The sequence below is a fragment of the Phoxinus phoxinus genome (assembly GCF_949152265.1).
Source record: "Phoxinus phoxinus genome assembly, chromosome: 4".
NCBI classification, from domain to species: domain Eukaryota; kingdom Metazoa; phylum Chordata; class Actinopteri; order Cypriniformes; family Leuciscidae; genus Phoxinus; species Phoxinus phoxinus.
Window position 1 is genome coordinate 17,479,897 of NC_136879.1, and position 123,379 is coordinate 17,603,275.

At 37.8% G+C, this 123,379-nt stretch overlaps 4 protein-coding genes across 6 annotated transcripts; 2 read left to right on the forward strand and 2 right to left on the reverse strand.

Annotated features, from left to right (window-relative positions):
• Positions 1–11,162: 11,162 nt before the first annotated feature.
• On the forward strand, positions 11,163–48,323 carry mtus2b (microtubule associated tumor suppressor candidate 2b; the record flags this gene model as incomplete). Its single annotated transcript, XM_079610790.1, has 16 exons — positions 11,163–13,061; positions 13,685–13,895; positions 15,756–16,017; positions 18,574–18,665; positions 26,130–26,249; positions 27,308–27,445; positions 29,767–29,865; positions 31,076–31,275; positions 40,863–40,929; positions 42,485–42,699; positions 44,201–44,306; positions 44,561–44,634; positions 44,727–44,825; positions 46,245–46,364; positions 47,849–47,946; positions 48,102–48,323. The coding sequence occupies 16 exons, from the start codon at positions 11,163–11,165 to the stop codon at positions 48,307–48,309; spliced, it is 4,008 nt and encodes a 1,335-aa protein (XP_079466916.1). The 3' UTR covers positions 48,310–48,323.
• Positions 48,324–54,988: 6,665 nt separating this feature from the next.
• On the reverse strand, positions 54,989–62,993 carry stoml3a (stomatin (EPB72)-like 3a). Its single transcript, XM_079611282.1, has 7 exons — positions 62,928–62,993; positions 61,899–62,002; positions 61,703–61,775; positions 59,441–59,523; positions 57,272–57,475; positions 56,734–56,868; positions 54,989–55,203 (listed from the first exon to the last, which is right to left on the reverse strand). The coding sequence occupies exons 1-7, from the start codon at positions 62,986–62,988 to the stop codon at positions 55,006–55,008; spliced, it is 858 nt and encodes a 285-aa protein (XP_079467408.1). The 5' UTR covers positions 62,989–62,993; the 3' UTR covers positions 54,989–55,005.
• Positions 62,994–66,813: 3,820 nt separating this feature from the next.
• Positions 66,814–74,683, reverse strand: slc25a15a (solute carrier family 25 member 15a). 3 transcript variants are annotated; one of them, XM_079610651.1, is made up of 7 exons: positions 74,044–74,683; positions 72,410–72,493; positions 71,877–72,135; positions 68,925–69,065; positions 68,019–68,194; positions 67,581–67,739; positions 66,814–67,205 (listed from the first exon to the last, which is right to left on the reverse strand). In XM_079610651.1, exons 1-7 carry the CDS (start codon positions 74,144–74,146, stop codon positions 67,084–67,086), a joined length of 1,044 nt encoding a protein of 347 aa, XP_079466777.1. In that variant the 5' UTR covers positions 74,147–74,683; the 3' UTR covers positions 66,814–67,083. The 3 variants fall into 3 exon arrangements, with proteins under 3 accessions (XP_079466777.1, XP_079466779.1, XP_079466778.1); XM_079610653.1 differs by having other exon boundaries at positions 66,817–67,205; positions 74,288–74,682; XM_079610652.1 differs by having other exon boundaries at positions 66,818–67,205; positions 74,181–74,681.
• A 709-nt stretch (positions 74,684–75,392) lies between these two features.
• foxo1a (forkhead box O1 a) lies at positions 75,393–121,239 on the forward strand. The gene is made up of 4 exons (XM_079608807.1): positions 75,393–76,226; positions 117,266–117,457; positions 117,572–118,782; positions 118,893–121,239. Exons 1-4 carry the CDS (start codon positions 75,669–75,671, stop codon positions 118,894–118,896), a joined length of 1,965 nt encoding a protein of 654 aa, XP_079464933.1. The 5' UTR covers positions 75,393–75,668; the 3' UTR covers positions 118,897–121,239.
• The last annotated feature ends 2,140 nt before the right edge of the window (positions 121,240–123,379 follow it).

Below are 123,379 nucleotides of genomic sequence, written 5' to 3' on the forward strand. Positions count from 1 at the left end.
CTCCTCGACAGGCTCTAGTCCCATTTAGCCATTTGCTAGCAACTGCCTTTTTAAAGACACGTAACCACTTAAAAAAAAACAAGTGTGGTAATACTGGTGTATTTTATATTGTAGAATAATAAAATGTGAAAGTGTATTGAGCTTGTGTTCACCACAGACCTTATTTCAGCCATTTAACCAAAAACCCATTTAAAAAACCCATTGACTTCGGGACGATGGAACCGGAAGGGCTAAAATGCTAACTCGCTTCCGCATTTTGGCCTATAAAGTGATGTCATACCTGCACCACTCTATAGATCAGTATGTTTCTAAATATGCTAATTGTTGTTCACCACGATTTCAAAATAAAAGTTCAAACCCACGCTCATGTTTGCATGTTTTGATGTCCACATGTTCTTGTTCAAGAAATGTCTGTAGTGGCTGTAGCATTTCTATCGCAAAGTAGTGACCAAATATTAAAGATTAAGTGAACATTTGAATGAAATGTTATTTGGCCAATATTAAACCAGGATTTGATCATGCTGTAAAGTGTAACAACAACAATCACCAGACCATTGGCGCCCTCTGCAGGCATTTGTTATAAGTCATGTACACAATGATTTTTTATATTATGTATATTACATTATGTATTTTAACAGTGTTGTTCAATAAAACCATAAAATTACTTGCTTTTGATACGTTCTTTGAACCAATTATTATTGCCTCGTTGTTATTTCATGAAGGCTGAAGCACAACAGCTTGCTGCTGGGTTGGGGGGGCTGTTTATATTAGGGCCCAAAATGGCGGCTTCCGCGTGGGCGTGGCCCAGTCAGAAGATGCACAGTTTGTGTCCGACAGGGACCTTGACGGGTCTCGCGCAGATCAAATGAAGCTTATATAAATTTTTGGTTCATTTGCAGAGGGGGATATCAGTGCAGCGTATTCCATGATCATCTTTTGGCAATGAGCCAACGGCGAAAGGTTGAGTTTTTTAATGAATGAGAAAGATTCAGAGGAAATGTTGTTTGGCGCCGCATTAGGGGACGTTCCTATGGGAAACAAAACACACCAAAAGTGGGACGAAACTGTGCGGTGTTACAGAGTTTGCGACTCACCATAGCAGGGAAGGCGTGTTTGCTAGCACCACCCAATGGTGAATGATGCACAGCGGGAATGAAAACTTGCTTAGGCGCCAAAATCATTACTGTTACCGATAAGACAGATTGTGGGTGGAGTGATACGTGTAGCCCCGCCCCATTTGCCATGCTGTTCACGCCGTCGCCGCGTTGTCCTTTGCATAGATTGTCCAAAACTCCGATACAGGACACTCAAGAGCAAGTTCGTCTGCACCCGTAGTTAGACGCGTGAATATCTATATCGGCAATAGACTTCAGCAGATGATTTTGATACACAAACACAATATACAAGATGAATGAGTCCGTTAACACGACATTAAAAAGTTAACACAGTAAAATAAAACTGTAATATTGAGTCAATACATATGAAAACACAAACCAACACATTCTCACTAGTGAAAGGTTATCCCATTCCTTCGGGAATTTAAATCTCGGCGGTTTTACAACCAGAAGCAATGTTGTGGCATCACTGTTTCTTACTGTGACGACGAGACGCTGACTGTTCCAGCATACTTTCCCGTTTCTACACTCTAAAAAATGCTGGGTTGTTTCAATCCAATTTTGGGTAAAATATGGACAAACCCAGCCATTGGGTTATTTCAATCAGGCTTCAGTATTTCTAGGAGAAAGACCCCACTTTTTCTTTGTTAATTTTTTATTATTATTTGGTATTAGCTACTAATATACCCTGAAATATTACTATTTTTTATTCAATTGAACATATAATTAATTACAGTAAAATCCAACCTTTGTTTTTTGTTTTTGAAAAAGAACTTAAAATATATAACAAGACTATTTTTCATTCACACAATAAGAAAGCAATTAAAACTGTCTATAGGCCTATATAAGTCCTTTAATATATTTACATAATGATTAGCCACTACCCCCCCCCCCCCCTGTAGCCTATGTGTATCAGTGTAGTATCTGACTGTACATTAACTTTGTTTGTTTGAATTTTAATTAAAAGAAAAAAAGTGTAGAAGAAATGAAGGTCTTCCCTATACCGTCATTTTCTGACGCAGTCAAAATCGAAAGCTCGCAGCGCGCGCTTATGATAAACAGAATGTTTACATTGATATTTAAAATTTGAATTTGCCTAATATCTAAAGTAAAAAGGGCAACAGTTACATTTCCCAACAAATCTTTATTTAATGTAGGCTATATTATGCTTTTTTTCCACCATAAAACAAAAAAGATTTAAACGAGTTCAAATTCTGTACAACTTGATGCTGCAAGACATGTTCAGTGCGCGTGCCTGCCTGTGAGTGGCGCTCGATGCACATTTCACAAATAGCCTAGGTTGTGTCTTAAAACCTTGTGTTCCTACCTAGACAGCATTTTTGGGCATCACATGCGCCTGCCGAGACAGCAGATTTGTGTGGACATCCTACACGCGCCTAGCATTTTCTCCAAAAATGCCGCTGAATGGGAGCAACACCGTGACAAAATCAACATAATGTTGTCTAGGAAGGAAACTCGGTAGGTTTTGGAACACAGCCATAGTTCGACACTTCATTTCTCACCGTTCATTCCTGTGATCATCATCGTATCGTACACGCCTGGCTCTCTCCCGCATCCTCTCAGTCTGATCGAGGCGGATCCTGATCCCGATCCTGATCCCGATCCTGATCCTGGCGATGCTGAGCGCAGTCAAACACTCGTCCTCTGCGTCTGAAGATCTGCAGGTGAGACACTGTGTGTGTGTGTGTGTTTGTGGATAATATGATGGCGCTCACTGAGAGCATCACATCCACCTGCTGTCGTGTGTTTCTGCAGCAGAACTCGGTGTGTGTGCTTCTATCACATGCTGTGCATCCTGCGGCCGAATCTGGCAGTGGGTTTTCTGTTAGCACGCAGACACTGAGTGAATGAGTGAATGAATGCTTGAATTCACTATTTGTGAATGCATATTTATATATGATGTTGAGTCTGTTATTATGATCATTATTTTTCGTGATTGTGTGTGTGTTATAATCGGATTCATTCTTAATATACTAGTTACATAATATAGACAATATTTTTTATAAATATACAATTATATTAAAACATTTCTGTACATGAATATACTAGTTACATAATAGTAAATAAATGCAATATTTTTTTTTATAAATATTCAATATTGTTGTACATTAATTTGCTTGTATTTAATTACTAATGTGTAATATTAGTATCAGTAATAATAACAACAATAATCTTATGCATTATACAATTCATATTATATATACATCATTTTTTCTTTATAAAATAAGTTTATAGAATATATTAATATTTTTACTGTAATGTTATTGTAATATGAATAATAATGATTACATTATTAATTGATATTGCCATGATGTTTATTATTTATAGCCTATATATTATCTACAATATTGATATGTTTGTATGATTGTGTAGTTAGTTTATTATAATAATAATAATAATAACAATCAACTTGTTCTTAATTGTAATATTAATTAAAATTCATATATAGCCTATATAATTATATTTAAGTAATGTAAATACATTAACAATATTAATACAAATATATATATATATATATATATATATATATATATATATATATATATATAATTGTATATATAATTGTATTTTTTTATTCCATAATGGTTATTTCAATGATTTCATTTCCTGTTCTTTTTTTTACGTTTCTTTTAACTGATGCAGTTTTTTTAGAAAGTGTTATATTGAGGAAAATTGATTGACAGGCTTAAAATTCATTTTTATTTAAGACGATAAGCATGAATTTATTAAAGTACCAAAAATACAACCTCTCCATTATGTTTCCCTGCGTCGTGTGCATAAGCTGTTAGTGTGCGCCATTGGAGAACGCTAACTTTTCTTTATCCGTCCTGAGCATAGACAGTATATAAGAGGTCCTGAGTCAGCTCTTCTCATTCTGTCACGCTTTACTTCCTCAGTCTGCATCATAACACAGGGGAGTGAACACAGGGAACACTTTCTGCCTTTTATTTTGGTGGAAATTCAAAATCTTTTGAACATTTCTATCAAATAACCCCCCTCTTCACACAAAGCTGATGAGAGGTTTGCTCTTGAAAGGGAAAGGAGGCGTTTCCTCCGGTTTCATTTGGATGTTAATATTTAATTAGCGCTTCAGATCTGAGAGTGGGAATCGCTGCTTCCATTTAGAGATGCTGGAGAAAAGGGTCTGCAAAAGACACACACACACACACACACACATAAAGAAAGACAGATGTAACGTGTTTCTCTAATCCAGGTTAGCTGGTTGGTTAGTGAACAGGTGCAGACTGCAGTGGATCTGCTCTGAATGCTTGATGGGAACGGAGGGGGATTTGAATGACTGTGACATCAGTTTTGTCAGACATTACGAGAGGTCTTCACGCTTGAGTTGTATATCTATGGACCTAAATATAAACGTAGCAAGAGGGAGATTTGTCATCTACTCAATTTTATTTTCGGACAAGCGAAGTTAGCTGTTTGGCTCTCTCGTAAAAGCAAAATAGTTGGTATGGGACAAACTGATGGTACTGATTTATGAGGGTTTGATGAAGTCAAGGTTAAGAATCGAATTTGAATATTATCGACTGAATGAGAATATTGAAGAATTCAAGTTTAAGTGGGCTATAAATAATTGTGTTTGCGATGTTGACTGCAATGGTAATTTACAAATTTATGTATAATTATTTATGATGATGATGGTTTTAAAAATGTTTATGGGTGTTTATTTATTTCCTTGTTGGCAAAATAAGTGATTGAAGATTGTTTGTAATTTTTTGTAATTAAAGTTTGTTCAAAGGTCTCTCTCTCTCTCTCTCTCTCTCTCTCTCTCTCTCTCTCTCTCTCTCTCTCTCCACTTCACTTCACTCGAGTATACGTGTTAACAGCAAAAAATGGCAGGATTATGTTTAATTCACTCGTTTTCACTGCATTGTGAAGATTAATTGCAGATAGATAGATGGATGGATAGATAGATAGATGGATAGATGTTAGACAGACAGATAGACGGATAGATGTTAGATAGATAGAAGTTAAATATCTATATAGATAGACAGATTTAAATTTGGTTAAAAGCATTTAGAACTTATTTACATTAGCTGATGTAGGTTTAAATTATTTTAAAAAGTTTTTTTTTTTTAAGTTTTAGTTCACATTGCTGATGGTGATCGGTGCATTATGTTGAAATACTGAGGCATCAGTGTATCATGAGAGCATGTGTGTGTTTCTGGCAGAATCACTGCAGGGCTCGTGCTGCAGAAACTGTGTGTGTGTGTGTGTGTGTGTGTGAACTCAGGAAGATTCATTTGTTTCTATATCTGGCTCTAGGCCTCCGTCAAGCATTACTGCTCTGAGAAGAACATCTACAGTGAATGTCAATCTTGCATTTAAATGCTGTCATTAAAAGCTCATTTACGCGAGTAATCGCACACACAAAATACTAAGTTCCATTTACAGCTTTATCATTTTGCTGACAGCACTGTTTTATGAATGTGTGGAAAAGCTTTAAAAATTGAATTTAGACACTTGCACTTCAGCACATTCATATTCGAATGTGATGCCATGTACATCACACACACTACATTTATTAAGCTGTTTGCTGGATCTTTTGACAGATTTGAGCTGTTTTTAACTCTTTCTCCGCCAGCATTTTTTTATTTAAGTTGCCAGTGTTTGATAATTTTCACAAAAATGTCATGGCCCCCAGAATATGTTGTTGTATTAATATCTGCAATATCAAAAGTAAAAACAGAGCCTCTGCTTTGAAACAAATATTCTAGCTTTTGTGCATTCTTTTTTTTATAAACACTTGAATGTGCATAAGTCTCATGAAAAAGCAACATTTTGAACAAAAAGCTGAGAAAATCGCGTTTTTGTCAAAAACTGTCCATATCACATTCATAATGGTGATCAAAACCCGTACAAGTGCGGCGCTTGTGCTGTGAGATAGCAAGACACAATGGCGTATTCAAATACATCAATCGGGTTACACTTACAGTTTAAAATGCATTGTTATTTTTTTGTACCGTGTTGTTGTACAGTAGTGAGATTGGTAATAAATCACAATGCGCCACAGAGCAGGGCTGAGCAGGAATTCATCATGCATGCTCACTTGAACATAGCGGAAACAAAGCCATCGCTGTGTTCTCTCCTCTGTTCTCTGTCAGCTCGACATCTATCAGGAGGACCTCTTCCACCGGTCAATAGAAGAGTCTCCCTGTAATGACACTTTTTCAGGTCATCTTACTGGTGCTTCGTTCCCTCTAATAATGCACTTATATATGACACAGAGACCACACAGCTTTAGTTTGACTGGTAATCGTTGAGAGCCATTGAATCGCAAGGCTCCAGATGCTGTTATTATACTTAAAGGGATAGTTCATCCAAAAATGTTAATTCTGACATTTACTCACCCTCAAGTAAGTTGTTCCAAACCTGTATGAATTTATTTCTTGTGCTGAACCCAAAAGAACATATTTTGAAGATTATAACCAAGCAGCTGATTGACCCCATTGACTTCCATAGTATGGAGAAAAAGAAAAAAGTTTTCATTTTTGGGTAAACTATCCCTTTGAGCTTCATATCTGCTGAGAGCCTTTATTTAGCATGCCATATTAGGCATGTTATGTACATATTTCTAATTACTGTCCAATATGCAGTCATGTATTCACTGATGTAACTACAACTAAATTGCCTGTCGCACTTTATTATGGATCTAGACCTTTTTGGCAACTTTCTGAGTGAAAAATATATAAACTGGCAAGTGGTTCAAGTGTTTAAGCCATTATGTTGCTTGGTCCCAGTGTTACTTTACTGTCATTGAAATACTATTATAGTTTTTGTTAATATTTTGAATCAGATTTTTTAATAATATTTTTTTAATTATAATTTTGATTAAAGCTTTAGTCATTTTGTTGTGTTTTTGCCGTTTTTATTAGTTTTTAGGCTAGGCTATATAGTTTTTATATTTTATTTAGTGTTAGTTATTTTAGTACCCTAAATTTAAATAACGAGAAATGGTGCTTTGCCAAATTGCTAAATAAATGTATTTTATTTTGGGTATTGTTTATTTTATTTCATAATCATTTTAAAATGTTTATGGTTTTAGTTAAAGCAACACTAAGGAAGATTTTTTACCTTAAAATAATGTTTCCAAAATCGTTTCAGCGGTTCATCAAGTCGTAACAGGATGACAGGCACTTCTCCTATAACCACACTATGTAAGATTGCCAGATCGGGTCGCGTTTCTGTAGTTCCAATGAGACATAAGAAAACTACAAATTTGACTTGCTTTACGTCAAGCGTTACAATAGTCATCATTTAGTTTTTCTTCGTTTCTGCTGTCGCAATACATCATACTTTCATGAAATCATGCATCATACTCTACCTTGTCTGTGGACATCGTTCATTCCAGAGCCGGTGTGTGATAAACAGCGAGCGTGTGTGCGACAGTAGCTGCGGGAGGCTCAATTATTTACGACAGCGGTATCCGCTTCCAACCTGTGGGGCGACCGAAGAGGAACAGTTCCTTGGTGTTGCTTTAACGATAATAACCCTGCTTCATCCGTGCCAGTAGGTGTCAGTATAAAGTCCAAGTTTTCATTAACCATTCATTAGGATGTATTCCCTGATTTTGGTCGTAGATTTGAAAAAGAGAAGTTAAATATACCATAATAATTACAGTTTACATCCAAAACTCATATCTATACTTAAAAGCTAAAATTTCTCACTATTGTTAGGCTGTGAGGACATTTTAACTACAGGACTTCTGAAGCCTTTCTGTGAAAGTAGGTCAAGTAGACGGTTTGGTGTGTGTGTGTTTTGGTATGAAAGAGCGTTTAGGTGTGGGTGTGTGGAGTCGGGCATTGGGAAGATAAATATTTTTATTTTATTATTTTTAAGTAATTAAGTGATTGCTATGCAGGTTTTATGTTGTATTTACAAATCAGTATAATGATATATGTTAATCATGACAACTCTCGGAATAGTTTTAGCGTGTTATTGAATATGGCAGTGTTAATGCATTTGGTCCTGGTGGACTAGATCTGCTCTCTGCTGTTGGTTATTGCTGCTGCAGAGCTAGTATGGACTTGTAATAGATACATAGTCTCGCCGCTGTGAGCATGTAAGATATGCTGCTGCTGCTGGATGCATAGACATACATAAATGCTGTTGCATATCTAGGCAGGTGGAGCTGGGGGAGGTAGAGGGGTTCAGTTCAGTTTAATCCTGTCAGCCTAATTGGGAGATTCTCAGTGTCTGTGCACCAGATAAATGTGGCTCTGCTCTGAGGGCTTTTGAGTTGCTTGTTGCTTAACAAGCTGCATTTTCAAAGTAGCTTCCACGACACTAGTTGTTTCCATTCTCTATTTCTGTCTACCTTCCTCTCGTAAATAATTGAGCTCCTGCCTCTAAATGGTCGTGGTGATGGGTTGCAGGGTTTCTCTTGATACATATTCTAAATCTCTTCACGCTGTCACTCACTGCTGTGTTACTGTGACCTGCAGCCCTGACGATGATGTGACTCGTCACATGCGACTGACAAACCCTCACGCAGAGACATTCAGTGTGTGACAGTTAGTCATTGTCTCTGACAGCTCGACAGTCACTGTTTCAAATATTCTGTAACATTGAGCATGACTTTAGTGTGTCACTAAAGAGTTGCTCATTGGGGAGTTGAGGTCCTTGTACATGTCCTTTACTTTACTGTCAGACACATTTATAATGTTGCGTTAATTACATGGTTTGCTTATTAAATGAAAGAAATAGGTCAAACTGAGAGTCAAAAAGGACTGAAAGGAACACTTTCCTTAAAAACAACAACAGAAAATGAATTTAAAAACAGCACAGAGGCCATAAGGGTTTGTATAGCGCTTTAGTCCTGGAAATTGTCACTATGAAATATACCATTATGTGGAAAGCTACTATTTCTTTTCTATTACTATTTTTTAAAGCATACACTCTAAAAAATGCTAGGTTGTTTTAACCCAATTTTGGGTCAAATATGGACAAACCCAGCCATCGGGTTACATTTTTAAATTGCATTTTTGATCCAACGTTTGGGTTTGTCCATATTTGACCCAAAATTGGGTTAAAACAACCCAGCATGTTTTAGAGTGTAGAAAGATGATAAGACATCATTATGACAGTAAGTAAACCGTAATGCTTGAGTGCAGTTGCACAAAATCGGCAGATGCACAAAGTGGGTCAAGAAAGTGGACCATGCCAAGAAAGAGAAATGCACAAACTATATTTTGTTACGTTTTATTTTTCTCTTATATTACTATAGGTTTGGCAGCAGCCAACCAAGCAGACTGTCTTTATGATCGGTTTAGGTGACAGATTGTTTTCTGTTATTTGTTTATAAAAGCAGCATTCACTGTGATTAATGTTTGGGTGATGTGTGTATATATATATATATAATTTGTAGTAGTGTCAAATTTACAATATATGATACTATAATGGTAATTAGCCATAGTCGTTCTTCAAGCATGGCATCTATTAAGATACATCATTGGCTAATTTAGATGCTTTCATCTATTATTTATCCTTTACAAAATCAGTTACTGTTTTCTGGAGAAGTGTGTTCCCGTTGAGAACAGTTGTTTGCAGCTACCTCAGGGAATGACCTCCTACGGTTGAAGTTCTGTTCTCGTTGCTAGGGAGAACTGAGCGTGAGTGTGTTTTCTCACTGCGTGGAGAATTATCAGCATGTTCATCATTCTGTATGAAAGAATTTCATGATCTGGATCAAATATTACACTTAATCCCATTTGACCGAAGCATTAGATGATGTGTTTTGCTAGGGAGTCTTTTCACCTTAAAAATCCTTTTAATAAAACAATAGCAGTGCGCTTTTTACTTTTAATACAGCGCTGATCCTTTACATTGTCAGCTGATCTGAGAAGATGCCAGTATTTGATCATGTTTTTACCAAGGAACTGACAAAGGAACAATGTTTTGGAGCAAACGTTTTTAGCCTTCATCTCTGAAAAATAATAGACTGTTGAGAATAACGTTTGTTTAGGTCATTTTTAAAACGCACAAAACCAAGCAATGAAATGCAAGTGTACATTGACAAGAAATTAAAGTACACCACAAAAATGTTCGAATGTGCAGATTATAAATTGACCTTAATTATAATAGTTAATTTTATTCAAAACCTGAAGCGTTTCTGCACAAAGAGAGGCTTTGTGGGTCATAATTCTTAACATAATACTATCTGTTTATGGCTTACACTCTTTTCCCACCATTGACTAAAATTTTCCGAATATCAGATGACACACATTCTGATCAAAACACGGATGAAGAAGCAAAAACAATTGATAGCATATGTAAGCCGATGCATATGTAAAATAACGTGATCATCAACATTAAACAGCATATAAATCAAAACTGCCTAATGTTACTGAATGAAATGTCGACCCAGGACGAGGTATAGGACTGTGCAAGCATTAGGTGTGTTGATGCACTCGATCTATCTACTCCATCTATGTTTTTATCATTGTTCTGAATCCGATCCGGATGTACTGTAGTCTTTGACAAAAATGCTATATTCTCAACTTTTTTTCATGAAACTTACCCACATGCATTGCATTAAGCTAGAATAAAACAGGTTTTGTGTTTAAAAGCAGAGGCTATGTTTTTTCTTTTGATATACTGGATGTTCAGATGTTTATACAACAAAATATTCTGGAGGCCATGAAAATTTGGTGCAAATAATCAAAAATGCTGGCAGTGGCTGGCAACTTAAAAAAAAACACACTGGCGGGGAAATAGTAAAAAAAAAATTATATTGAAAATTAGCATACAGAATTTTTAGTATTTCTTAGTTGTAGTTCTGTTGCAAGTTTTATGTCAAGACATTTATAAATATGTTTTTTACCCCCCCATTGACAGGTTGAAGACCAGCCCTGATGTCATCTACTCAAAACTAGTATCTCAAACAACAGTGAGAAAGATGCCAATACTTACTTTATCTTTTAGTTTGAATGCGGAGAGAGCTCCAGACCTCAAGGGAGGATCAACAAGACTGTACTTGAAAGCTTGAGAACACATGAGCCTTCAGGAAACATGAGTGTGAATGATGAACACACCAGACCCTTCGGGACCAACAGTGAAGATGGCTGTAAGGAAATCAGGAACAACAACAACAACAGGGAAGCTGAGGATTCGCTGGATGGAGATGCCAATGCTAATGAAATCCAAAGGGGAGATGGAGAAACAACTCTGGAGGCAATTGATGACCTGTCCTCTGTGGTATCTCACACTAAGAAACAGGTGAAGATGACTATTCAGGCCACAGATTCCCCGTGTGATGACCCGGAGCTGGCTGAGTTTGAAAGGCTGGAAAGTCAGGAAATAGAGGATGAGGAAAAGAACAATGTTCCTAAAGGTTACATGAAAGGGGTTCTATCCACCGATATGACAAAGGCCGAAGCAAAATCTCTAAAGGATAGCAAAAGAATTTCCCAGTTTACTTCAAAAGAGCAAGAGTCTACTGTTTGTCCTCAGTCCTCTAGCAAAGAAATTGTGACCAGCATAGCCAGGACTGACTTTAGCTCTGAAAATGATGTTTTTGTTTCTTGCCTCTCCACAATGTCTAGTCTTGGAGGAAGTCTTGCTAGTGCTCTGGACAACGCCGGTCGAACCCACAGCTCTGATTCGTGGCATGCTCCCTCAGAGCCATATCGAACTCTCTCTGAGGACCTTACCCTTGCCTCACAGTACTGTTTGACAATTTCAGATAAAACCCGAAGCTTCCTCCATACTGAGGGCATGCATCATCAAGGAGGAAAAAGTACAACGCACATCGGCAGTGTCAATCTTAATCTTAACTCTACCGCCTTGCCTGAAGAACCTCATTTAGAAGCACAAGAAAACCAATTAGCTACAGACTTTGTAATATCTGAGAGCTCAGGGCAACTGACAAATGGCACGAGTGAATGTAGCATTGCAAGGATCACAAAGGTCCATAATGAATCAGGAAGTGCCAATCAGGACGATCTTAGAGAATCTGGAAGTCATGTAAAGGAGTACCATGTAAAAGACGAAAAGGCTTTAAATTTGAAAACAGTATTGACTGAGAAGAAATCTTGCCAACCTCTTGTCTCAGACAATGCTCAGTCTACTTCACAAAACAGAAGGTCCTCCCATGATTCCACTGTTGATATAAAGAATAAACTCAAAACCCAGAATGAGGAACCTCCTGAAATTGCTCTTAAAACCTCGAAACTAACCTCAAAGTGTGCACCCGTCCACTCTGATTGTTCTGAACCCCAACCATACAAGAAGCAACTATCTTTTGAAAAGACCCGAAGATCTAGTTCGTCGAGTTTGGAAAGGCGAAAACCTTGGGGCAGCCCATCTCGCTCTGAGACCCCTCCATCCCCTAAAACCACCTGTTCACCTCGGAAACAGCCACCTTCATCACCAGCCAAATATACTAGCACAAGAGAAGCGAGTCAGGAGCGGAGTGAAACCTTACAGAGGGCAAATACTGGTTTGAGGCAACCAAGTAAAAGCCTTCTCAGTAGTAGTTGCAGTCTCCAAAAACCGTTCGTTCCTCAACAACCCACTAGAGCAGAGTCTGAATCCTATAAGTCTTCTCCACCTCTGAAGCCCAAAATTGTTCGGCCAAAAATCATAACCTATGTGCGCAAGAGCCCTCAAGCGAAACCAATGTCTGAAGGTCCCTATGAAGTATCGACACTACCGCCGAGACTTACGCCATACAGTAGCTCACCAACCTCAAAAGATCCCAAAGCCGAGGGGTTCAGAGGTTCGCCAGTGCTCAGCTCCTCTAATATCGTTTATGACAAGTATCGCCAGGAGGTACAGAGGTCAGGGTACTACTCCCCTCCAGGACTGATGCCGTCTGGGATCAGGCCACCTAGCCACACTGTCCCCCATAAACTGGTGGGCAAATCGGAAAGTTTCCATGGAGAGCTGCCAGATCAATACTTGCATGAGGTGGGACTTCTCAGTCTATGTCAGTAGTCTATGTCAGTTCAGACTGTCAGTCCAAACCTGATTACTTCTGTATCTGATTGGAATCTGATCTAAATTATTGACCGTCCACACTAGGTATCACAACTGTTCGGATCTGATTTGTGTGTCCCGTGCCGCTCCCTCGTTTTCCGGAATATCTACATTGGTTTCTATTGCAATGGCGTTGCGTTAGTAGGCAATACAAATGTTGTCTAATTTACAACATGACAGTGTGTAGAAACATAGGAGGCTGGTATGCCTGGCTTTATTCCGTGCTGTCGTCTCAGCCGGTATCAAATCTCAACATGTCACCATTTATATTGTAATTTTCTGCTCGATTGGCACTTTGCAACAACACAATCTTGTTTATGCAACCATTTTTTTTTTTGCTGTTCACACTTGCTAAATATGATTGGATTCCAGTCGGATATGCACAAAAATCGGTTTGGACTGAGTCTGATCGAGGCTTTAGATGCCAACACTCTAGATAAATGGGTTGTGCTTGTGAAAGCATGAGCTGTAAGCATAATTAATTGATACTCTCAACTGCTTCATTAGGTTTGTGATAGCAAAGAAATCAAGATATACTGTACTTACTGTTCCAGGTTGGTAGAGCGGTTCAGCTAAATACCCATGATGCCGCTGCTTCCGTTTTCCGCTTTCCCAGAGCCTTAAGGCCTCAGCTTGGTCTTGGAGCCGTCACCAGACAGCCTGCTACTAAGAACAGGACAGTATTACCATGTCAAAGATCGGCATCACCCCTCAGTTATGCCGCTCCAGCTGTTCATGCCTCAAGTAGTCAACAAGAACCCATAGGTCAGTAGGCTCTAAAACCCTCAAAGTCATGTTCCTAGTTGTCAGTTGACGTTGTTCAGAATGCGATATGTTTAATTAAACAGTATTGATTTGTATTAGACATTTGCTTAAAATATAGCTCATAAAGCTAGACAGGAATATACCGGTAGTGGACTAACTTCACAGTTCTATGCTGCCAGTACACATAATCAGACTCCTTTCTTATGACAATGCCCACCCACAGAACTTCCATCAGCTGCAGTCATTGATTCTTACAGGCGTTACCATTTCTCTTTGAAATGTAAAATTCATGACAGCAAGGACAGCTGAGATACCTTGTCATACACTTATTTTTGTTATATCTTCAAATATCTCTTAGGAGATTGAGAGAAACAATTGAGATTGAGAGAAACAAACAGTTGAAAACTGTGACTTTGGGAAAACCTTTCGGAATTTAACTATCTCACTTTTATACAGTAGTTGGCTCTTTTAAATGGGATCTTGAATTTAGTTTCTCCTTAGTCTTCTGAAAGTAAATCAAGGAACTGGATTTTTGCCAGTCAGTTAAATATAAAAAAAATGTCCTGGAAATTAATAAATCAGCCATTCTGAAAGTAAAAATGATTACTAAATCGGATCATCGGATTTGCCAAATGAAAGTTTCTTCAAACCTTAAGAACTGTACTTTTTATTGGTTATATTATTGTTGAGCTGTTCCCATACAAACTTCATTCATCAATCCATACCAACAGGTCTTTTATTAATTCTCAGTAAACATGGGGATCTTTAGAGGTGTTTTCTACAGCATTAGAAAGCCTATACCTCTCTAAAGGACATTTATGCATATATGTTTTACCAAGTCTGCCATCATTTACTTGTTTTTCATTTTTATATTTTCTCTGTGCAACTAAAAAAAACATGTTTTGCAGAAAGGCCAAGCTGCCAGAAAGTCCAAAAATGTTTCAGAAAAGTATATTCCAAGTTTTTTTGTGTACGAAATTGTGAGAACTAGTGACATTTGTATGCAATCTTTCCTCCTTCACTGGTATTTATTTCATCGCTAATCATGATTTAAACAAATTAGGTCAAGATTGTTTTCATTTTATTATTATAGATTGTTGACGGGGATATCAAGCCAAGTTATATATTAAAGGAGAACTCCGGTCAATTTTAACATTGAGCTCATTTTTTTGTAAATTTGGAGTGCTGTCAATACAGAGAACAACGACAAAAATAAGTGTTGCCCACACCGTGTTATCCTCTTTTTAAAATGTGCACCCTGGTGACTTCAATGGGGCAAGTTTTAAACATGCTTTTAGCCTCTTAACATCCTTAATGTGTCATACAAGTGCCCAGCCATGTTAGATGATTCTTTTAGAGTTAACACGGGTGAATCTGACTGCAGGAGATGTGATAGATATGATAGATATGAATAAAAATGATGTTATTTCAGCCAGCGCAAATACCTGTATTTACATCCTGTTTTCGGTCGAAGTCCAAAGTAGTCGATTGTCGAGTTCACGTGCATAGGTTTAGTTACCAATGATCACGCGCGTGAACTCGACAATCGACTACTTTGGACTTCATCAGGAATCATCTAACATGGCTGGGCACTTGTATGACACATTAAGGATGTTAAGAGGCTAAAAGCAGGTTTAAAACTTGCCCCATTGAAGTCAACAGGGTGCACATTTTAAAAAGAGGATAACACGGTGTAGGCAACACTGATTTTTGTCGTTGTTCTCTGTATTGACAGCACTCCAAATTGACAAAAAAATTAGCTCAATGTTAAAATTGACCGGAGTTCTCCTTTAATGAACTAGTGATATTTGTTTGAAGGAACAAATCTACAGGAACTAATGTTTGTCAACTGCTTTACAGTGGATCAGAAAAGACTAGCGTTGGGTGTGGTCCCCAAATTTATGCTCCCCAAACCGGGTCAATCTGGACTGCGTCCTCCCGGCTTCTCCCATCTTCCTCCTGCTCGACTGGCCGCTTTTGGCTTCGTCCGCAGTGCTAGCGTGTCTTCTGTGTCCAGCAACCAATCAAATGACAGCACACACAGCGACCCCTGCCGATCCAGCCGTGAGTTTTACATCTCTTCTTGTCATAAACCTGCTGTTTACACACTTCCCATTCTGGAGTATGCAGATGTCTGACTGTTCTGGGTTTAACAGATTTCTCAGCTGCTGCTAGTTGATTTGTTTATGTAGAGTTAGAGGTATACCTTCAAGCTCTTGTTAATGGTGTCTTGTAGTGGTGATTGTTTAGTGTCGGTCTAAATTTTTAAAAGTGTAAGGAAATGCTACAGCAGCCCACATGCTCTAGTACTGGTATTGTGTTAGGATTAGTATAGGCCTTGTGGATTATCCAACTCTTCCTGTCATAAGCCTTCTTACTCGCAGATACAAAGTACAATCGATGGCTTCAACTCCCTGCTTGTTGCACTGTATGCAAGATGATGCATACCTCTCATACCTCTGATGCTCAGAGCTTAATGTATAGAGCAGTGTTTCCCAGTCTTTTAAAGTGCCCCTATCCTCTTTCATGTAGTGTGTAGCTGTTTGTGAATGCAAATGGTCTGCAAAGTTTCAAAGATCAAAGTGCTCACAAATGGAGTTATTGTCTCTCAAAAGAAAAAAATACCATTTTAAACCTGAACCGAGCCGTCAGTAATTGCAGGCTTAATTACTGCTCAAACCTACCTAGGTTTGTAACAAATTTGCATAATGCCAGCCTATGATCTTCATTGGCTGCCCGTGAGGAACGTCTACTTTGACCCTCAAACACTAGTTGTAGCCGAGGCCTGGAAGAGTTTGGATTGTGTTGTAGACATGTTGAGAAGACGCTGTTTTCTGCGCTGCGAAAGCAAATCCACTTTTCAGCACATCAAAAGGATGAGGACTCGGGTTCTAACCCAGCAAACACATTTACGTTGTGGCACGTTGCATTTCTGCTATGGCAACGTGGCTGTCTACGTGCTCGCAACATTGTAACAACGTAGAATTGTAAAATTGTAAGATGCGACAGGGCTGTAGCAATGTTGTTGCGCGACATTCAGCAACTGAGAGACGACTTTCTGACAAAAAAATGTTTTATGCTAGTCTAGATAGGCCTATATATATATATACTGTATATATCCCCCATTTAGCATTTTATGTTTTGAGGTACATTTTTAATTAGTCAGATGTTAGATAATTATATAATTTTAAAATATTGTTTATCCTTATTATTATTTAATGGAACTATCAGTTAATTAGCCTAATTATAATCAACACCTGCAAGTGTACACTTTGAAGAGTAAAAATGACAGAAGGTTACGTTAATTCAACTTTATTAAAACTGCATATGGTTGGCTAACCAAATTGCACTTCCAAAAGTCATACATTTGTGAAAAAAAAAAAAAAAAACTAAATAAACGAATATACAAATTTCTTTTAAGTATAATAAATAAAACATAAAAAGCAAAGATCAGAACATTTAATTAACAAAACCGGGTTCACATGGCAGACATGTAGTCGAAAGCTGGGCGATAAAGGTCGGTAACCGGAATCTGTCCAGGAAACATCCACAAATCCAGAGGAGCAAAGAAACGAATGAGACTAAATAGCAGACAAGACAAATGAAAAACTAAACCGTGCGAGTGAGGCTACATTAGTCATATTAGAAAATTAAGTTGTAGGTTGTGTTTGAATAATTCAATTCTTATTTAGCTGAGGTAAATTAAACGCAATACTCACGTATCCGTGCTCGATGAAGAAAGAGATGACACAAGTGCAGTGGTTGTCAAGACACTAGCCTTTAAAGTAGCATAATAAGGGCAGTTTAAACTGGAATTTACTTAGCATGGAAGTCTAGTCATTCTGAAATATCATCTATGATTGAAGACCCTCAAATGTAAGTTTACTACAAAGTATTGTCATTTTATTGTTAAGAAGAGCACCTGTCATAAGACATAAGAGTGAATGTGAAAATGTGACAAAGGTCGTTCTATTACTTGTTGGAGTGCTCAGCGCATTTTCCATGTGTTGGACAAATAGAGAGAACAGTGCGTGTTGTTTTATAATTGTGTTTACCTTTGATATTGGTTGTGTGCTGTGGTGGGCTGAGGAATGTGAAGGGATGAATGTAATCATCAGTGTGTTATTGTTGTGAGGAAGAGGAGTGAGACAAAGAGCACCGCTGCAGAAATCTGCCTCTATCTGACGTCTCTGCACAAACTCTGAATCTAGTTATTTGTTATTTAGGTTACACTTCATTTAAGGGGGGATGTTGTTACGGTGTGTAATCACACAAATAAGTTCTGCGTAATATTAATGAACTACATGTACTATAAGGTTATGGTTTGGATTTGGTTTAGGGTCAGGGTTACACTTTATTTTACGGTGTCATTGTTACAGACAGTGCAATTATATATTTAAGTACTGAGTAATATTAATTAACTACATGTACTTACTATAGAGTTAGGGTAGGATAGGATTAGGGTTTGGTTGAGGGTTAGTTGCATGTAATAATGCATAATTTACTGTTAATACTATTGTAAGTACATGTACTGTAACATGTGTAACAAGGACACTGTACAATGAAGTGTTACAAAATAAAATACCATTATTTTATTTGATATTTCATCTTTTGGCAGTTACTAGATAAGATAATGACAAATGTAATATTCTTAATATAAATTAATTTGTTTTTATAGGTTTAAACCCCCTGGAACCTGCATTGTAATCATGTATTTAGATCAGATTGACTACACATGTAAACAAACATCCCCATTCTCGTGTGATTTAGGTGAGATTTGAATGGTTTTTGCTCATTCATACAGTGTGCCAGAGCGATGTTACGTAACTGTGCTTTGAATCTGGCGATCAGAAATGAGAAGAGCTCTTACAGGAGGATTGCAGGAGGAGCGAGAGAGTGAGTCATGAGTCGGACCAAAAACGTTCTGGTGAATCCTAAAAAGAAAAATAATTCTAGAGAAACGGACATAGAAATTGTTTATCCACGCATGACCTCTCAAATCTAAAAAAAAAAAGAAATGAAACATTTGACCCCCATATGATGAGTCATATGTTTGAATGTTGTCAGTCTATCTTTCAGAACAGTGTGACTCCGATATATCATGAAGAATTAAATATCTAAGTCTACTTCTGTTTGCTACTTGGTAAAACTGCATAAATATCAAAATAGTGGATGAAGGTTGTTTCATGCCTTGAGCACAAGCTTGCAAACTTCAAAGCATCATGCGCTGCCTCCTTAATTGTCCCACAAGCCGCCGTTTCCCAGTCATTTTATCCACATTTTACAGCAAACTACCACACTTTTCAAATCATATCTTGTGCATTCAATTATAATTATAATATATATTTTTTATATTGTGATTTTCCCCCTCCACAAGCAAGGTTTTGATTAGTGACTACATCAGGATAGTTTATTTTTTTGATACTTGATCCTGTCATATTTGTTAGGGTTCTGTCACATCGATCTGGTTTCTTCTTGGTTTGGTGACAGAGCCCTGACACTCCTTCTGTCTTGAATTCGCTCGAGCCATACGCTCCTTCCTCCGCATGATTCGTTGTATGTTCGGAGCGTGATGTTTGGATCCTGGCACGTCTGTCTAGTTTGGTTTCAGGGTTTGGACATTCATGCTCATGATTTGTCTCTGGATGTGAGCGCACAGGTTGAGTGTTCATTCACTTGCCATGCGCTCTTGTCAGGTGTTTTTGAGTTGTCATGTTTTATGTAGCTCGCGGTTTGTGTCTATCATCTGCCACTGCTTTCATGTCTTGTTCTGTGTGGCAAGCGGCTCATCTTTTCTATCCGCCGCCTGCTTTCGTGTTGTCTGGTTTTGTGTGAGAGCTCTCATTGGCTCATGTTTTGTGTGGATACGTGGCTTTGTTTTTGTTTGTTTCTATGGCTACACTGTAAAAATCTGTTAAATTTACGGTAAAATAACGGTAGCTGTGGTTGCCAGACATTTACCATATAAAATATGGTAGCAACATTTTAGGTTTTACAGACTTACCTTAAAATGTACAGTAATAAACCATATTTCATTATCTGATATAATGTTAATTTACCGACCTATTGAAGTATTAATATCTGTTTTGTACCATACACTGACAACCAACAATCACAGCAGTGATGAGAGTCACATGATCAATCGAAACTCATCACAAGTAGCTCTTCCACAAGATATTTAATACTAATATCTAGAAGCTGCACAGTGTCATTCACACAAACATTAAACACTATCATGGTAACACACATGAAATTTTAAAATTAACATTAATTTAACAACATTAAATGTAACACAAAACCCTAATGTAACTGATTAGAAAAAAAACTAAGAAGAAACAGGTATTTCAACAAAAATACATAAAATTTGAAGTGTCACGCATGGAATTGTGGGAATGTCAATTTACGTTTTTTCACTGTAAATTATACAATGATTTGTTCTTTTTCATTTTTCACTGTATTTTACAGTAAAATCACAATTATTTACCGTATATAGTAAGGAAACTTTCTGGTAACCAATTAACAGTTTTTCACTGTCGCATTACCGTTAAAATCACGATCATTTTCAGGCAGACTGTCCACACTCTTTAATTGCAATTGATCAAAGAAGGTTTGTGTGTCCAGACATAACCAACCTGCATGGGTAGCTTAATGACACAGGTGTTCCCAAGTATGTGATGAGGCTTTCAAAACGGATGCAGGATAAATGGAGATGCGTCATCTCATGCTCCAGATAAGCGCCATGTTGAGTCGCGGTGCAGACCTCAGCGACAGAGGAGACTGGTATTGTGATGTCCTAGCGGCCGAAATCTTTGGACATGCCGTTTGGATTCTGTATGTATGAAAACATCTGCCATTTCTGTCTCCGGTTTCGACGCTATTGTTGCGTGTCGCATTAAGAGTGAGGAAAAATACAATTCAAAACCTGACTCAGACAGCTACTTTTATGAATCGGACATCGCCTGTTCTAATTCTTAGCATCTGACCGGAAGCACAAGGCATGTGACTTGACTGACTCCTGCACCAGCTGAGCAAATGCTAATGTAACTGTAAAAAAAAAAAGTTGTCTGCCTTTAATTTTTAAGTGCAATCAACTCTAAGTCATTTCAACTTAAATTACATTAAACTAACCTAAAAAAAACATTAATTGAGTTGAATCTTCTATAACTTATTTTGATGAGTTAAAGTGATGTAAAAATGTATTGTCATAACTTATTGATCATATAATTTTTACAGGACAGTAGGTTTTATCAAGGTATTATAGTCCTCGTTGGTATTTCCTTTTCAAACAGGAAGTCGAAGCAGGACATGTTAAAGGGCTTCTTTAAAGTCGGCATGAAACAGAAGTTGCGATTAGTCTTTTCTTCCCTATTGTGACGTATATTCGAATGAAGCGGCTTCTGGAACAAGACATTTTTTTGATTTTGTCCATGGGGGAATTGATTGGATGTTTGTGGTTTGCTATTGGTGGATCTAATGTGAGTGACAGGTTGCCCCGCCCTCACGCCAGTAAACACGTCCTCAGAGAAGAGAAGAGATGAGCTGCAAGAGGATGGATAAAAAGAGATACGGATAAAATAATACTCCATAAAAAAACAAGAATTATTCATTTTGATTTCATGGTGACTGAAAGGCTTGAGTGTCCTCTTATTCTTTTATAGCCTGTACCCACTGCAGTCATTCCCTGAAGACTGCAGATAAATGCTGAGTATAGCAAAAGTCTAAACTGCTGACTAATGTATGTGTCCTTACAGTACAGTCTCTCTCTCTCTCTCTCTCTCTCTCTCTCTCTCTCTCTCTCTCTCTCTCTCTCTCTCTCTCTCTGTTTTGAAACCGCACCCTTGTTACGCATCCCGTTACGACACCAGCAGACGTCCTGACATGTCTGATGCTATAGTGGGGTCACATTTGTCTCTCGGCTCGGACAGCTGAGGGGTCAACAGTGGCGCCTTCCCAATTTTACGTCTCCTCTTAAAAACCCAAAGACTCGTCTGCTTGTTATTTAAATCCGGAGGCTTGTATGTGCATGCGGCATTTTTGTTCGATGCCGTGCTGTGTATATAAAATATAATGGGCAGCTGTCGACCCCTCCCGAGTGTCCACATCTAGGCCTGTGTCCCCACTTTCACTCGTTTCCTCTCTGGGAAAGTGGAGGCGTCAGAGAGGTGGCGGGCTGTTAGGGTTTTAAGTCTTACCGTTAAGTCTTCATAAAGCAGCATAATTCGTAATCTTCAGGATTCGCTGTAAGTCTGAGGTTTTTTTTGCGACTCAGTGAAAATCAGATTAACTTGAAAGCGGATGATGTTCGTTGTCATCTCAAGTCTGGATCTTGGTTGCGTTTCCTCTGACGGATGAATTTGCCGCACAAATGTTTTCATTACTGGGGTATTTTGTGCCCCTTTTTACTTTTGTTTTAAAAAGGGACCCTGAAAAGCAAGACCTGCACCCATGTAAGTGTTGTTTGGGATTTGTTCATGTCACATACTGTACAATTTTAGGCATTCAAGCACAAAGTGCCAACTAGTTAGGGGGGAAAAAACACCTTGTCAATGATTTATTAATATTTGAATTATCATTTTAAATAATTGATTATTATTATTATTGTTGTTTTAATTAAACATTAAAAATGTTTAATTAAAAACATAATTTTTTTAAAGAGTCCATTCCATGCCATATTTGACTGAAAACTCACTATAGAAATTAAGTTTTAATTTCCATAGTTTTAGATTTTAGACAACAGTTAGATTTGTAGTTCAAGAATACGTTCACATGTGTTCACCCAGTTTTTTATTGCTATGGTGTAATTGAACAGTGCAAACTAGTCAAACTACGCTTTTTGCATCATCCTGTGGACATTTGCTGACAAATAAACAGTGCTGGGTAGTAACTAAAGTAATCAAATTCCAAAAATTAAGTACTTGCATTTAGGTTATATTACATTTTAAAATACTCGTAATCGGACTACAACTTTTTATTGATTACATGATTTGAAAAAAAAAAATTCTCACAATGACTGATTCATTCATAATTAATTGATTCTCCCTATTTATTATTTGTATTTCCCTTTCTCAAAAAGCATATCGCTTATACATTCATAAAGTCTTTTAGTTTTGTGTAATCGCTCACACAGACCAGCCACTAGTCATGTGACGATCACTGAAAACTGAGACGCAGAGATCACTGCATTTACAGAAATCATTTCACTCTTAAGAACATTGCAACATATCAAATCCACTCTTGACAAACACTTGAATTATTATTTGAACTATCATTCAGTAAGTTATTTATCCTTGCATTGCTATGTTTTTGGAAGGCTTTTGTCTTTTAAACACAGTTTTATTTGATTTTAAAAGTATTTATTTTAATAATTTTGTTTATTATTTGTTTATTTATTTTCATATTATTATTAGCTTTTCATTAAACTCACGATCCCCCTGCAGTTCCATCTCATATATACATATACATATATATATATATATATATATATATATATATATATATATATATATATATATTTTAATATGTTAAAATATTATCCTATTCAAATGAATGTGATAAACGAGTTGTCAAAAGTAATCTAAAAGTAATCAAACAGTAATCTAAAAGGAATCTAAAAGTAATCCAAAATTAATCTAAAAGTAATCCAAAATTAATCAAACAGTAATCTAAAAGTAATCAATCAGTAATTTGAAAGTAATCAAACAGTAATCTAAAACTAATCAAATGAATCAAACAGTAATCTAAAAGTAATCTGAAAGTAATCCGATCATATGTGTAATGTAATGGATTACGTTACGAAATCCAATTTGTATCATGTTATTTGGAATCAGTAACGGACCACAAATTTGTAAGTAATCCACCCAGCAATGCAAATAAATTGTTGCATTTTTTTCAGCTCTAGGGCTTTTGTTAATGTATTCCTGCCCACAGACGTCCAGATTGAAGGAGGGGTGGCAGCAAAATCAAAAGTACATTATGGGTGTTGAATCTTTGGCACCACAGCCCTTTTTCTCTGTTCAGCACCGATTTACGTTTGTTTTGCGTGTTTATCTAACAGCCCATCTTTACAGCGGTGAAATTCCCCTTTGTCCAAAACAATATTCGAAGGCCCCCACCCCATATAATATATTTCCAGCATTGCTATAATTAGGATAAGCTTCTTGCTGTTGTTTTTTCTTGTTGAATGAATTCACCACGATTCATTTTGTAATTCTAGAAGTTTATCTAGTTGAAATTCTCGAAGACAATCTCAAGTCACATAAATGAATGTGAATCAAACACACTGTACACTGTACATGTTAGGCGTCAGACAGTGAAACCTTTAATGCTTCATCATAAATAATGCACGCGTCCTGCTGTCGTGTTCTCTGACAACACCTCATGCTATTTGCCAGCCGACGTCTTCCATCATCTCCTGCTGATACGGACACACTCATTCTTGTGACCGCTTATCTTTACCAATTTGGATCAACTTCATGTGTTTTTTTTATCTTTAACTAATTTTCTATAAGTTACTCAGATTGTATTCCCAGTTAACAGGGAACATTCTCAGAACGTCACGATACGATTATCGGCCGACACATCTGTGCATTTATTTCTGAAACGTTTTAGTTGGAGGTTTGTCTAACAATTAATAACTTGTTTCAGAACGTTCAGAAAACATTCTAAAGTAACATTCCCATAATCTGGAATATTACCATAAAAAACTAATGTTTTTAAAGCAATAAAAAATGGACGCTTTGAACATTCACAGAACCTTTAGAAATGGCATTTTCATAGCTTAATAAGAATGTTAGCAAAACGTTCTTAGAACATGTTTTTGTTAGCTGGGTTGCTCACGTGTTTATTTATAATACAGGATCTCGCATGCATCAAGCGGACATGAGGTAGTAATATTACGATTAGGCCATGCACACATACACAACAACAACCTTGTATTATGAATAGTTAAACCCTTGAAAACTTAGTCTTTATTAAATCTAGTTTTTAATGTTGTTTATATGTCTATGCGGTATTTTAAAAATGCTTTAAAGGAGAACTCCAGCGCAAAATGAACCTTTGGTCTAATTACACATTGTTACCTAGTCAACCGTTATCTGAGATTTGTTTTCATGATTATCGAATGTAAATAGTTTTATCTCTAAAAACAGTTTAGCCTATAACGCTAGTATAACGCTAGTATATGGGGCATTGAGTAATGACAAATACAAATCGCTTGTTAATACCACTAACAAGGCTCAAAATAGCCCCACACTAACACGGTAGCATAATGAGGGTCCCTACATGCAAACCGAAGCATTGAGAACTTTGACAGTGTCCAGACAGTTTAATAAGAAGATATTTTATACATACAGTCAACTTCGCGTAGCCATCTTTGAAAATCAGCGCATTTGGATCGGCGGTTCGTAGATCGACTGATCGAGTCTGTTTTTCAAAGATGGCTTCTGCCTGTATTCGCGAAGTTGACTGTATGTATAAAATATCTTCTTATTAAACTGTCTGGACACTTACACAGTTCTCAATGCTTCGGTTTGAAGGTAGGGACCCTCATTATGCTGCCGTGTTAGTGTGGGGCTATTTTGAGCCTTGTTAGTGGTATTAACAAGCGATTTTTATTTGTCATTACTCAATGCCCCATATACTAGCGTTATACTAGTGTTATAGGCTAAACTGTTTTTAGAGATACAACTATTTACATTCGATAATCATGAAAACAAATCTCAGATAACGGTTGACTAGGTAACAATGTGTAATTAGACCAAAGGTTCATTTTGCGCTGGAGTTCTCCTTTAAGACAAACCATGTGTAAATTCATAAGTCAATAGCATTGCTGAGTATTTCCTCCTTAAAACTGCATTGAACCAAAGACAGTCTCAAAAACGCGGTTTGAAATCGCTGGTGTTTCTTACGTCACACGCTGCCTTGTAACCAATCAGATCAACGAGTGGATCTCTGAGCTGGGTGAGTGAGTGGAGGCAGGGCTACTTTACATACGCATAGCACCACGTATACTAAATTAGGCAAGAGTGTAGAGTTACATTCAAGCTAATTTAAGGCATGATTTATATTCAAGGGAAAAACGTTTAAATATGTAATTTTGGTGATCAGAGATGAGTTTTTAAGGGATAAAATAGTGACTACAGGTTGACTTTAACACTTGACTTTATTGATCTCAAACAGTGTAGCATTAATCATTAATCCTTGCAGCCTCTTTGCGGTGACTTTTTCGTGTTGTAGCGCGTGTGAGCGTGAAGGAGGATGTGTCAGCGTTTTTGAGACCTCTGTTGAATCAGGAGACCGGGCTAAAAATCCATTATAAATCTGAGAGGAGGAAGGTGAAGACCACACGTCTGCGGTGTCAGCAGAACACGCCACATAACTCTGGACACCGGCATGAGTTTGCAACTCGGGGCCCTAGGACAATATTTAAAGGGATAGTTCATCCAAAAATAAAAAATCTGTTAGAATTTGCTCAACTTCATGATGTCCTGAACTCATATGACTTCATTGAATGGGAAAGAAAAGTGTGAAAAAAAAGCCAAAGAATCTTCTCAAAAGAATAATTTTTTCCCCCCTAATGTGAAGAGGATTTGAATAACCTGAAGAACCTTTTTTCCACCATAAAGAAGCCTTTATATAATGCAAAGGTTCAGTGGGTTACTTTTAAAGGGATAGTTCACCCAAAAATGCAATTACTGTCATTAATTACTCACCCTCATGTCGTTCCAAACCCGTGAGATCTTCGTTCATCTTCAGAATGATTGTATATTCATTCATATTGATGAAATCCGAGAGGTTTCTGACCCCACATAGGCAGCAACATCACTGCAACTTTCAAGGCCCAGAAAGTTAGTAAAGACATCATTAAAATAGTCCGTGTGACTCCAGTGGCTCAACCATAATGTTAAAAAGCGACGAGATTACTTTTTGTGACGACTTTATTCAACAATCTCTTCTCTTCCACGTTATTCTCCTCCGCTGTTGACGTAGGCCCATCATTGGCCAGCTCCTGCGTCAGCATCACACGCATGTGTCGTGGTGATCACATGACCAGTGTCGGCCAATAGTGAGGCGGCGTTCTGACGTGGAACCAGGACGCGCTTACTGTGTTTACTACGTTACCAGCGGAGGAGAATGACGGTTCAGAAACCTCTCGGATTTCATCAAAAAGATCTTCAATCGTGTTCCGAAGATCAACGAAGGTCTTATGGGCCTTGCATGAGGGCGAGTAATTACCGATAAAAGTTTCATTTTGTGGGTGAACTAACCCTTTAAAGGTTCTCCATGAAGCCATTGATGCCAATAAATAACCTTTTTAAGAGTGTGCCGTAGAAAGTTTAAGTTGTAGTGTAAGTGCAGAGCAACAGGGAAAGGACATGTTCTTCAAAGCTTCTTCTTTCGTTCTCCACACGCAGGTCCACACAGCGGCAGTGATGAAAGCCTCCTGTCGCGCTCTCCTCTCGCTCACGCTGAGATCCAGAGCGGCAGGACTCACAACCCCCCGCCGCCCAGCCGCCGCTCTCTGCACACGACCCCTCGCGCATCACCCGTGGGTAAGTCGCGCCACAGTGATGGATGTTATAGTTACCGCAGATTCATTTGCCTGATGCTTTTGCCACCCAATGTAACCTGACCAATGTTGTGTCACGCAGCAGTCACATGACTCTGCGTGAAGAGGTGTGTCACAAGCTGTTTCCATCCACCTATTTTTATGGGCATTTCGGGATAACGCGCACACACACGCACACACACACACACACACACACACACACACACACACACACACACACACACACACAAGCTGAATGGAAACGCATACAGTAGATGCGCAAAAATTTCATTTTGTTTTTTTCAAAACCCTGACTCAAAAACTCATGTGACTTTGCCTTAAACAGAGGATGTGATTGGATGACTGAACTAACCAGTGGACCAATCGCATCACAGCATCTCAAATGTTGGTTTGGTCAAAGTGTGTCATTAAAATGATTTGGTTTATTTGCATTCCCAAACACCAGCATCAGAACTCAAGATAACAAAGAGCCACGGTGTCTTCCCCAATTGCAGCAACTTCCATTTTCATTAAAGAGATTTTGCACCAATTTTCCAGGAAGTGACGATTTTGTGCTCTTGAACACATGGGATGGAAACCCTGGTCTATTCGCAAATGTTTTATGCGATTTTACAATGTTGCGTGTAAGTTAAATGCACAACTTTGGGTGGAAACGTTCTGACAACAAGATTCACAATTCACACACACTTTTACACCTCTGTGTGCAAAGCATGTACATCAACTACAGTATTTTTGCAGAAAAGCTGCACATTTTGTCTGGATGTATCCTCACTTTACTGAAATGTGAGATATCAGAATGTATAGAACTTGCACTAAATAAATTAATGTGTTAAAGAGTCTCTGAAGTAGAAGCCTGTCGATAGCTGAAGACATCATTAGAATAATAATAACCGAATCATATTCTCACTCTTACAGAGAATTGAGGAAACCTAGTAATTATAGACAGTCAATTCATGGCTTATAAAGAGGGAGATTAATTTGCTCTAATGGAGAACAAATCTTACGAAGCAATAATAGCAATGAGCTTTATTTAAAAATACACTACTAAACCATCCAAGAAGAGGTATAAACATTTTTTTTTTAATCCATAATTTTTAGTACGAAAATTAAACGTTGGATACACGTTAAGACTGTCAAAATACACAAAAAATATTTTTTTAAATACAAAATTTACGAGATATAATAACCATTTACATGTGAAAGTGTGCTAATTTCTTATTTTAAATTCTCAAATTTTCAATCCATCTAATGATATATTCAAATAAAATGTATCAGAAATATGATACAAATATATATTTTCTTGCATCATTGGTTTTTGCTGTAGTTCTAGTAACATTTTTAATTTTTTTCCCCCAATTTTTTTTATTAATAAAAAGGGGGTTAATGAAGTAATAGCATGGTAAAAACATGGTAACTTTAAAAATGTTCACCTTCATTTATTAATGAAACCTTATATATCAGATACAATATGGTTTTAGCTGAAAAATATTAAGTTATTATGACTGTTTGTGTAATGAAAAGGTGTAATGCATTATTAGAGGGTTAAGCTGAATGATAGTTAATAAAATATGTATTTAAGCTTTAATGTAAACTACTTTTTTATTGTAAATTATTGTTTTAAAAATTATAAATATTTTAATATATATTATAAAAATTACATATTTGGCTAAAAAACAGAAAGACCATTAATATTGTGAGATATTATTACTATTTACTAATATTCTTTGTGAATATATTTTCAAATGTAAATTCCTGTGATCAAAGCTGAATTTTCAGAATCATTACTTCAGAATGAAATGATTATAATATGATGATTTGATGCTCAAGAAACATTTATCAATATTGCTGCTTATTTTCTCACTTTCTTTCAGGATTTTTTGATGAACTTCAAAATAACAGCATTAAAATTAAATCTTTTGCAACATTATAAATGTTTTTACTGTCACTTCTGATCAATTGAGCAGTGTTCTTGCTGGATAATATATTACAAATATATAACATGTTCTCCAGTATTCAGAGTTGATTTAGATTATATATATATATATATATATATATATATATATATATATATATATATATATATATATATATATATATATATATATATATATATATATATATATATATAATAGGGCCCTTTAGTGGCTGAAGTATGCATTGCACCACAGCTGATCACTGCAGTCACAGTATGAGAGAAACATTAGTGGACCGAGGGCGCCAGCTAGTGGACACGTTCAGCACTTACTTTATCCTTATATAAAGCGACTGTATAATGTTACAAATGTGCTCTTTGTTTCTCTACAGCCTCTAGAAAGGAGTTTCAAAGGGATGGAGAAATCAGCCGTCCCATTGTGTCGTCCCCGAAGAGGTTTGCAGTGGTCTGTCCCAAGCCCCAGTCCCCCGGTGAGTGTCCCGTGACCGCGTGAGGTCTTTTTCTTCCGCTCGCCCCTCCCACGGTCATTTCACATCCCTCATTAACCAGCTACTAGTGGTTGCCATAGCAACGCCGTGAAGACTAAAGACGTCCATTAGGAAACCGGCGAGTTATTCCCTCACTAATGCTTCCAGACTAAATGGAGGAGAAATTGACACCACAGGTCTTAAAATAAGATTATTTTACGTTTTTTATTTCTGTGTTCTCAATAATTCAGTTGAAATACACAATAAATGGATCATACCAATACATAATGTCAGTTTGTAAACATTCACAAATGATATATAAGCATATTTATAATCTGATTGGATGATCCATGTTAACAATAGTTTGGGATTGGTAAGATAGTTGTTTTTGAAAGAGGTCCTTTACAGTCACTGCATTTATTTGACCAATTGATACAGTGAAAATACTAATAGAGTGGAATATAATTACAATTAAATTTTTTGTTTAAATATACAGTCAAACCAAAATGTATTCAGACACCTTTAACATTTATCACATTATCACAGTTTATTCACTATAAAATGGTAAATAGCGTAAAATAGAAAATGGTAGTACAATATGACAAGAACACAGATCAAATCCGTTGATAATATTTCACTTCATATTTTGTCCATATTTCTGTTAGACTGTCTCACAAATGAATAATGTTGAACATCTGTCAGCTGTTAAATTTAAGTACTCAATTAGATAATATAAATTTAGCTCAACTAATTACCAAGCAATGCTTCATTTTGTTCAGTCTGTGCTGAAATTTGGTCCCGAATTGTTATAAATGTTACTGGTAGTCCACTGTTTGAAGAATTTTTGGGTATAATATGTCACAGTTGACTTTATTTTGCTATAACTATAAACTCCTGCACCCACTAGTAAAATTATATCAGACAATTATATCTGGTGTCTGAACAATCTTTGGTTTGACTGTATGTTAAAATGTAAATAAACTCATACAGGTTTGGAACAACCTGAGGGTGAGTTAATGATGGCAGAATATCCATAGGGTGAACTATCCCTTTACATGTTTTTTTTTTCTTTTTCTATTGGTGTTGGATGCATGTAAGCCTATTGTAGGAGACCTCCAAAACAAAATTAGGAACCTTTAAAGCAGCAATCTCTTTCTCGTACTAATACGTCATATCTTTAAGCAGTTTTTTCACATTTCTTCATGTCTCCCAGTGCGTCAGAAGTCATGTGTGGCCCGTCTGGGCGGGCGTTCAGACGGCGTGGATGCCGAGCGGGAGAAGTTGATAATGCAGAGACTGAAGGAGAGATGTGAAGATCAGGCCCGGCAGCTGGTCATCCTGCAGGAGGAGCTCAGGAAGTCTTCACGATGCCTGGATGTGTTCGCCATCAGCACGCAACACTTCTGCCAGAAGGTGGCGCTCTCAGAGTCTTTATGTGGCACACCACTGGAACTAACTTAATAGATAAGACTGTGATGGCACCACAAGGGTTGCAGGTTCAATCCCAAATAGGGATTACCCAGAATTCAAAGTTTACGATGAACTGCTGAAAAATAGTTTGAAAGAATCAATTTGTGGAAATGAGGCAGTGAAAGAAGGCCAGTTTTGAGAAAGCGTTGTGTTCAAGAGCCCAGGGGAACACCTTAAAAACTAAATTGGAATTTTATACTAAAATATTACTAATATTCAAATTATATTCAAATTTAAAAGGCATCATTTCAGTTAGACTTGTCTCCTGAGGCCACAAGAGGGCGCGATGAGCAAAATATTAATGCACCACATTAAATAGTTTATTCAAAGCAATTACATGAGTGTCTGAAAATAAGTGCATAAGGTTTATACTAATGTTTATAAATCAAATATAATCTCATAAATCACGTAAACAATTATGAACAAAACAGCATCATGCATTTATGCCTAGTTTATATTGAAGAGTGATCACACGGAGTACTTTTTGAGTTTATAATCATGAGTAGTTGTGGAATAGAAAAAGCCCTTCAAAGTCTTGAGACGTGTTTTTTTTAAAGGGGTCCACTTTTCCCCCCAACTTTAGTTAATGTGTAATGTGGCCGTCTGAGCATAAAAAAGATCTGCAAGGTTACAAAGCTCAAAGTTTACTCAAAAGGGAGTTTTTATTTAACAGAATCCCATTTTCAAGAACGACAACGAACGGCTCGTTTGGACTACAACGTGATTTTCCCGGATCTTATGAAGTCAAAATTTCCCTATGTTGAAGAGACACCGTTTTCCCAGCCATATCCAAAACTCATTTGTTTGACCTTCCTAAGGCTGACGAACTTAGAGTGGTTAAAATGTATTTGTAACACTGTTCCTGAACATTCAAATCCCAACGTTTATCTGTGTGCTGCACATTTAATGGAGAACAGCTGCAGGCTACGCACAAAAGCTTCTCCTGAAATGGAGCAAATCCCACTTTGTCGGGACAATCTGTTGTTTAGGGATATCATGTTAATCGTATGTCTTCCTATTTGTAGTTGCATTTTCTATTAATTACAATTATATGTGTTATGTTGTTGCTACGAAAGGGCAAAGCTTTGCCTCCGCTATCCTGCTAGCTAACATTACAGTGTTGATGTAGTGTTTACTGTTGCTTTTGTAAGCTCTCGCCGTAAGAGTTCACCACCCCTTAGCAAAATTAACCATGGCTTTGGGATCAATTACTGTTTTTATTACTATAGTTTTCCGAAAAAAAAAAAATCATGATTAAATAGTGTATAACATCATATCTAAAATGTGTAAAAAAACAAAAAACGATCCTCTTGTTCGTTAACATTGTCAGGGTCTGAATCAGGCTCGAAATGGTTTTGAAATTGACACCATCCTTAATATTTACATCTGAGTAGAGCTTGCGGTTATGGAGAGGTGGGACATTTCCCGAACACACTCCAAGCGCTGCCAATCACAACACACTGGGCCAGCTAACCAATCACAGCACATTTCGTATTTCAGAAGGTGTGGCTTCATCGAAAACAACGCATTCAACCAGAATGTCAAATATTGTGAAAAATAATGTGTTTTTTGAACAATCAAGCATGAAAACATATTCTAGTAGAACTTGAACCCTTCTAGTTGAACTTCTTTTTACTTTACATGGCTTTCTAAACATGCGGCTCTCTGTTGCAAGTGTAATAGTCAAAGATGTCCGTCTAGCGCTTGTTTACATAGAAAACAATGGAAAAGCAGTGTAGAAAATGCGTTCTGTGTGAACAGCTTGGTTACTGCTTGACGTAACAAGATCTTCTCCATTTTAAGCTTCTTAATGTTTTGAATAAACAACACAGCAACGCCACATCTAGTGGCTTTAACTGGATAGGCTAACAAAAACATTAAAACGCAACAATGACTTTTACATCAATATCACGTGCGCCACTATAAGGCTGCCTGACGCACACCAAAAATGTGAATGCGCCATTTTTACATTTGAATGTGGATTTTTATTTTCAATTTGACAGCCCTACTTTAACCTTAAAACCTTTTTGAATTGGCAAGCCATATTTTGTGTTTTTTTTTAAATGAGTTTTAGTAGTGTTGTCAATGGGTGTGTGCAGTTGCTATGGTGTTGTGGGGGGGTTGCTAGGGTGTTACTACTTTTTTGATTGCTAAAGTGTCCTGAGTGATTGATGCTACTTGGTCACTAGGGTGTTCTGCGTGGACATTTTTATGTCATTGCTAAGGTATTGTGAGTATTTGCATGTTGCTATGCAGTTGCTAGGGTGTTCAGGATGGTTTCCATGGTGTTGCTAAAGCGTTCTGAGTGGCTGTTGGCATGTTGCTATGCGTTCACTAGGCTAGGGTGTCTTGGGTGGTTTTTCTGGCATTGTTAAAGGGCACCTATTATGACATTTAAAATGTTCCTAATGTTGTTTTGGGAGTCCCCAACAACAGTTTTACGTGCATGTAATGACAAAAAACACTTTTGTTGTCGTATAATATGCATTTATTTTTACCTGATTTGCTCACCGACTCCCAAATGATTCGTTCAACGACTCGTTTTTCCAAACCCCTCCTTTGCGCGACGCTAATCTGCGTTGATTGGTCAGATGACCCAGCAGTGTTTACAGAGATAATACTTATTGTTTAACACGGAGTACAATGATGCTTTTATCAATTAAATTGTGTTATAATAATGATTATAGTCAGAGGTGGAAAGTCCAGGGGTCAGAAAGTAAAAGTCCTGCCATATGTTTATTCCACCCATGAACTCAGTCAGCTGATTTCACTAATTAGTTCTATCTCCTGGCTGAAAAACTGTGCTAATTAGCAAATCCAGGTGATTGGAACAAAATACTGAGGAGGACTTTTACTTTCTGAACCTGGACTTTCCACCTCTGATTATAGTCCACTGCTTTGTAGTTTGTAGTAAAAAACTAAAAATAAGATAAAGAATTTAATGTTATGTTAGCGAGCATAGCCCAGAGTTCATATTGTAAAAGCACAATCAGTCTTTGTTTGCATTAGCCCGATGCATAAACATAAAGTTAAAAAAAAACAAAATTAATGCAGTTACGTTACTACGAGGTATTACTCTATTCTTTAAGACAACTCCGAAAACAACGACAAACACTTCACATATCTCAATACAATTGCCATTGAAGACCTAGAAGCTAAACGGTGCTTACATAACAAACAAAATAATTATTAAGCATGCTACATAAAACATAAAAGCAACAATTTATTAATAACACTTACAGGTTGTGATACGGAGGAGGAAGCTGATGCAAATACACTTGGAACTGAACCTTCCTTCAATATCAGCGGCTCGCGAATCCAAGTTTGAGTGCATTTAAGCAATCGTCTTCAAAATGGCGCGAACAAAGCACAAGGCTCGGACTATACTTCTGTGGTATAGTGAATTGTAGCCACTTAGTCTTCAAATGCTCCTCCTTCAGAACACAGCGTCTCGTCGCCATGATATTTTCCCTGGCCTTGGAGCGCAATAAGTGGGCGTATCGTATTCAAATAACTTGACAAGTTGACGTCATCTAGTCAGAGAAAAAGCTTCGGTCTTCTAACGATTCATAAAAATGACTCCGAGTCGACTCTTACTTTTGAAAGACAATAACTTTATATACGGTGCACTTTCATATTTCAAACTTTGCAGGATGTTTTTGTTCACTTAGATCTATGTTACACACTACATGAAAGGTACATTTCAAAATTCCATAATAGGTGCCCTTTAATGTGTTGTGGGTAGTTGCTAGGGCGTTGCTACTTTGTGGTTGCTGGTGTGTTTCAATGCAGTTTCTAGGGAGTTCTGGATGGTTGCTAGGGCGTTCTGGATGGTTGCTAGGGCGTTGTTACTTTGTGGTTGCTAAAGGGTTGTGGGTGGATGTTGGTGTGTTTCTGTGCAGGGTGTTACTGGATGGTTGCTAGGGTGTTGTTATGTAGTAAACAAGCACATGAAGCCTGGTTCCAAATAGTTTTATTTATTTTTCGCATCATCATAAAGCACTTACATTACCTTACTGAATTTTAATTTAGTTGTATTTTTTGCATAGGAACTTTTTAAAGCATAATTTACTGCACACAACCGCACATGTCACGATTAGCATAGTTTAAGTGCTGTCTACTGTACTATAGGACATGTTGTTTATCATATTTCATCTGGAATGCTTTCCCTCGTCTGATTGAATGCTTGTGTGTGAAAATGTGTGTTCGTTCCCAGTGGACCCAGTGGTATCAGACAATGCACACGTGTTATTTTCTTCTTTATTGATCTCATCCTCCTATTCTTCTATCTCTCCATCATTCACCCCTCCTCCTCCCAACATCTCAGAGTGTGTGTGTGTGTGTGTGTGAGAGAGAGAGAGAGGGCGAGAAGCTTGGGGGTTGTCTGAAGAACATGTGTAGAATCGCAGACTCACGCGACTCGTTGTTGGAATAGTCAGGCTATGACGCTAAAGACAGGATGAGGTAAGGTCGTTTGTTGTGTGATTTGAGCCTTTTTTTTACCACATTCTCCCCAACTCCTCCTGTCTGTCTGTCCTCCACTCCCTCTCTCTCTCTCTCTCTCATTCGGTGTGCGTATGCTATTCCCCTGACAGGATTTTATAAAGCTACATTCTGTCCTAGCATGAGCCAATGTCTCTCTCTGTGTCTCCATCCTACATGCTGTTCGGATACTACAGAAACAATGCCGGGAAGAGTGTGTGTGTGTGTGTGTGTGTGTGTGATGCTGCTTTCTTGCTCTGTGACTTGTTTTCTAAAATAGGACCAGGGATGCTTTTTGCAAAAGACCTGGTTTATTTAATATTAATTCTACATTCATCTTTTATATACTTTGTGATGATGGTAGTTTATGCTTGTGTGTGTGTGTGTGTGTGTGTGTGTGTGTGTGCTGTCAGTAAAGACAAACATGTGCTCTTACGGCGAGGGAAGCCCCACCCTGACTGCTGAGTCTGACACTTGATGCAGATGGTCTGATATCATAATGCTATTGTTTTAATCCACTTTTGGTCTTTATTGACTGTTTTATATTAATGCATTTGAAATAAAACATAGCATGATATGAGCATTGATGATGCCACTAACTAGATTTTAACATTTTCTGAAGAAATTGTCAGTGTTGCCCTTTCAAAACTTGTAGCCAGACTCGCCACAATGTTAGAGCGGTTGGATGTTTCTGGATGGTTACCAGGGTATTGCTATGTGGTTCCCAATGTGTTGTGAGTGGTTGTTAGTAGGTTACTATGGGGTCAGGGTGGTTGCTAGGGTGTTGCTATGGTGTTGCTATGCGGTTTCTAAGGTGTTGTAAGTGGTTTTTGATGTATTGCTATGCACTTGCTGTTCTGTTCTGGGCTGTCATTATGTGGTTGCTAAGGTGTTGTGTGGTTATTGTGTGAGTGGCTTGGGTGTTGCTGTTTGGTTGCTAAGGTGTTGTGAGTGGTTCTTTATGTGTTGCTTTGCACTTGCTGTAGTGCTCTGGGTGGTTGCTAAGCCGTCACTATGTGGTTGCTAAGGTGTTGTGAATGGTTCTTGTGTGAGTGGCTTGGGTGTTGCTGTTTGGTTGCTAAGGTGTTGTGAGTGGTTCTTTATGCGTTGCTTTGCACTTGCTGTAGTGCTCTGGGTGGTTGCTAAGCCGTCACTATGTGGTTGCTAAGGTGTTGTGAGGGGGGGGGGTCTTTATGTGTTGCTATGCACTTGATTTAGTGTTCTGGGTGTTGATAGGTCATTACTATGTGGATGCTAACTTGTTGTGAGTGGTTCTTTATGTGTTGCTATGCACTTGTTGTAGTGTTGTGGGTCATTGATTGTTCATTGCAATGTTGTTTCTAAGGTGTTGTGAGTGGTTCTTTATGTGCTGCTATGCACTTGCTGTAGTGTTTTGGGTGGTTGCTAAGGTGTTGCTACGTGGTTGCTAAGGTGTTGTGAATGGTTGTCTGCTGGATACTATGTGATCACTAAAGTGTTATGGGGGGTGTCTAGTGTGTTGCATTTTGGTTTCTTATGAGTTGTGTGTGGTTATTTATGTGTTGTTATGTGGTGTTCTGGCCAATTGCTAGGTTGTTGCTATGTGGTTGCTAAGGTGGCTGTTTGCAGATGTGGTCGCTAAGTTTATATGGGTGGTTGCTAGGGTGTTGCCATTTGTGTTGTGTGTTGGTAAGCAGTTTCTATGTGGATTCTATGGTTTTCTGGGTGGTTGCTATACGGTTTTCTGAGTGGTTGTTTGTCTATTGCTATGTTGTCACTAGGGTCTTCTGGGTAGTTGCCACAGTGTTGCTTTGAAGGTGTAGTATTTACATGTGATTGCTAGGGTGTTCTGGGTGGTTGCTAGGATGTTTCCATGTGGTTGCTAAGGTGTTGTGAGTGCTTGTTTGTGTATTGCTAGAGTGTTCTATTTGGTTGCAAGAGCTTTGCAAGGACGTTGCTAAGGTGTTGTGAGTGCTGTCGCTAGGGGACTGCTATGTGGTTGTGTTGAGTGGTTTTTAACATGTTGCTATATGGTCACTGGGGTGTTTTGAGTGATTGCTAGCGAGTGCTAACGAGTTCTGAATGGTATCTGGCATGTTCCTATGCATGTGGTTACTTACTAGTAGTTTATTTAGTGTAAACATATTGTTACAGAATATCACAGAGATGTAGGTCTAACTTCTCCTCAACAAGAAATATGATTCCAGACAAGTTCCAGAACCAAAATGTTAAGGGTTATGGGTTTATTTAAAGTCCTAACCCCTGAGAAGTCCATGTATGATATGTGTTTTTAAAGCATGTTTAAGCTGTATGTGTGTAGGTGTGTTGGGGTGTGACAGTGTTACACCCTACAGATTTATCTTTTGTTTTATAGGTGGCGACTGAGTCCTTGAGACCGCCTTGCTGTCACTATTATAGACCTTGCGCAGCAGGAAATGAAAGGTAACTACGCTGAGGAACGAGCCAGTTGGATTAGTATTCATGGAAAGACTCTCTCCGGGGACCTGCGTGTTATGTTGTGTGCTGGAGGAAGATCTGATTGGGTGAGAGCTGTAGATGTGACACAATGATGACAGGTCAGGGCATTTGTGGGGTCATGACCCTGCTGTTTGTTTACAGTATGAGAGGGTCAGGTGTTGTTTAACAGCAGATGGCGTTTGGAGCCGAATGAGTGTAGGATTCAGGACTGCGGTGTTAAAATGCTGACTCATGGCGTATCATTTGCTGTCATTGATTCTGATTAACAAGTATGAATCATAAACATCTCATTGTGTTGTGGCATCATCAAACATTCCTGTTACAGATATGGTTATTTATGTCACTTTGGAGTAAATGTGCTTTTAAAAGATAGAGGTACTGTACTACTAGTTAGATAGAGGTCTGTGACATGGTTATTTGGAGCTTGGTGGGTTAATTTAAGGGGTGAGGAACATTGTTTTGTATTTAATTAACCCTTATGTGCTGTTGGGGCTGTTTTCAGCCACTATGGGGTATTTTTTAGTCTTATTTTGGCCATAACTTTCTCTGTGTTTCAGCAAATGGAATGATTTTTGGTGACAAATCTTATTTTGACACACATTTTGGGAAAATGCTTTGAAATTTTTCAAAAACTCAACAGTACACTCTGGGCAAATTCACTACCCTTTCGTTATGTTCGTGGCTGAAAACAGCCACTACTTTAAACTGCTGTAAAAATTGATCAGATAAATATTTTTTTGATTTTTTTTTTTGCATAAATCTATTAATCAACCTCAGTCCTGTTCAAAACTACTAAATGTTTATTAAAAAATCAAGATTTTAACTCTTTAATTGCCAAATTCATAAATTATGTCACTGATTTTGGGGGGGAAAAACACAAAATTACTTATTTTCAATATAAAATGTGATTGTGGACTGGATTTTTTTTTTACCTTTTATCACAGTCTTGGACATGTCAAAGATTAGAAACAACATTGGTTTTGATGCATTGGTAGTTTTTGTGCAGCATCAGATTTTAACTTTTTCTCCCACATTTACTGTTCGTGGCTGTTTTTGCCCCATTGACTTCCATTATAACCACATTTTTTGATTGCAAAGCCATGACACCATATAATCATGCATTTTTGATTGTTGGTGGTTTTCCCTGTTGGGAAGAGGTAAAATTAGTAATTTTTACTGTTGATAACCAGGTGGCACCATTAACCCTTTATATAGGCCTGTGCAAAAAAAAGCTTAGTTTCTGGCTTTTACATGGAGTTATATGGAGTATAATAGCATAATAAAGTGTGTGTATAAATCGTTTATGCAAAAAAAAATATTTATCTGATCAATTTTTACAGCAGTTTAAAGTAGTGGCTGTTTTCAGCCACGAACATAACGAAAGGATGGGAATTTGAACGATGCACAAGGGTTAAGTGTGCTGCTGGTATACAGAGATGTCTTGTTTAAATGGGGCCCTATTATGCCCTTTTTCAAATTCTTGATTTTATTTTTGGGTCTACTAGAATAGGTTTTTATGCTTGGAAGTTCAAAAAAAATTGTTCTCATATTTCACATTAATTGCAGCATCCGTAACGAACTGTGGTCTGCTTCACTGCGTTTGCTCCCTGTCGTTTTGCTTTATTCAGTGATTAATTCAACGCGGATTCCCGCTTACGTCTTTTTTATGCACATGTGACTCTTCAAAAAGGCACTTGACATGTTGTTTTGTTGATTGTTGACATGCTAAAATATATAGATCAAAGTGTATTTGTACCTATATATTTAAATGAGATGAAAGATAGAACGTCCTGAATCAAAGTTTGCTTGATAACTTGCAAGAGCAGATCTGTTTAAGTCCACATGTCATTTGAACAAAAACAGCTTCTAAAAACAGATCGAGAGCTGTAGCCCTGACCACGTAAGTTTGCGAATGTTCATTGTAAAATTGTTTAACTATTTTGGTAATGATCTAATAGTTGGCTAACTATACTTTTGGGAAACGCACCCCTGTTTCGTTCCTGTTTCTATGAAGCTCCTCCTTCTGAAAAGTGCAATGTGCTCTGATTGGTCGGCCGGGCCGGTGTGTTTGCTGATTGGTCAACTGCTTCAAGTGTGTTGGGAAATGTCACGCCCCTTACTATAACCATAAGTTGCAACACACTACTAACAAACTAAACTAGGCCTCGCCCATTCGTTTTGCGTGTTCCTTTAAATGAGGAATACTCGAAACTCAAGACTACAATGTTAGGGGACTACAGAAACAGTGTTTACTGATATAGAGAACAACTGCCTTTGGAGTGACTTTGTGCTTTGTAACTTTGCAGACCTTGCTCAAAGGCAACATTACACACTAAAGGAAGTAAAAAAATAATAAAAAAAAAGCATAAATAGGTCCTTTTTAAAGTTGTATTTTGGCTGGTATGTTTTATTTGGTTAAAAGTGAGCAGCATAGAGTTATTTGCAATTTTGCAGATTCATCCCTCATGATTATTTATAACGTTTGATAAAATATTTACCGTGGTAAGCACTGTTGAACATATGTGAGTTTGCAGATTCTATGTGAAGCTATTCATAACACATTTGTGTATCTCTCTGTGTGTGTTCTCCAGAGAGAGAGCGCTGTCGTGAAGGAGAGGGAGTTATCCCTGCAGTTAGCCAGGATCAGGGATGAAGTGGGTACGTCTTCTGTGGACATCACACACACAACAGTGATCTCATGTCGCCCACTTGTGCTCCAACATACTCACAAATGTTAGAATGAGCTCAACCACTCAAGACATAAAAACCAAACCTTCTCAGATTGCATATTTGTAAATTGCATTTTTCTCGTTCCATCCCCCTCATATTTAATTTGGCACATGACTCGTCCCACATCATTTGAAGTGAAGCAAGAACACTTCTTAAGAAATCAATAAATAATGGAGTATCATATTCTACAAAATATGTCCTCCATTTTTTTTTTTGGGAAGCATTAGTGGCAGAATTCCATTTTATTTTGTTTATAAAGTTTTAAATTTGGTGGGTAAACTGTTGTAATATACAATTAAACTAGGATGAAAATCAGCTAGTTTTAAATGCTTCAAATATATAAAACCATACAATGTCATAATTTTGATTGATATTTAGTTTAATTTTTAATCACCAAATACACTATTCATCTGTGTTATTTTGCATGCAACCCTGTTACAGCATGATTTCCCCTTATTGTGAAAAATATGCTATTCCTTAAAATTGTCACACCAAAGAAACATGTCTTGTTCTCTTTCTACAGCGTGTCTTTCCATTTGATCAGTTTTTACAAATATTGATGTGTTGACTGCATTCGTCGAGCTCAAGCTTCAACCCTAGTCATTCAAACAAATATTTTTCTTTAATTTATGGGAAATTTAAGTTTATCAATAGCTACAAACCAGGTTTATTATTATAACTGAAAAAAAAACATGACTTAAAGTTAAATTAATTTGAACTGAAATAAAAAAATATACAAAACCATAAACTTATGTTATTACAGCTAATTGCTAAGGCAATATTTCCCATTTTTATTTAGTTTATCTTGATCAACTAAAAAAACTAAAACTGAACAAATAAAAATGTATATAAAAAAACTATATAGATATTTAAAATATAAATAAATAAATAAATAAAACTTCTAAAAATGACAAAAAAAAAACAAAATTACTACGATTTTAACAGAAACTAAAATGAAAACAGAAAATATTAACATATTAGCATCTCAATAAAATAATATAATCTCAATAATACTAAAATAACTGCTATAAATTTATATTTGGTGTCAAAATTGCCAGCCTGAGTGACAGCTTTATTTATGCTAAATGTGTGAACCTGTTTCTTTTTTTTAATAAATGTTGATTATTTAATATTGATTGCTATAAAATTGCAAACGCACACAAATCAGGGGTTGTTATATGTTAGGATTAAAAATATATTTTTTTTGGTAAATCTCAAATTTTGGTAACAGGGTTGTCAAACTGTGCAAACCCCATATTTAATTAATCAAAAATAAAACCGCTCATATATTATTTAATTTCTTCACCAGAATAGGTACAATGGTTGAAAGTAACATGGCTGAAAATTTAGCATATTTAAATCTGTCACTCAATCTTCACTTTTGACACCAAATGTTGGTTTGTAGCTACTAATGATCAACATTTTCTCAAGGTAAACTATGTCCTTTTCTCTGCCCATAACAAACTATTCTCTATCTCTCCAGTGGTCAGTGTTCAGCGATGGGAGCGTCTGCAGGGTGAGAAGGCTCAGCTGGAGCAGAGTTTTGAGCGGGAGCTGAAAGCACTCCAAGAGGAGCAACAGCAGGAGCTCAAGGCCCTACAGGAGAGACTGGTGCAGGAGCACCACTCTGAGATTCAGCGACTCCGGCAACAACAGAACGGCCACCTGGTGCTGCTACGCTCCCAGCACCAGGAACAGGTGAGACCAGGGTGTAAAGCCTGGGGCTGGATCCGAAATCCTGCCCCCAAATCCCCATTCACTATTCCTTACGTTAGTCTACTAACACAAGGAGTGGATAAAAATGAGTGAGCGAATTCGGACATCGGTTGTAGACTCATTATTGCGGTGCAATGTGGGATTGAATGAGTACACTCGATAACGTCCACTATGGTTTCGGACACCACTACAAATGACTGTCCCCTCATATAGCGCCCTATTTAAAGCAGGGCTATGTAGTTTCTGGAATTTCTTCGCTGTATTCTCGCTTTTTGCTCGCAGGTTTCTCTATAGAGCTCCCCCTACAGCTTCAGAATAGATATTTGACAACACTGTCGAAAAACTCGTTGGCGACTCTCAGATACCAGAGGCTAGTAGATCAACGACATCACAGCAGACGGGACATTCTTTAAAACGTCTTCTTCATTCTGGTTCGAACTGCGTGAGGAATGCGCAATAATGAAAGAATTTGAGCAGATTTTTTTGCCGTAAAGCAATTCGTTACATCGCGAGACCTGATATCACGCGATACTTCCTGACGCTGAGGCCGGCCTAAAGTTGCAAGGGTGTTTTTTCCGCTCACAGGCGATAGGGGGAAGCGAGACGACAAGCATTCAACCCAAAAAAAGTCATATAACCATTCCAATGACTCCGAAGCTGTTCCGTTAAGGTAAAAAACTGCATAGTTCACCTTTAAGGGTATAGGGGGCGATTTTGTATTCAGCCTGAGATTATCATTACGCACCTTGAAGAGGCTTTTATTTTAGCATTATACACATGGTGTGAAGGCTCAGCGAGGATTATGAAAGCCTGGAAGGTGTTTGCATGTGTATGTAGTCTAAAAAGTAACCCAAAGTATACTTAAATTTTGACCTGAACTAGTTTAAACTAGTTTAAACTTAAGATATTATACCTCTGTGAATTCTGCGTCGAATTCGAGTTTGGTGAACTTGATACACAAATTGATATACTATAGCCGCGTTTCCACCGCAGGCACCAGGGTCTAAATGAAGTTCCAGGTAAATATCCCCCCCTGTCTGTCCCTGCTGGTGAGGTAGTACTTTTTCAAAGGTCAGGGGTGGGACTTGGGCGCTGCATTCACGCAGCATTTTGATTGGTTGACATTTTTTAAAGTCTCTTGCGGTGAGTGCAGTAAGATTTGTTTGCTATTCGAATCAACAATGTAGTTTACAAAAACACGACCGATGGACCGACGACGAGGTTCAGGCTTTAATAAGCTTAAATTCAGAGGATGAAATCCAATGGGAAATCCAACTGTAAAGTAGCATACAGCAACAGGTCTGAGGGGAAAAAAGTTCCTGGGACAAATTGTTCCAGGTAGTTTCGGTGGAAACGCGGCTGATGTGAATTTACTATGGACGGTTGAATATACGTTACACAGAAATTGCTGCATTTGAGCGAACAGAATCTAATATTCCAGAGCACATTTTAAATGCTGAAAAACAACCGTTTTTCTTGTTAGATCGAGGAGATGAGTGAAAACCATGAGACGGCCATGGTGGAGATGGAAGCGACTCATGGTGCCACACTGGCCACTTTACAGGAAGAACACACCAGAACCATCAAGAGTGAGTCCTGCTGACAGACACATCCATCACACTCCCAGAAATCAAAGCGACTGTGTCTAAAAACCTAGTGAGCTGCCTAATTAGACAGCGTAATTTGGGCTAGAAGGTCTATAGTAGCAAATAGGTTTGGCCCACTAAGAGAGCTCTGGTAACTTCTGCTTAACAACATCACTTCAGACTTGTTGAATCCGAACTGTGTTAATTCTTCTTCATCAATGTGTTCTTACTGACATGAACTGGTTGTTTCTTTTTAGACCTGAAGATGGCACATGAGCAGCAAAAGAGGTCAATGGAAGAGGAATTTGAGAAACTCAGACTCTCACTGCAGGTACTGCACGTCCTCACTCTGAATGCCAACATGTGTTGTCTTTTTTTTTATGAGGGCACGTGTAAAGGTGTGTGTTTCTGTGCTGCGTTTAGGATCAGGTGGACACGTTGACATTTCAGAACCGCACTCTGCGAGACCGAGCCAAGCGTTTTGAAGAAGCACTGCGCAGAAGCACGGATGAGCAGATAGTGGTACTGTCCTTGATGTTCTCTTTTGATTTGTGTGTGGCCAGTGGTATTTAGAGAAAAGTTCATCCCCAGGAAATGCTTCATTTTTTTTTTTTTTAGGTTGCACTCTATTTTAGAGTACATGCACTTTCAATGCACTTACAGTGTTCTTACCAAGAACTTACTGAGTAATATAAGGTAGCTACATGGGTAAAGGTTAGGTTTAGGGGTAGTTTCAGGACTAGTACATAGTTATTACACAGTTAACAATAAGTATATAGTATGTACATGTGAAACAGGACTGTAAAATTAAGTGCCACCTTTTTCCCCCCAAAAAATGTGTCCTCTGTGTTCTACAAAAGAAAGATCTGTAATTAGGGTGAATGATTGTAGACTGTGCAGAATGTTAATTTTTTTGGTCACCGTCCTTTGTCTAGATTACACCTCGGCTCACTCTTGACATCCAGGGATGCGTTTGCATACTTGACACTTTTTTACTTTCTATCCTTCTCTATACTCGTGTTGTATATACATGTTTTGATTGTAAGTGGACACATACAAAAGTAGACATCTTACAGATTCTTTTTTCATATTTCTTAAGTCTGTATGACCATAAATGATGGAGTATTTTAAGTCTATGTTGCTGCTATGTGAAAAAAAAAACAGCAAAACGCGCTGGCGCGTTTGCCGACCCCAGAGGGTTAAAAATAAAGGTTTCAAAAGGTTTTTGTTTAAACAATGCCATAAGGGGCTTTTGCACTGGAGGGACGTCTTCATAGTTCCTATGTTCTATTGGTGGAATAACCTGCTTTTTGGCGGGTTCGCACTGCAGGAACTGGGAATGACTTTAGTTATAGGAGCACCTTTTGGAGGAACTACAGTAAATTAGCTCTTACTTCAGAGTAGGGTCTAACCCAGGAAGTACCAGTGATGTAAGTGTACTTTAATTGTCCCGAACGCATGCCTTACAAAACACCAAAACCTGCTATTTTTAAAAGGCCATGTAAACACACATATCGTAAACGCGTTGTCTAGTTAAAAATTGGATATGAACACCAAGTCGTATGCACCAGTGGGATGCTTGGGGATAATTTTGATACCCCAAGTTCCTGAGTTGGCCGTGCCATAAACTTAAAACATAAACTAAAAATAGAGAGGAGAACGATTGCTGCTGTGACTTCAATTCTTTATTAGTTTTTTTTCCACAACAGCAACGTCGTCTTGTCGTTAAAGTAGTGCTTATTTACATACGTATATAAAAAAATATTTAAAGTGTATTGTATGTTTTATACACAGCTAAAATAGCCTGTATTTGAACGCAATGTAAAGGACCCATGGATGTTAAAAGTTCTTCATTCTGGTAATTTATATTATATGATTGGATGTGATTAGCTATGTGATTCAGATATGTAGTAATTTGAATGTGTGTTTGTGTGTGTACAGGATGCTCTTGCTCCATATCAGCATATTGAGGAGGACCTGAAGAGTCTTAAAGAGGTTCTGGAGATGAAGAACCAGCAGATTCATCAACAGGAGCTCAAAATTTCAGAGCTGGAAAAAATGGTGAATTACAATGGAGAAAGAGATAGCTTTAATCATTGAAATCTCCATGATTTACAATTAGATTTTTTTTTGTGACTTTTATTCCCTGTACTCATAAACAAAAGTTCAGTTTTAGCAGATCTGCGTAAAACAGTCTTTCTTATAGGAAAATGGGCCAAAAATATTGATGACTCATGTTGCACTACACAGATTTCTGTCCAATCAAATGCTCTATAAAATGAGAATGTCCCTCCCCCTGCCAATCAGAAAGTAGCCAATCATAGTTTTTGGTGTAACTAAAGTAATAAAAAAAAGACTACCACTGCGTCTGAAATCGTGTACTGTCCGAGTAGGTACTACATTTGAATTTACATCGCGAAATTTGGACGTACTACATCCGCCATGTGTTTTACTAAAGCAATAAGCCCTGTGAAGCCGCTCCGCGCCGTGCCTAACAACGCCCCGTATCTGTTCTAAATCCACTGTAAAACACGGCTTCAAGGGGCTTATTGCTTTTATAAAACAGTTACTCCATAAAAATATTCATTTTAATATTTATTTTATTCATAAAATAAACACCAGCAACAAAAAAATACGTGTTAAACGTTATAACACATTTATTCCTCCGCCAAGCAATGTAGTTCCAGAGAGGTTGCTAAGCAACACATGCAGCAACAAAGAATCACAAACGGCAGTTGCGCAGTAATACTAATGTAATGCGTCACAGGTGTGTGTTTGTTGAGCAATTTAGTAACTTCAAACGTGAACCAATCAGAATCAAGAACCGGAACTATCCGTTTTATGATGTCACATGATCTACAGTGTCAGGTGCATCGCTTCACTGCCATTCATAAATCCTCTCCTGTGGCCTTACAGGATAGTAAAGTGTTCATCGAATGCACACTTCAGAATCTCAGCGGAAGTAGTTGGTCATCCGGGGATTTTTGCCTACTGTTTTTCAAATACTATGTATTCGGACACACTACTCTTTTGGTGTACTGTTTTTTTTGCATACTATATTGTAGGGAAGTTTTCGATTTCGGACCCAGTGCACCTCTTCCATATGTCCCACCCACACTTCTATTTCAAAATGGAATTGGTCAACATATGACAGGTTTAATGGGGTCTTTTAAAGTTGTACTTAAGTTTTACGATAGTCCTCTTATACTTTTTAAACGTATACCGACACCTATCAGTGTAGATGTGTTATCAGGCGAAAACAAATGTTTTCACTTACCTGTGCCATAAGAAATGCCCTATATGCTGATGTATTTGTCACCCAAAAAAAAGTGTCCAATAACACTTAAAATACATTGTTGGGTTGGCCCCCGTGAGGCAACCTCCCCCCACACACAACATAGAATCAAACACTTTTTATATCCTCTGATATGACTGGAGTTTCATTTGAATTTACATAATAAGGAATAAATCACTAAGTTCTCCTTTGAAAGTAGAAATGTCACAGTTTTTCGGTGGTTTAGTGTGTTTGTCATGTTTTTGCACAGGCCCAAAAGAACGTTCTGTTGGAGGAGCGTATTCAGGTGTTGCAGCAGCAAAATGAAGACCTTAAAGACAGGATTGACCGCAACGTTGCAACGTCCAGGTCTTTATAAAACATTTCTAGTTTATACCATTAAAAGTACTGAGTAGGAAGTAAATCAAATACAAAATTCTGTCATTAAATTCTAGACTGCGCATGCTAATAGGTCCTTAAAGCTACAGAAGAATTCTCATTAGTTGTTTCCTCTATTTTACCAGGCAACTGTCAGAGGAAAACGCCAACCTGCACGTGAACGTTGAGAAAGAGAGCAACGAGAAGAAGCGACTGAGTCGCACCAACGAAGAGCTTATGTGGCGTCTTCAAACGGGCGAGTTGAGCCCTCGAATGTCTCCCACCCAGTCGCCTCTTCATCGACCAGTCTCTGGTGCTTCTTCACCCTCCCGACAACAGCCCTTCCCTAGATGAGTGTCCAATTCTCCACCGCTGTCTTTGACACTCTTTTGTTCCTTTTTTGTATCTTTAACTTATATTTCTCATCATGTGGTTTCTGATTGGATGGAACAGAAGATGCTTCCACACCTCTTACACCCAGTGCGTTTTCTGTTTCATCACGTCTCAACTTATTTGATACTGTATTCATTGTAAGTTGCTCTTACTGAATATTGATAGGCTTTAATACAGTGATCAATGTTTGAGTTTGACCATTACTGAACAAAATAGTTGAAGGCAAGTATTAGTGAAGGGATAGTTCACCCATTATTTACTCATTATTTACTCATTCCAAAAATGCATGACTGACTTCAATGTGGAACATAAAATTGCCATTGTTGCTCTTTTTCATGCAATGACAGTAGAATTAATGGGGACTCGAGCTTTTAAGCTTTCACATTTCAGTGAGTTGAACAAAATCAGTCCTATTCATGAAAGAATCAATCAGTGGTACTTTTCCCAAAAGCATTGCTAGCCAATTATGGTCTAAAGTTCTGTTGTTACCAAAATAGTTAAACGTTTCTGTTTCCCGAAACCATAGTCCCAACGAATATTTGCAAACAGCATTGCAAAGTTGTGTGGTTGGCACAACATCTCCCAACCTGTGGTTAGCAGCATAGTTTCTTGTTAATATGACATGTGGACTTATATTGATCATGCTTTTGAGCACAATAAGCAAGTAACATGCAGTACATTATATACCTTTTATTCCATACATATTCCAGTTTCATTCTACATCTTGTAATTTGTCAAAAGAATGAAAGCGGCGTTTTTAAATATGCTCTATTCTCCGGGAAGTGAGGTAAGAGAACACCCACAATTGAAACATACATCTGGAAATAAAGCAAAACAATGAAGAACAATAGTAGTCCTTAGACACCATGGGCCCTATCTTGCACCCAGCGCAATTGACTTTGAACACCGACGCATGTATCATTCCTATTTTGCACCCGCGCACAGCGGACTCTTCCCTCCACAGACGCACGCCGGTAAATTAGGGAATGAACTTGCGCTCGCGGGGGCGGTTCAGCGCAAAGAGGAGGCGTGTTCCGGCGCAAAACTCCCCTGGTGCTATTTTCCAGTTTTAGAAAGCAATTGCGCCACTGACCAGGAAAAACCCAGTCTAAAGACAGTGGCGCGTTTCGCGTTAGTGATATGGTATTTTAAGGGCGCGTGCTTGGCCATAATGTAGTGTGTTAACGCGCATCCACTTTGATTCTCTAATATAAACAGACGCAGCAGTTTTCATTTTTGCAAATCATACATTATTACAAGGAAAAATATTAACACACGAGGGAAATCATTGTTGTGTCCATGAAGATGTGGAAAAAGATCCATCTAGATTTAAAAAATAATAATAAACTAGATTAGGCTACACATTTACCCAAATTATACGCCTGTTTAACCGAAGCTAATTTGGGTGGGTTTCTCCCATCATCCCCAATGTCACTTCTCTGTGTTTTACGGTCCTGACGAGAACGTCGGTCTCCTCGGCTGTGAACTGCTCCTGGCGTGCGCTGGCAAATCCGCCGTTATAATAGCAATCCGCCATGGAACAAGCGCGCCGGCTCTTAAAGGGAATGTGAGAGGACGCTCTGATTGGTTTATTTCACGTTACGCCCAAACCACACCTATGAATAATGAAGCTACTTCAGACCAACACATTTTAGATTTGCGTCGGGCGCAAGAGTCATTTATCCCGCCGGGAAAATAGCAACAGCGCCGGGATCCGCCCACAAAGTTACTTGCGCTTTGACACTTGCGTTTCAGATCGTTAAAATAGGGCCCCATGTTCGTTATTTACAGCAATAATCTGACAATTAGTAATCTTTGACCAGTTAATTAGTAGAAGTTATTACTCCACCATCACATCATAAACAACTGCAAAATTACTATGGTTTGGGGAAACAGTCATAACAAGCAGGTTGTTTCTCCAAAATGCATCGTACTATGGTAGTTGCGCAGCAAGTTATGTTGTTGTACGGGAAAAGCACACCAAACTGTTTATTAGAAACTGGATCACCCAATGATTTAAAAAACAATTTATTCATACTCAAAGGAACGGTTCATTCACCAATTGGACATTGCTATTTTTCTCATAAACAGCCCAAAGACCAAGGAAAGATGTCAAGATTTTCAGTGAATTACGACCGATACGATTTTGGTCGGTTCTTACAGTCGTGTGACTTTAGTAGACTTGGAATGTAGTGCATACATTTTTTTAAGCTTAAAAGCATCAATCCCCATTCATTGTAATTGCATGGAAAAGAGCGGACGGCACATTCATCAGAATTTTTTCTTTTCAAAAAGTGTTTGTGTTCCACAAAAAAGTTTGTCATACGCATTTGTTGAACAAAAGTTGTTGAACAAATGTAACGGAGGCAAGCTAGTAAGAGCTGTGCAGGTAAACCTCACTCCCCTGGCCGCATGAGGCCTCCAATGCCGGAGACGCAGGTTCGAATCCCGCTCGGAGCGGGTTGAGTAGGGCCAGTTATATTGGTGCCGTGACCCGGATGTGAGTGAGGTTTAGGAAGTTGATTAACAGAGGCCAGCTAGTAAGAGCTGTACGAGTGAACCTCACTCCCCTGGCCTCAAGAGGCACACTGGAGACTGCAGTCTTTAGCATCTTTGTTAGCGTGCCCGCCTCCCATGCTGGAAGCTTGGGAGTTTGTATCCCGCTAGGAGCAGGTTGAGTAGGACCGGTTTGACAAACATGATCCTACATTAGAGAGAACAGAAAAAGGAACATTATTCTCCTTTCTTTACTTTAATACTTTATTGTGTCCATCACAATGTTGTGCATTATGATGTTTCACAGGTCATTTTGAAATGTACCTTTTTGTACCTTCTACTCTGATGGATTTGGCTCTTGGGCTTGCGCTGAGGTGAAAGTCTTCAACCTTTGCCTATGGTCTCAAGCTTCTCCAAAGATTGATCAGGACATCATGTATACCAGTTTTACTAGGAATATTTGCCTTTTTTCAAAGGAAAGCCACCCACCAGCAACCTTCTGTGCAAGCCGAGGCATTACTGTACTCGACACACTCAACAGGAAAACACAGGACAACATCTCTACAGGCAAGTTTATGGTGGACAAGTCATTCAAATGAGGTAAATACTTTGTCATAGTTATATGGTCTAGGGGGTTAAATGTTGATGCAAACGTGATTTTAACAAGTACTTACACTTTTTAAGGTGGTTCATCCACATGTTGTAACCACTATACAAAGATGCTAAAATTAGCATGGACTGAAAATTCAGTAGTGTAAATGACTTGCAAAACTTCAACCTGCCGTCTTTACCTTCGTCTTCTCACTCAAGTTTGTGAGGGAAAACTACCCTCATGCCTTCATCTCAACTATCCTCGTTTACAGAAATCTCCGGAATGCATTACACTGTAAGAACTGCCTGTAAACTTGACGCCATAGGTATCAGTCATGGCTGTTTGGGTCTCTCTTCTCTGTACAGTATGTATCATAAGTCTTCCGGTTGCTCTAACCCAGATAAACTGCATTCACATGGACACTACTGAGGGCATTTGACCCACTTTGTAGAGACTTGGCTGCATAATATTAAACTGAAAGGTTTGCGAAAGTACTACAGAACATAACGTTAGCATTTTACCTTAGCAATGCGCTATCATGAGTACCTCACTTCTTGAAATGAAAACGCAGGCCTCTACAGAGATTTCTTGTTTATTACAATACATTCAGGGTCTCAAAGCCATGGTCTCAATACAGGAATTTCTCTAGTCGTGAATAAGAACCTGAAAGTATTCAAACTGCACCTGTGTTTATCTTCCCAGAATGTCCTATAACAACTGTCCAGTTTATTAGGTGGATCATTTGAACGTATATACACACTTGCATTCTTGCTGACGTTGAGGTAAAAGTCTGGATTCAATCTTTGGGAACAGTAGAAAGGAGTTAGGAAGTCATATTGTTGATGAATGTTCCATTATTTGATGTCTTTATGGGAAAATATACACGTTTTATTTTATGTCCAAGTGTACTTAGTAGTGCAGCTATTAGTGATTACATTTTTATGAGTTGCTCAAATGACCATGATTGATTTTTTATAAGAACATGAAATCATTAGTTTACGTTGTTCAGCCTTAACATTTGTGCAAACAGAGAGCAAAAATGGCTGTTGCCATTGCAAACCATGATGGCTGATGTTATACCATTGTACTGGTGAATTTATTTCCTGCTCATTCTCAGAGAATCATTACCTCCCGTCTCAGTCAGAGATCTAGCTCAGGTTAGGAAGGTGCGTTACAAATGTCATTTCACAGTACATAATAATGTAAACTGAATGTACTGTATCTACAGTATATAATGTAAACTAAATGATACATTTGAAGGTTGGTGTCAATGTAATATCAGACTTGTAAATGTATTCAGCAATTAAATTAAAAGCTCTGAATGAAATATTGAAATATCAAACCAACTACCTGTCTGCCGAGGAAAATGCTACTCTGTCAAGTTTTCTTTGGATGTGCGCTTGGATTATTTTCATCTCTGCTTTTGACATATAAATGAAAGGAAATCTTCAATTAACCAGGTTGTGAAATGCACTGAGTTTTGTTTTTGTTTTTTTCTGTGTGTGTCCCATGGACATGATTATGGAATTTCTGAATGTTTCTTTGTATTCTTAAAGGAATAGTTCAGCCGAAAATTAACATTTACTCACTCTCAAACTCGTGTTATTTTTGTCCACAAAACGAGTTTTGAAGAATCTTACCCTTGTGGAAAAGAAGTGCACTTAATAGTATTGAATGTGCGCTTGTAGTGTACTTAAAAAAAAAAAAAAAAAAAAAAAAAGTAATTCGGTACTGGCAGAAAATTTACAATAATAAAATAAAAAGCTACTTAAGTGTACTTTGAGTGCTTTTTAATAAACTATATTTATTAGCACACTTACGTGCACTTTTATTTATTTTACTTTAAAGTACATTTTAAATAATTTAAAATACATATTAAAGTACATACTTGATTATAACGAACTGTAGTGTGTTATTCAATATTACATTTAAAGTTAATATATTTCAAAATAAATTGAGTTAAACTTTATTTTAAGGTGTCTGTATAATTATACATTTAAGTACGGAGTAATAATAATGAACGACATGTACTTACTATAGGGTTAGGATGAATGTTTGGTTTAATTGTATGTAATTATGCATAATTTATAGTTATTACAACAGTAAATATATGTAGCATGTATAACAATGGCACTGTCAAATAAAGTTTTACTTGAAATTGTCTTAATTGCAACTTCATATGAATTACAAGTATTACCAATTATTTTACATTTTAGTTTATCATAAAGAGTTTTAGCTTGTCAGTTTATTCGGCAGTAAAATCCAGCCATATTTCAAAGACAATAGAATTATGAAATTATATATACAGATGTACTGTACTTGAGTCCTATTTAACTGAAAAGCTATTATGCATTTTCATTTAATTGCAAATAACACGCAATTAACTGTCTGAAAACATATCATTCAGTTCACTCTTAAGTATATTCATTTAAAGTATGTTTTTTTCCATAAGGACTTTTTATGCTAAGGTGTACTTCTTTTTCATAAGGCAATGTAGCGTTTTTCCATACAACAACATTTCATAGTTCATCATAAAAACCAACATAAACATCATCAAATGTAATAATACATATAACTAGTGTGGTACGTTCCAAGTTTTCTAAATTCATACTATGAACTGGCATTGTATGGGCGAAAGCTGCATGAAGACTTCAACATTCTTACGAGTTTGATACAATATAAAAGCTCGTTCACACCAAGAGCGATAACAATAACTATATTAGCGTCCACACCAATGAACAATATTGTTCGGTTTATTCTAAGTGCGCGCTGCAGTTTTGTCCTCTGTCACTTCAAATGCTCGAGCTCTTTAAAGCAGGGTGGATTCTGATTGGCTGTCATTGTTTTTATCATTCATCAGCTGGAAAAATGGTTCTGAAAGTGATTCCAATATTGTTTCTCTGTCGTTATCGTTATAGTTTTGGTGTAGAATATTTTATTCTTTTATATTTAGAAAGATTTTTAGAACTATATCTTTATTGTTATCATTATAATTATCGTCCTTGGTGTGAATGGACCTCAAGGGTGAATAAATAACTAAAAATGTTTGTTTTGATGAACTATTCCTTTAAATGGTATTAAAAACAACAACTGTCAGTTATTAAATATTTAAGGGAGGATTGTACCATGATTGTGTTAATGAAATGTCCTCTTGTTTTGTTTTTGTTTTTTTCTCTTCTCCTAATTTGTGTTGTACAGCTTATATGAGCTTTATGTGTGATCTATGTTACTACACGCTATTGGAAAAGCATGTCTTAACGCTGTGATATGCAGTCATTTGTTTGATTCAAACCTTGTTAGTGTAGCTAATCACTGTTGCGATGCATTCAAAACTTTTTTTTGATGATTATGTTGCACTTTATTGCACTTTGGGTTTAAATATTAAAAGATCATGTAAAAGCTTCCTGTTTCTACTTTTAAATTAGTTGAAACTATATTTCATAACTATATTTCACCAGTTAATTTAATGGATAATGGCTGCAATGTTTCTCACTGAATTCTCTTTCACCGTCACCATATTTCCATATATTACATTACACAAGCACATAATCTAAGAACATAATCTGGACTCATCCATTTTTTTTAGACATGAAATGCTGAATGATATCAATGGGCAAGGGGAAGATAATGGTGGAGTTTCTTTCTGCTGCGATTGTGTTCAGAGTCTGGAGGTATCGCAGCTGAAGAGCCGATGGAGACTCGGACATCACCAGAGACGCTTCCTTCAGGGCCCGCGAGGCGTTCATCTCTCCCTCAGCTGCAATCACCTGCACACACACACACACACACAACAATAATACACTTCAGCCGCTTGTGTCATATGATGAGCTGTCTCGGCTATAGTATTTGCTATAGCTTAATATTTCTCTAAATTATCACTGAAGGCCCTTAGAGTATTGAGATCTCAAGACAAACAGCTTAACTTAAGGGGAAAGTGTGTATTTTTTGTCATTTAAAATTAATTTATCATATTCCAGTTTATGAGGGGATACAAAATAGGGCCTGAAAAAAAAAATCAAAGAGGTGCTTTTATTTTCAGTCACACTTCATATTAGGTGCCGTTAATTATATGTACGTTCAATACCTATAAGACTATAGATAACACATGTTATTTAACTACAAGTTAAATGTTTTATCAAATTTATTTAACTACAAATTCCCACATTTACTGCTAATGAGTTTGAGACATGGTTGTGTTTAAGTCTAGGGTTAGGCTTATGATTTTAGGGGGTTGAGTTGTGGTTACGTTTGGGGGTAAAGTTAACCGTGTAACTACACATGTTAGTTAAATGTAATTGCAATGCACCAACATGTAAGTTTAACTTGACTTTCAAAAGTCAATTAATTTGTGCCAGCTTGTTGACAAGCCAAACATGTCAGTCTCTGGGTAACATGTAGCCTGATTTATTTAAGTAAAAATAAACATTAAGTTGAAATAAACATAATTCCGTACAATAAGTATAATGAACAACACAAAAGTATTTTGACAGTCAAACATAGTTCCCCCCTCACACACGTTATCACGTCAGTTAAAAACTGAGGCACACAGTCAAAAACATCGACACAATCTCTTCACTGAATAGGCCTACTTCCCAGCTAAGAAATAAATAATTAATACCTAACAATCCGTCTGTTTTCAAATTCACATTATTTGAATATCACGACATTGATGTCTGTCAAAAAATAACGCGCACAATACACGGTCGTGTTTACAAGAAGCAGAGGTCCAGCGACTACACGCTTTTCCTGGAAACCCCACACTTTTCAATGCGTCATCGCTTTCCGAGAAGAGGGAGAAAATGGCAGCTTGATCGAGCGGCTGTTACATGCTGTCTGTCAGAGACCATAACATGCATAATACATAACTGACTCTGATTTGGGAAATGAACAGGTGATTTTAATTAAATGTAGTGTGATCACTTCTTGTTTAAATCATTAATGCAATTATCGGAGTTTGATCAAATGTATGTAATAATTTACTTCTATAATATGGTGAGTGCATAGTAGTTTTTGGAAAATCTGTTAGGAAACAATCATCACCTTTAAGGTTTATTTATTATGTATGCTGCCATTGTGTTCGGTGTGGATTGCATGTATTTGCTAAGACAATGCACTGCAACAAAACAAGGCTTCTTCTTTTGCCATGTGTTGTTGAAACGAAATATTCACTGTGCGCACTATTGTGTGATATCTTCGTTTCGCTTATTTGTACATCCCACATTCAATGTTGGGCCCTTTATTTGGGCAGTATTGAGCTGACTTTCATAATGAAATGTATGTATTAGAGTTGGTCTCACCTTGGCACGGGCTTCTCGAGTTGCTTCAGCCTCTGCAGCCATGGCTCTCTGGAGCTGGAGCGGCAGTTTAACGTCCTTTATCTCCACCCGCTCCACTTTAATGCCCCACACGCCAGTGGCCTCATCCAAGGCAATCTGTCATCAAGATGTTACAAAGCTTTCAGGATCTGTGAGTATGATACCCTTCTCAGGGGGCAGATGCTTGGGTTTAGCTTTAAAGCTGAAGCATGAGTTTAACAGCAAAGCAATAATCCTGGGTGTGTCCAAAATGGCTCCTTATACCCGTGTACACGGCACTATTTGCTACTTTTTATTTAGTCGACATGAAACGGAAGTTGTGATAGTTTTCTTCCCTATTGTGACGTATATCTGAGAGAAACGACTTCTCGAACAAGAACAAATGTAGGACGGGACTTGATTTTTTCCATGGGGAATTGGTTGGATGGTTGCGGTTTGCTATTGGTGGATCTCACGTGAGTGTCGGGTGTCCTCGCCCTCACGCCAGTAAACACATCCTCAGAGAAGAGAGATCTTGTACCTGCATGCTAGATGAGATGCCCTCTCGGTCAGACAGCAGCTCAGACAGGTTCTTTGTGCCCAGGACATTTCTCAGGGTGGTCTGTGCCAACAGCCGTGTTGCGTGGTCTGCATTCGACACGTTGACCACGGAACAGATCGGGTCAAAGACACGAAAGTACACCACACCGTCCACACTCACGGTCACGGAGTCCTTCGTCAGGAACTGGTCTCACATAAACACATAAAGATGCTCATCTGAATATCTAAATCATGTTGATTTAACAAACTTTATTTGGCAAACTTTGGGTTGTTATGAGGGCTACACGCCTGTACCCAGTGTTGGGGTGATGGATTACAAGTAACGCGAGTTACGTAATCAGATTACTTTTTAATTTACCACAAAATATCTGAGTTTCTTTTTTCAAACAAGTAATGAAAAGTAATTTATTGACTGACAGCTCTCCTGTCCTCATGTTGAGAGAAATCGTAACTGCAGAGACGTTGTGTGTGAACATGGTGATTATTGCATTTACTCATCTCACTTGCTCCAAACAGATTTAGTATTCCTCAAAATGAATAAAATCAGTGAAATGCAGACTCAGAATATTTCTGAAAGCTGCAATAATTAAATATGTTAAATTACACAAGTATTATGTATTTAATCTCACTTTATTATCCAATGTCTTTGCTGCTTTACCTTCGATGATCCAATTCAAGCATACAGTACTAATAAGCAAAGATGACTTTAGTTAAACATCACATTTTCGTAAAAATTTTTGTTAGTAACACTCTTTTTAAGTAAGAGTGTTGAACCAGAGCCCATCTACGGAGAGCCTGGCCACTCCCTATTAAGTCCTATTGTACCGCATTTTGGTTGTAGTTCCACCAGAGTTCCACTGGGGGAGATTGCCCATGAGTGCAAAATGAATGGGAGTCTATGGAGCTAGACGGCTAAATTTGTCTCTTTCACTCGATTGGCGTTGAGAAATCTCAGATTTGATTGTAGGTTTTGCAAGTTCAACATGGGTTACAAGCCGAAAGTTGAATGAACGAGTACTTATGTCCTTTCGATTTCTTACAGGTTGAGTTGTTGTTACCCATAACACGCTAGCATTCTGCTAATGAACGCTGATTGGTCAGTGAAGGACTGATTACGACCAGAGATAATGAGCTTGACAGAGAGCTTGATGGCATCGTCGTGGCATCCGAAGCGAGACCAGAATGTCTTCAAGCAATAACTCTTCTAGCACGTGTGTTTACCGGTGTCAGCTGTGCTGGCGATGCCTCTAGAGAAAAGAAAGTGCAGAGCCCGAAAGCACCACAGTGACTGAAGTATTGCCGTAAAGCAGTATCTCTGGTCGTACGATGTGTATGACGTCATGGACATTTTAAAAGACTTTTTAAAGCAAATAAGTGACTCTAAAAAAATCGAACACCCTAAAATCTCCTTTCGAATACAACATTCAAATTACTAGACGAAAAAATTATATCCTGAGAAAAGTGGATTTTGAGGGGTATAGCTCCATAGACCTCCATTCATTCTGCACTCGTCCTGTGAGAGCCCTCATATGAACCAGAGTGGAACTGCAACCAGTTCAGAAGCCGGAAGTTTACTGAGAGTGCCAGTTCTCCCCATATTAGACATTCTCTGGTTGAACGTTCTTCTGTTGTGTTCGATTCTTCTGTGATCCAAAATGGCAGCACAGCTGAAAGGTTTGTTTGAGCGGCGCCCTCTCCTGGGCAGGAGTCAATTTACATTTCCTTCAGCCTGAATAGAACTTCACTTTTTTTATTGTTATTAAAAAACAAACAAGCAAGTCCAGCCCAGGTGGGAAAAAAAAGTAACGCAAAAGTAGCGTAACCATTTCCATTTCCATTCTTTCCATAAAAAAGAATTAGCTACTTTTTTTACTTTTTAAAGAAACTTTCCCCAACGCTTTCTCTAAATAAGGGTCCCTCTATCAGAATAAATATGTTAGTTAAAATATATTAACTAAACGTATAAAAAATTATTCCTTCGTTGAAATAAAGCATGATTTAAAATGTCAACAGTTTCTAAATAATCACTTACTGCGCCTTTAAAAAAAAAACGAAATATTGCCTAAAATAACTGGAAAAAGAAAATACTTAACAAAAACAAACTAAAATACATATATAGGTCTATACTGTATACAGTATGTATACTTACCTCTTGAGCAGGAATATCAAATGTCACAGTTCTCAAGTCCACCTTCCTGAATGTATCAGTACATGGCAGCACAAAGAAAATTCCTATAAAAGAAATGTATAAACAAAATATTCAAATGTAGAAAAATTCTATATTTTAAAAATGATGATCAGGGATGGTCTTTATTAATATACAGTAGTGTGAAAAAGAAAGTGCACCCTCTTTGAATTCTATTGTTTTAAATATTAGGGCACAATAAAAAAATAATCTGGTCCATAGCTGGGGCCTATACCATGATGGTAGTTGAATGAATAAACTCAGGGTTACAGGATTAGTTTCAAGTTGACGAAACCGCACTACCCCATGGATCACCCCTCTTGATCCACAGCCACCTTGATAATTTTCCGAAGCTTCTGTGATGTTCTTGGTGGCTCTTCTTTCCTACAACCCTCTAATACCATGGAGACTGAGTGTCCGATGTAGAGACTGTCCTGCAAAGCCTGTGCCGCCTACCTCAATGGGCTTGCAGCGGGCCCTCCACCCATGGCCTCCTCATTCCTCTGCCAATTCGAGATACTTGGCCTTCTTGCGCTCATGGGCCTCCTCTATCCGGTCTTCCCAAGGGACAGTAAGTTCCAACATGGGCACTTGCTTGGAACAGTCAGATGCTAAGACCAAATCTGGCCTGAGTGTCGTCCTTGCAATGTTTTCCGGAAACTTTAGCTGCTTCCCTAGGTCAACCTTTAGTTGCCAATCACGAGCTGAGGCTAGCATCCCAGTTGAGGCCCTGGGGTCCACCTGAGGTTTCTCTCCTGCTCTGACAAAGGTGATGTTGTGCCTTACTGGGAGTTGATGTTTGCTCTTTTGGATTGTGATGCAGATAATGTCAGCTACTGCCTTCAGCACCTGGTTATGGCACCACCTTTACCTCACCTCTCCCAAGGCTTTCAGGCAGCAGCTTAAAGGAACACACCGACTTTTAGGGACTTTAGCTTATTCACCGTATCCCCCAGAGTTAGATAAGTCCATACATACCCTTCTCATCTCTGTGCCTGCCGTAACTCTGTCTGACGCACCCACCGCTAGCCTAGCTTAGCACAAAGACTGGAGTAGCAGTGCTTCGCCTTCTGAGAATATAGTTCCCAGTATGTATACGAGTAGAAGATGGCTGTGTCTCATGTGACCTTTTTATTTGTATACGCTGTGACCATACAAATAACAACATGTAAATAGGAAAATGTTGGTCACTTATTGGGAGCAGTATGCTAGCTGGAGCCGTTTACCTCCAGTCTTTGTGCTAAGCTAGGCTAGCGGTGGGTGCGTCAGACAGAGTTACGGCACGCGCGGAGATGAGAAGGGTATGTGTGGACTTATCTAACTCTGGGGGATACGGTGAACAAGCTTAAGTCCCAAAAAGTCGAAGTGTTCCTTTAAGATGTGAACCTATTGCCAGGCACAGTGAGCATGCTGGGGTATTAGCTAAACCCCAGCAATTTAGGTTGGCTAGGCTTGGAAGGACATCATACACTGACTGGATTTAGAAACTTGAGACTAGCTAGTTCTGTCTTCCCAAGTTCTGCCCAGGTGATCTTACCGTGCAGTTGCATGATCCAAAGTAGTCCAAGCTTCCTGCTTGCGGAAGAGGGAAGAAGATCTCCCTCCTGGGAAGATTGGCATTGAAGTCTGTTTTCCACTTGTGAATAATCTTCCTCACTGTGGAATTATGGACTTCAAACTGTTTGGAAATGGCCTTATAACCTTTCCCAGATTGATGGGCAGCAACAATCGCTTCTCTAAGATCATTGCTGATGTCTTTCCTCCTTGGCATTGTGTTAACACACACTTGAATGCTTTAGACCAGCAAACTGTCAAAACGTCAGCCTTTATGAGGTAGTCACACTTGCTGATGATCAATTAGCAGTGCCTGACTGCTACTTACCCTCTTAATTCCTATGGAAACAGTAAGGTGTAGTTTTTCACACATGGCTTCTCCATTTTGGCCTAGTTTTTGTTAAATAAATAATGACATGTTGTAAAATGTCATGCGTTGTTGTTCTTCTGAGGTTGTTTTTACCTCATTTTAAGACCTGCTAAAGAATAAATGATTTTTTATTAAGCCCTGATACGTAAAACCATGGATTTCAAAGAGGGTGTACTTTCTTTTTCACATGAATATATTATTTAACAATTTTGATTAATCTTATGTGTTCCTTTGATTAACAGGATCCAGGTGTTAAATGGATTCCAATAAACTGAAATTGAAAATGAAAATCTTTTTCATACCAGGTCCTTTTGGTTTCTTGTCCACAATACGACCTAATCGAAAAATCACGGCCCTTTCATACTCCTTCACAATCTAAGAGTGAGCCAATGAGTACATTGTACATACAATCAGTCATAATTTACATAGACGATAATTATTGTGTTGAACAAGACACAATGATTGTATATAGAAAATCTTCTTAAAAACACATCTTACCTTGATGCACATAAAAATGGTAACAGGAAGCAATCCAATGGTGATAATGATGGCGATAAAGATAATGAACCAGCCGAAGCATCCCAGCGAGGGCGGTTTATCATCTGAAAGACATGAAGCCAACATTTTGTGGGACTTTTTTTGTGGTTGTGGGAGATCATTTAGAAATCAGCTCAGCTGCAATGATAATGATCTTCCCTGAAATCACAATCAACCCTGTTACAACTTTTCCCCAATCAGCCAATCAATCAATCAATAAATCAAATCAAATTTAGACACTTTTCTACAGCACGATAGAAATACAAGTAATGAATTATATTCAATGTTTTGTTCAATTGCATTTGTCAGCTCAGTCTTCAGTCCTGTTACTCAAGTAAAAAAATTAAAAAGTTTAATAATATTTCTTTCAAACTAGCTAACCCTTGCTAAGTGATCTTAAATGTGACTAAATGTGCAACCCTATTACTAATAACAGTTATTTTGTTGTTTTGTGTTTGATTTTCACCGCAATTTGGAGGTGAAGGTCCTACATCACTATAACTGTTTAACATATCCTGGTATAACTGAAACACATCAATTAAATGTATGACAAAACACATTTAAACTTTATTAAAGAAGCCTCTTGAAAGTTTACTTGCAAATATGATACATGCAAACCAGACATGGAGATAATGCCCTGATATTGGGATATTACATTTCATTTAACCCTGGATTACATGTCAGGTAAACATATCAAATTCCACAGAGACACTGCTACTGACTCGCAGTGTGCTCACGATCACGCATACAACACGTATTAGCATCACTGTCCTTCTGAACTTAGTCATGTACAATTGATGGTCACATTATTGCCATGGTGGATTATTGTACAATAAATATAAACCCTATTTTCATGTTAATGGCATTGTGAATTATTAAAATCACAGTTTTAAAAAAAGTTTAAAAAGGAACGTTTTATTTAATATTGTTTCAGTATTTTAAAGATTTTTTTTTTTTTGTCATTGTAAATTGAATTGTAAACAGGCATACCTTGTATTATATGTCTGCCATGCTCAGTCTCCCGGTCTTGAACTCTGATTACGGTGGTCATGTTGAGGAGCGACACTAGTGTTAGATGTGTTATGGCAGATGGCAGGTAACAGAAGCTTTTAACGTACAGTATACTCACCTTCCCGTGAGGGTGTGTCCTGCTTCCCGCTAGACCACAATACTGGAGGAGGGGAGCATTCAGACTTATTTGATATCACTGTGAATACCATGAACCTGAATATTGTGTGGTGCAAAATTATATCTTATTTGTTCAGGTATATTTATTAAATATTGACTTAGCTGTAGTGTGAACTTTATAATTCAAAGATTTCTGCACCATCACAAGGAAGGAAATATGAGATGTGTAATCACATAACATACCATCATATATGAAAAATGCTGATATATGACCAATATCATAATTTTTTTGCTGTAATTCTTGGTTAAAGTGTTCATGAGATATTTTATATTAATATGTTCCCCGAGGTTCACTTATAATGTTAATAAAGTTTTTTTTGCACAAAAAACAAATCAGCCCGCCAAAATGGGTAGGGTCGACTGCCTACACATGTCTGCGCTGGATGCCATATTATCCGAATCTTTTGACTGAGGAGCGGCAAGCGTTGAATCATGAGTGACTGAGCATTGTAGCATGGCCTGCCATGCATTGATCGTTCCAGTTATCTCCAGTTATCCAGTAATTTTAATAACCAAAACCTTCCCTTTCGATGCGGTTCACTCACATTTCCGCTGACGAAAGGTGGACGGCAAGAACCAGCCGGCCGCTGCACATATGTCACCAATGGACACCCCACTTGACCACAACCAGGAGGAGGCCGTTCCCCTGGTGGAGTGGGCCTTCACTCTGATCGGACACCGCAAGCCCAAGGAACTATAGGCCAGTGCTATTGCTTCCACTATCCAACGAGACAGTCTCTGCTTTTTGGAGTTGGGACTGCTGGACTGCCCAATATATACTCTGAGGACCCAGACTGGGCAGAGTAGATGTAATGACTGCTCACCCTTCGAAGCAGGAAGAGCAGAGAGCATTATGACCTGAGCTCTGAACAATGTGGAGAGTATCTTAGGTACGTAGCCTCACCTTGTTTTAAGGACGACTTTACTGTCATTGGATCCAAAATAAGACTGCAGGTCACTCTTAAGCGTAAGTGGGTAGAGTCCAGTCATCAGAAGCGGCTTGGGCACCCTAAGGACTGCGGATAGATCCCAGCGTGGAACAGTAAGAAAAAGAGCCGGATTTAGCCTTCTGGCTCCCCGAAGGTACTTCACAATTAGGTCATTCCTTCCAACTGATGGCAGGCAATAGGGGCGTGGCGAACCATAATGGCTACCACACACACGTTGAGCATAGCATTGAATTCGTCCACCATCTAGAAGCTCTTGCAGAAATTACAGCATTGGCACAATGCCACAAGATGGGGGATCTATGTTCCGGACCGAGTACCAGTCAGAAAAGACAGTTAAGGATATTTAGGTGCCTAGTAGTGGATGCCCTTGCCTCAGAGATAGTGTTCATGATGTTCTGGGAGAGGCGTGAAGGCTCCCTTCGAAGGGCCACAGATGAAGGCTCCACAACTCGGTTTGGGGATGCCAGATCATCCCTTCCGCTTGGGAAAGGAGGTCCTTCCTGTTGCCAAGAGCGGCACCATCCTCAGAAGCCAACACTGGTTCTGCCAGAGCGGAGCCACTAGCAGGACCGAGCGTCTGTTCTCCATAATTTGGCTGATGACCTGAGGGAGCAGAGCTACCGGATGGAAGGCATACAGGCGTGAACGGGGCCAACACATCCTGATCCTTCAAGAAGAACGTTGGGGAGTGGGAGATGTCTTTCAAGGAAAAGAGGTCTACTTCCACTCGCCGAAGATACTCCAAATCATCTGTACCGTCTGGGGGTGGTCACCCTTCCCCGGAGACAGCATGTCCATTCCCTTGTTCAGAGAGCCATGGCCTCACTGGGCGGAGGTTGTGCTGAGCCCATAGGAAGAGGCGACTCACCAGCCTGTTCAGCAGGCATGACCCGAGTCCCCGCTGGTGATCTATGAAGGCCACCACTGTCATGTTGTCCGATTGGACCAGGAAGACTGCCATCATCTATAGGCAGTTGATGTGCCAGTTAAGCAATGGGCCCGTCCATGAGCCAAATGCTGGCCTGTCGTCGCACAGGGCACCCCGACCCGATTTGGAGGCGTCCGTCACGAACACCTTCCTTCTGGAAACCGACCCCAGATCCACACCTGACTGGTACGTGATTTCCAGGTGACCAGGGATTTGACGCAATCGTGGGTGACCCTGAATTTGAGGTGTCCCATATGCCATGCATGGGGTGGGACGCAGGCTTTTAGCCAGTAATGGAGTGGCCATCACAGCATTATTCTTAATTAATGTTAACATCCATATTTACTAATACATTATTAAAATTAAAAGTTGTATTTGTTAACATTAGTTAATGCACCGTGAACTAACACGCAAAAAAAAAAAAGTTATATTTGTATTAACTAATGTTAACAAAGATGAACTAATACTGTAACAAATGTATTGCTCATTGTTAGTTAATTAGTTAATACATTAACTACATTAATATTAATTAGAGCTGGGCAATGAATTATCTTGATGAATCGCATCCAAAACTATTTTGTGTATAAAAATTCACACACATGCATGTATTTAAGAATTTTGTAAAATTTATTTATCAAATATTTATATATAATATAAATTATGTATCAATATATGTATATATATATATATATATATATATACAGTATATACATGCAAATATTTCTTAAATATATACATGCATATGTGTGTATTTATATATACAAAATAATTATACACAGTAATGTAAACACAAACTTTTATTTTGGATGGGATTAATCGTGATTAATCGTTGCCCAGCTCTAATATTAATAAATATTGATATTGTTAATTTGTAAAATGTAAATATCTCCAAATATTTAATAAATATTACAATTTTAAATTATTAATTTATATATATTTTTATATTTAATAAATATTTAATCATATCAAGTCGAAATGACAGTGCAGTTTACATGTTTGTAAAGTCCTTGAATTACATTTATTTGTGTGACAATGCCCATGAGGCACTGCATTAAGGAGTGTATTTTATGTCAAAAACATTACATGCGTAGTAAAATACAGTATTGTGTGTTCACACATTTGTCACACACATGACTATTCAGCCTTCAAAGTTGTTCAGATATGCATAAACCAAGACCTCATTAAAAGGAAACTAGTCGAAGAATCTCTGGAGAACCGAGTGTAACATGCAGTCAAGAGCTACTCACCATAGAGACAGGCTGTGTGTATAAACCACAGATCAACTCAATGGAAACATGAGCCACCATTACAATATATGAATTTGGCTATTATGAAATACTGTAAGCTGCATGCTGTACTTTATGGACAATGGTATTTTCTCTGTATAATTTGCTGCCTATTTCACACAATCCTATGTGTGCGGTTTGTCAGAAGGAATAAAAATGGTTTCTGAAACAGTTCAAGAATTGCCTGAAAGTATTTTTTGCACTATTAGTAACTGATATAATTAATATCATATGAACATATTTAAAACAACTATTTAATGCAACTCATGTTTTAAAATAAATATTTTTATATCAATCAAACAAACAAACAAACAAAAAAAGGAAAGTTCTAGCATGAGACCAGCAGATATTGACTCTTGATAGGTTAACAAAATAGTTTAAATCAGTGTTTTTTTAGTTGTATTAATATTTTGAATTAGCATCTTTTTAGTTTGTTAATTTTTTTTTCTTTTTTTCTCGGTATGTACTTTTATCATGTTGCTAGTTTTTTATTGCTATTTAGGTTTTTCTTTTCAGTTTTAGTTTTTATTTATTTCCAGTTAATAATTTTAGTGTTTCAACTTCAACTTTTTTCAGTTTCTCCGTTTTTCCCGACTAATATTTATATTTTATTTTATTTTAATTAACAAATGTTTAAAAATAATAACCCTGATTTGAAACAGATTGATTTTCAGTGTTTTTTTATTTTTTTATTCATTTAAATATACTTTCTCTCACATAAAATATTCAAGATGTGCATTAATGAACAACACGTAGGTGGATAAAATGTCCAAGAGGCACGTTCTCAGACGAACTCAGTGATCAAACTTTTGCATCATGATCTTGCGACTGACTTCATAGGCCAAAAAGAGAGCTCCGTTGGCAGGAAAAGTTCGGATCATAGTCGGGGTCAAACCAGAATACAGAGGCGCCACTCCTGTAAACAACACACCAGAATATTACATGCTGCAGTCCAAGAACAAATTGTTGTGTTTCATCAATTCATCAAACTTCAGCAGTTTATCTCTACATGCCTAAATGCACTGAGTTGCTGTCATGTGATTGGCTGATTAGATATTTGAATTAATGAGCAATTGAACAGGTGTATCTAATAAAGTGGCAGGTGTGTGTACCTCGCAATAGGGAAGAAAAGACTAACACAACTTAAAAGATATACATAACAAGTGATCATTTATTTATATTTGTGTGCTATGAAGTTTTAAGTTTATTAGAGTATTAAGCCATTAGCCTAGCAACATGCAAGCTAAAAGTTTCCTGTGCCAAGAAACAAGGATAAATACAGAAATCTCACCCTCATTTCGTAAGATCCCCGTAAGCGTCTTGAGGAAGCCTTCCTGCTTCCCCGCTAAAGACAGAACCTGGATGCGAGACTTCACACAGTCGATGGGGTACACGACCAACCACAGACAGGCTCCGCCGAAACCACCGCTGAACATCAACGGCACCACACCTGTCAGAAACACACCGCATTTCCTGGTAAATACACTGAAAAAAGATAACACTCCCCATCACTGCTGGTCTAGAATCAGTTTTACGACGTGTTTTTGCAGCGGTGATAAATGTAGCCAATCACAGACATGTTTGTTGATCTCTTGAACGCAATGGCCAATCAGAGGTGTTTAAGTTTGAGTTCACTCAAACGGTGGAGTTTTTATCCAGTAAACAAAACCGTGATAAGAGTTTGTAATGACATGAAGGTGAGTGCACAGTGTTCCTCTCGTGGGCTGACCTATGTGCTCTTTGTCTCTGTCCATGTGGTTGGCAAACACGGAGCGGCTGAGTTCATATCCTCCGAAGAAACAGAAGTATCCAGGTATCTCACGGACAATAGTGGTGGACAGACCCTGATAGAAGCCCAGAGGACCGTTTGTCCGCAGCACGTTTCTCACCACGGACCACACCGTGCTGAAAGACAGAGGAACTTCAACAACTCTAGACGGTAGAACTGCCGAACAACTGATTTTGAGGTCATTTTTGTCTTAATTTAAAAGTTCAAAAACACAAAAAGTACTCCCAACTTAAAAAAAAGTAGTTGGCTTCAACCAAAGTCAGCCACTTAAATGTTAGTTCATCCAAAAAGGTAAATTCTGGGTAACACTCTACAAAAAATGGCCTTTAGTTAACATGAACTAAGAATGAACCATATTTATTAATGAACACCATTTATCAATCTTAGTTAATGTTAGTTACAACATTTACTAATACATTATTATTACATGTCACAGTGGAATTCTAAATTAAATTCCTAAAAATGTTAAAACTAAAATTGCACCAAAAATTGTGAAAAACTAAATCGCACCAATCAGAGAGTCGAAAAAAAGCAAAACGTGCCAAAAGAGCTCTTTAGCTCCGCCCACTGCGAATGATGCAATCGAGTCGATCGCTCTACACTCTCAAAATATTTTAATGTTTGTGTATAATAGTATTGTACTGCACATTAAAACATTCCTTATTTCAATTGAATGACTAAAAAAAATTAGAGCTTTAGTCTGAATAAACTCAAATAACATTGTACTTTTAACTTCTAATAATGACCAACTTATTTGATTAACCCTTTATCATCTCTATTAAAATGGACATAAAGTTACCACAGGCCTCATTTTCAATTACCAAAACCTCCTCAGTCCAGACAGACCTTTTCTGTCCACTGGCGATCTTGCCGGACGCCTCCATTTCATGCATGGCCTGCAGTCGACATTTAACCAGTTCAGTGGGGCATAAAGCCAGAGAGGAGAAGACCGAGGCGACAGAGCCTGAACAGGCCTTCTGGATATCACTGACAACACATAATCACACACACTTATTACGGTTCATCCTTTCAGGTCAGATCAAATGTAATATGAACGACTGCATTTGTATCAAGAGTCAAGACATACTACCGTTTCTCAACAGTGACGCCAAACTGAAACGGCTACATTTTTACATTTTCTGAAGAAAATTAAATTACACATCTTTAAAGGAAAAAGGATTAATACTGTCCCGACAAACTAAAGCAATACTGACAAACTACATTTCATTCGAAAGCTTTCAGACTTTTTTCATGTTTGGTGACTGATTTTCGATAGAAATGACATTTGTGACAAGAGTATTCATTAGGAGTCATAAGGAGTGCTCAGACCTTTATTTTGAAATAGTGATGCACATGAAACATCATCAAATATCAGTAGAAACCTCATTCGTTTTCACGCCAAGAGTTCAAAAGATAACCTCCATTCTATTTTTTGAGAAAAAATAAATAAAAAATTATTGTAAATATAATGTAAAAGCAATTATCCATTTTTTTATGTGGCGCCGAACTATAACAGATGTCCGGGTTTTTTATGCATATATTTGATGTGTTTGGGATAAATTAAGAATCACTTTTTTTTTTTTTTTTTAAATAGGGATCACGATTCTTCCATGATTCTGAACAGACAACTAAACAAAATAACATGTAATTTACTAGAGATTCTGACAAAATGTGAATTGCTGCAGTGACAGTCTATTTAAAAAAATATTGAACTAATTTTATTAGTTAATTATCTAATTAATTATCAGTTAAAATAGGTTTAAATGAATGATTCAATGACTCATAAAGACTTCACTCGTTTCATTACTGGATGAATCAGTATTTTTAACGAATCTTTTGAATGAATGATTCAATGACAAATACATTTTATTAACGGTCACTTGTCGCCACCTACTGGTGTAACGATGCAACTGATACAATCTTGAAGCGTCCTCACTTTCAAAAGGTGATTTACTATTTTGATTGCTTCCGTAGACATCAGTGTTTAAATCTGAACTATAAACTTTTATCCCAGTACTTCTGTGATCATTTGAATTATTATAACATAGAAATAACGATACTGTGTGGTTGAATAGACTGTTTGTGAAGCGGTTTCATGCCTACATAGCTTCGCACCCGTATTTATGACTTTGTGGTAACATTAATGTGCATTCAACTCAGAAATACAATCTTTCTGACATGACTTGAACTCCCCAATAGACAGCCGAATCATTGGCATTTAGGAATAAGATCACGTGGGTGTATGAATCGAAATGGCGATCTTTTAACGATTAATCGTGCACTTCTACTGTCCATACTACTTATGAATAGGATGTCTACTTCATAAATAGTATGTGGAACTAAAATAACATTGTGGTAATATATGGTTCAGATCACTCAAACCTTATATGGAAATGGGTGAGTCCTTATATGGTCACAAATGGTACTTGGATGTTATCTAGTGGAAAAGTTTGGTACTGCACCCAAACAAAATCTTACTGAAAACTACCCTAAAATTTGGAACACTTGGAATTTGGAACACTGGAACTTGGAACACCTGGAACTTGGAACACTTGCCGTTTTAGAGTCGACCATGTTTTGTTAAAAATATATATCATAAAACTGTTTTAACTTTTTACAGCTTTTTTCACTTTACAGCTTTTTTCCCCTGCCAATTACAACCTTTAAACTTAAGTCTGTGCTCCAAAATATTCAAGATTTATAACAATTTAAGTTGGAAATGTCATTTTCAGAGTATGATTGACAGTTAACATGTTAATTATAATGACCATTATACAATAATTAAATTAGTGGAAATTTTTCTCAACATTTTCAGTATATTCAACTTTTTTTCTTTTTTTTTTACTTTAGTAAAAAAATTAGTACAAAGTTTTTAAGTCTATGGTATTTTTTGAAGAGCCTATATACGGTATAGTAAATATCGTGGTTAAAAATATGTTAATCAAAGTACCATGGTAGACTATATCAAAGTACCATAGTATGGTCATCTGATTCCATTACTGTACCATCATTTACACTGTATTTTAAGGTGACACGAGGTAAGAGGTGACAAGAAAGAAACCCTTGTGTTAACTCTAAACATGTAATGTTTATGGAGTCAAGAAAGGCGTTCCGAGCCAACTGGCCGTGGGTCACATGACACAGCGTCTGTCCTTGAAGATTGAATTGCATCATGCATATTGAGTAGACTAGTGAAACATAAGCACATAAGAATTACTGTACGCAGCAAAACGTGAGGAGTGTTCAACGCTTCAACACATACCATATAAATAACTTAGACAGCCCACGAGTCTAATAGAGCATCATGTTTTCACTGTATCATGAGTATACATGATATACAGCATGGCCGTTTCTTCAACTATAGTCAGTTTTGGCCCTGTGGACTTTTTTTTGAAAAATTTCACCACAGTATCATTTTGCACCATATAACTGTGGTGGAAATTAATTATTATTATTTATTTTTTAATAAAATCGCTATGTTGTCTTGCTAAGGCTAATTTCACAGCTAGCATGTTATGTTAATCTAAATACACTCAATTAAAGGTACACTATGTCTTACCCTGATTCACTTTGGTAAGCCTATTATAAGTGTGTCATGGATTTTCATATTTAGTTTAAGTGCCCAAAGTTGAATGTTAAAGGAACATGCCGACTTTTTGGGACTTGGGAGTGCTTTTTGAGAAGGAATTGAGAAATTGAGAATTGAGAAGGGTATGTATGGACTTATCTAACTCTGGGGGATACGGTGAACAAGCCAAAGTCCCAAAAAGTTGACGTGTTCCTTTAATAATACCTCACCTGAGTTCTGTGCCTCGGTCCAGTCCTGAAACAAAGCGCACGACATTCTGGCAGAAGCCGTAGCTCATGAAGAGCACAGCGTTCTCAGCAATGTTGGCTATGAGGGCAGGCGTGGTCCCCTGATAGAGGCCTCGCAGTCCAACCTGTTTGTAGACAGAGACGAAGCAGTGGACAAAGCTTCTGTACAGGCCGGGGAAAGTCTGCATCTTCACCTTGGCTGTATCGAAGGGCTGCCCACTAAACACACACGCAATCCCACCTTACAAAAAACAGGAGGGGAAACAGAACATGCTTATGGTTTTTAAATAACTGATTCTATCTTGTTCTTTACTGCAACAAAATTTCCCATCATCATGCAAAATTTGTGCAAATCAGACACTGTATCATGGAAAATACACTGTATCATGGCAGCCTGACTCTGATGAAAATTGGGATTTTCAGATCTAATCGGTTCCGGACCTGACATGCATGCAACATCCCGTATATTACATTTGTTAATGTGGACACAGGAAATAATAAATAAAGGCTGTTACCACATGCTCCAGCTGACAGATCAATGATGGCTTGAGTGACAGGATGTGGAGCCATGGTTAACTTCTGCAATATTGCATCACTTCCTGTGTAGGAAAAGTGCAGATTTTTTTTTTAACTCAGATTCACCCTCATTAACATACATGTCTACCATCTTTCAATAAACATCAATACAGAAACAATGTAGCCTACATGAGAGAGAGAGAGAGAGAGAGAGAGAGAGAGAGAGAGAGAGAGAGAGAGAGAGAGAGAGAGAGAGAGAGAGAGAGACTATTTAACCTGATCAGGACATCCCTGGTAATATAGGCTATATACATATATTAGGCCTATTTTTTTACACTATAATTTCTACATAGTTAAAAAATATAGGGCAAATGCTCAAATTACAAACAAACCCATGTCAATCCATGCAATTTTACACAATTATTTTTCAAAGTCATGTAGAATTGATGTACTAGCAATTCTATTGGAATGGATGTAGAATCAGAATGGCGATGCCAAAATCGCAAATTTGTCGCCAAACCTCTTTTTTTAAAACCTAATCGTTCAAACAGGTTTGCAAAAAGGTCTATTGTTCGCTATTCTGTTCAAATCATTCAAACAATTCGCTCACAAACTGAATTCAGTGGTACCCACACGTGTTCAGAAGGTAGCAAACAAGCACACGAGATCATCAAACAGAACGTTCCCAGAGAACGCGTTCCAATACTGATCTTTTACCACTGCACTCGAGTCTGGCTTCTTTTGTAAGTTCTGCATAAAAATGGAATTGGCAATTCTATTTACACTGTCATGCCTCATGGTTGTATACGCAAAAACACGTTCTGTGTGAATGATAAAGTATGAAGTGAATACTTGCGTGCAATCCATTAGGAAACAAGACTTTATGTTGAACCATGAATCCAGTTAACAGGGAACGTTCTCAGAACTTTAGCTAACATTCTGGTCATTTTCTGAAAAACTTCCAATAACGGTAATATAACATTTGTTCAGAGTTAAATGGTTTTTAATAATGTTCGGAAAACGTTAGCACTCACAAAAAAAGTTATTTATAGGCTATTGATACCATTTTATTTCTGAAACACTTTGGGCGTTCGTTAAACGTTTTTCAGATCGTACAACTTGATGCATGATGTTCAGAGAACATTCAAAAGAAAGTTCCCATATTGCAAAAAGATACAATGGAATTTGACAACATTTTAATTTTTGGGTGAACCAAACCCTTTATTTGCATGACGTTTTCATAATTTAATGGGAACGTAAGCAAAACCTTCTTAGAATATATTGTTAGCTGGGAAGCAGCTCTTTATTGAGTGCTCAGTTTATGAACAAATCTGTACTGTAAAGACAATTTATCCATAAAAAAAATCAGTGGAAATATTTGTAAGTGTGTGTGGAAATAGGATGCATTGCAACGGTTCCACCTGCAAAAAGTGAATTAGTACAGTTTTGAGAATGATTAAACATAAAAATGGAGCATTAGACGTCAGAACATTGCATAAGTTCAGTGCCTGGGTAAGACAAGATATTTTTATCTGACCTGTGAGCTCTATTAATAGCCAGTCTTAATCTTTAATCCAGATTCAGAGGGAATCCCCCCTGAGCGGTCAAGAGTCCATTTGAACCCCACACTAACCTTCTGAACCTCCTCGTGTGCCAACATTCACATTGCCAAGATCATAATGTCTTAACAACATTAAATCAGCTGTTGCAATCTTACATATGTTATCCATGATCATAGTCCATGTAGGTTATTCAATTTCTCACACTCACCCGCCCTTCCTCGAGCACCCCCAGACACTTCTAGACTGTAGTGTGGTGCAAGAGCCTCGGCACGAAGCGTCCTGTGAGAGTAGTTTTCTTACTGACTCAAAACACACCTGAAGCCTGCAAACACCCACACTTCCTCGATCACACACCGCCACAGGTGTGTAGCCTACTGTGTACATCGCAGTGTTGATGCGGGGTCTTCCTGGAAATAAGACAAGGCGGTCTTTCGTGTTTCTGTCATATCCTGAAGATTCAGAAGTTGTTGACTCATGATAAAGATTGTGACACAATGTAACTTCATCAAGCGCGATATTCGTGCAGTGACAGTGAGGGATTGTATCCACTAGATGGCAGGATAGCATTGAGCATATGCCAGTTATCGAAGCATCTGCACAAACTTTGTTCAGATTAAGATGTGGTCCTGAATTATACAAGCAAACGGGTACAATATGGTAATTTGTTAGGCTATTAATGTAAGAATAAACCCCCCTGGGACACATTAGTTTTATACAGGAACAAGTAATCACATCAATATAATTATTAATACATCAATCGAATGTATTGATATTACATCATAAAATTATTATACATTTCATTTCCATTTCATATTTTCATTTAATAACCAATAAACTAAATAACACAACTGAGTATATTTATTCAAACATGTATTTAGCCTACTAACGTTACACAAAGTTACATGGGTTAGTCCATTAATGAAATAACAGGCTATACTGCAGATAGGCTAAATGTAAATATTTTTATTTATAATAAGTCCACCAAAATAAACAAGAGATAAAAAGACATGTGCCTTGTCCTCATTGATTCCTTCTTATGTAGCCTAGCAAAATAGTTAAAAAAATGTAAAAGAGATAAACACTACGGTTCATTAGATCTGCTGTTTCCAGAATCATTCGCATGTTATATAACAAGCTTTCCTTTATCACTATTTTGTTACTATACAATTAAACAAATAAAAATAACTGCGTTTCTGTTATGTCCGAGCAATACAATGTAGCTGGAAGCCATGCGGTCAAAAACGAGTGAGTATTTTCATAATATCCAAACTCCGTGAAAGTTTGTTTACTAGTTTTCAAGAGGACGAAAACACGGCTTGTTTCGCTTTCAAACGCGCGCCTGTGATTGGCTCTCGACGCTTGTCAATCATACACGGGGGCGGCGTCAGGTGACATATGATAGTGAGTTCCAGTAAAGCGCACTTAGAGTTTTAGTACACAGACATTCAACAAGCGACAGCAAGAGGACTATCACGCACTACTGGACTGGACTGGATTACAAAACTTCATAACAAACATCAATCTGATGCCGTTCTACCCGCACTGTGACCTTTCCGTCGTTTCCAATGTGACTAAGTCAGCTTAAAGTAGGAACTCATTTCCTTTCTGTTATTGTTTCGCGTTTCACGTCATTTTTTTTCTATTCTTTTGACAATCATATGTGACATTTTAAGAGGCAAACAGTATTGCTGGTACCATGGCTGACGCAGCCCATAACCAGATGGTCGAGATCGACCCGGACTTCGAGCCACTCTCCCGACCCCGCTCCTGCACTTGGCCGCTCCCGCGACCGGAGTTCCCTAACGCGGCCGCCGCGGACTCCAACACCTCGTCCCCGGCCCCGTCCGTGAAGCAGGAGCCCTGCAGCAACGCGGACTTCATCAACAACCTCAGTCTGCTGGAGGAGAATGAGGACTACCCCGACCAGAAGCCTCTCATGCTGTGCGGCGACTTCCAGTGCCAGGAGAACTGCATCCATCAGCAGCAGCAGCAGCAGCAGCAGCAGATCCCGAGTCACCAGCAACAGGTGCCCGTGCTCTCCTCTCCGGTGGCCGCAGCCGCAGCCGCGCAGCGCAAGAGCAGCTCGTCCCGGCGCAACGCCTGGGGGAATATGTCATACGCGGACCTGATCACCAAAGCCATCGAGAGCTCCCCAGAAAAACGGCTCACCTTGTCTCAGATCTACGACTGGATGGTGAAAAGCGTCCCTTATTTTAAGGACAAGGGGGATAGTAACAGCTCCGCCGGTTGGAAGGTATTTATGTTTTCATTTTTATTTGATTTTTGGTATGCGTCACCCTGTTGTGCCAGGAGTTTTGCGTTTTTACGCGGGCATCTTTTCAAAACAACTTTGTATAACGCGTCTTGGTTACCATTGGCTCCCATTGAGTTGCGCTCCCCTCCAGCTGTTTTGCAGACCAAAAAAAGCGTCTCGTGTGATTTTGTCTCGTTTCAGGGCTGATTTTTTTGGTGCATCCTTCACTTATTGTTTTAGGATTGTCAATAGTCTCCATTCACTGTTGTGCAGGACAGATGATTGGCTCTCATTACAGGCAGCGCATAGTGAGGTGGTTCAGCGCAGTCAATAGTTCAAGTGCTGACCCTTGTCACATGACAGGTCCCGAGGAACAAGTGTTATAGGAGCCTGTGGGCTGCCAGGGCTTGTAGGAGCTTTCAACATTTACAGGTAGAGGTCGTTGGAGTTAGGACAAGATTTTGGACCCAGACCATTGCCAGAGCCCCTAAAGTTGCAGTCACAGTAATGAAATTCCACGGGGAAAAAGGTGAATTGTCTATTGTCAATATTGCAAAGCACACTATGCAGCACAATTCACATAAAGAAGTCTTTCAAACAAACAGCTTTCTGTTGGTTAACAGTGCATCCGAATGACCAACTTGAATCCTTTAAATCTTGAAATCTTTGCCATCTTTCGTGTTGATTCCTATTAAAATGACTGGATTTCTCCCGTAAATTTCGAGCAATTGTAAATGTAATTTTAAAATTTTCGAGCAATTGCCGCATTTTCGACACATTTACACAGCAATTGTAAATGTGATCATATCTTATCTCAAATCACTAAGTAGGAATTCATAATCGCCCCCTCATAACTATAATACTGTAGTTGTTTTCTAATGAGATCTGGTTGGTTTTATCGCAACAAAGAATTAGGTTTTTGCCGTGTTTTCAATTTTTCCAAAATGAAAAATTAAAAGCTCAAATTCGTACTGAATTCATATGAAATCAACAGTTTTTATCTAAATAGTTGTTTTCTTATGAGATCTGGTTGAATTTATCACAACATTCTTTGATCAAAAGAATCAGGTTTTCACCGTATTTTACATTTTCTCAAAAAAAAATAAAAAAATCGAAAGTTTAGATTCATACACATACGAAATCGGCACTTCTTAACTAAAAAAGTTGTTTTCTCATGAGATCTATAGTTGAATTTATAACATTCTTTTATCAAGACAATCAGGTTTTCAACCTCATTTTCAATTTTGCCAAAAAGTTCAAATTTTACAAAATTCATATGAAATCGACACTTCTACACTAAAATAGTTGTTTTCCCATGAGATCTGGTTGAATTTATCACAACATAGCCTACTTTAATAAAGAGAAACCGGTATTCGCCGTAATTTCAATTTTCCCCAAAAATTTTGTTAAAATTGAAAGTTCGAATTCATAGAAAATGCGTACGAATTCGCCACTTCTTAACTAAAATAGTTGTTTTCTCATGAGATCTGATTGAATTTATCACTAAATTCTTTTAACAAGAGAATCAGGTTTTCACCGCATTTTAAATGTTTACAAAAAGAAAAATTTAAAAAATGTAAAGTTTGAATTCATACGAAATTGACACTTCTTAACTAAAATAGTTGTTTTCTCATGAGATCTGGTTGAATTTATCACAATATCCTTTAATCAAGAGAATCACCTCATTTGAAATGATATATATTAAAAAAATCATTAAATAAAATGTATTATATTTAAAAATAATTTTAGGATGAACTAAAATTATTGCATTATCAATAACAAAAATTAATAGAAGTCATAAAAATAAGTGTTTTGTGACTTTTCATACACTGGGACTAGTTGGACACAAGCAGTGACACACAGTGTGATAGTATAAGACAGCTTTGTCATGGTTATAAGTCATCAAGATTAAGACTAAGCAGAAGATGCACGATAAGGAGGATCCTAATAAATCAGTTCAGGTGACATGCTTGTATGCCTGAACCACCCTAGCAACCGGAGAAACAGGAAAACAGTGCTTTTCATATCCATGGAAACCTCGTTGTTAAGTGGGTCGAAAAAGTTGTGTTGTTAGGTGTAGTGCACCATCACACGACACGCTATTAATATCCGCGGGATTAACCGTCAATACCCCTCTGATGTTCGCCAAGTATGCTACGCGTGCGAGGAAGGATTTATTGTGTGTCTGTGTGCCAGCATTCCGCAATTGTCATGCTTTTGTGTGTCCCTTGTGGAGGCGTGCGCGTCCACGACTGAATACGCGCGCGTTTACCTCTGTTACCTCTCTGACGACACACAACTCTTAGTAGCACTCGCATTGTTATCGGAAGCACATCTGATAAAACCAAGGTCAAATCTGTGTGTGTGTGTGTGTGTGTGTGTTTGTGTTGTGGTTGTAAAACTGATACGATTTGTTGAATCCGTGCCGTGATTGGATGCTCAGTACACGTGACTCATAATGGGGCAATGTTTTTGAGAAACCACAGGAAATTTCCCCGCAGGAACTGTTCAATTTTATTCTGATCTCATAAACAATGTGGCGCTGGTAATGATCAGCTCCCTCGGGGGCTTTTCACACACACACACACACACACACACACACACACACACACACACACACACACACACACACACACACACACACACACACACACACACACACACACACACACACACACGAGATCAGCTTCTGTCTGTCCAAAGCAATGCGCTGAGAGCGCGAGAGGCTGAGAGGAGTTGAAGTTTTCTGGAAGATAGACGTAATTTCACCTGAGGCCTTTTTTTGTTGGCGAATGAATGTTTAGTTGGACTGTTTATGTTGACTAAGTAGTTAATGGGGTTAAAGTGACATACTGGCATTATATAGTGACTTAGTCGGGTCACTTGGCCACGGTGTCCATCCTAGATAATGCAGCCTTTTCAGTGATACTACTACCAAACATGCAGTGTGTGTGTGTGTGTGTGTGTACCAAAACAGTAAAAAAAAGTTTGACACGTTCCACTTCAATTATTTTATGATTTCAAATATTTGTAATTATTTGCATAATTTTTCAATTAATAATAATATTAATGAAACCAATTAAATCCATGTTTATTTATAGGCATATATAGCTTTTTTTACTGTATATATATATATATATATATATATATATATATATATATATATATGTATATATTTTTTTTTTTCAAAAGCATCTTTACAGAAGAAGCATGTTTTTAAAATTGTACAGTCAAGAAAGCAGATGTGTCAAAGAAAAACAAATAATTGATGGGGTATTCATTTCAGATTTAATTCACATTTTATTCAATAATAAAATTGTATATAATAATAACATACTTTTCCATAATGTATTATTAATAATATTTTAACATTGATAATACTAACACTTATATATATATATATATATATATATATATATATATATATATATATATATATATATATTATTTATTAATTTTTTTGTATTAATTGAGAGACTGCATGGTCTATTTATACTTTTAAAATGCATTTGTCATATTGCATGCCTTTCAATATTAAAATGTTCTCTTTTACATGATTCATATACCAAAATATTGATGGTGGAATAAAACAACAACAGAAGCCTCTAAACTCTGAGCAGTGATGGAGCAGAGACACAGGGACACAGGCACTTCTTTAGCCCGCTCTGTTCTCTCCAGAGAGCTGTGTTCACCGAGAGGAAAGGGCAAGGGCTGTATCAGCTCCTGCGCATGCTCAGATCATGGGGACCAGAGGATTGAGTCTTTCACAGCCTCAGCGCTGAATCATCTGGCTCTGTATTTCTGCGGTCTGGGCTTCGGGCCAGAGGATTTGACAGAGTAACTTTCGGGCGGTTAATGTCACACCTCCAAAGGGTACATTCTTGAAGCCAGGTTACCGTATACTCGGGTCAGCCTTTATCCTGTTCCCACAGTCCACTGAAAACCAGTGTCAGTTAGTCTGAAGCATTGATGTATTTGTGTAACAAGGTGTTGGCGAACTTTGGCATGTGAGATGTACAACAGACTAAAGACTAACTGAACATCGGTTAAATGCTCGCATCGGTTGTTTAGTGAAGGGAATACAGTTCAAAGTGAATACCAGACGCTAAATACACATTCCTTTGAGATCAATCTGTGTTTACTGACTCTTATGCCTCTGTTAAATCAATGGTTTGTCACTGTTGTTCAGTTTGGATGCCTGTTTTAATATATTTTAATATTTAAATAATAATAATATATATATAAAAAAATAATATATATATATATATATGCACACAATTATTTTACAATGCAAAGTTAGCATGAGATTAAGAAATAAATTATATACATAAAATTATATATAAATTATAATTTATAAACCAACAATATAGATTAATAGGTCTATTAAATACATTATTAATTATTATTAAATCATTAAATAAATTATTTAGTATAATCAAATATTTTTAGTATTATTTAGTATTAGATAAATTATATACAATAATATAAATATAGGCTACTATATATATATATATATAATGAAAAATTAGATGATATTACATATATATACGCAAATAATTATTGTATGATGCAAAGGAATAATGAGATTATAATTTTTTTTATATATAATTACATATAAATTATAATCTATACATTAATACATAAATAATTAATTAATTATCAATAAAATTAATTTAAATAAATTATTAAATAATGAAATACAATATTTATATAAAATAAAATGGAAATTAGTATCATTAAATAAATTATAGCTATATAATTATATAAATACAAATTATATTTATTATTTATTTTAAATTAAATAAATCTACAAAGTATAATATATATATATATATATATATATATATATATATATATATAACTAATAATAATATATGATTTAATATACATTTAATAAAAACAATAAAATAATAATAAATCAAATAATTGAATTGTCAGTATATATTCCTTTTAAAATTGTGACTTCAATAACTGTTATCATATCTGTACATGATGGACATATTTAGACAATGACTGTTTTCAGCATGTTTCATCCAGCTTTCAGCCAAATGACAAATGTCCTCTATTAATAGTTTATCAAACCTAGTGAGTCAGTCTTCTGTGAGCAGCTTGACATGATCGCTCACCTCTTCTCCGCACAGAACATCCAGCCATCAGATTTCAAACCAGATCATTGCTGTTTTATTGACTTAATGTGGGTTATTTCAGCATTTCCACTCTTCTGTTATGAATAGTGCACTAGCCACTAGTCCACACGTTCAGTCTAGTTTTGAGTTTCAAGGCCTCAACCCATGTGTCAGTGGAGATGTGTCTGATGGTGGTCTCTGTATATCATGTGTCCGTGGAGTGGTCAGCTCTAGTGCTCTTGCATGTGTTGGGTTGGAAAGGTCACACGTGATATGAGGTCTCTGAGTGTTTCTAAACAAACATGCCTAGACGGTCGGGGTTGATCTGTGCTGTGCTGCTCTTGCTAGATCTATGAAACATACGTCACACTCGCAGTGTAAATATTTGACGCAGGCCGCGGTCGCCAATCACTGCTGCGCTCTTTGATGTCCCCAATCGATTCCCCTGTCCTGTGGGACGTCACACTATCACTCCTGTGATAAACACTCCTCCAATCACCTCGGTTCAGGTACACTCACAAACTGTTCGGCCTAGAGAGATGCGACAGTTTTTTTGGGGATGTCAGATTTTGATTGACACTTATGTAACTATATCAAGTACAGCGACTGATATGTTTTTTCCAGGGTTCAGTGGCGATATGATAACTAGAGAGTGGAATGACCGAGTATATGAGATTTATAAATACACTGATTTAAAATGAACCATTTACATAATAATAATGATAATAACAACAATAATAATAATGTTAGACCTAGAGAGTGGAATGGCCGATAGTACATTATAAATACGCTGGAGTTCAATTAACCATTTACATAATAATAAGTTATCTTGGGGAATAATAACTATAGAAAAAAGTTTGTCGAGGCAAACTTTAAGTTGGCTCGAGAAAGCCAGACTAGAAAATTGTAAAAAATAATGTAAAAGCTTGAAGTTTGAAGATTAATAATAATAATATAACTAGAAAGTGGAATGACCAATAGTATATGAGATTTATAAATACGCTGAAATGAAAGTTACAATTTAAATAATACAAATTATGATAATATTAATAATAATAGTTATTATTACTGTTATTATATTTTATTAATATGGATGCATGTGTTTATTAAAATGTTAGTGTGTGTTTACAAAAAAAATATAAAAAAAACAAGTAAATACAAATAAATCAAATATTTGACAACCAAAATTGTGCATTCGTCATTTTTTAGACAGTCCGTAATAAAGAGCAGTTAGTGGTTTTCTCTTTTTCTTTTTGATAGTGTTGTTTTATTAATATTTATGACATAATAAACTGAATCCGGTATGTTAAATACACCTTTTAATTGTTTATTGATTTGAACGATTCTTTAAATTTCATTTTAGCTGGAAACCGAAACCAAAAATAAAGTTGACTTAATAATTGATGAATTAGTCAAATTTATTTAATAATCAACTCTCAAACAAAAGCATTGAGTTGTACTGTATATAAACATTCATATGACAATATAAATTGTCAGGCAATTGCATAAATATGAATTAATTTATTATTATTACTTTTTGTGTGATTTAATGAGAGAGCTTTACAGTTGAGGACAGAAGTTCTGTGATGTTTTCACATGGCCTCCTGCTCAGTTAATTCCTCGAAGAGCCGAGAACATTTGCTGGAACATCATTCCAAGAATCATATATTTTGGCTGAAGGGAAATCTGTGTCTTGCTTATGAAGCTCCTGCTGGGACAGTGCAGTTTGTCCCTTGTCCTCCAGTACGTATGAGACGTCCAAAAGCCGTGACCTCCCCTCCGTTCTCACCTCCTCCCCCTCCTCTCTTCCGGCGTTCGGTTTGTGCTCGCGCACGGGCCGCCACGCTCAATCCAACATGACTCCGCAGAAAGTGGGTCGTCGGCTGTTATTTTTTAACTGCGGAAAGCTGTGAAAAGCCAAAGTGACGGATAGAGATCTCCTCGGCCGTTTCCTCGGGGCTCTGGCTGCCCGACACACACGCGCTTTTTTGCTGGAGTTCAGATAAGGCGACACCCTTTAAAGGTTGCATAATGAAACGTTTACTGGAATCCGAGAGCTTCGGGCCAAAGTCTGGTGCCACTTGTTAGTCAGCGGAGCTCCTTCAGCGGAGCGTGAGCGAGACGGGGGCGTCTCTTGTGCACTAATGTGACCTGCCTTTCCCAACGCAGACCCAACAAGCTGACGTACTCTATAAGGGCCGGTGGACATGTCATTTCGTAGCACACGCTATTTCAGGCTCTGGTCTCGCAATAAACCTCTTTTAACCTTTCCCAGCTCGAGGTATCGCTGTCCTTTCTGTCTACACCCTGTTATGGTGAATGTTTGAAATGCTGAATCACTATTCCTGGCATGCGAGTAGTAGTGTGTATGCAAGTGCATATGCGTGTGAAGGTGTTGTGTGTATGAAGAAAGGAGCGTTTAGTTTGAAAGGCTTGTTTGGTTTACTTCAGACTCTTTAAAGGAGGGGAATCCAATCCTGCTCACGGAGGGCCAATGTTCAGTAGAGATTAAACCTGCCCCAACACACCAGCCCGGACGTTTCTAATGATCCGGAAAACCCTGTTTAGCTGCAGGATAGAGGCCCTCCAAAAGTAGGAGTTGGACACCCCTGCTTTAAAGAGATAGTTTTCCTAAAATGTTTGTTTTTGATGATTTACTCAGCTTCTTGTCGTTCCGAAACTGAATGACTTCCTTACTTTTGTGGAACAAAAGAAGTTGTTATTTTGAAGGACATCCTGGTCACTGTCCTGGGGACATGGGGCTTTAAAGCTCCACAATTATTTAAAAGGCACCACAAATGTGGTCCACATGACTCGCAAAATTGTGTTCCACATTGATAAGTTTGTGTTTTGAAGAGATGGAATTGCATTTTTCACTGAAGGTCTTGATATTTTCTCCTTGGCGCATTCATGAAAGCTTGTTAGACAAATAACATCTAAATGGGCAACAAATAATTGGATTTTTAATAATTTAAGTGCTCAATGAAACAATTAATCTAGGTAGAAAAGCAGTTGAAATGATTTAGGACTCAAATCGATCCGTTCTCTCGTTCATTGGTCAACTTAGTGATCCAGTCTTGAGACTTGAGAGGAGGATTTTCAGTGAATATTGACTTAAAAGTTGGTCTGTCTGTCACAAATCTATTGTATGGCTTCAGAATATATCTCATAAGTCATATATTATGGTCCCTATTCATAATTTTCGAGCTTGACAGTCCCAGTCCTCCCATTATATGAAAAATGGCCACACTGTAAAAAAAAATTGCTGCGATGATTTATCACAACTTAAAATCCAACATTGTTTCAACTTTAAAAAGTATGTGACTTAAAATATTAAGTTTAGTTAACTTTAGTTTAGTTAAGTTGGATATTTAAGTTATCTCAACAAATTTTAAGTTGTTATAACTAATCGCAGCCACATTTTTTACAGTGCAGGATATTCTTCAAAATCACATTTTGTGTTCTACAGAATAAAGCATTTAAAACAATGTGAGAGATTAAATGGGAATAAAAAGTGGTAAAGTGAATTCTCTAAGGCGTGCGGCGGGTCCAATACACTCCTGGAGGGCCAATGTTCAACTTGAACTCAAGAACACACTTGCCTGAACGTTTCTAGCAACCCTGAAGACCTTTATTAACAGATTCAGGTGTGTTTGACTAGGTTTTGAACTAAACTCTTCTGGATAGTGACCCACCAGGAGCACAATACGATAGGACACCCCTGCTTTAAGCTCATGAAAACGGAAAACATGACTTGGCTTGACATCTTATTTTCATGGAAGTTGAGATTATCAACCTGACCCGGTTTTGCTTCAATACTCTTGTTTACCTCTGTGACCGCAGAGAACGCAAGAGCAACCAGAGACACGGAGCAGAGATTTATGTCGCACCCTTCTCCAGACTAAACAGACCACTGACAGAGAAAAAGGGGGAATTAAACAAGAGCAATGTTTGATATTCTTCAAGTACCGTGAGATCCAACATATTAGCTGGCCATGATCCGATGTTCTGCCGATTCCTGCTCCCCCGCAAGTGCTTGGTGGTCCAAAGAAATCAGACTCAAACAATTCATCGTCATTATAGAGTCTGTTCTCGATACACCATTTTCCAAATGGAAAGAAGTTGTCAGAGCCTGAACTCTGACTCAAGTTTACTAACAGTTGTTCTTATTTCGTTTGTCAACAATGAACTTAGGCAAGGGAGTGTATTTTGAGCCGCGTTACATGGCGATCCGAGTTCCCTCACCTATGATGTAAGAGTGCACTGTGGTAAACCCTTCCAAGTAGGACAGTTCCGGCAAGTCCGCAGCCGACCTTTAAAACCATCTGCTGAATTTAAACTGGTCGACGAGGCGGAGGGGGAAGTATTTTGGGGCTCGACAGAGCCGACGGGGGTTAGCGTGCCTCTCCCCACTCCCTCCTGTGCCCATCTGCCTGTGCGGGCAGGCTGGCAGGGTGGCGTAACCGCCCTCGCTGTGGTCAGAAGAACACGCTGAAACCTCGGCAGACCGCTGGGACAGAACATCGCATCCCCGTGGTTCAGTTTAACAGGGCTGGGGATTGCATGAGGAAACGGGCCGCAGAGCTGCATGTTGGCAGGATTGCTGTTTGGGTTGCAACATGCTCCCTCAACCCCATAACATATAAATACAAGGAGAAAGATGGGAAATGTTTGGACATGCGTGATGTCGGACAGTTTTGACACTGATTATATGATGTAGACGTTTGGAGCCTTGGGATTATTATAAGGGGACCAGATTTCTGAAACAAAACTTTCCTAGTATGTGAAAAGCAATAAGTCAAATGAATACACAGTATTCATAAAGTACCCTGATGACCTACTGCTTCTGCTCAGATTTTGAAGTATGCATTCAAATGACACTATTTTCCCATGAACCCATGGGAGAGTCGTCATTATTCATTAATAGCGAGGAATGGCAACATATGTGATGCACTTATTAATATATAATATTATATTATATCATACTATATTATTATCAATTGGGATTTTTTAAGAAATTAATACTATAAAAAAAATGAGTGCAGACTGGGTGACTATTTTTTTTAAATCCTCCCGGCCCCAAACTTTTTAATATTATATTATATTATATTATATTATATTATATTATATTATATTATATTATATTATATTATATTATGGTGGGAATCATTTGGTAACTCAGGATTCTAGATTTTGAAAAAAATTCGATTTGATATTTGCATAGGTTTGATTCTACTTTATTGTTTTACTTTTCCTAATTGACTGCGGTAGATAGTTTAATAGGTCTTAAAGAAAGAAAAATAGTTTAAAATAATGTATTTAGTTTTTCTTCCCATTTTATAATGGGAAGAAAACAAAGCAAAGAAGGCAATTTTATTTTATTTTGATATTTAAAATTAGATTACAAACAAAAAAAAATGATACAAATTAAATCAACTTTACGTTTTTTCAGGTACAGTAAACATGCGGTAAAATATACTACAGAAATGTAATAATCAAATATAAAAATAAAACACTGTCTGTATAGTCTTCGCTGTTTGATTTAAATATAAATGTATTCATATTAAATATACAAAAGTGATTAATTTTAAAGCAGTGAGTGATCTGTCTATAAATGAACATGAATGAAACAGACAGCAACAGTTTATGAGGCTGCTGTCCCTTTAAGAATGAATGCGCAGATCTAATATACGGTTACACGTCCGATTTCCTCCTAACTGTTTACCTTCATGTAGGACATAACAGACTATATTTACATGAGTACTCCACACAATGTGCATTTTGACTTATTTGTGTGTGTATTTGACCGTTCAAGCGCAATAAGAAAGAGAACTGAAATCGGGATCGCATGCTTCTGAGAGGCGGCATCTGTGCCTATTATATTATATTATATTATATTATATTATATTATATTATATTATATTATATTATATTATATTATATTTATATTATATTATATTATATTATATTATATTATATTATATTATATTATATTATACATCAATATGGACATTTCAAGGATAGGCCACCAAAAACAGGGATGTCTTGTCACATTCGGCTATTACCACACTAATAAATTTAGGCTTCTCCGTTATAAAATGACTTCAAGTTTGTAGCGTTTCCCGCCTGCAGCTCTTTCTACAATGGTTGCGTGACTTCAATCACGCAATATCTCACCTAGAGCTCAAAAAGTCCAACTGAAGGAATTTGCACCAACTTTTTTTTTGTTTTTCCTTCTCTTTGCAAGATTTAAGAGCCCATCAGATGGTGAGGGTAGACATACTGGACCATTTAAAACCAAACAGTCTTGGCGAGCGAGTCAGAGTGAGTCACGGAGTTGTTTGCTATGGCAGGAGGTGAGCACGGCACCAGCATAAGACACTCATCTACTCCATCTTTACTGTAAATCAACACTCTCCTCAAAGGGCTCGTGTCACGGGAAACGAGATTGTCCTCGTTCTTTTGAAATTAGAAGCTACACAGATCATTTTCATGTTCATAGTCTTGAGCATCCTCCCTAGTTCACCTGGACCATTTAGAGAGAGAAAAAATAAATAAAGATTCATGAGCATCAAACCATCATATTAGAATGATTTCTGAAGGATCATGTGACACTGAAGACTGGAGTAATGATGCTAAAAAATACAGCTTTGATCGCAGGAATAAATTACATTACATTACAGAAGAAAACAGTTCTTTTAAATTGTAGTGATATTTCACAATATTACTGTTTTTGTGATCAAATAAATGCAGCCTTGATGAGCAGAAGAGACTTCTTTTCTATTATTGGTAACACTTTACAATAAGGTGCATTAGTTAACATTAGTTAATGTATTTACTGACAGGAACTAACAACGAGAAACACATTTGATACAGTATTTATGAATCTTTTTTAATGTTAGTTAATACAAATACAGCTGTTCATTGTTTGTTCATGTTAGTTCACAGTGCATTAACTCATGTTAACAAATGCAACCTTTGATATTAATAACGTATAAGTACAACTTGAAATTAATATGAACTAAGATTAATAAACACTGAAGAAGTATTATTCATTCTTAGTTCATGTTAACTAAAGTAGTTAACCCCTTAAGCGGCACCCCCCTTTTTTTAATAGACATGAAAATGTACATTCCCGAACTTAAATTGTTGTAATTCAAGAATGCTTTGGGATATAGATGTAAGGTTGGTCTTGATTTAAAGAAGAGATTTGGCAGATTTTTGTAGAAGTGAAATAAATTAAGAAAAAAAGCTATAGAAGTTTGAGTTTATGAAAATTTACAATGTTAAAAATGTAATTATTCATATTTTATATCAAATATATATTTTCAAAACCTGGTGGACTCTAAAAATGCAAAAAAAAAAATAAAGCCAAAAATCTGAACATGTTGTGTTTCAAATTTTAGGTTGATATCTCCAAAAATAAGCTTTCAGTGAGATTTAGTTTGGGCGCAGTACCACACTTATCCACTAGTTGATATGTTATTTGAGTGATCTGAACCATTATTTTTACAATTTTCATACAATTTATGAAGTAGACATCCTATTCAGAAGTAGTATTGGAAGTTTGGCAGATTTTGAAATGAATTCAACCTCTAAGAAACACAAAAGATCACGTATGTGCATTATAGCTCGCTGCCACATCACAAATGGTGAATCTATTATTGAATCTAAAACATTTTCAGACCTTTTTTTCTAAAAGAATTGAATGGATGCTATCTTTTGAACTCTTGGCATGAAAACAAACTGAGGTTTCTACCATTCTTTCATGATTTTTCATGTTCATCAATATTTCAAAATAAAGGCCTTAGGAGTATGAAAATATTCTTGTTGCAAATTGATAAATTACGGCTCCTCTGTAAAAATCAGTCACCAAATATGTAAACTAGAGATTGTAAGCTTTCAAATGATATATAGTTTGTCAAGATTAGTTTAGGTTTAGGATATTACTGTTTTAAATGGCTGTGGCAATATAAGGGGTTAACTAATGTTAACTAATGAACATTAATGTGAAGTGTTACCAAATTATCACCAACTCCAAACTTTTGATCAGTATTGTAAGTGCACTTAAACTACACAAAAGCATAAAAACATGTAGCTTTTTAAAAACAGAAACACCCTGATGCTCTTTTTGAACTTGTTGGCACTTTTATGTAAATGTAGGTCAGCGCAAGATTATGGAAATATAATTGCTGCATATAGGTGTGAATGATGAAAAGAAAATGGCTTTGCGCACTTTGCCGGCAGAAGTGATGTTTGTTATTAAGCGGCTCTCATTCAGAAGCTTGAGTCGTCACGTCGCGTTTCCCGTTAGAAAGAAGAGCTTCGTCGGCTGCTGACTGACAGATGAGGGAGCGAGGCCGATAGCGGCGACGGACGGGGCCACCCAGGCTGATCACAGGGCCCACCACTCAACATGCTGCCTTTCTCGGCTCGATTCTGTGCGTGGAAGTGAGAGAGAGAGAGAAATGTGTCTTGATGCCAGTATTTGTGTGCGAGTATATTGTAGCCGTCACTTTTATGAGCCCGCCGGCTGCCGAGGCCCCAAACCGCAGGCATTACCCTCTCCACTGTTGTGCAACTCTTTGCCCTAAAGTGATTATACGTGGTGCCTGTCAGACTGGCCCCGCTATTATGACACATAGACACACAGTGAGCGGCTTCAGCTCTCACGTACGTAGACATGCCTTTCCACACACAATATTCAAACGCCGGACCACTTCCGCGCGTATCGAGTGTTTCATCTTGATTCTGCGTCGAGATTGCCAGAGAATATGGCTTTTTATCTCCCTCAGGCTCACACTGAGGGATTTCCTTTGCCATCATTAACACTTTCAGGCACCAGTATGAGCATCGAAGTTCTGTTTAACACATTTTACTATATTCAAATCCACCCCCCACCACCAAAAGAGAAAATATCCAGTGAGCGTCAGTTCTGCGGCTTGTTGATGCCAGAGGTCAGAGGAGAAAAGCCAGACTGGTTCAAGCCGAGTGAAAGACAACAGTGTCTCAAACCACGTTACAACCGAGGTCTGCAGAAGAGCATCTCTGAAAACACGTCAAACCTTGAAGCAGAAGAGCGACAGCAGCAGAAGACACACCGGCGTCACTCCTGTCAGATAACAACAGCAAACTGAGGCTACAATTCACACCGACTCAACAAAACTGGACAATAGAGGATTTGAAAAGCGTTGCCTGGTCTGATGAGTCTGGATTTCTGGTTCATAATTAGGCATTAACAGCATGAAAGCATGGATTCATCCTCACTGTAAACTCAAATTAGTTGGCAGAACTCAAAACATTTAAGACAATTGTCTTATACAGAAGCACTTGTTGTATGAGCGCAACAATATAAAGGTAGTATTTGCTCTCAAATCAAGCTGCATGCACCACTTGTCATCATGATGATGGTAACTATCCTTAAACCAACATTAACAGAAATTCTTCTAAATTAGCATAACAAAACATCAATCACTACTAAATCTCCCACTTAACATTAGTCCGGCACAAAAAACACACATTATATTACACTTAATTTTAGCATTCACTCTCCCTTTCAAGTGCCATCGGCAAAGCATGCTGGGAAATAGACATCCCAGCCGTTTCAGTTAAACTTAAGTTTGTCTAAATTAAAATAAATAATTTCATAAAACTCAAAACAATGAAACAGTTCTGTTTACTTATCAGTTCTGTGAACTTGATAGAAAAAGAAAGTGCTAAATACTCATAAAAGTTAATTTGACTGAACTAATTAGTTTAATTTAAGTTTGTCCTACTCAAACCGATTAATTATTTAGAGCGTTAGGGTTTTACAGTTGTATCAGCGGTTCAGGCTGGTGGTGTAATGGTGTGTGGTGGGATATTGTTCTTCACACACTTTGGGCCCCTTAGTAACAACTGAGCATCGTTTAAACACCACAGCCAACCTGAGTATTATTGCTGACCATGTCCATCCCTTTATGAACACAGTGTCATCTTCTGATGGCCTCTTCCAGCAGGAGAACATGCCGTGTCACAAAAGCTCAACTCATCTCACTCTGGTTTCTTGAGCCTGACATTGAGTTCTCTAAACTCTCCACAGTCGCCAGATCTCAATCCAACAGAGCGCTTTGGGATGAAGTGGAACGGGAGATTCACATCATGGATGTGCAGCCGACAAATCTGCAGCAACTGTGTGATGTTATCATGTCAAACTGGACCAGAAATGTTTCCAGCACCTTGTTGAATCTATGACACAAAGAATTAAGGCCGCTTTGAAGGCAAAAGGAGGCCCGGCCCGATACTAGCAAGATGTACATATACTAAAGTGGCCATTATATATAAATTATACTTTTATTTAGTAAGAATGCATTAAATTGATCAAAAGTGATAGTCGAGGCTTTTACATTGTTATGAAATTCGAATAAATCCTGTTCTTTCTATTCATCAAAGAATCCTGAAAAAACAGTTTTGAACATTAATAATCAGAAATGTTTCTTGAGCATCAAATCAACATATTTGAATGATTTCTGAAGGATCATGTGACACTGAAGACCGAAGTCGGTACAGAAGTGGGTCATTTGAATATTGTATGTGGAAATGTATCAAGTATTTAATCTTGATTTTGTTTGAGACTGTGTGATTTCGTTTGACATCATTTAAATATCTGCATCTGCTTCTTTAGTTTGTGTGTGTGTGTGTGTGTGTGTGTGTATCTGTAAAGTGCTTTCTCTGGCTCTTTTGAGCTCTGCGTGTGTGGCGGCTGTTTTTGTGACGGTGAATTCCTGTGTTGAGGCCGAGCCAGTTGGGCAGATTAAACGTGTGCCCACATGTGCTCTCCGTTTTGTTTCAATGAATCATTCATTTGGTGTTGGCCTGCCGACTCACTGAGGTCGAACACAACACAGTAGAGTGAAAACAAGCGGCGGGAGTTTTAAGGCTCTCCACTCGGGTTTGTTTTGTTGATGTTTTGGTGAGGAAGGTTTCCATGCGTCAGTCTCTTCCTGTCACAGACGCCGGCCTTTCCATGACTCATTCAAAACTTGGAGTGAAAAGCTGGATCGACCTCTCAGGGGAGTGTGTGTCTGCAGATATTATATTCATATTACGGTGACTGTGATTTACATTAAATGTTGAATACAATCCAAAAAAAAAAAAGCGTTCAAACGTTCTTCGTTCTAATATTATTAATATTTATTTGCACATTAAACAAGTCTGTTTTATGAAAAGTAATTAAAAGCATAAGATAATCTTCAAAGTCTTATTAAATCTTAAAATTCTTATAAAAAATGTACTTGCATTTGAATATACATATAACAATTATATATATATATATATATTAGGCTATATATGTAAAAATAAATACATTATATATATATATATATATATATATATATAAAATATATATATATAATACATACATATTTTATATATATATATATATATATATATATATATATATTATATATATAATTATATACATAAATAACATGCATTTGAATATAACAATATATATATATACCAGTATATAATTGTTATATATATATATATTATTTATGTGTGTATATAATTTTGCATTACATTTTTATTTTTATGGTAGTTATGTATGATAGTATATGGTAGCTTTATTTTATATAGCATGATATTTTATATAATTAAGAGTCATTTTACGTTACAAATTTTCAGATATTAAAATTATTTACTATAAAATAAATGTACATTTAATGATTAAATAACATTGCATTACAATATTGTAAACATTACAGGCATGACTAAATTAAGACTTATTAAATATGACATTTGATGTTATATTTGTATAATAAGGATATTATAATTTATAATTTGTATTATTGTCATTATTATTAAAATACATGTGTATTAAATATGAATTAATTATTAAATAGAATAATAGAAAACACTTATGTTAACTAGTAATCTATAATAGATCTATACTAGATTATATAATTAATATGTAATTATTGTACTAATTATTCCATAATTAATTATAGTATTATAATGTCTTTAGTAATCACTTATCACTAAAGGTATATGCTATATTAAGCATAATTTCTATCAATAGAGGACACGCATACATCCTGTGTTCACATTAGTCACAAAATGCCCAGCGGTTGAAGAAGTTCTCCTCGACTCTGACAGGAAGTCATCATCAGTGTGATGTCATCATCACCGAAGGAGAGAGTGCTGACACCGACGCCTCTTCCCGTCCCCCTGTTTCCTCTAAATCACCACCCAAGCCTTCCCTTCATCCTTCCCTTTCCTCTTCCACATTCCCGTCTCCCACGCGGAGCCGTCGCAGTGGAATCTGCACGATATGCCTTTCTGCCTGACGCCTCGCGGAAGAGCCAAGAGGGATCCAGTTCAACCTGCAATTAGATCTGGCCTCTGATCCGCACGCGAACCAGAACCGCGCGCGCCGCTTATGTTACTACAAATCATCGCATTCAGACACTAAAGCCCTTTATTCTTCCTCTCACAATTACTGAGCGATCAGTCACGTCAGAGACAGCTCGTGAACTTTAGTGGATGAACCTCACCATGACACGACTGAAAGGCAAAATGATATACGTCAATGCACGTACACTGTAAAAAAATATTTTCGTGATTTATCACAACTTTTTATCTTTTGTCAAATCAACTTCGATAACTAATGTGTGAAGATAAGACACTTTCTTCTTCTCCATTCTTCTTCATTGTATTAACTCACATTTTTAATTACAATGAACTCAAAATTTCAAGGCAACAAGGTAACTTGCTTTTTTAAGTTAAACCAACAATTTTTTTTCCGGTGGTGTTACTCATAAACAAATAATGATGAACAAAGAATTGCACTTCCTAAATTTGCCCCCCAAAAAAAGAACAAAATGACCGTAGTCCGATTAACCCGCATCCTAGATTCGACCACTTCCTGTTGCTGAAAATAAGCGTTCTCCTCTCCTCTGTGAGTGCGCTTTCTATGCCCTCAATTCCCCTTTGGTAAATATTTCACATTCCTATACCATGAAGTACTTCAAAACATACGCGCGTCTACCTTTCGGTTTAAACACCTCTCGTGAGCTCGGACAGATCCACTCACTCACTCACACAGAAGACATCTGGTATGATTTCACAAAGCAGACGGACCTATTCAACACAAACCGAGCTCTTTCCCCCATACACACATATAGTGGCATGACAGACTTCAGCAGTGGATTGTTAGTCATGTATTTGCGCAACAACACATTCATTCAGCTGTCTATAATTGTACAGCGCTGACTTGAAGAGTAAGCATTGTTGGCATATTTAATTGATTGTACGGACATAATTAAAAATGATGCATTTGTGAAACAGCTGTAGCCTCATATTTGATGCATGAGTTGAATATCAAGTATTGCTCACATTCAGAAATGCGCTTTATGTAAACCCTGCAGGCCAACCACTCACAGGTCAAACTTGCATGACCTTGAGTGAAGTTCAAGAGTCGTCGCTTAAAGTGAACGCGTGTCAGAGATCACCACTCTTGATACCATTAGCATTCTTCTCAGCCGTGCTCAGTATGCGATCCCAGCGAGGATAGGCACTGCTGCCAAAACAACCCCAATTTTCATATTTGACAAATTAGTTGAACGGTTAACAATTAACACTCCCACTCTAAACTCTGTTTCTTACTAAAAAAACGTTCAGTCTAGGAAAAAAAAAAGAATAAATTAATTAAATGACCAATTATTTTGCATACTAGCTTTACTGCTTGTACTGTTTCTACCCATAAGCTTTTCGTTCATCTTCGAAACGCATATGAAGATAATATTTTTAATGAAACCTGAGAGATTTCTGTTCCTCCATTGCAAGGCCATTTACCCAAAACTCTGATGCCTATATTTGCCTAAAACTATATTTACAAAATAATTATACACAGTACACACACATTTATTATGTAAACACAAACTTTCATTTTGGATGCGATAAATCGTGATTAATCGTTTCGCAGCCCTAGTCAAGGATTTAATAAATGTGTTGTTTTTTTGTAAGCAACATGAAATTACTTTAGATTAATTCATCAATATCGCTATCAGCCAAAATGTTTATACCCGTGCATCACTAAAAAAAATTGATAATCGATTAATATAACGATTATTAGAACGATTAATCGTGGATTATTTCACAGATTAATCGGTAGGATTTGATCAACTATTCAGCTTTTGCAATTTGCTCAAACATTGAGTTATACATATTCTAACTCATAAATAAAACAAGGAAATCACCTCATCTTTTGAAAATGTCTTTTAAATGAACTCAGATCCAAACTGCATATAATGCGGTTTTATAATAGTAACTTTTTAATAGGAATAAAAATATGAATCTGCAAATATTTAGCAAAATTCTCCTCTCTAGAGTTCATTTTGCTCGCTAACTATCGCATTTATGGTCATTGAATGGTTTTCCTGAGGTAAATAATGCTACGTGACATTGTTTACATGCTGTGTTATTGACGTCTTTCCGCGGTTTGAACACTGATTGGCCGATTACGTGAGACAAGACACATTTAAGTAAGTTGTACAGTCTCTTTCTCTTCAAACGTGCCGCTTAAACTGAGGCGCTAACTGTCACACCACATTAAAAAGAGCCACAAAACCACAATGATTGTTTTAATTTCATAGTAAAATGCACAGAATTTAAAAGCTGAGACTTTGTTTTATATTTAAAAGTAAAATTCAGTCTCGTCTGTTGGTGCATTGTATTTGTATTTGACATTTTTTATTGATATTACTGCAGCGCCCCACTGGTCAAACCATGTTATTGCAGGCTCTTAAAATAGGTAATATGAGATCAAAAGGCTATTCGACAACTATTTTCTTCGATAATGTCGACTAATTGTTTCAGACCAGAGTGTTTGAAGTGACCAACATTACACACTTCTGTGTATTTGAAGTGCACTTTTTCTCTTTGGGATCCTTAGTGTGAACACACTACTCACACTATTAAACAAAACGACATACAATAGTGCACAAGTACGCAAATTGGGACGCACACTTATTTGTAACTAAAACCTTTGAGTAAAGCCACCCATGGTTCAAGGTTGCGTGACAGTTAGCGTCTACGGTGCTCAAATAAGGTCTCTTGCGGCCTGGCTGCAATAACACCCCAGAGGCAGACATCTGTCTGGCTACACTCGTCTACTGTACCGTAGCCTAGCTGTCGCTAACACTCTCGGACCCACCTATGAAACCCCACCTCGCCACAAAGACATGGAATAGTGTGTCGTAACCACACAGAGTCTTTATCCAAGCACAGGAAAAGACACTTTCTCTCGAGCACACTCTAAAATATCTCCTTCCCTGACGGCCACAAGCGTGGCTCTGTCCGCGCACAGCGCTATTCTGTACAAACGTTGTCTATACGGATACTGTACGATACATGCAGCCCAGAGGGAGCAATTAAACATCATATTAAGTCACTTAGGTAGTTTTAATGTGTGTTAATTGTGTACTTTGGGTGTAGAAGCAGTGTACGTGGCAGTGGAGGTATAGTTGGTGTAGAAGTAGGGGAGATGTAAGAAATGTGGTGTCATATGGAATATCATATGGAATATTAATATACTGCACACTGTCTATTGTTCTTGGGTCAATGAAATGGTTCATTTTTTTGTCTAATAATATATTCAAAAATACATTAAAGTGCCCATATTATGCGATTTTAATAAGACAAGCATTTGTGGTTAAAAAGTATATATATAGCCTATATATATATATATTTTTTTTTTGTTTTGTTTAGAAAATGACCTATCGTTTAGCTAGATAAGACGCGTATTCCTCGGCTGGGATCGTGTAGAGCCCATTTGAAGCTGCATTGAATCTGAAATTTGGACCTTCAAACCGTTGTACCCCATTGAAGTCCACTATATGGAGAACAATCCTGGAATGGTTTCTTTAAAAACCTTCATTTCTTTTCGACTGAAGAAAGAAAGAGATCTTGGATGACATGGGGGTGAGTAAAATATGGTTGAATATAAGTGAACTACTTTTTTGATAGACTTTTATGCACATATTAACACTGATCAATACACATACTGTACACACATATAGTGCACATCAAATATCATATTGGGAAGCTCGACCTTACTTGCTTGGCACATAAGAACAAACCTCATTGGTTCTCGCAGAAGCTCAAATGTGCTTGCGTGATGCAAGAACAAACTTCATTGGAGATTTGTATATTGGTGTGAATAACCCTTTAAGATAGTACAGTACGTTAGTATGCTGGGTAGTAAGAGTGAAGAGCGGTATGCAATTCCAAATTCGGCCAATAGGTCAAGAAAAAATCATTCATAAATCGTGTGATATTACTTTCAATTTATTCATTCCTATAGTAGGTCAAGTGGGCCGCACTGCATTGTGGGTTCAGTATTTCTCCCAGTGCGCTCTATTGCATCTGGGTATTCAATATAAATACTTCACACCATATTCAAAATGCATACTGCAGAAATGAGTAGTATGGAAGGATGTGGTTTAGACACACTAATAATAAGTTGCTTTGGATGAAATATCAGATAAATCACAAATTAGTCGTAAGTAATCATGATTCATCAAGCAGTGACTTTGTTTGTAGATTTAAGTCACCCCTTATTTTTTATTCGCTTAGTCTTTCCATTCAAAAATTAGCAATAAAACTTATCTCATATGAGAAAATACAGGTTGGCGCAGGGCCTTGAGTGCAGAATCACTACAGCAAACCACCATTAAAAGGTCACGTTGATGCACTTCCTGCCAATGAGAGCATCCGCAACCTGCAAAATGTGTGAGAAAAGAAGTGTGAGAGGTGCTATATCTATTTCCTTCTGAGGCCGCCCACCTTGGCCCTGGCAGCTCTCTCGGTTTGATTCATCAACTGTTTTTGATGACGCCAACCTGATTCGCAGGGCAGCCTACCTCACTTGACACCCCATGGCCAAACCGCACTTTTCCACCAGTGAACTGCAAACACGAGTAAATATATAGAATTTCATAAAGAGGATGTGTTGTTTGCGCTGCTAAGAAAGGTCACCTGGATTAGCGATGGCATCTTCTCCATTGACGTTAAGGAGGGTCCACTGAGACCAAAACAGTGCCTGTATTTATAACGTTAGCGTGTTTTCTGTCGGAACAGCTGTACAAATGCTCAAAGGAAATGACTTTTAGATGGAGGCTCTTTAAATATGGTGTCATGGAAGTTCGTTGTTAGCAATGCTGTTTTTATCTCAGTGTATGCCTTCAGAAATCATTGTCGTTTGTTGGACTTGCTCCGTCCTTTTTTTCCTCCCTTTCTCCGACTTTTTCTGCTATCGGACGTCTGTGTTTTGATAAGGAAGCGTTAGCTCTCGAACCCGTCCTTTTCGGGGCAGCGTGTGCTACTTGCCCTTGTGAGGTGGACTGTGGCTCCAGTGTTTTTGCGCGGAGCGGTGATATTAGCTGGATTCGTATCAGTGCTAGCCAGTACTTCCTGCTCTAATACAATGGAGAGGAAGTCAACTAATAGTGCTGCACTCGACGACTGCTATGCTCTTTGAAACCCTGTGTTAACCTTTCCGCCGTCAATTTGTATGCCACAACAGGGCCACCGGGGGCATAACATACACACGTTGACACTCACGTGCATACAGTATGCACATTATTACACGGTGCACTTTTTGAAATTGTACCTTAATGTGTTAAGAAACGGTCATGAAAGTGTACTTGATTTTAAATACACTTAAGTGGCCTTTTATTTCAGTGATATTATCTGCAAGTGCAGTTTATAAAAATATACTTTTATGCAAGTGCACATTCAATACAATCTGAGAAAGGGTGTTAGCATGATGTGCTAACTGTAGCTAAATGTCTGTGGTTTGCAAAGTTCACTAGTTGTCCATCAACTCAAGGAAAGATTGGTTCTAATGATGTGTAAAACCACATACGTGACCCTGAACCACAAAACCAGTCACATGGGTCAAATTTTTTGCAATTGAGATTTATACATCATCTGAAAGCTGAATAAATAAACGTTCCATTGATGTATGGTTTGTTAGGATAGGACAATAGTTGGCCGAGATACACATTAAAAAATCGAAACATTGAGAACATCGCCTTTAAAGTTGATCATTTATGTTCGCGATTGTGCAGCATTCACTCACAAAAATAAATGTTTTATATATTTATGTTAGGAAATTTACAAAGTATCTTCATGGAATAGGCCTATGATCTTTACTCAATATCCTAATGATTTTTGGCATAAAAGAAAAATAGATAATTTTGACCCATACAATGTATTTATTGGCTATTGCCACATATATACCCATGCGACTCATGACTGGTTTTGTGATTGTGATCCAGGATCACATATGTGGTTTTACACATTAGAACCAATCTTTCCTTGTTCCAACCCGATAAATAGTTCAGATATGTGTAAGACTCGACCTTGAGTAGCTATTATGTCTTTGCAGGCTAATATCAATCAGGCTAATAGAAAGCTAAACTGTAAAAACCTGGAGCATGAACATGATTTATGCAAAAACAAATTAGTTGCTAGTTTGCATAACACTAAATGACTGCCTTAGGAAACCACTGTGGTGTATCCTAGTGGGATTTTGCTCTCAAATACTGAAGAAGTGCTCTTTGGCAAGCGATAAACTACTTGGCTAATGCTCAGCTATGCTAGCTGACGGATATTGTCTGGGATGTGTGTACCCAGAATCTTTTCTGCAGATGTTATGAAAGAAAATTGCCAGCAACCCTTCAGCCATGGCAGACCGCCTCGTCTTTTCACACAACGTATCAAAGCTCTCTGCCTCCAACAACATCACTTGCGTAAGAACACATTATCAAGCACCCAGTGGCGAGAATACACACACACACACACACACACACACGCACACGCACACACACACACACACGCACACGCACACACACACACACACACTGTATACAGTACAGTATATACGATACTGGTACTAACATGCGTTCGGTTCTATACAGTATGTGTGTTGTATGAATGAAATCCAAACTACATTGGTCATGTTGTGGTCACGTGACCTACAGCCCCAGTTGGGTCACTTCACTGCCAGTCACAACTCCTCTCCCGTGGCCTCATGGGATAGTAAACTGTCCATCAGGTCAGGTGTGCACTTCGGGAATCAGTGAAAGTCCCGTTACTTTTCGCCTACTGTTTTCTAACACTTTGCCTACTAGCCTATATAGTAGAGAATTAAGTATTTTGATGCATGGATTGTGTCATTCGCAACATCATATATGTGACCCTGGATCACAAAACCAGTCATGAGTCGCAGGGGTATATCTGTGGCAATAGCCAACAATACATTGTACGGGTCAAAATGATAGATTTTTCTTTATGCCAAAAATCATTAGGATATTAAAGGACAAGTTCGGTATTTTACACTTAAAGCCCTATTTACAGATCGTATCTGATGAAATAGAACGGTTAAGATTAAACTTTGGACACATGCTCCTGTCCCGAGAATTTTGGGTTTATTTCGCTTCCCCCCCACCCCCACACAATGGTTGTCTATGGCCACTGGAAGATTCCTTCCTAAAACACATTAAACTTTCGTTTACAAAGACGTGAAACTCACCGAGTGGTCAGGGGTGTTCACTGATACGGGCCCAAAAAAAAATCGCTGAAAAAGATGCTTTCCAACAGGTTTTATTGTAGTGTTTGTCCAACTCCATTGACTTGTATTGAATGTGCTGTGTGAGGTACCGTATTACTCCGCCGCTTCTTCTTCTGCTTCTTCTGTGTATTAAATGAAATGCCAGCGGTTTGCTTGCAATCGGCAAAGGTGCATTATCGCCACCAACTGGTGTCTATTATTCAAGCTCTCAACGGAAGAATCTGGGTGTGACGCATTTGGCAAAATAGGTCCACAAACGCTAAATAAAACTAAAATTCTCGGGACAGGAGCATGTGTCCAAATTTTAATCTTAACCGTTCTATTTCATCAGATACGATCTGTAAACAGGGCTTTAAGTGTAAAATACCGAACTTGTCCTTTAAGTAAAGATCATGATCCATGAACATATTTTTTGTAAATTTCCAACCGTAAATATATAAAACATTTATTTTTGTGAGTGAATGCAGCACAATCGTGAACATAAATGGACAACTTTAAAGGGATACTCCACTTTTTTTGGAAATAGGCTCATTTTACAACTGCCCCAGAGTTAAACAGTTGAGTTTTACCGTTTTCGAATTCATTCAGCCCGAACTCCGGGTCTGACGGTACCAGTTTTAGCATAGCTTAGCATAGATCATTGATTCTGATGAGTCCAGTAGCATTTCTTTCAAAATGACCAACGAGTTTCAATATTTTTCCTATTTAAAACTTGACTCTTCTGTAGTTAAACCGTGTACTAAGATCGACGGAAAATGAAAAGTTGCGATTTTCCAAGCCTATATGGCTAGGGCTCATTCCGGCGTAAGAATCAAGGAACTGTGCAGCCGTACCATGGGTGCAGCAGGCGTAATGATATGACGAAGCACCTGAAAATAGTCCCCAGCTCGGTAACTTCCAACATGACCGGGACTAAGTTTGTGTAGTTTTTAGTCGGCAAATTAGGTTTTCTGTGCGATTAGCCATGGTTCTGTGCGTAGTAAAGGGCTGTGATAGTAAGTCGAGGGTATATTCTACCGTAATGTTACACCGAATACCAACGAATGCTACAAGGCACGCTCCCTGTGCAAGCAGGTTGTCACGTTGGTTTGTTGACGGCAAGTGCTTCGTCATATCATTACGCCTGCTAAGCTATGCTAAAAGTGGTACCGTCAGACCCGGAGTTCGGCTGAATGGATTCGAAAACGGTAAAACTCAACTGTTTAACTCTGGGGGAGTTGTAAAATGAGCCTATTTCCAAAAAAAGTGGAGTATCCCTTTAAAGGAGATTTTCTGAATGTTTTGATTTTTTTTCACCCTCAGATTCCAGATTTTCAAATAATTGTATCTCGGCCAAATATTGCCCTATCCTAACAAACCTGTATAAATCTTTAAAATCTTATATATCAACCACATATGACTGGTTTTGTGGTCCAGGGTCACATATGATCTGGTCTCAATCTCCATCTCTAATATATTAATTTTGGAGTTAGGGAAAGTTAGGGAAAATTTCCCACAGATATTTTGCCATATAAAGTGCATCCACAATCATAAAGAACTTCCCTCACAACCGTTGTTGTAATGCGTGTGCTTCTGTGCTAGTATAAATGCAATTCATATTCTACTGTACATCCACCATGTTGGCATTGTCATGTTATCTACAGCATCAGATCTTATGGGATGGACGAGTGTCCATCGGATGCACACTCAAAAATCTCGACTAAAGTAGTAGATCATCCGCCTCATACTGTGTGATGAAGGATCCAGACATACTACTCAACACATAGGCCTACTTTGTTTGTTTTCTATATAGTATGGAAGTACATGGTTTCGGACGCATGGATAGAAACTGAATGTGTCCTCGATAAAGGTAAAAGTTGAGAAGATGACTTTGATTTGAATCGCTCATATAATTCACATCCGCAAGAGTCAGATTGTCATACATTTGTAATTCCCAAAAAGCTGCCACCAATTTGCTCTGCATGTAAATTATTTTCATCAGAATAGCAGAAATGTATGTGGAAAAAGTGGTATTTCAAGGAAAACAGTAAAAGTTAGGTTTATTCCAGGAATAATGGAGAGGAGCTTTGAGAAAATTGGATTGAGGAGTTGCACACTGGGAGCTCTGTCTAGCGGGTTTCTCCTCGCCCAAAACTCAATTATGAGGAGCTGACGTCATCGCGTGACACAGGTTTTCTTTTGTGACAGCACGAGTATGTGATCAACTGGCTCATGAGCCGATGGTGTGTCAGAGAGTGGCGTGTTTGAGAGAATGAAGGGGATGAAAGGACAAAGGAGAAAGTTCAGGAAAGAGAATCCAATCATGTATAGATGGTTACCGTTAAATTAAAAGCGCATTGAAATCATTGCGATGTTTTCAGACAAATTATTGCGAATAAATTGTGAATATTTTACATGTCGCCCAAATTTCACTTTTATTTTGGGTTTAGCAGTCATCATTCAAAATGAAGGAATGTGGATTTGTCCATACTTATACAGATTTCCACATTTGTGTGGCACTGTGTTCGTTTACACCCTTGCAGCTCATGGTCCGATGTTTTCAGGTGCTGCATCCCAATTTGCATATCCGCCCTAAATAGTATTCGAAATTTAGTGTGTCCCAAATCGTAGTGTTGAAATGAGTTTTCCAAAGATACCCGGATGGTCTACTTTTTCCGGTTAGAATCCGAAGTGCAGATCCGTGCACACACTTAACGGCTAATATTTCCCACAATCCATTGTGCGTTGGACGAGAATTTGATTAGAACTACAAACACGAATAAAATGTGTTAAAAAACTACAAAAATGGCGGATGTTGGAGTCCGACGGTTAAGTAGAGAGGTTTAGATAAAGGGGTTTAATAATCAGTATCAAACCTGTCAAAATTATATTTATTACATTTTATCCACTTTATTTTTATTCTGTAACAACATTGTGAACTAATGATACAGTTGGTCATTAACTTTTAAATGCATCATAATGCGAACACACGAGGAGAGTTCATTGCATGAAAGACCCACGACTGTAGATCAACGTGCTACTACATTTCTCTCTGAAACGGTAGGAAATTAAGTGAAATTAAATGTGAAGGATCTTAACTGTGACAAGATGATTGACAGGGCAGTTTAAACGGTGCATGTAAGGATGTTTGTAACTAAATAAGCGACAGAGCTTCGGTTAAAGAAGCGATCATGATGAAGTAGTATGTCCCAAAGCTTACTATTCAGATACACAACTCAAAAGTATGTATACAAAATTTCACAAAAACAGTAAATACTTTTAGGACATAGTATATGTAGGCGAATCGGGAGTGTCTCAGAGCGGCTCGATTCACAGTAAATGCTGCTTCACACGTTAATCGTTAAGAAAGAAAAACAGTTAAATAAAACATTATAAAAAAAATGTAAATAACATTTTTAAATAATAGTATTTAATTTGATTATTTTTCAAATATATTCATATTATTAAATGTTTGTTTTTATTTTACAGTATTATTTAAATTGTGATATATTTCTTTCTATTATAATTTAACTTTTTTTATTTTATTTTTTTATTCATGTTAATTGACAAAAAGAGCAGTACTTCACATGCCTGAAATTAGTCTTGGAAATATTCTTTCGTTATATTTTAACAGTCAATACTGCCCAAACCACAAAACCAGGCGCCGCTTTCTCCAAAGGTCCACCTTCTGTTCAGGGATTTCCTCTTGAACTGTCACATTTCCTCAGTTGCCTTTCCTTGGCAACACACTGCGGTTGCCAGGTACGTGAGGATTGTAATGACGATTGTCATTTCCGCCTCTGCGGATGATTTTTAATGAAAGCAGGTATGTAAATACAACAGGACGCCAGGCGCGTCATATTTCCCCATCCGCCTCTCCCTCGCGAGCCGTTTAAGAGCTCCTTTATTGACTTTTAAAAGTAGGCCAGCGCGTATTACCGTGATTGTGCCCTGTTGGCTAAGATAGCTTATCAAAGTGCAAACACAGGAAATCAACACAAGCTCGAGGAGACACAACTGTCTCCTGTGCACCCGAATAGACATTAAGATTTTCTTCTGTCACAGCTCGGGATTGGCTAATTCACTATAATTCACCAACTAGTGTGGTGACTATATTTAATTTCACCGTGCCTTGAAGGCCGACCGATTCAGGGATAGTTTGCAAAAGCACACTAAATAAGATTAGGCCAACCTGGAGGAAATGGGACGCTAAATCGGTTCTCTTGATCCAGGCGTTATGGAGCGTGGTCTTTATTTGGAAGGAAAAGGAGCCCACACTGAAGTCTCGTGTTCAGCTATTGACTGGCTGTATTGAGTTCAGCTGGAGTCCAATATTTCATTTCCCCGGAGTGGAATCCGAAGCAGAGAGACAGACTAGAGGCCTGGCGGGACCTCAGCTGGAGCTGGTTCTGATTTGGGAAACATTCTGATCCCGTGAGTCAGGCGGCCCCACAGACACACATTCAGGCCAGAGTCAGTCACGAAGGCCTTGGCAACCATCACTCCAAGCGGGTTTAGTGTCCTCTTCTAAAAAGGCTTTGAACATTTCACCCCCTTTCTGAAAAACACCGGCTATCTTTAGAGGAATACTCCGGGTTATTTACAGCTTAAACCAAAAAGGACGGTTTAGTCCTTTACTATGCCGATAAACGTTTTTACTGCAGAATTAATAAAAGTGCATTTTTGCTTTTGAACTCTCAACCCCATTTGTCTGCTGAATTTACATTGAAAGTGCGTTACTTTAAACATGGCTGCGTCTCAATCAGCTCCCTAGCTCAGGAGTCAGGGCACTGATCAGGGAGTTGGCCATTTTAAAGGATTTCTCAATCGCAAAATCTTTCCAGCGCACTGAATCGTTCGCTCCCTAAAATGTCCCACAATGCACCTTGAAAACTAGAATAGGACAATATTTGGCTGAGATACAAGTATTGAAAATCTGGAATCTGAGGGTGCAGAAAGATTGTGCTGCATTCACTCACAAAAATAATAGGAAATTTACAAAATATCTTCATGGAACATGATCTTTACTTAATATCCTAATGATTTTTGGCATAAAAGAAAAATCTATAATTTTGACCCATACAATGTATTGTTGGATATTGCCATAAATATACCCGTGCGTCATGTGACTGGTTTTGTGATCCAGGGTCACATATGATAATTCCCTTGGATAAAATATATAGACAGCTTTATATTTTGACACTTATTTATGTTGTGTGAGAAAATTAGTAAATGTGATTAACATTTACATTGTTATTGTACTAAAGCCAAAATAAATTACTACAGTATAACTGGGAATATCAGTAAAATATAAGTACTAATTAATTGTGCCCAATAATTAATTCAAGTCTTCAATTTTTATTCTGCAACAATAAGTATTGCTCCAAAGCAACCTTAAATAATGAAGATTTCTCTGATTTTTTTTCATGGACCCCCTAGATTTCTGTTGTAGCATGTCAGTGTCAATAAAAGAAAAATATATATAAATACTGTATGTAACTGCGGTTTTATCCATCCAATTTTGCACTAAAACCTTTGCAGTCTAGTATGTGGAGTCTGTGTGGCCATTGGTACTAATGAATCCACAATAATTCCAAAGATATATCCCGATCTCGATTGTGTTTGATTGATCGTGCAGTCGTATATTGAGGAAGTTGGTGAAGCCACTTGAAAAAAGTGGATTTTAATAATAATAAAAAAATCTTCAGCTTCAGCACGCCACTGACGCAATTGACAGGAAGTGCGTAACAGGAAGCGGCGAGCACAGTATGTCTGCATACTGCAAATCTAATAGAAGATTGTTTCCTTGTAACCACTGAACTTCTGACACTCATACTGACCTGACTTGGCTAGTTAGAAACATTTGCCCCTGTGTGTGTGTGTCTGTGTGTGAGGATAGAGATAGAAAGAGCTGGATTTAGTAGTGTGTATTCCTGCTCATCTGAATCTCTGTGTGTGTATGTATGAAGTGTTTGTGGGTTCACTTTAATGTGGCAATAAATCAATGTGTCGTTCTCTGCTGAGTACGGAGATATTCTCGTGTGGGCGTCTTATCTGTCCCCGTCTCTTTATAATCTCCCAGCGCGACTGCATACTGGCGCTGTTCAAAGACAAAACCCGCACCCCGTTTGAGCCAGTATCAGGAACCATTGGCATTGGGCACTTTGCAGGTTCGAATGGGGATGGCTGAATAAAAAAGCCAAACAGCTGAATGATCATTTTAAAGTGGACAGAACCTGGCACGGATATTGTTTTTTCGAGTTTCCAGACTTGTTGCCAACTCAGGGAATTCCCTGATGTGCGGCCTGGTGGAATGCGGTTGCATAAGAAGCAGAACTGTCAATCCATTAAACATGTTAATCAAGTTAATTACACAGTACGAGTTAATCAATTCATCAATTGAATTGCAATTAATCACATATATCAATATTTGCTGTGAAGAGCCCCCAAAATATACACTACCGTTCAAATGTTTAGGGTTTGTACATTTGTTTAATGTTTTTGTAAGAAATATTTGATGATTTATATTTTATTTGATCAAAAATACAGTGATATTGTGAAATATTATTACAATTTGAAATAACTGTTTTCTATGAGAATGTAATATTAAAATGTAATTTATTTCTGTGATGGTAAAGCTAATGATTAGAAATCATTATAATATGCTGATTTGATGCTCAATAAGATTATTATAAATACACACAACTTTTTTTTTTTTTTTTTTTTTTTTGCTGCTTAATGTTTTTGTGGAAATCGTGATACATTTAGTTTCAGTATTCTTTGATGAATAGAAAGTTCAAAAGAACAGCACTTATTTAAACTTAATAATAATACAATATAAAAGAATTAATAGTTTTAATGAAGTGCAATTTCATTTGTGTCTCTCAAAGTAAGTCTACCTTAACTAAGGGCTATTATGTCCATGAGGGACGGATGTTAAATGTTTTTTTACTAGACTTTATCACTAATGAGCACAGTGTTATGCGTACTCAAGAAGCAAGCATTTACATCTTGACGAAAACAGTCATCAAATAGTGTCATGTCTGGTTGGGGGATTAGAAAAACAACAACTGAATATGAAAGTTTGTATGACAGCAAGTGGAACACCACCACAAAGTCACAGTATTTGTGTGAGCATAACTCATCGTGTTAGCATATTAGCGGTCGTGGGAGACGTGACACCTCCTGAAAAGCATGAGCCAATTTTATGTGAAGACTGTAATTTGAGTTCGAGTCAAATGAGATTACCCTCTATTTGTAAAGTATTTAATTTGTTTGATTATACAAAATTATGCATTACCGAATGGGTAAATAATATACACAAAATTTTTTTTTCATGAAATTCCCCACAAAAGTACCTTTATATATTGTAATGTAACTCATGCTGATGCTGTCATTTAAAGAGGACCTATTATGCTTTTTCTTTTGAACATTTTCAACTTCCTTTAGTGTGTTATGTTGCTTTTTGAGCATGGAAAATGACAGCAAAGTTTCAAAGTCAATCCAGAGGGAGTTATTCTCTATATCAGTGCACAGTTTCTGAACTCCCTGAAACGCCTCCATTGTAGTCTTGAGCTTTCTTCCGGGAACGAACACTTTTACAGCGTTCCTCATTTAAAGGGATAGTTCACCCAAAAATGTAAACTATACCATGATTTTCTCACCCTCAAGCCATCCAAAGATGTATATCTTATTTCAGACGAACACAATCGGAGTTATATGTAAAAATATTCTGGCTCTTCCAAACTTTGATTTTGAACCCCGAAAAAAATGCATCCATCCATCAAATACGTAATCCACATGGTTCCTCCAGGGGGGTAATAACGGCCTTCGAACCAAAGCAATGCATATTTGTAAGAACTTCATTAGCTATAATAAATAGCTTCCGGCAGACAGCCAGAATATATTATATATTATATTATGTTTATAATATAATCTAATATTAAATAATCTAATATAATAATAAGTGCATCACATATGTTGCAATTTCTCGCCGTTAATAAATAATGACGACTCTCCCAAGGCTTCAAAATCTTCATTCCCTCCCATTATAAAGTTTGGAAGAGCCAGGATATTTTTTTATACAACTCCAATTGTATTCGTCTGACAGAAGAAAGTCATATACACCTTGGATGGCTTGAGGGTGAGTAAATCATGGGATCATTTTCATTTTTGGGTGAACTATCCCTTTAAATATTGACATATGCAAAAAATGGGCGTGGCCTGGTTGGGTTGTGTTCAGGGTTTGACATTGTGTTCAGGGGTTGCTCACCAGCCACTGTAGTGGTTTTCCAAAGTTACTAGCCACTCAGCATTTTCACTAGCCACAATTCACACTTGGAGGGTGTTAATGTCAAGCCCTGGTTAGTAGTGTCTTGAAACTCGTGGTTATGGTAAGGGGCGTGACATTTCCCAAACAGGGTCGAAGCAGTCGACCAATCACAACACACTGATCCAACCGACCAATCAGAGCACATTGTGCATCTCGGAAGGAGGAGTTCATATAGAGACTGGAAGTAAACACTACGAAGCATCGCTGAAGAAATCAACTAGCTAGTCACGACTGTTTCCCAAAACCGTATTGTCGCAAATTTGACGTTGGTTAATGTCACGCAGGTGGTGGAGTAATAACTTATTTTAATGAATCCTCTTGAGACCGAATTAATGCAAGATTTTTGCTTTAAATTACATGGCAGCTGAGGACTAATTCTCATTTTTCTCAGTTATTTTGCTTCATTTCCATATTCAATCATAGGCTGAGAATAGAGCGCGTTCGCACATGCCCACTCTTCAAAAAACGGTTCTTTAAATCTCTTGACAAACTAAAAGACGTAAATTAAATATTTTCTAAATGAAAGATACAGATTGTACTGAATGTCAGCTTGCCTGTTTTGCTCAAGAAAAGGATGTGTTAAGTCCACGTCATGCAAACAAGAAGCTCTGCTTCTAACCACAGGTCGAGAGCTGTCGTTCCAACCACACAAGTTTGCGATGCTGCTTGCGGATGCTCGTTGGAACGATGGTTTCGGGAAACACCGACTCGTTGAACTACGCTGATAACAACAGAACTTGCGATCATAGTTGGCTCCCAATGCTTTTTTGAAACGTACTCCAGGGCATTACAGAGAGACTGGGAAGAGAGGTGCTGCAACAATGTGGAATATGTGAAAAATATCCCAAACCTATTCAACAAAATCAAGGCTTTGTGAAAGGGCTTAATAGGTCCGCTTTGAGATTTTGGTCATAACACTGAACTTCCAGCTTATTTCCAGAGCTAACCTTTGGATTAGTTTCCACCTGACTGCTTCAGTTCAGAGGCTTGGGTTATACTTAGTATGTGTGAGACCTGCTGAGCTAGTGATGAGCTAATGACAGGTCTGGGCGCTCTCTCTGTCTCCTGCTAACCACACTCACACATTCTTGACGTCTGTCAGCAGAAAGCAGCGCTGTCTACACCAGACATGACCCAACACGAGGCCAGGGCTCGAAACGAATGCATAATTAGACCCTCGTATTTTTCTGGACGTCGCGTTTTGAAGACTTGAACGTCGCGAGGTGCATAACTGCATTTGTTTTGGCCTTTTTGCGGCCTCTGCTTTTCTTCTGCTCATGCGTCACAGCACTCGCTCCCCCGCGGCTGCAAGAAACTGCTTTGAAGTTCTGCAGGAACTAGATCACCGTGGCACGCTTCGTGCTCTTTCTCAGTCTTTTCTGACGTCTGACTATCATATGCAGGCTGGAGATTGTCACATGCATGTCTATGTCTTTCACCCAGAAGAAAAGTTCCCTTATGTGGCTACATCTGAGTCACACCGGCCTTCTCTCCGCCAACCTTTCCTGGGGATTTTTACATTTTAGAGAGCATTTTAGAGAGCATTTTAGAGGACAATTATAGCGAGATTTTCCTTTCTTCTCCAGGCCTAAAGGTTACGTCATCACATTCAAAGCAGGCTGCAAACTCACAAATCAGCTAAAACATGATTTATGTTGCTGTCATGCTGAGTCGACAACTTTAGAAAGTTGTTCCGTCATGAAAATCATTTTCTTGAACCAGTGCTAAACAAGTTATTTAGATAACTTCTTAGATTTTGTTTAGATTGTTATTTAGTTTAAATATTAATATATTTTTACAATTTTCAATAAAAAAAGTTATTGTCATTTTGCATGGTAAAACGGAAAGAAAAGTTCACACTACAACTTTCCGCTCCATTGACTTCCATTCATAGACCCGAAATTTCAAGTTTGGTGAACTCTGACTTGCGAATTTGTATTACATGAAGTCGTGTGACCATCATGGCGTTGCTTCTTAGCTGAATTAAAGAAATACAAACTGAAAATGTGCAGATCCCAATTTCTGATTAAAAGCTGGGGTTTGATTCCCAATGCTGATGCCTTCAGTAAATCTTGGATGCTTAGAGATGGAATGAGAGAGGGAAGGAGGGGTGGCCGGCGGAGAACAGTGTGGCCTTTCAGGCTCCTTGGAGGAAGGGATTGAAGTAAGGAGGGAGAGAAATAGAAATGGAACTCTGTGTCCTTGGCTTGTGGACTGGCCCGAACACATGACCTCCATATGCCTGTGCGGCTTACAGTGACACACACTCAAACACACACACACACACACGCACTAATGTATGTTAGTGTGTCACGGAATGACTCACATGTTCATGTACAACCAAACATGACCGCTTAAGCCAGAAATATACTCTTCGCCAGTATGCAGACGCGAATGCTTGGCCAGCGTATTGCAAGTGCGCGCACTTTGGCAGAAACCAACAAAATACAACCTCAATACTAGAGTTACCTTGAAATATCTGCACTATTGAACTGGATGTGTCCTTTTTCAGGTAGCTAGCGACAGTTTAACTAAAGTCAACTAACTAACTTGCTTAGAAAGATTGTTGGTTAGTCCACCAGTTCCTTGAACGATCCATTATCCATTACCACTATACACACTTATGGTTATGACCAAAATCAGATTGAAAATGGATATCAAATCAGTGTAATCACACTATGACTAAACCAACTAAACCAACAATGGTACAGATCTGTTCCTGTACTGTTGTCGGAAGTCACGCAAGCGCTTAGCGTACATCAGACATACAACGTGGCATCATTTTCCCACCACATCACACCGTATCCAGAGTAGACTGTATCACTGACTATAATGGGTTCTCTATTATATTGTCGTGTTGCATCGTGCCACTCACGAACGGTGTATCACGTGCTGATCATTAGCATGCTACACATGTGGTACTTAAAACATTAGGCTACAAATAACTGCTCTCTGTAAGATTTATTTTTAGGTCGTAGGGCTTGAATGGCTGTGATTTATAGAGACATTTTAAGGCATATTTAAAGGTCTAGATGTCCATTATTTAAGGGGGCAATGGAGTGGGCAGTAGTTGAGCTCTTGGGTTTGTATCTGTGGTCTGTAGCGCTTTGTTTATTCTCTCGGGAGTGAGAATGACTGCGGCTGGAGCTGGTGCCAAACAGAAGTCTGCCAGAGGAGGAGTGCAGTAGGGCAGCTCTCTCTCTCTCTCTCTCTCTCTCCCTCTCTCTCTCCTCTCTCTCTCCTCTCTCTCTCTCTCTCTCTCTCTCTCTCTCCTCTATCTCTCCTCTCTCTCTCTCTCTACCTCGGCTCTGAGGCCTGGCATTCCAGTCCGCTCTGCACACACTCACATGCTCAAATACACAACCACTGCTTCCTGAAAGACAGGAAGTGAGGCCGGCTTCCTGTGACAGTCCTCTTTCATGTGGTCACTTCCTGGTGTTTGGCTCTTGCTGTTGACTTTCTTCATTGTTCCTGCAGCAGGGGCTTCAAATTGTGTGTATGTGAAATTAGTTCTTTGAATATGTAATAGCATTACATGCAAGGGTATGATGACACGTTTGTCAGGGTTCCCACGGTAAAAACTTTTGCAGGCATAATCTAATAATCTAACTTATAAAATCATCAAAAGTCTAGAGAAAGACATGGAAATTGTTATGCTTAGTTTGGCAAGAAAGTGCTTATTATCAACACATCATTTTGAAAAGTTTTTTTTTCAGTATACGCACAAATGACTAGAAATGTCATGGGAATGTGAATGATCAAAAGGTTTGAGAACCATAGTTTGATCATTTATTCACTTCCAAAAACGGAGCATTTGTGAAATATTTTTGAAATAGTTTTATACTTGTAAAAGTTTTTTTTAAAAAGATTAAAAAAAATGTAATGCATAATTGTAACTGAATTTGACAGACAGTGATCATACAGCATTTTTGTTGTATGAGAAAGTCTGCTCAGAAAAAGGAATATGATAGTAAACAATAAGATACAATTAATAATTATTTTCTTTCATTCATTGATGTGCTCCGTGTAAATGAAAATCTGAATTTCGAATTAAATTTAGAAAAGCACAATAGTTTGCCACTTGAAGTCAAACTCCCCGATGTATGACCTCAGGCAAACATGGCGGCATCAACGGACATTTTCAAAGATAAAATCAGTTCCTTTTAAAACATAATGTAGGCACTTTGAAACTTTTTATATGATCATAAAACTTTTATGAAAAAGTTTAGCAAACATTTGCAGAGATCGATGTGTTAAACACGGTGAACGGTCTTCTCTGTTGACAATCGCACACCTGCTAAACAAATGCATTGCCATATTATTCTTTAAACATCATAAATCGGAGATATAAAGTAAGAATATTACACTTTGAATGGGATACAGCATAACACCAAGTTACTACAGATTTATTATAGTATAACTGTAACAACTACCGTATTGTGGGCACCGTAAAATAAATAAAAAAATATAATATATAAAAAATATTATATTTATTTACTTATAATTAATGATTGTTTTTGTGGCATTTTTGCCATTTTATTCAGATAATATAGTACAGTTGGGAAGAAGATATGAAAAGTTGACGTTTTTTTTGGCGTAGCACAATATGCTGACAATATAATATATATATATACGCACTTCCGCTGTAGGTCAACATAATGATATGATTCATTTGCATAGATGACACATTGTGTTCGAACTCGATCATAACATTCCAGAAATTGCTCCGTTTTATATAATGTCGCCTCATTGTGTGTAGTGTTGTGGTATCTGTGGAATGGCAGTATTGTTGTGAACCCAAGATTATAGGATCTTCACACAACAAGAGTGATGGTTGGGGTTTAGTATCCACAGACAGGAATGTGGATTGGGACACTGTAGTTCCAGAAGAGATAGGGTATTAGCGGGCTAGCTGTGATTATGTTTGAACTTTGAACACAGTGATTAGCTGGAATGTCGAAGTTCCTGTGTTCTGCCGCCATTAATACATCAACTATTGTCAAAACAGGCTAAAAATGTGTCGATCGGGAAGGAAGCCGCAGACCTGCACACAGGATGAGCGCGCTTTGATATCGTTTGGGTTCTCTTTGTCGTTTTTTGGCCGTATGTACTTTTCGTTTTAAAAACTAATGACCGTCCACACTAGCGTTTTGAAGCATTTTCCAGAAGTTCCTCATCCACGCTGAAACATGAAAACGTTGAAATCATCTTACTGCGCATCGGTAATATATAATAAAAGCTTTCTGAGATAATACAGCAGAGAGACCAGAAATAATTAAGTTCTCATGCTTTTCTTCTGGCACAACCATTATCTCACCACTTACAGGTGCATCAAGGTCTCACTCAATGGCCATTCATATATGGTCTAAAACGCATCTTTGCAGAAATGTAATAGGAAGATTGTACAAAGTAACATTTATTTTCAGCAACACTGAATGTGAATAGCACATAGCAGGCACTTATCGGTATACACATCTATATCTATTGGTAATATGTGTCATCTTTTTAAAAATACCTCAATTTTTTCAATTCACACTACAATGCAAAAATAACCCCAGCGTTTTCAAATTAATCCACTTTGTTAGAGCATCTTCAGAAAGCTTGCAGGACAAAAATGCCGTCTCTGTGGACAGAAGGGTAGAAAAAAATAGGTGGATTTTCTCAAATGTGTATCTGTGGACTCAGAATGCCACACTCTGTCCTGATATTCCCCAGTTTCCCGGGGTTCTTCCAAACCTCTCCATATATCCATCAGTGAACTGTCTTCTAATGTGGTTGTGGTTAAATTTGTCACGCTATACAAGTTTGCGGACTGGCCAAGAGTCATTTCACATGACATGCAAAGTTGTGTTTTAAAGCAGTGATGCTGTGTTTTCTGTTCTGCCATGTGTGGAAAGGATTTTAAAATGTAAGCCAGATGGACCATGTTGTGGTTAGTGGGTTCAGTTTGTACCCTTCTGCTATGGATTCGTGTTGTGCGTAGCGTGTTGTTAATTTTCAGGATTGGCTTCCCTCTGTTAATGCGGACACATTTAGTGCAAGTCTTCATAGGATATTATCTGTCCAGTAATTTGGATAATTCCATGTTCATGAACCATGTGATGCATGCAATGTGATGCAATGGCAAGAGCTGTTTCTGATTGGCTGGCTTCACACACATTTTGGGAGTCCATGCATTTTTGCTAAACTTTTAGGCCTATACCAAAATTTTGAGTTTTACTCCATTTTACTTAAGGTTAAAATATGGGATTGTTTTAAAAAACTTACTGACACTGTCATGAGGGTGTACATAATTACTTTCTGTGATATCATTTCCTGTTTTATGGGTTTTGTTTGTCACATGACAACAGCAAAATGGCTTCCTTGCATGTTGGTTACACCGCATGTTGGTTAACGCTGCATATCTCGGCCGCCACGTCACCAAGCTGCATCGAAGGCCGTCTCAATTTGAAAGATTAATTCGGCTTATTTTGAAGGATGCATCAAGTGTGTCATCTGTGTCCTCCAATCACCCCAAATTCCAATTAAAAAATGAAATAAAAGTTGGCTGAAAATGAGTCGCCATTGAGCTTGTCCAATTTCATCATGAAATGCAAGACAAGAAATTAGAGATAAAGGCATTATGTAATATGAGTATGTAAGATAATATAACTAACTTTAATATAAAGTATTTTTTTCCAAATTAAGTTTCAATTAGTATTTTCGATATTAATTCAGTTTAATCTGTCAATATCTGTTTTATTATGAGCTGCTCCATATGTGAAACTTAACAGCCACTATAGGATTAATGGGTCAGATTTAAAAGAAAAAATGAAAAATAAATAATGTCTCTGCATGTGCTACATGAAGCCTTTTAGTTCACAAACAACAGCAAAGACCATCCTAAGCTGCCATCACATCCTGTAACTATCCATTAACAACTCTAAATTAGACATAGGAAGCATTAGGCCAGCATTTCAAAAATACCCCATTTTCCACCTCTCTAGGGAAAATGGTTCTAATGATTGAGATCGCCATGACAACGTAGGTAATGTGTCTATGCCAGGCTGAATGTTTACCCATGTTTGCCTGGCATTATGGTATGTGAACTCATCAAAATGATAGAAAAAGTTCATAATTATACCAGACTAAATTCACCACCACAATTTTTTGGCAAGTGTAGAATAGCAGGCATAGAAATGGCTGCTTTGGCTGGTCATTAAGCCTTTAATCATTAATCATTCAAGTAATTTGTCGCCACTTAAGTCGATTTTTGCTCTTTTGTAAAGGAGCAGATAAAGAAACTGAAAATGTTCTTGGAACTTACATGTGAATGTTTCAAAACGGGTTTTTGAAACAATTCCGGTCTTCCATTGTTGAGCTGAACAGGTAATTGACAGGTCAAGCCACTCAAACACACAAAGCAGTTTTTTGAAATGCCAGTGTTTACTCATTGTTGCATTTCCATGTAAACCTGTCACCTTCAATACTTTCAAATCAATTGATCCACTTTTGGAGGAACAGATTCTTTCTCTTGTACACACATTTTATTAATTTAAAATTGTCTACTAGATAAAGTGTAGCATTTTTAAGACAGATATATATCATTAATAATAGTCTTGGTGGTCTAAACCTGAGGATTATAAAATTCTCACTAAAAATAGAATGATGTTTTTATGATTCACAGCAAAACAGTGAAGGGATTCTCCGTTCTATTTGAATGCACCACTGAGAGCAATTTGTAAATATTTGCAAGAATATGTTTAAAAGAATGGCCGATGTTCAAGGAAAACTGTCTCCTTTGAATGACAGAAAATGATACATATAGGTGAAGGAAAGGGTGAGTGGACGAAAGCAGAGGTGAAGAGAAAAGAGAGTTTAAAAGAAAACAGCTGCTGCGAGGATTTGCACTCTGTTGATTTACCGTCAGAGGGGAATTTACGGGAACGAGGCAAACTACGAACATAACACTCATGCTTTTTCTCCTTGCTCTGCTTCTCTTCCACAGAACTCAATTAGACACAATCTGTCCCTACATAGTAGGTTTATCCGTGTGCAGAATGAGGGGACAGGTAAGAGCTCTTGGTGGATGCTCAACCCAGAAGGTGGCAAAAGCGGCAAGTCGCCTCGACGCCGGGCCGCCTCCATGGACAACAACAGCAAGTTTGCCAAGAGCAGAGGACGAGCGGCAAAGAAAAAGGTAAAAGCCGCACACCAAAACCTTTCTGTGATCTCTTTGATAAACAGTACACACTATCCATGAATATACAGCTATTTTTCTCACGAGTGCTTCTATTCCTCTCTATATTTATAGCTGGCTCTTCAAGGTGGGCCCGAGGGTGGTGCAGACAGCCCAGGTTCTCAGTACGGCAAGTGGCCCGGCAGTCCAAACTCCCACAGCAACGATGACTTTGATGCCTGGACGGCTTTCCGTCCCCGCACCAGCTCCAATGCCAGCACACTGAGCGGGCGTCTCTCCCCCTTTATTGACGACGAACTTGGCGACTCTGACGTCCACATGGTCTACCCAGGACCTGGGTCAGGGGCCAAAATGACCTCCACCCTCCCCAGCTTGTCTGAAATGGCTGGTTCTCTGGGTCACAGTGGCCCTGAGAATGTGATGGAAAACCTTCTGGATAACCTCAACTTGCTCTCACCTAAGAACGCATCAGTGGGGCCCAAAGGAGGCCCTGGGTCAGGATCCAACCAGTCGTCACCCTCTTCGCTCATGCAGGCCAGCCCTGGTTACTCCCCCTACAGTTCCCCAGGTCTGGCTGCAGTCAACCAGCAGACTCAACAAGACTATCGTAAGTGTCTCTACGGCCAGGCAGGAATAGGCAGCATGTCCCCCATGCCGATGCAGTCTCTGTCAGAAAGCAAGTCCAGTTTTGGTCCCGGTCCAGGAACTATGGGCCAGTTTAACTGCTCAGCAGGGCTGCTGAAGGAGCTTCTTACGTCTGATGGGGAGTCTGGAGAGCTCCTGCCCTCTGTGGATACAGTTGTCTCCCAGTCAGCTGGAAGTGGTGGATGTATGTTGCCCCCCTACAGCAGTAGGCGGAATGAACTTATGGGAGTTGGAGCATCTCATAGCCATGCCCTCTCTCATCCACACAATATGCACGGACAAGCCCCACCCACACCTGTGGCATTGAATGGGCGATCACTGCACCATATGGCCACGATTGGCGGTGCCAGTGGACGCCTGGGAAGCGTCAAGTCGGCATTGCATATGCAGTACGGAGGCTCCAGTCATCTCGGAGGTGGAATTCCTTACTGCAGCATCAACAGCAATGGATATGGCCGGGTCCCAGGGATGATGCCCCACCTGCAACAGCAACACCTGGAGAAGCTGCCCAGTGATCTGGACGGTATGCCTGTGGAGCATTTCGATTGTGACGTGGAGTCCATCTTGCATGATACACTCATGGATGGAGAATCGCTGGACTTCAACTTCGACCCCATGGCCACCCAACAGGGGTTCCCGCCTCACAGTGTAAAGACCACCACTCACAGCTGGGTGTCTGGGTAGGGCACTACTTTTATTAAACTTAGGGATCAATAAGATCTTTACAGGAATGTCCAAGATTTGGCCTCTTGGACTAAAAATTTACGTATTTTTTTTGGTTTCTTCACAGGTAAAAACTCTCAACTGGAGTACAGCAACACTGAGCTGCTGTCCACATGCATCCAAACCTCTCGTCAACCCCTCGTCAGGGAACGTAGCCCCTGTTATTCTTTCGCTTTTTGCAACAGAGGCATCTGAGATGAAACCTCACACTGCCAAGCACATTGGCTCAGTGCGGAGCTAAATTGCAAGGACGTTTTCCTCAGACATAGGGATTCAAACCAAGTGCCAAACCAGGTGCCTGTGCTCCATAGCCAAATTGACAAGCTTTATTTTACTGCCTTCTTCTTGCTGTAGAGAATCTGTGCTCAAATCAGGGCAATGAGAACCTAAGGCCCTTACATCTGCTGCAGCACACACTTACCAATGTCCACACCAATTTACAGGAATGGTTTTAAAGTCACATTTTCCATTAAGGGCAAACTGTGATAAGGTAGAACACACAGCGGCACACCTCAAGTACGTTTGATACACCTCAGTGTCACCCAAGTTAATAGCTTTCTTTTATTCATTGTGTTGTCAGTTTAAAACCTTACCCTGCAGTTATTGCTGAGGGTAACACATGCATGCTGTGCTTCATAGAGACTCCATGATTGGCCTTATTGGGAAGAAGAACTGGAACAGTTGTAGGCAAGAATGACTGTAAATAGATTTATTTAGAAATGGTCCTGCAGAAACAAGACCTTGAAAACGTTAGGGAAATTGTTGCAGACTAGTTGAACTACGTCGCATACAGCACATCATAACACTTTCAATTCTGTCTCGTCAGCATATTTGACGTAGAGCAGATGTACAGTACTACAGTTCGAAAGAGTATGTTACTATAAACTGGTGTACAGAGTTTTGTGTACAGAGTTTACACAATGATATCAACAATCAGGGCAACATATTTAATGTTGTTTTGTAAACCTGAGAGAAACTGGATTTGGTATTCTACATTTTGGTGGGCTTACATGGAAGAATGTTCCTCATCTGAATTGTATACAACTTTCCACATTTCTTGTAAATACATGAAATATATATTTCAAAAACTTATAAAGTAGAAATATTTAGTTTTTTTTTTCTTTTGTATTATCATAATTATTCGTATTGCTGTTTATTATTGGCTTCAGATTTATTATTTGGTTTGAGATTTTTGTTATTTAAAGGAATAGTTCGTCCAATGATGAAAAACCTATTTACTCGTGTCATTCCAAACCCATTTATTTATTCTGTGGAACACAAAAGGTAAAATAAAAAGGTGGTGAATAAGTCTATCAAATCGGGCATCATTATCATTAAATGGCAAACACCAGTGGTCCATTCAAATTCATCCTTTGTGTGTCATGGAAGAAAGAATGTCACACATGTTTGGAATGACAGGAGGGCGAGTAAATGATCCCAGAATTTAAATATTTGGATGAATTACTCCTCTAAGCTGTGTATAGTGTGTTTCTTCAGAGGTTTGTGGTCCTCAAAAGACAAATTTAGCATTTAAAAATGATAATAATAAAATCATCTGTGCATTCCTGTATTAAAAAAAGATCAGGCCTGTCTTTGTTATGACCCATATACGAGCTAAATCTAAAGATTCCCATGGTAAGAAAAATTTAGGGAAAAAACTGTTGGATTTTATCTTTCTATGAATTTTTTACTGGGCCCCGGACACCACCAAAGCCTTTTACAGTGGTTAAAGTAGTTTAGAGCTACAGCGCTAGCAGACTCCTATGCCTTTGCCACCATATTGAATCTGTTGCTGTAGTAATGCTGCAGTTTTCTGCCTTTAAGAAAGTGTAGAGAGTTTTTGACTTAACATTATTTATTTGGCTGAAAGAGAAGTGGTGTGATTGTATCATGTCATGGTGTATCATTTACACTTGTATTATATTTCTGTTTGAATTCACATCTCTCTCAAATTGCAGGCACTGTGATGTATACGTTCTACAAGTTTGTGGTGATTTTCCAAGTCTGTGCTGCTTCAACCTTTGTTTTATCATTTCCTTTTCATTTCTCGTTCCCTTTACCAAAATATTTCAACAGTTTTGCTTCCTTGCACCTGTAGACCTTCAAAATGTTCAAACTGGTAAAAATTGAAGCAGGGTGCCAATATCTCAGATAATTCATTAAAGACTTGAAAATGTTGAAAATGACTTCTTGAGTAGTCACAGACAGCAACATAGTGTTGGCCCACATCTGGCCCACATCTGGTACACGTGGAATCCACACTTACCAGATGTGGGCCGGATCTGGCCCGACACTATGTTGATGTCTGGGGTGTTATAAAACAAACGCTGAAGACATTTTAATGCTTTGGAGAAGACTATGATATGTGACCCTGGATCACAAAACCAGTCATAAGTCGCACCGGTATATTTGTGGCAATAGCCAACAATACATTGTATGGGTCAAAATTATAGATTTTTCTTTTATGCCAAAAATCATTAGGATATTAAGTAAAGATCATGTTTCATTAAGATATTTTGTAAATTTCTTACCGTAAATATATAAAATATATATTTTTGTGATTGAATGCAGCACAATCGCAAACATAAATGAACAACTTTAAAGTTGATTTTCTCAATGTTTCAATTTTTTTGCACCCTCAGATTCCAGATGTTCAAATTGTTGTATCTCTGCCAAATATTGTCCTATCCCAACAAACCATATATCAATGGAAAGCTTATTCAGCTTTCAGATGATGTATACATCTCAATTTAAAAAATGTACCCATGTGACTGGTTTTGTGGTCCAAGGTCACATATATCAGTAGCCAACCTTTAAATATTAAATGCTTAATGTTATTAGACGCTAACACTGTTTTCTAACCAGCAACAATCTGCAAGTTTTGGTTTCTATTCCTGTGGCTTTGTAACTGTGAAGCCCTAGCCATTGTGAAATCTAATTGGTCCAAAATTCCACTTTATATAACTCTATATGTAACATAAAATATGATTGGCTGTGCCATAATTTTCACTTTCAGTATGAAACGATTAATTTCTTGTCGCGCCTGGTTGGGATGCAGTGAGGTTCAGTCATTGGACGAAAGTCAGACATCTGTTTACTTCACACCATAAAAAAAATATTATTATCATCAACCTCTGACCCACACTGCCTCACTCAGCACAGGGAAAAGATTGGATGCTTTTTTTTACGAATATCACTGTGCTCAGCATCATCATGAACATGCATTTGCTTTGTGAATTTAGCTGGTGATCCCACCTATGCACATCCATGTACTTTAATGATTATTATGATTATTGTCATCTCCAGTATGTTTTTATCGATGACGAGATATTTGATATTTCATGTTTGATAGAGCTGTGGAGTCATGTTAATGTAAATGTCACAGATGTTAGTTCATAGTTCTGAAGAATATGAAGTATATTTAGAGAGTAGAAGATAATTTACATGCAAAGCTTTTTGTACACTGACACTGTTATTCTTGTATTTAGAAGCAGTTTGTAGAAAACATGAACTAATGAAAAGGCAAAAAAAAAAAAAAAACTAATAATAATAATAATTGAAGAAATTTGGAAGAAAGTGTCGCTGTTTTTCTTCAGATTGTGGAGTTTGGACCAATTTTTAATGAAAAAAAAAACCTTTAAATTAAAATACTGCACTTTGTCTATAGATGTAATGAGTTCTCTTAGAGATACGAAAAAAGTGAAGATTATCTATTTTGAAACAAACTGTTACATTTCTTAACTTATGTACAGAAATGATTTGATTCACAATCAACAGATGATATAACTAAAGGTGCAATTTGTTTATGTAGTTGAGAAAGTAATAATCTATAAGAGAGAAATGATATTGTTAAGCTGACATACCAATACTGACATATGTATATTATATCTTCATTCTTTAAGTTCATCAGCAGAGAGCAAACAGTTTGTGAAATGTGAGGCTACAGAGCTCCAGTTTTTGCTCTTGATGCCGATGTTGTGCTTGTATTTCTGTACAAGAAACATGCTGCCGCTGTAAAAAGCCATGTGTATATAAATGATGTTATATAAAGAAGAATCCAATGTGACTGTCTCTCTTTATTCATTCACAAGGGTACTTTGGAAACTTTGAGGGCTTGTGGGAAATCTTAAAACCATTGTCCAAAAAGTACAGTACAGGTATGTGACCACTTTGAAGAACCTGGAAAGAAACAAATTATTACGATTATGAAAAATTATGAAAATGTTATATTCTCAGAGGTATCAACACATCTTTAACAGTTTTGACAGACTTACACACATGCTTAAAGACGTTTCTCTAAATCAGTAGCCAGGCAAGGTCAGTTGAACCTTCAAATAATCATTTGAGTCTCGTTTTGTTTTGTCGAGGACTTTAACATTGAATCAAACGGTGTTATAAGCTTGGTCTATGAGTATAGAACTATAGTCTTGTGTTTTATATTCCCTATGATGTTTAGGAAAGTCCTTAAAATGATCATTGTTAATGTGCATTAAGTCATACACAACTTAGAAACACAAAACTTTCTAAGTTTAAAAAGAAAACTTTTTAAAGAGG

Excerpts from the sequence above, each read along its gene's own strand:
- stoml3a (XM_079611282.1), bottom strand. The coding sequence starts at position 62,988 with ATGACCACCGTAATCAGAGTTCAAGACCGGGAGACTGAGCATGGCAGA. Across the intron at positions 59,524-61,702 it reads CAAGAAACCAAAAGGACCTG|GAATTTTCTTTGTGCTGCCA; the intron begins GTATGAAAAAGA and ends TTTCTTTTATAG. Across the intron at positions 56,869-57,271 it reads GCATCTCATCTAGCATGCAG|ATTGCCTTGGATGAGGCCAC; the intron begins GTACAAGATCTC and ends TCTTGATGACAG.
- slc25a15a (XM_079610651.1), bottom strand. The coding sequence starts at position 74,146 with ATGATCATGGATAACATATGTAAGATTGCAACAGCTGATTTAATGTTG. Across the intron at positions 67,740-68,018 it reads CAGAGACAAAGAGCACATAG|GTGTGGTGCCGTTGATGTTC; the intron begins GTCAGCCCACGA and ends TGTTTCTGACAG. Across the intron at positions 67,206-67,580 it reads GGGGATCTTACGAAATGAGG|GAGTGGCGCCTCTGTATTCT; the intron begins GTGAGATTTCTG and ends TGTTGTTTACAG.
- foxo1a (XM_079608807.1), top strand. The coding sequence starts at position 75,669 with ATGGCTGACGCAGCCCATAACCAGATGGTCGAGATCGACCCGGACTTC. Across the intron at positions 76,227-117,265 it reads ACAGCTCCGCCGGTTGGAAG|AACTCAATTAGACACAATCT; the intron begins GTATTTATGTTT and ends TCTCTTCCACAG. Across the intron at positions 117,458-117,571 it reads GACGAGCGGCAAAGAAAAAG|CTGGCTCTTCAAGGTGGGCC; the intron begins GTAAAAGCCGCA and ends CTATATTTATAG.